At 40.2% G+C, this 128424-nt stretch overlaps 1 protein-coding gene across 3 annotated transcripts; it reads left to right on the top strand.

Moving 5' to 3' along the window:
- The first annotated feature begins 14374 nt into the window (after positions 1-14374).
- Positions 14375-113061, top strand: EPSTI1 (epithelial stromal interaction 1). 3 transcript variants are annotated; one of them, XM_019447457.2, is made up of 12 exons: positions 14376-14681; positions 31408-31466; positions 33460-33543; positions 35997-36070; positions 36710-36793; positions 46947-47020; positions 67554-67647; positions 75710-75742; positions 78194-78277; positions 99705-99778; positions 106071-106170; positions 112517-113061. In XM_019447457.2, the coding sequence occupies exons 1-12, from the start codon at positions 14503-14505 to the stop codon at positions 112523-112525; spliced, it is 948 nt and encodes a 315-aa protein (XP_019303002.2). In that variant the 5' UTR covers positions 14376-14502; the 3' UTR covers positions 112526-113061. The 3 variants fall into 3 exon arrangements, with proteins under 3 accessions (XP_019303004.1, XP_019303002.2, XP_019303006.1); XM_019447459.2 differs by lacking the exon at positions 75710-75742 and having other exon boundaries at positions 14375-14681; XM_019447461.2 differs by lacking the exons at positions 75710-75742; positions 78194-78277 and having other exon boundaries at positions 14377-14681.
- The last annotated feature ends 15363 nt before the right edge of the window (positions 113062-128424 follow it).

Genomic DNA, 128424 nt, shown 5'->3' with positions numbered 1-128424 from the left:
CTTGAGCAGTAAAGAACCCCTATCTAGTACTGACAGAGTACGAACTGTGCCACTTTCCGCACATTTTTCTTGTTCTTCCTACTTTACAGCCGTGATAAGTTATTGAATGCACAAGGGAGTATGGCTGATGTGGGCTTGCTCTTCAAAATACTTTTATTTCTATAACACTGTGCCACAAAAATGTCATCAAGCTGACGTCCCCATATTCCAGCCACAAGAACAGTGTGAGCTTCTCAGGGTCAGCTGCACGGGGGCCAAGCAGAACCCACAGAATCTCTGACAAACAGATTTCCCAGATGTGTGTTCAGAAGGAGTTTTGAAAGCACTGTCGAACCAGAAATTTCTTACATCCATAAACAATGTTTATATCCTTGCCTTTTCCACATTCTCCTAAAAAGTGTCAGGTATTCCATTCACGGAACAGCCTGTGTTTTAGTACACTCTGTGTGCATATTTTGTTATCCTTTGTTCACAGGCCAGCCGATGAGTCTGCTCTATGTGGTACAACACCTACTCTATCACAAACCTCAAAAAAAAAAAACAAAACCCGAATTGTTGTTCTGCGAGCAGCCAGCACCTAGTCTAGGCCTAATGTTCTGAGAAATGACCTACGGGAAGCAATACAAAATATAAGTTCAAGACTTCTCCCTATATATATATATTTTTTTTTTCAGCCTTCTAAGCTGTTGTTTTGTTAGTTTAGTAACCTCTCTGTAATGTCCTTCTGGACAAAAAGCAAGCCAAGAGCTGCTCCTAAAGGAGCTGATAAGGATGCCTTATGAACTGTAGTGTTTTTCATCTACAGTGTTGATTCTCAACTGTGGCTGTACATGGAAATCCCTGGCAAGTATGTAAAACCCCCAGTGTCCATGCCGTACCCCAGACCAATGAAATTGGAAATCTGGGGTGGCACCCAAGCCTCAGTGATTCTAAAGCTCTCCAAGTGATTCCAAAGTATAGCCAACATTGAGAATCACTGAGCTAGAATATAAAGAGTTGGTTCATCAACTGCAGTGTTGGTCAACAGCTTTTCCACCTTGTCTGTGATTGTGTTCCTGATCGGACTTGAGTTTCAGAGGTTCGGGTATGTCTGTTTGTTCTTACACTCTCAGTGTTCACCCCACACCACCAAAACATTGGCCTGACTCACTAATGCCCACTCCTGGATACCTATACATTCTTACTAACTCATGGGCCTAGATCTGGAGTAAGCAGGGAGAGAATTCTAGTTCTCCTTCGATATTGATGTTTCTCTTCCATAGTGATAAAATTCCTTCTATAATTTAAAACTAGGGAAAAGGACACCCAAATTCCCTTTTCTGTTTAAACTCACTTTCTAGGTAGTCTCATCCAACCACTTGACTTTAAAAACACTTTATAGAAGCCAGTATTACTTTGATTCCTAAACCAGACAGAGACCCAGTAAAAAAAGAGAACTACAGGCCAATATCCCTGATGAATATGAATGCAAAAATTCTCAATAAGATACTAGCAAATCGAATTCAACGGCATATAAAAAGAATTATTCACCATGATCAAGTGGGATTCATTCCTGGGATGCAGGGCTGGTTCAACATTCTCAAATCAATCAACGTGATACATCACATTAACAAAAAAAAAAGAGAAGAACCATATGATCCTGTCAATCGATGCAGAAAAGGCCTTTGACAAAATCCAGCACCCTTTCTTAATAAAAACCCTTGAGAAAGTCGGGATAAAAGGAACATACTTAAAGATCATAAAAGCCATTTATGAGAAGCCCACAGCTAACATCATCCTCAATGGGGAAAAACTGAGAGCTTTTTCCCTGAGATCAGGAACACGACAGGGATGCCCACTCTCACCACTGTTGTTTAACATGGTGCTGGAAGTTCTAGCATCAGCAATCAGACAACAAAAGGAAATCAAAGGCATCAAAATTGGCAAAGATGAAGTCAAGCTTTCGCTTTTTGCAGATGACATGATATTATACATGGAAAATCCGATAGACTCCACCAAAAGTCTGCTAGAACTGATACATGAATTTGGCAAAGTTGCAGGATACAAAAATCAATGTACAGAAATCAGTTGCATTCTTATACACTAACAATGAAGCAACAGAAAGACAAATAAAGAAACTGATCCCATTCACAATTGCACCAAGAAGCATAAAATCCCTAGGAATAAATCTAACCAAAGATGTAAAAGATCTGTATGCTGAAAACTATAGAAAGCTTATGAAGGTAATTGAAGAAGATATAAAGAAATGGAAAGACATTCCCTGCTCGTGGATTGGAAGAATAAATATTGGGAAAATGTCAATACTACCCAAAGCTATCTACACATTCAATGCAATCCCAATCAAAATTGCACCAGCATTCTTCTCGAAACTAGAACAAGCAATCCTAAAATTCATATGGAACCACAAAAGGCCCCGAATAGCCAAAGTAATTTTGAAGAAGAAGACCAAAGCAGGAGGCATCACAATCCCAGACTTTAGCCTCTACTACAAAGCTGTCATCATCAAGACAGCATGGTATTGGCACAAAAACAGACACATAGACCAATGGAATAGAATAGAAACCCCAGAACTAGACCCACAAACGTATGGCCAACTCATCTTTGACAAAGCAGGAAAGAACATCCAATGGAAAAAAGACAGTCTCTTTAACAAATGGTGCTGGGAGAACTGGACAGCAACATGCAGAAGGTTGAAACTAGACCACTTTCTCACACCATTCACAAAAATAAACTCAAAATGGATAAAGGACCTGAATGTGAGACAGGAAACCATCAAAACCTTAGAGGAGAAAGCAGGAAAAGACCTCTCTGACCTCAGCCGTAGCAATCTCTTACTCGACACATCCCCAAAGGCAAGGGAATTAAAAGCAAAAGTGAATTACTGGGACCTTATGAAGATAAAAAGCTTCTGCACAGCAAAGGAAACAACCAACAAAACTAAAAGGCAACCAACGGAATGGGAAAAGATATTTGCAAATGACATATCGGACAAAGGGCTAGTATCCAAAATCTATAAAGAGCTCACCAAACTCCACACCCGAAAAACAAATAACCCAGTGAAGAAATGGGCAGAAAACATGAATAGACACTTCTCTAAAGAAGACATCCGGATGGCCAACAGGCACATGAAAAGATGTTCAACGTCGCTCCTTATCAGGGAAATACAAATCAAAACCACACTCAGATATCACCTCACGCCAGTCAGAGTGGCCAAAATGAACAAATCAGGAGACTATAGATGCTGGAGAGGATGTGGAGAAACGGGAACCCTCTTGCACTGTTGGTGGGAATGCAAATTGGTGCAGCCGCTCTGGAAAGCAGTGTGGAGGTTCCTCAGAAAATTAAAAATAGACCTACCCTATGACCCAGCAATAGCACTGCTAGGAATTTACCCAAGGGATACAGGAGTACTGATGCATAGGGGCACTTGTACCCCAATGTTTATAGCAGCACTCTCAACAATAGCCAAATTATGGAAAGAGCCTAAATGTCCATCAACTGATGAATGGATAAAGAAATTGTGGTTTATATACACAATGGAATATTATGTGGCAATGAGAAAGAATGAAATATGGCCTTTTGTAGCAACGTGGATGGAACTGGAGAGTGTAACGCTAAGTGAAATAAGCCATACAGAGAAAGACAGATACCATATGGTTTCACTCTTATGTGGATCCTGAGAAACTTAACAGAAACCCATGGGGGAGGGGAAGGAAAAAAAAAAGAGGTTAGAGTGGGAGAGAGCCAAAGCATAAGAGACTGTTAAAAACTGAGAACAAACTGAGGGTTGATGGGGGGTGGGAGGGAGGGGAGGGTGGGTGATGGGTATTGAGGAGGGCACATTTTGGGATGAGCACTGGGTATTGTATGGAAACCAATTTGACAATAAATTTCATATATTAAAAAAAAAACACTTTATAAGCTAATGAGTTCCAAACTTGTATCTTCAGTCTGGACATCTTCCTTGAACCCACACTTGAACTTCAACAGTTTACTCTACTTGGATGTCTAAACTCGACATGTCCAAAAGTGAGCTCATGACAATACCCTTCCTCACCACCAATACCAGAAACACCCGTCTCACAGCCTTCCCTAACTTCATTGATGGTAACTCTATCTTCTAAGGCTGAAAACCTACATATCATCCTTGACTCTTTTTCTACAAGTCAAATCCAATCTGTTTCTGTCCATCCTACACTTAAAATCCTGTTCATTATACTTTTAAAATATATCAAGAATCTAGGCATTTCTCACCACCTCTACTGTGTGTGTGTGTGTGTGTGTGTGTGTGTGTGTGTGTGTGTGCACATGTGCATGGTACAAGCCAACATCATTTCTCATCTGGATTATTGCAGCTGCCTCTCAACTTGCCTCCCTGCTTCTACTCTTGCTTTCCTTCGTATCTATTCTCAAAATATCGGTGAGAGTGACCTTGTTAAAACATGCTATATCATGTTACTCCCCTGCACCAAATCCTCCAAATGCTTCCCATTTCACGCAGAGTAAAAGCCAAAAGCTTTACTATAACTTAAAGGACCCTATATGGCTGGCCCCATATTAGGCTTTTATCCTCATTTCCTAGTACTCTCTCCTTCTGCTCACATCAAACTTTTTGTTGTTTATCAAAGACAGACATTCTCTCACTTCAGGATATTTGACTATATTCCATTTGCTCAAGGCTGAAATTCAGCTGGGTTTCAACATGGGGCCCTAGGGAATGTTTTTGAACTGTATTAGCCTTTATTGGGTGGGACATATGCTGTGATTGGTCAGTACCTGTGACATATTGGTTGTTCAATGTTTTGAGTATCAACACGTTCTTCCTGTACCCTTGCATCCCTGAGATCCCTATTGAGAGGTCACAAGAAGATATTCCCTGGCCACCCTATCTAAAATTTCATACAAATTTTACTTCCCATTCAATTTCCACTTTAATTTTTCTCCTTGTACTTGTATTAGTTATCCATTGCTGCATCATGTATTACCCCCAACATATAGTGGCTTAAAAAAAACATTCAGTATGTGTTTCCCCCAACAGTTTCTGGAAGGCAGAAATTCAGGAGCAGCTTGGCTGTGTGGTTCTTGTTCACGTTGCACCAAGATGTCAGCTAGAGTTAGAGTCATCTTGATAGGGGCTGGACGTTACACCAGATGGTCGTCTTCAAAGTTGGAGGAAACTACTTAAGGGCAAGAATAGCAGAACACAAGAATCATTGGAGGCCACCTTGGAGACCAGCTACCACAATACGACCACTGGTCCCCACAGGTTCACATGCAAGTTATCCTCATCTCCTCCCAAGACCCCCTCCCCCCAAGTCTCATGCCATTACAGCATCAGCTCAAAATCTAGACTCATGTTATCTAAATCAAGTCTGGTGCAGGTGAGACTCCACACATGTAGTTCTTGTGTATAGCTCATCCAGTATGGTTTCTCTTGACCTGAGACCTGTGAAGGGTCAAGTTATCTGCTTCCAACATATCCCACATAAAATGGTAGGATGTGCATAGGATAACCAGTATAGGTGTTTACTCAAAGGGGGAAAATGGGAGGAAGTTGATGCCATTTGGCTATAGCGATTCTAAAATCCAGCAAGATAGGGGTTGGTACTTTCTTGATTAGGACTCAAGGCATGAGAATAATTGTTTGTGGCATTTGGCTACACACTGTGGCCTTTAAGTTCTGCCCTTTGAGTTATCTTTCCTTTTCCATGAAAAACAACCCATGTATGTGGTTGCTGGTGTTCCCCGCCTGATCTCGGTCATAATGAGACTTTTCATTTCATCATGAATCTGTCCCTTTCAGTCCAAACTGGTGGTATTTCTGAAAATGCAATTGTCTTAAAAAGTCTGAGGGGTTTTTTATAAATCTTACTTGGGCTTATCCCATTGGACAAAAACCATAACAGTCTTCTGCCAGACTGTTAAAGGACAACATTTATAAGCTTCTGAAAGTTTTATTCTTTGACTGAATGGTTCCTTGAGATATTTATTTCCTTGGATCGTTCTGATGTCTTAACAAAGGAATTAATAGCCACTCTCGCATTTTCCACTTTAAATCAGGCTTTCATGATGGTTCTCTGATTTGATCTTTTCCTGGAGCCAATTCTCAACCTTAGCATAGTTTGCCATTTACAGAGGTTGAGAACTACCAAAATCAGCAATTCCTAGCTCCTTTTGGGGCAATAACCTTTCATTTAGGTTATCTCTATCTTCCCACATCTTACTGTAAGCAGCAAGAATGAATCAGGCAGGACCTTCCACCTTCTGTCTGGCTATCTCCTTACCCAGCTCACTTAGGTCATTAGGTACTTTGCTTCCCATGTCACCACAGGTAACGGTGCTGCTATCTAACACCAAATAACAGGGACCCCTTCTATAATGTTCCTAAACTTGTGCCAGCATTTTCCTCAAAGACTTTCCAGCCTCTGCCCTCAGACCAGTTCTGAAGCCAAGCCCATGTTTTCATTTTAGACTGCACCACACTTCCAGGTGCTATAATCTATAAGTTGTTTCCTGCTGCATTACAATTTACCCCAAATTTGGGGTAGGAAGCGAGAATCACTGGAGGCTGGCTTGAAATCTGATTACCTCAGTATTTTTTTTTTTAATTTTTTTTTCAACGTTTTTTATTTATTTTTGGGACAGAGAGAGACAGAGCATGAACGGGGGAGGGGCAGAGAGAGAGGGAGACACAGAATCGGAAACAGGCTCCAGGCTCCGAGCCATCAGCCCAGAGCCTGACGCGGGGCTCGAACTCACGGACCGCGAGATCGTGACCTGGCTGAAGTCGGACGCTTAACCGACTGCGCCACCCAGGCGCCCCTGATTACCTCAGTATTTAACAGTATCTAACACATTACATATTTTACTTACTTGCTTTGTGAGTTGCCCATCTAGAATGAAAGAATGTGGCAGAGGGATTTTTTTTTAATGTTTATCTATTTTAGAGACAGAGAGAGACAGAACAGGAGCAGGGGAGGGGCAGAGAGAGGGAGACACAGAATCTGAAGCAGGCTCCAGGCTCTGAGCTGTCAGCACAGAGCCCAACGCGGGGCCGGAACTCACAAACTGCGAGATCATGACATGAACCAAAGTTGGACACCTAACCAACTGAGCCACGCGGGTGCCCTGAGGGATTTTTGTTGGGTTTATCCACTACTGTAGCCTCAGTGTCTGGTTTATACTAGATACTCAAGAAATGTGTGTTAGGTGACTAAAGTAAGACTACACTTCCTGGCCTTTCTTGTAACTAAAAGGTGTAGCTGTGCAACTAAATTTGACCAGTGAAGTGTGAGCAAAAGTGATGAGTACAATCTCTGGGTTGTACACCTAGAGGTAAACAGTTTCCCTTTCTCCCTCCTCACTGGCTGGATTATTTATGCATTTGATGTAGATAAGGGAAGCACCCTAGAGAAGGCAGAGCAACACAATAGAAGCCTGGGCCCTTGACACCATAGTAAGTAACACCATCACTGTGCCAGCCCTGGTCTGCGTGTGCTGGGACTAGCACCTAAGAGACAATTTCTAAGCTGCTAAATCACAGTTATTTTGAGTCTCGACTATTGCAGCTGAACCTGTAGTTTAATCTAGGTGACGTGAGTGAGAGGGGCTGGAGAGAAACACCATCATGCCTGAAAAGAGCTTGAGGAAGTAAGAGAAATGGCCAACTAGCCCTTTAGGACGACGACTATAGAACTTCTCATATGTAGTATTACACTGTAGGAATATACCACCATTTATTCGTCGGTTATCTTGTCTTTGCCTTATTTCGCGTAGTTTTCTGGTTTTGTTAAGATGTAATTGATATCCGTCGCTGTATAAGTTCAAAGTATACAGCGGGATGGTTTGATTTACAATCCATCTACTATTGATAGGTATGTAAATAGTTTCTGTTTTAAACTCTGATGAATCATGCTTGTACTGGACTTGGTGAGCACGTGAACAGTGGAATGTCTAGGTATGAAAATACTCGGCCTTAGAAGGTTCTGCCAATTTTCCAAAAAGGCACTAATTTACCAGTCCTCTAGTGGAGCACCAGAATTTCAGTTTCCCATCCTGACGCATGGTAGCTTTTTTTTTTTTCATTTTAGTAATTCTGTTGAGTGTATAGAGGTATCTCATTGTAATTTCAGTTTGCATATTCATATATTTACTAGCCATTTGGCTGTCTTCTTTTTTTTTGAAGTTTATTTACTTATTTTGAGGAGGGGGGAGGGGCAGAGAGAGAGAGAGAGAGAGAAAGAGAGAATTCCAAGTAGGCTCTGTGCTGTCAGCACGGTCCAACGTGGGGCTTGAACCCACGAACCCAGAGATCACGACCTGAACCAAAACCAAGAGTTGGAGGCTTAACTGACTGAGCCACCCAGGTGCTCCTGCGAATTTAAATAGTATTGATCATTATATTTATTGAGGATACCATGTTGGATACACGGTACTGAGCACTTTATGCTTACCTAACATGTATGACAACTATCTTCAGTAGGTTTAGAACTCATTCCATTCTATAGTTGAAGAAACTGAAGCCCTGAGATGTTCAGTGGTTCACCCAAAGTCTCTCGTGTTATAAGTAGTGGAGACAAGATCTAAACACAGGTCGATCTGACAAAGCCTGAAGCACGCATGCTGAACCCTTGTTGAATAACACGGGATTCACTCCCTTTCTTCAGACTGCATGAAACTTCATTATTGTAACCATTTTCATCACCCTCCCTTTGTCAGAGATTGTTTTACTGGAGCCCCAAAAGAGAAGCCATATAGTTGGGTGGCTGCTGAGGACTACTCAGGAGAGTCTTGAACTCTAGCCGCTGTGGTATGCCTGCAGGGAATTCCTACCCCACATCGCACTCTTGGAAGCCTGCAAGGCCAAGGGAATTTCTAACATGACTCCTTTCTACAAGTAAAGTAAAATAGGAGGATCCTAAGTTTTATCCATAGAAATGGAACTCTTGTTGGCTGCCAGAAGATATTAGGGATGGAATACTGCCCCAAAATGTCTACAGAGTGCTCAGGGCCTTCCAGTTATGCCAACGGAATTCCAGCTTCACTGGGGACTGTACTCCTGTGACAGGCGTTTATATATTGGTAGGTAAAACTATATACTGCTTTATTTCTATTCTGAAAGGGATTTCAAGGTAAAACACACTGAGGATATAGCTCTATGATGTTTTAGCAATTGAAAGCTGGGAGCTGGTAGAACTAAAGTTAAGAACTCTTTGAGGACAAATTTAAGTATTATTGGAAAACATATAACGTGCTTGCATTGACAGCTCAAAAAAAGCCACAACACGATCTTCCATTTATATGGCATCAAGGTGCAATTTACGAACCACTTCCACAAATGTTATCTCATTTGGCCTTCACAAACCCCCGAAGGTAGATTGGACAGCTGGTCTGATTATGATTAATATTTCATCTTACAAACGAAGCAACCAAAGCTCAGAGAGTTTCAGTGTTTGCCCGAGGTCACAGAATTCTTAAATGGCTCTGCCAGGTCTCAAGTTCAGGTCTTTCTGCCCTTTGCCCCTATGCCATACTCTGTGTTACATACCTGGCTATACTTACAAAGGATGTGAATACCCACAGGAGTTGGCTTGGAGTTAAGACGTCAGGACAGTCAGAAGTTCCCTAAGAGAGGGCATTTTTGGAAAAGGCATAGTGGTGGGGTTTAAAATGGGTAGTGCTATGGAAAGTTTCTGTTTGGTTCATTTATCATGGCTAAAGAAACTCTTCAGGGGAATTTCTCTCCCATGCCACTGACAGAGTCTTCAGAACTTTCCCCAGTGAAGGGAAATTTCTTTCATCCCTGTAGCCAGCAGAGGTCTGGTGACAGCTACCATACAGTGTGACAACTCAGAGATGGAAGCCATTACGCTTTCCTCAGATATGAATTTATAAACAAAGAAATGCAGCCACCTTCCGGAAGATCGCAAATATTATTAAAAGCACATTTCTCCTCATTTCCCCAAGTGACAGTATTCATTGTCATCAGAAAAACAGAGCGAACAAATGTACATCTTTCCGTTTCTACACTATGAAGCTCACTATTTTAACACAGTTAAAGAAGAGGAATTCTAACCCAAATTTAGCATGTTTTCTATTCACAAAAATTTGACAAGTTGTACAAAGCACTGTCTATTGTAAAGATTATTTGACCACATAATTATAGGGATGACTGTTGGAGTGCAACGGTTTTTATTAATGTTGATTCTAATAGGTTTACAGACTTTGCCATAACCGTTCTGGGAAATAAGACACAGCTGCTCGTGGGGAAATTATAACAAATGAAAAGCATTCCAAATTCTGGATTTTGTCAAAAGATATATATTGTCACAATCATCTTCCAAAATGTAGAAAGCTCTATGTGGACTCAGAAGACCTAAATTCGGTTCTGCCACAAAGTTGTCACACAATACTGGAAGTCACTTGACTTCTCTAAGTCTCTGTTTCCTTCTGTCTAAAATGAGGTGATCTTAATCAAGGGGTTAGCATAAGAAGGTTCTGTCTGTTCCCCACTGTAGCTGCTGGGTCTGATGGAGTGAATGGTCTGTGCTTATTATTTTTTTTTTTTAAATTTTTTTTTCAACGTTTTTTTATTTATTTGTGGGACAGAGAGAGACAGAGCATGAACGGGGGAGGGACAGAGAGAGAGGGAGACACAGAATCGGAAACAGGCTCCAGGCTCTGAGCCATCAGCCCAGAGCCCGACGCGGGGCTCGAACTCACGGACCGTGAGATCGTGACTTGGCTGAAGTCGGACGCTTAACCGACTGCGCCACCCAGGCGCCCCGGTCTGTGCTTATTATTAATAAATATTTATTACCTGAACTTAAGGTGACTTATAATTGTAGCATTCCATTATTTATGGCATAAATTTAAAGAATTTCCAAAGAATGTGATATTGCCACAAATATGCTCTTATGCAAACACACACACACACACACACACAAAATGAGGAGTGCCTAGTAAAGTAGTCACTGATTCACGTAGATCCTTTGTTGAAAGAGAGAAATGAAATCTTTAACTGCTATCCTCACCCTACTGGATTAATCTAACTTTTTACTGCAGAATCAAATTTAAGGAAGCATGACTTTTTGGAATTTTCAGAAATTAAGATCTTTCTTTCTCTTTCTTTCTTTCTTTCTTTCTTTCTTTCTTTCTTTCTTTCTTTCTTTCTTTCTTTAAAGTAGGCTTCATGCCCAACACAGAGCCCAGGGTAGAGCTTGAACTCAGGACCTTGAAATCAAGACCTGAGCTGAGATCAAGAGTCCAATGCTTAACCAACTGAACCACCCAGGTACCCCTAGAAACTAAGATTTTCACTGAGACATTTTATGACAAGAAACAGCTGAGAATCTATGTCTGTATTTATTCACACTAATGAGAGAGTAATCGAAGGCAACTAATTTAAAAACCAGATATGTATCTTCATTTAGATCCTTGGAAGATAAAAGACATACTTGGATATGTTAGCATAAGCCCAAATTGGTGAAGTTTCTTTTTGATTTCATCTTATCTTTAATCTTATCCCAGCACGCTGGGCTAAAACTGCTCATTGTAGCCTTGAATTGCCATTTCCTATCAATGTCTCATTTTACAACGTTTTCCTTTGTGTATCCTTTTGAATCCTCTTTTTCTTTCCACTTTAGCTTCCCTCTTCCCCAACCAAAATATCTTTTGCTTAGATTAAACTCCTTTACCTAAGGAATGAATAAATGATTATTTCCCGGATGCAGTTACATTTTAAAAGAAAGCCATTTCCTAAGGGAATCTTTAATTGGCCAAATTTCAGGCCATTTAACCATCTCCCTAGATTTCAGGTAATCCCCCTTGTCCCTTAAAATATACAGGTAATTGTCTAGTACAATGATTCCTTGAACTTTCAGAGCCATGGAGCTCTTACTCAAACAAAATCAGGTAGCAATCCAGTAAATAGAAGAGATAAGGGCTGAGGCAGGGGTGGGGATCCAGAATCTTCTCCACTCTCCCTATTTCTCTCCACTAGCCATTGCTGCAGAGGCACACATCTCTGAGCAACCCTAGTAAAAGGCCAGCCCATATCTTCACACAAATACACAGACACATAAGGTGAAAGAATATGTGATATGCAAATAGATAACCCACTTTCAAGTATCTTAAAGGAGCCTGTAATGTCTACTGCAATAATAAACCACATTCACATTTTTTAACACTTTAGGAATGTAGCAAAATGACAAATGAACAGAATAAGCAATCTAGATTTTGCCTATTATCCTCTATTTCTATTTCATGTTTGAAACTTGGGTGTGCTACGCGGTCGGGTTTTAAAATAAATACGGTCAACTGAGTGTATTCCTTGAAGTCAGCATTACTCGTACTAGTTCCTTTAGAAGAACTGATTTTCCTTTATTCAAACTTTGAATTGAATCCAATCACCAAAACAACTTCTTTCTTATCCTCTGAAATAAAAGTTCCAGTGGTATTTTCCCAGCAGTTGACAATTTGAAGAAAATTGCCTCCAGGAAGATCACCCAGATCCACTTTTGGGGGGACTCTGGAACTGCTTTTCTCACCCTGCAGGCACCTACAACCCGGAAGTTCCCCAATCAAAGTCTTTCACCCTTGCCAGAAACCTGTCCCTCCTCTTGGTTACTGATGAATGGTTCCGCTTTCCTCCTATACACAAAGCTAAAACCTTATAGTTACCATCAAACAGCAACCATTAAGTTACTGGGACTCTAGGCTAGGCATATTACCTAGATCAGGATTTTCCAACCTCAGCACTATTGACTTTTTGGGCAGGATGATTCTCTGTTCTGGGAGGCTGCCCAGTCCATTACAGTATATTTAGCGGCATCCCTGGCCTCTACCCACTAGATGCCAGTAGACATACCCCTCTCCCCCTTCTAGGCTTCACAAAAAATGTCTCCAGGCATCGTCAAATGTCTGCTGGAGGCAAAATCAACTGCGTTTGAGAAGCGTCGATGTGGATTGTCTCTTTATTCCTCACAGTATCCCACAAGGTACATATTGTAACTTCATTCCACATAATGCAGATCAGGAAACTGGGCCTCTAGGGAATTGAGTGACTTGTCCTTGGTCATGGCACCGGTATGTGGCAGAGCTGGGTTTCAGAGTACCGTACAAACTGTCTCCCCATCTGTCCCATTTGCTACCTCTGGAGCTCAGGTCCCTTCTGCATCTAGTTTTTGTTTTTGTTTTTTTTTAATCCAACTATGTTAACCTTTCATTTGGAATGTCACGGTTTTGTCCCCTCCTTCCTATTTCCCATGCTGTTGCCTTAGCTCAGATTTCCCACCTAGATTATAATAACTAGGCTTTTAGTTTCTCTCTCAGATTTCAGCCTCTTCATTTTTCAATCTGTCTTTCACATTGCTGATAGAACTTTCTCAAACATATTATTACATAACTGCCCTACGGAAAAACCTTCTGTGCCTCCCACATTGCCCACAGCAGGGTTCTCAAAAGGTGGTCCCAAACCAGCCCCATAGGTATCTCTAGGAAACTTGTTAGAAATGCAAATTCTTGGGCAAGCTGAGGGCTAGGCAGCAATGATTCTCCAGGCAGCCTTGCTAAGTAATTGATCAAACATTCAAGAAGTATTAATTTCATACCCGGTCTGTGCAAGACACTGGGCAATGATTCGACTATGGAATGGAGATTTTTTTCCTTCCAAATTTGGACTTGCAAGACTCTGTATCTGTAGGTCTGGGGGGTGAGTCTCAGCATCCCTATTTTTAGAAAGCTCCCAGACGATTCTGATATGTAGTGGGTTGATCATGACTGTCCTAATGCTGGCTATACAAAAATGAGAGAAATCTCTTCCCTCCCATAACCTATGTGGTAGGAGACACGTAAACAAACGCTAATGCCGCCATCATAAATAACAAGAGCTTGCTTCCCCTCTTTTGGGCTTTCTTTGGCTTTTGATTTCACTTTTGGCTTTTGATTCCACTTCACATTTCCTTTAACTTGAAAGTATGTGCACAACAACGTAAGGCAAAATTTTGTTCAGATGATTTCATTTATTCACCTAATCTCTGGCGTTCCAAGGTTAATCTATTGTTCAGGGTCTCAAATTTCCAGCAGTAACCTCAAATTAGGGGTTACCTATTACACAGCCCTAAAGTATCTTTGAAGGTTCTAGTCCCCTTGCGGCTACCCCCTCATCAGGCGTCCGTGGTTGATCACAGGTCTCTTCATTACCCTCTAAGGTGGCTTCCAGACCTTGAACCACCACGGGTAGGGGCGGAGCAGGCTCACTTCTCCCCGCCAGGGCGGCGCAGCGAGAGCCTTCACCCGCGCTGAGGTCAGAGGGCGCCCGAGTGGAGCCCGAATGGGGAAGTCCTCCGGGGGCGGGCGCACCTGCCGCTGCTGGCGGGAAATCGAAACTCAAGCTGTTGAAACCGCTGCCCCTGCCCTTTCGAATCTCATCTCGAGACTCCCGAGCCGTCCCAGCCCGCGTCCCCGCCGCAGCGGCGGCCGGGCACCCGCGGACTCAGAGCTATGTTCACCCGCACTCGGGTGGTGGGCTCCGGGCTCGGCGCCCCCCCGGCCCCCCGCCCGGCCCGGGACCCCCCCGAGCGGCCTCGGGAGCCGGGCCAGCTGCAAGGTCCCAGACCGGGTTCGCAGGCGACCGCCCAGAGCCCTTCGCAGGAGAGCCCACGGCTCGCCGGCCAGCGGTGGTAAGTACTTAACAACCTGGCTTGGGGGCGGGAGCCCAGACCTCAGACAGACTCGCGAGCACTTTCTTGATCATCGGAGTTTGAAACCACGGGGGCCCAGTAACGGGGTTTCTGAGAGAGTGCAGGCTCGTTTGCCTACCCAAAAGCTTTCAGGAATTACTACCTTATAAATTGAGTGTGCCAGTCTGCGGTTCTTTGCTAAATAACAGCTCTCGTTCCTTTCAAGAACATTGCTTCCCCGATTCTCGTGACTGGCTACAGGATTGAAAAGACGTGTGGAGAACTCGCCTGAGCTTCCTACGAACTTTACAGGTGTCTCCAGAACTCATACTCTTTAGCATGAATTATTGTTTTCCTTACTGTTTTAAACCATCGATGCCCTTAAGTGGTGTCTCCGCGTCAGCTGCCAGGGCAAGGGCGGAGAGGGAATGTGTTATGGGGTAGATGCTCCAATTGCTGGCTCTGGGAGCACGCTTGCATCTCAACCAAGTTCCCAGATAAATGACCTCTTAGGACCAGAGGAGTGGGACCGGGTGAGGTCGAGAGTGGCCGCAGGGTTTCCTGTCATATAGGTAACCTTGATCTTGGTCTTTGGTTCAGAGTCTACAGTTGGTACCCTGAAAACGTTTGTTACGCCGCGTCAGTGATCCTCGCTTTCCTCCCAATGGAAGGAGCTTCTTTAACAGGATAGTATGGCTACACAGGGCTCCGGAAGTGCTGCTTCTGTGCATTGGAATCCTCTGCATAGTTTCATTTTCAGTTCCCCCCTTTCCATCAACTTGTAGTCGCACAAAAGGCCTGCTGGTTGCCAAGGAACAGTGTATCACCATATGACCCGTAAACAGTAACTTTTCTTTCATCCCTTAACTTTGAAAGAAGTCATGAGTACTGGGCTTTCGATATTATTCCACTTAGGGTTGCCCTTAGATGGGGTGGGTGACCCAGGTGGTTGCAGTTAGAGATTGCCGCATTTGTCACCTTTGCGGAATGAGAGGTGTCTTGCTACGATAGAGGTTCATTAAATTCAAGTAATCTCAGTAAGCTGTAGCATTTAATGTAGCAGAGGTCATGGGCATACAGTCTCAGGTTGATGATGAACGCCCTTTCCATGCCTTTTTGTTGTTAAAGAGCATCTAGTTAGATACAATCATTTATTTGCAAGCTCATATCATCTCATAAATATTAGCATTTGCATCTATCTGTTTTTTCTTTTCCTTTTTTTCTTTTCTTTTCTTTTTCTTTTTTTTTTTTTTTGGCTGTCAACATCCCCAGAATCTTGCTGGACCAAACTGCTCGGAAAGGGGAGGTTTTCTAGTTCATTGTCCAGGCCTCAATACTTGAAGACCTCACTGCATACTATTTTGTGATTTTTAAGATTTGCCGATAGACCATTAGAGAGTACATGAGAGAGTTGGCTTTCCCAGAGCTCTTTTATTTGTTTTTAAAAAATGCGAACCGGTCGCAATAAGTAGAGCGTTATAAGAGTCATTCCCTTTTAGGTGTTCAGTAGAGGAGATCCTGTTTGGACCACTCCGAATTCTTACATCTCCATTAGTCACTTCTATTGTTTACTCTCACTTATATTCCTTTAATGGAACTGGAAAACCAAGGAAAATGGTTGAATGGTAAATAATATCTTAGTAAAATGCACACACAAACCCTAAAAGAGGGCTTTATTCTTTTTTTTTTTTTTTTTGAGCAGAATTATAGCATTTTCTGGTGGGAAGTAGAGAAAAAGGAAGGATGAAGTGCTTAATAAGCTTCATTTGTTAATTCTCAATATGCGCTTATTTACATGACAAAGGATTGGGATTTAACCTTGTATTGTGCACATCTTTCCATTAATTCCTTAGGGAAGTGCCAGTGAGGGCACAGGAGCATGGGCTTTGATGCCAGACTCCATGTTCTCATTCTGCCATTACTTGCTCTCTGAACTTCAGCAAGGTGCTCAAGTACTTTATGCCTCAGTTTCCTCATTACTTAAAGTGAGATAATACCAACCTCTGAGGGCTTCTTTATTTGTGTGTAGGTGTATGCATAAAACAGAACTTCATGCCTGGCAGGAAGGAAATGTCCAGTAAATGTGGGATGCTGACAACCTTAAATTCATTTAACAGATGTTAATTGATCAAGTACTGTGCCGTCACCCTGAAGCGGAGTATTTGTACATTGTAAAAACACACTGGTTCAAAACACCTACTTCCATGTGGAGATGTTAAGGCGATCTCTTAATATTTTAAATGACCCCTGAGAACCTCCAAATAGACTCTAAGGCAAGGCTGTGTTCTTGACTATGTTTGGATTTAAATAATTATAAGTGCTAATTCATGTTGGCTTTCCCAATTATTTTTAGTTGGCGATTTTTATCTTGTCCCTAGGTATCATAAGCAATTTACACAGATTTAAAGAGAAGAAAGGCTTATATATACTTCGAATCCAAAGTAACAATTTACCTTCACTGTCCCTTTCAATATTTTGCTTTTGTAAAAAAATTTTTTTAAATGTTTGTTTATTTTTGAGAGAGAGTGAGAGAGCACTAGCAGGGGAGGGTCAGAGAGAGAGAGAGAGAGAGAGAGAGGGAGACACAGAATCCAAAGCAGTCTCCAGGCTCTGAGTGTCAGCCCAGAGCCTGACATGGGGCTCGAACCCACAGACTACAAGATCATGACCGGGGCTAAAGTTGGATGCTTAACCAACTGAGCCACCCAGGCGCCCCAATATTTTGCTTTTTTGTAAATATCTCCCACTCACTTATATAATTTCTAGATAAGTATATGATTAAAGCATGGGTTTAATCTTATATATGAAGAAGGAGATTTTTCACCTGACTTTACCCAATTCTGGGCAATAGACTCTTGCTTGTGATAGCAACACAGGGTTCCCTCAATTCAGGTACTTGTCTATAATCATACCCGGAAATAGTCCTTTAGCTTGATGCCATTTAAAGTAAATAAAAAGATATTCTGAAAATGAACCTATAATGTGGAATTTTGCTATACAATTTACTTTAGCATCAGGTGAACTGAATTTGTATATAAATTAACATATTTGTGGCCTACTTTATGCTGAGAACTGAAGAGAGTTAAAGATAAGCAATAAAATAACACATGTAACAGTTAACATGTGAAAGTGTGTTATGTATATTAACTCAGTCCTCACAACAATCCTGTAAGAAGAGAGGATCTCTAGCTCTGGATATTTAATTACGAATTCAGGGACAAGTAACTACTCAACAAGAGATAAGCCCTTATATGGCTTATAGTCTAATTGATGGGGTACACAGTTATTAGATAATTATAGGAATAACACTATATGCACTATAAAGGAAAGCCAGGGTCTGAGTTCGTCTTGGGAGCAGGAGAAGCGTTACCAAGAAGTGATGTTTGCGCTGCAGTCTACAGGCTGGTTAGGAGGCGTGTGGTTTTTTTTTCTGACATCAAACACATTATTCCAGCACCAACCAGCTTCAGTTCAGTTCAGTTCTGACACTACCCAGAGTTAGTGCAGACCCCACAGGTTAGAGCTCAGTTTCACAAAACTGCCCCTGTTTCAGACACCAGCCACAAATGGGGTCCCCAAACTACCCACACTTCTGCCTGGCTGACTACAGATGTGGGGGTTTCCATGACCTCTCTTCCCCTAGTTTTCTAGAACGAATCAGAGAAATCATGGAAACTGCTGTACTTACGATTACAGTTTTATTATTAAGGATACAATTCAGGAACAACCAAATGGGACAGATGCAAGGGTAAGGTAGGAGGGCGGGGCATTGCACAGAACTTCCATGCCCTGTTTAGGTGGGCCACCCTCTCCGCACTTGGATGTGTTCACCATTCTGGGAGCTCCTCAGTCCTTATTCAAGAATTTTTATTTAGCTCCATTACACAGGCGTAGTCGATTAAATCATCCTCTAATCTCATGGTTGGTTTTCCTGGCAAATCACTCCTATCCTGAAGCATTCTGGGGTCCTCTCGTTAGCATATAATCAACACTCTTATCACGTGGAATCCCAAGGATTTTTGGAGATCTGTGCCGGGAACCAGGGTTAAGGTCTAAGTATTTATCTTTTATTATACCACAGGAGTTTATGTGGCCCCTATGACAGCCAGGGAAACTTTCTGTTCAGATGTCCTTCAAAAGAACTTACTGTGGGGAGCATAGTCAACTGTTAGCCCCAGCTGCCACCATCCATTATGCCCTTTGTTCTGAGAGCACTCTTATTCTGCACCCTTCCGAACTTTCCAGGGTACTCATGTAAGCGTGTTCCTGGCCTATGTGGGACTTCTCTATTGGGCAGCTTTTGCCAGAAGACTCCCCACTGAACTCTCCAAGATTTTCTCAGAACTATACAGCAGTCGGAGGCTCTTCCCGCTCAATCCCCGCCTCCCCTGTCTCCTTTCATAGGTATCAGACCTGCTCATGTTCTTGAGGCTTTCACTGCCTACCCGTGTGCATTCCACTTTGGTCCTTCCTAAGCGTTTTCCTCCAAAACATCTTGCATGTCTAATCCTGTCCTGATGTCTTCGAATTGGAGGACTGAAGCTGACACAGCCTCTCAGATACACCACAGCCCTGATTACTAACTGCTTAGACTCGATGCTGTTGAAGTGCTATATGAGTATACTAGGGAAACTCACTCCTTTTTCTTATTTCCTCCCTTTGCAGTTCTAGTTCCCTCATTTCCTCACGCAAAACTTCAATACTTTTCCCAGTTTGCTGTGCTCCAGGGAAGGAAATAAACCTGGTAACTCATACCCTTTGTCCTTTTCCCTTTGTCCTCAAAGTCTCAAGGAACAGTGAAGGGAAATAAAGGATGGCTTGATAAGACCACTTATTAATGGCCACTTCCCAATTTTTCTCTCTTTTCTCCTTAAAGAACACTGTGAAACATTAGTATTAAGCATTTTATAGATATAGGATGGGGTATAAAGTGGAATATATGATCATATAGTCATTAAGTTATAGCGTTCAATTTTTATGAGCATCACTATTGGAATAATTGTTGAGTATATTCTGAATCCTGAAATATAATGTCTTAGGTCTAAGACAGATCATCAAAAACTTATGTTCTTGACTCACCTCACTTGATTCTGAACTGGCTACATAAAATAGTCTTAAATTAAGTACAAGTTTTTACAAACTTATAAGAACTGCTTTCACTATTTCTTCTTCACTGCAATGCCCCAAATTTCTCTTCTGAATCCTCATATGACTCTGAGAAAGTAAGCTTTTGTTTATAGATGTTAAATGGCATGAAAGCATCAGGTTATTATTCCTCCCTGGGGATGGAGAGCTCCAGGCCCTTTTAGTGCTATGAAATAATAGTACATGGGAAGAGAAAAATCTATGATTGATTCCGATGAGTAACCTTCTTGACGGCTCAATATAGATGGCTATTCATTAGAGGACTATAACTCAATCTTCAGGCAAGGCTCATAAGCATTCAGAAAGTTTGTAAAACAACAGTGTTTAACTCTTAATGATAATTATATGGCTCAATGAGCTTGTTAGGTGTCTCAATGATTACTATATTCTACTAGCAAACTAATCAGGAGAACTCTGCCTATCTGACTTATTTTTGAAATGAGCTGTATGGCAAAGCATTCCAATACTGTGGTAGCTTAAAGTAAATTACTTGTGACCTAGAATAGTCAAAGTGGGCACCCCGAGAGAATAAAACCGAAATAACAATCAATAGCTTGAACTCTTATGTCTTGAACTCTTAACCATGTGCTAGACCTTGCACTATGCATGTCCTATAATTGCTTTTTCTTGATACAGTAAACACTTTGCCACTTTACAGTTGAGGAAACTGAGTCTTTGGAGATTAAGTGATGTCCCGGAGTCTCATGGCTTTTTTTTTAGTAAAAGAAGCAGCACTCAAACCTGAGTCTATCTACCTAAGTCTAGATCCCGAACATGATACAGAGCGGGGGGAAGGAGTGGGAGCGCAGCTAGCTAAGCTTCCATCAGTTGTCATATTTTCACATCAAGAAAATAGAAATTCTGTAGGCTAAAGGGAGTGGCATTGTACAAACGATAATGTGACCTTTATGTACAGCTTTAAAATTATTTGGACAAAGAAGTCGTTTGCAAGAATGAAGTTTCTGTGGGGGTTCTCTTGTCTCTGCTGCTTTTCTTAAATGGCAGCTTGGTGGGCTTGCATTAAAATAATTCTCTTACTGTTTCTGTTTATGAGCAACCTAAACAGCATCCTGCCTTCCAGTGATCTTTCAGACTTCTGACCAAAGGCTAGTGTATGCAATGCATCTGACGTTCATGATCTGGTACAGGTGTGGGTATGTAGGAGTTCATATATAACTGAAAAAGTCTTCACAAAACAACTCTCACCTTTCTTCTATGTGATGAACACTGACCTTTTCTACACTCATTTGTTAAAAATAAGCCCATTAAATTGGTTTCATGACCCATTAGTGGGTTACCTGTATAGTGTGAAAAGCATGGTTCTGTGCGTGGCAGAAGAGATTGCTGGGGTGGATGGAAAGGAGAGACAGTCTGGTTTGCTTAGATCCACTTTCTCTTCCTGTTTAGACAGGAGGATCGAAATTATGGTTGTGTTTAGAAGGAATTTCCAACTTTTCTGCACTGGATTTCACCCCTCGGTATGGAATACATCTGGCAGTCCGCCAAGTCTTGGGGCGCAATCACTTTTGCTCAAATACAATATCAAAAATGAGTGGGCATTTCTCAAAAAGTCTTTGACAGCTGAAACAGTGAAACAATAAATCAACAGGATGATGAAAGCCTGAAAATACATAATACCTGCAATAATCAGTAGACGCATAGCAGAAATGAGAAAAAAGAAACTTAGTTCAATTACACAGTAAGGTTACTTAACTCAAAGTCAGTAGAATGCTGTAAGGTTATACATATTGTTAAGGTTAATTGCGTCTATTCAGAATGTATTTGAATCTGAAACAAAAGCTTAACAGGAAAAAAAAAATCATCAAAGATGAAGACTGCTTTTGAAGGGTCTGTTCTGTATCAGAGAATCAGCTAATGACGATCTTCCTTTGTTCTGTAATGTTCATAATTTTCCCCCCAAATATGAAACTTAAAAGGCAGTCCATTAAAATCCGATAGAAAAACTAAAGACGTTTATCATCATTAAAACTCAAGGGCTAGTATTGCCCAGTGTATATTTGACTGGTGCACCAGAGAGTGGAAATCCTATGCCACCTAATCTTGTAAGCAAATCTGAGCCCCTGCTTGAAGTCTTAATTTTAAATATTTCCTCATTGAAAAATTCTTTTTTTTTGGAATGTTTCCCCTGATTGTAAAAATAAAGTTATGTCTGCTTATTATAAGAACTCAAACATTACAAAAATAATATACAAAGTGAAAGTTCCCCGCAATTCTAATCCTTAGAAATAAACACTTCAAATGGTTTGATATGATGACATTTTAATTAATTAATTAATTAATTTTAATGTTTATTTTTGAGAGAGAGAGCGCATGAGTGGGGGAGGAACAGAGAGAGGAGACACAGAATCTGAAGCAGGCTCCAGGCTCTGAGCTGTCAGCACAGAGCCTGGTGCGGGGCTTGAACCTATGGACCGTGAGATCATGACCTGAGCCGAAGTCAGATGCTTAACCAATTGAGCCACCCAGGTGCCCCAAGACATATTTATTTTTAAAGTGTAGGCTGTGCTTTTTGACTCTTTAGGCCAAGTAGAAAGTCTTAGAGCCATTATGCCTTCTGATTTCTATTGCCAATAGAAGGTGACAGGCAGGAGAAGATATGTTCTCTTTCTAATCTTTATTTTAAAATGTGATTGCCCGCTAACTTACAGGCAGATTCTATTCTCACATTGATTTATTATTTAGTTGCTCAAGGAAACAGTCCTTGTTCTAACAATGGAATCTTGGATAATATCTTTTATGTAGTACTCTTCCCCCACGTTTCACCTGACTATCTAATCATGAGGAAGTCATCAATGTTTCACATTCAGATTGTGAGGCATTCTATAAATTCTATTAGACAGTTTACCTGGTGTATTAGGGTTCTCTAGAGAAACAGAACTAATAGATTACATATATGTACTATATATTATATAGATTATCATTATAAATATATAATATTTATTACATATATAATATGTATTATATATGTAATATGCTTATATATTATATATGTTTGCATTAAGAGATTATTATTTCATATATATAAAGAAATTTATTATAAAGTTATAAGGTATTGGCTCACATAATTATGAAGGCTGAGAGGTCCCACGATCTGTCATCTGCAAGTTGGAGACCCAGGAAAGCCACTGTGTAGTTGGAAGTTGTAAAACCGAGAGAGCCATGGTGTACATTCCCCTCTAAGTGTGAAGGCCTGGGAACCAGGAGTACCAAGGGCAGGAGATCAATGTCTCAGCTCAGCAGTCAGGTTGAGATTGGTTTCCACCTTCCTCTGCCTTCCTTGTTCTGTTGAGGCCCTCAAGGGACTGGATGATGCCCCCCCCCCCCCCAAGAGGAAGGGCCATCTGCTTTACTCAGACCATGGATTCAGATGCTTACATTTTTCAGAAACACCCTCATGGACAACCCAGACCATGGATTCAGATGCTTACATTTTTCAGAAACACCCTCATGGACAACCCAGAAATAACGTTTAGCCAGACACAGGGGTATCCTGTTGCCAGGTCAAGTTGACACACAAAGTTAACCATCACACCTGGACTCTTCAGAATTGTTAGTCATGAAAGGAAGAAAAAGTCAAGGAAACAGTCCTGGATTATAGGAGTCTATAGAGACTTGTCAAAAAACAGGCGTGTGTAATCCATGATTGGATCCAGGGTGTGGTGGGGGTAGGGAAGAATACTTAAAAAATTGGAACAGTTTCGGGGCGCCTGGGTGGCTCAGTCGGTTAAGTGGCCGACTTTGGCTCGGATCATGATCTCGCGGTCCGTGAGTTCGAGCCCCGCGTTGGGCTCTGTGCTGACAGCTCAGAGCCTGGAGCCTGCTTCAGATTCTGTGTCTCCCTCTCTCTGACCCTCCCCCATTCATGCTCTGTCTCTCTCTGTCTCAAAAATAAATAAACGTTAAAAGTTAAAAAAAAAAATTGGAACAGTTTAGAAATTTGTACAGAGACTACATAGTAATATTAATTTCCTTGGGTGTGATAGTTTTTAATGTGTAAGTAGGGGAATGTCTTTGTTCTTGAGAGACACAGGTTAAAGTATTCAGGGTTATGCATTAATGACTCTGCAGCTTGCTTTTATATGGTTCAGAAAAAATAAACATGAAGGGAGTGAAAGAAATATGGCCAAATGTGAGCAAACGGTAAATATAAGTAAATAGTATATGGGTTTTCATTTTACTAATATTTTAATTTTGCTTATAGGCTTAAAATTTAAGATACAAAAATAATTTCAGGTAATATTCTAAAGTTTTTTATGCCTCTCTCTTTTTTCCTTTATTCTTTTGGAATCTGGATAAATTAAAAGGAAGTTTGTCATGGAGCTGTATACTTAAGATTTGTGCAGTTTGCCTAAAAATATTATATCTCAATAAATAATTTAGCAAAAAACCTGGGCTCAGAACCATGCTGTCTTTTACAGAAGACTATATACTAATCTTTAACGAGAGATTTATCAACACTACTTTGTTTCATGTAGTGGTTCTTATGACTCCTAAGACATGGATGAAAGGAAAGAATCAGGAACTAGGATATAGATGTGAGTGGCAAATGCCAGAACCAGGAGGTAAAAAGACAGAAAAACTAACTCACATACATTGTTGAAGAAGATGGGGCAAAGAAATGGAATCGCAGCATATGATTCAGGGCTAGGTTTTATTAACATATGGTAAAAGAGGTGTCATATTGCACATAGGTTATATGTAATTATTATATTACAATTACATATAATACAATATCTCCAATTAGGTGCCTTGAGCAGAGATGGCTTTGTCTATTTGTTTCTCGCCTATGAGAGAGGTCTGAAGGTAGCTAGCCTACGGGTGATGTAGTACAAATAACAGGAAGCCATGATAGAACATATATTTTCTAGCATTGTCCTAAGTACTTTATGTCTGTACTCTAAGAAGTAGGTAGTGGTTAGCCCCATTTCACAGGTGAAAAAAATAGAAAAACTTAGTAATTTGCCCAAAGTTGTAGTTAGAACATAACGGAATTAGGGTTTAAAGCCAGGCAGTTTGGCAATAGATTACCACTAATGTGGAGGTTTTATAGTCCCAGAGCACCAGATTGCTTTTGTCTTTCTGTTCTGCCATTTTTAAAAATGTTTATCTATTTTGAGAGAGAGAGAGAGAGAGAACGCACATGCACACGTGGGGGAAGGGCAGAAAGAGAGGGAGAGAATCTCAAACAGGTCTGCACTGTCCATGCAGAGCCCGACACTGGGCTGGAACTCCCAAACCGTGAGATCATGACCTGAGCCAAAATCAAGAGTTGGATGCTTAATTGACTGAGCCACTCAGGTGCCCCTCAGTTCTACCATTTCCTTTCTTTTTTTTTTTTTCATTTATTTTTATTTATTTTGATAGAGATAATAGAGAGCGAGTGGGGGAGGGGCAGAGAGCGAGGGAGACAGAATCCCAAACGGGCTCCGTGCTGATGTGGGGCTCAAACTCAGGAACCGTGAGATCATGACTGGAGCTGAAGTCAAGAGTCAGATGCTTAACTAGTTGAGCCACCCAGGTGCCCCATTTCTGCCATTTCTGATGCATATCTTCCATATTCAAGTTGCCTCATCGACCAAGATACCTGTCTGAGCACCAGCTACCACTTCAGCCTTCCAGGTAGGAGAAAGCAACAAAAAAGCTTTTCCTGCCTGTTTCCATTTAAAGGAGCTTTCCTAGAAACCTTTCTCAATAGCTTCCCCTTACATTTCAGGTTTCCCAAACTTAATAGCATGGTCACACCTAGCTATAAAAAAGGTTGTGGACTGTAGTCTTTTAATTGGGTACTTTGTGAAGCTGAATACTACAAAGGTGCCATTTAATAAGAAGGAGGTGAAAAATCAATGGTTGGGTAGGGCCAGCATCTCTCCTAGTTTAAGAATTGAGGAGAGTCAGGCACCAGAACAGAAATTAATCATTTGATCATACTGTTTCTGGGATTTTGGAAATGCAAATGAGATAGCTAAGGAAGAAAAATTTAAATGTCCACATTCCTGTTCAAAGTATTGATTTTTGAGGACTATTGTTTATTTATTGTTTTAGAGTTTTGTTCTGGTTAATATTCTGTGCAAAGCTGTATTTTTATGCTTTGTACATGGTGCAGTATTGTTTAAAACTGTGAACAATTGAAACACCTGACATAGTTGAGTGGCTACATTATGATGCATCCATGTTGTGAAATACTATGTAGCCATCTAATATTAAGCTTGTTACATGAATAGTTGGGAAAGCACCTACAAGTGAAAGTAAGACATAAAATTGGACTTAAGATATGTTTGCAATGGTGTAATAATATGTACAGAGTATAGATTGGACTGAAATTCACTCAAATGAAACTAATTGTAATCTCTGAGGCGTGGGATTGTGAGTGCCTTTTAAATACTGAAAAATATATTTTGTGATTTTCTTCTATAAGCATATGTCTTTCAAAATCAGAAATAAAAGATGAATTTTGTTTTTAAATGTTTTATGCAGAGATTTAGATAAGAATCCCTCATGCCTTGCATTTATCTCTGACCCAGGAGTCTCGTGGCTTTTGCCAGTATCTATGAAACAGTAACATGGCTAAGGTTAGCTTGTTAGGTTAAGCAAGTAGTTTGCAAGTAGGCTCAAATCAAGTCCCAGATCCAACATCTCTATGTTCTGAAAATATGAATTCAATTTCATACATTTTGCAAGTATACCTAACAGTTGGTCCCCATCTCCACTCCCATCATTAGTTTTTGGCCTCTTAAAGATGGTGAGTCTCAATGATACTATGTTTCATATATATTCTTTGTATCTTTAGAGTGAATCCTGCTTTTCTCAAAGCCCTTATCATTTATGTCTGTATATGTGTTTTAAGTGATGAAATGTGACATCTCTCAGGTCTACCCTGTATGGTTGTGCAGGTTGGTAACTACACAAACTTGTCTGGCGAAGGTAGTAATTTGGAGCTGAAATACATACCAAACCATGCACCCTAGTGTAGGGTTACCTCTACCTGAAAGAAGGAGCACTTTTTTCTCATTTGCATAAATTTACCATATCCCACTAAACCATGAGCCTACATAGGAATGCTGGGATGGAGGGTGTGTGTGTGTGTGTGTGTGTGTGTGTGTGTGTGTGTGTGTGTATACACCTTTTCGACTTTCCATAAAGTTACTCTATGCACAAAGGTGCTGATGACCTGTGGTCTCTTGCATATCTTTTCCCTCTGGGTGTCTGTTCTGCCCTCTGGGTATCTATTCAATTGTCCACCAGAAGCTGTGAGTTCAAGAACTAACTTGCTTCACATCAGCTTCTTGGATGTGTAGACAATGTTTTGGGCTCTGCAGATTTTGAGGTCAAAGAATTCATGAGCCCTTCCTCACTGGAGTTGTGGAGTACTGGATCAGGGTTGGTGTAACAGGTGTAGTGGTTAAGTATGATTTACTCAGCCGGATCTTGTTATTTTTTGTTTTTCTTGGGAATATGGTCTGTTTATTAAACTTTTGGAAACCTGAATGCTTCAAGTTTTGACACATGTTGGCTAAAAACAGTAAGCTTCAGATGCCTATATTGAAGGTCATATAACAAAAACCAATATGGAAAGCCATAGCAAGAAAATCCAGTGCCTTTGATTAACCAAAAATCTTTTTTTTCAAGTCCATGCAAGGTTAAGGTTTTCTTGAACTGAGAAAACCTCAAACTAGTTTTTTGAAGAATGGTAGACTTTACATGTCTCCTTTACTGCTTGAAAAGATCTGTTTGTTACTTAATCTTCTGTTTCTGAATTTTTGCTCCTATGTTTCTTTTTCAGTCAAACCAGTGTTGTTCCTAATTAGAAATTTAAATTACATCTGCTGCAGTTTGTACACACCAGGGGATATATTTATGTAATACTTTTAGCCAGCCAAGATATTTTTCATAACTTCAGCATAACATTTTCATAGGGCGCTTATTGATGAGATGTTATAAAAATTGTGCAAGAATGGACACGAGAGAAGCAATTGTGTAGCTCAGGAGAGACCTTGCAAGAAAACCATTTCTTAAATATATTTTTCTTCTCTCTCTTTTTTTTTGTATGGTGCAAGAACACATTTTCTCTTTGTCTTCTGCTCTTCTTTATATGTTCTCCCTCAGTATGTCTCCTGGATGTGTGCTGTTGGAAAGTGAAAATAATCTTACAAATTGCGAGATTTCATTAAATTTCAATGAGGTAATTAAGGAAACTCATTTTCAAAGATATACATTTACTTCAGTGGCTTGAATGTTGCTTAATCGGGAAATGCCCAGAATACTAAATATAGGTAGGTTGGGCTTGTCTGGATCAGCATCTTTGAGAGTCAGGCTGTTGAAAGGGAAGACATGCAGGTTAACACAGCAGAGGCCCTTGCTGTGGGTGGAAATTAATTGGCTGAAAACATGAATAAGTTATACTTGTTATTCATGTCAAGAAAAAGGGAGGAGAGAAGGGACAGATATTTGTATCTACCAAGGCATTACTCTCTGCCACATGATAATAAAAAAACCTAAAAAGCAGATCCTTAGAAGTAGGCTCCTCTTTCCATAGCAAGTCAGAGGACTAGAAGCCCAAATACTTGCCATGCTTTCTTCTGAATATTATGTTTCAGATTTGGCAATTTCAGCCGAGAAAATGTTACTAAGAAGGTTACTAAGGAATTCTCTAACATGAAACATTTATTACTGGGACCTCTCCTTGAGCCTGGGGTTATGTTAAAAGGCTTTCAAGTTAACAGGCTTTGAATTTAGGGTTGGATAATTCTTTCCCTCTTTTCATGGCCCCACACTGTAGGCTACACAAATTGCAATAGATTGACCGCAGTTCTATTCCTAAAACTAAAGATGCTACTGTGATGTTATCAGACTTGAACATATTCAGATTAGATATTGTGGAATAAGATCTTTTACCTATAGCATGATTTTTCTTTTCAGATCTTTAACGAAATTTAAATTTTGGGCATAAGGGAGGCCCGTGGGACTTGGAAAATTCTCTGTGAAGCTGCTCTTGGTAAAGCCCTAGCAAAGGAACCCTTCTTTGGCCATTTCAAGACCCTGTCTTTTAAACCTCAGCTGGCTATACTTCTCATTTCTTTCCCTCTGTGACTGTCCCCCACCTTGAATTTCTACTTAATGTCCTCTTACTTTGACACTTGTTTGGATATTCTTGTGGTTTGCTCCACAGGCTTCAGAAATTGTTCCTAACTAAAATATAAGCTCCATTAAAGTGGTTGGTCTGCTTTTTCATATCTCCCTTCATTCTTCATAAACCCCTTAATGTGAGTCCATAAATAGGTGCTCAGTAAAGTAGGTTACTTTGGAAGTCTACCAAGAGGCTGGAAATGAGTGACGATCATATCTTCTACTCTCTGTGTCAAGCTGAAGGGTTAGCTGCAAACACCCAACTAATCTAAAACAAAAGTCCTGCATTTGAGTCTGAGTACCAATGCTTAATTAACCTTGTGACCTTCGGTGTGTATCTGTATCTATATCTTTATCAATGATTTAATCCCTGAATTCCCATCAGTCTAAATGTTCAAATATAACTTGATTGATCTACAGCAGTGGTTCTCATAGTGTGGTCCCTAGATCAAGAACATCAACATTGTGGCACCTGGGTGGCTCAGTCGGTTAAGCGTCCGACTTCGGCCCAGGTCATGATCTCGTGGTCCGTGAGTTCGAGCCCCGCGTCGGGCTCTGTGCTGACAGCTCAGAGCCTGGAACCTGCTTCAGATTCTGTGTCTCCCTCTCTCTATGACCCTCCCCCATTCGTGCTCTGTCTCTCTCTGTCTCAAAAATAAATAGATGTTAAAAAAAAAAAAAAAAAGCACATCAACATTACCTGGGAACTGTTAAAAATGCCAGTTCTCACCCCTCGCCCCTGCCCCCAGACCTACTGAATCAGGAACTCTGCGCTTTAACTGACCCTCCAGGTGATTCCGATGCATGCTAAAGTTTGAGAACTGCTGATCAGTGTAGAGTCAAATCCCTGGGATGGCGAGAAGCTCTGTGCCGCGATGTTGAGTAGGGTCAAATCCCTGGGATGGCGAGAAGCTCTGTGCCACGATGTTGCTAGACTTGAAGGATTGTGCAATCATGTCACGGCGAGCATTTAAATCCAGTACCTTGCGTTTCATCTTTAAGTACAATGGCTCACCATTGCATCATATTCAAGTGTGCAGCCATTACCCACAGAATTGCAGCTCCCAAGCTCCTATGAATTGAGGAGTGAAAAATCTTTCTTAGGGTGAACAAAGAATATGCAATGGACAAGGGATTAATTTTCAGTAGCAGCCTCCTCATTTTGTATTCATAACGTTGTATGCATGTGAGGCTACAAATGCAATGTCTGCTGATATATGTTAGGTAATTGGGCATCTTGCAGCCCCATTTGCATGCAAAGGTGATTGTACACTTCCCATTTACAAGTCTAAAATTAAAGCCCAGTTTGAAGCAGGCTGAAGTCTCACTGCTAGGAAAATAACAAGATAAGGAAGAAATGACTTCTGTTAATCAGCACTTTTGGCCTCTACTGTTCAATCTTTGCTAATTTGTCCTTTGAAATTGTACATTCTGTGTTGAAGAGAGAGAATTCTAAGAGTATCTGGGGTTTTTAAAAAAAACAACCTTCACTTACAAGCTGATTATTCATAGCATTCCCCTTAAAATTGTACCCACACATATGCTGCAGTCTGTTGCTCTGTGAGGTATTGGTGCTCTTGTGGGGCCACATCCATCATCTCAAAGAAGAGCCTCTCTCCCCCTGCCAAACAGATTTACAGACTGGGTCTGTGGCATCATTTCATTTCAGTTCAGCCCACAGTCATCAAGCAGGTACCCTGTGCCAGGCATTGTGCCAGAGGCTGGGTGTGTACAGATCAGTCCAGTTCCAGCCCTCAAAAGCTCACAGTATTTTAACAGCCTCCTGGAATCTCAGTGTTGTGTATATTTGGTTAAATGCCATCTTCCCAGATCCGCACCCCATGAATTAAAATGCTTCAAGGATGCTGCTCTGAGCTCCTGATTCTGTTCTATCTGTGTCCCCAGGGGAATAGGAGACCTAGTAGATCCATGCCTAGGAGAGTCAAAGCCTGGAAGCACAAGATGTGGCCACGTGGCCACTCAGATGGGTCATGAAGACAAGGTGGCTGCGTTGCAAGTGGCATGTATTTCCAGTTTGTAGGAACAAAGAATGCATGAATGTTTTCTGTACTCCCAATGTGGGTCATGATGGAAGAGAATGCCCGGCCAAAGCCATCTCAAAGGGACTTGCCCCTGAGTGCCACCTGGAGGAACGGTGGATCCCTACAAAGACAGTTTACTAGAGCGAACTGTGAAGCAGTCCCTTGTCAGTCTTGATCAGTTGCTTTATATTTCCATATTTGGCCATGTGTACTTGTTTTACTTGACAACTAGATTGTCACCTCCCAGAGAACAGAGCTGGGTCTTAAGAAGATTATCTTCCACAGTACCTATTTGATGGTGATGATCATAAATACAGTATATTAGCAGCAAGAATGTCTGGAAGTTATATGTATTAGTTTCTCATGATAATCAATTTTTTTCCTCTTTATTCCAGCACAGGCGCATATACCTTGATAACACCAAATGAAAACCGAAGAAATCAGATACAAAGGAGTATGTATATTTATTCATTTAACATTCAGAATGCTTCTCATCTTATAGAGTAGGATTGATTTACTTTGGTTTATAGTTTTATTTTCTGATACGTATAGACTCACCAAATCTTACAGAGTTCTTTCTTTTTTTAACTTTAGCAGCTTTAATTATAGCTTTTAAAATTATTCTATTGTTAATCCTTCTAAATTAGTTTCTCTATGTAGATAGCAGAACTCATAGCACAATGGCAAATCTCAGATTTCTGTTGGACTTAAACAATTTCACATCTACTGCCAATAAATTATCTAGTTCCCATGAAATTGGGTTGACTGCAGATATTTTTACAGGACTATGAATACTTGCAGAGCAGATGAATTATATATGAAACAGATCATGACATAATTTGTCCCTTTCTTGATCTGTCCTGTCCCATCCCTTCTTAATGGAATTTTTCTTTAACCTCTGTGCTCCCATAATTTTGTAAGTATCAGAGTCTGCCCTCAGCTGTTTTTATTTGAGAGCGTCCATTTCCTTGTTCTAGATTACAGCCTCTTTGAGGGCAGGGACTACACTTTACTCATTTTTGTCCTCCTTGTACCTAGTGGGTGCATAGCCTATTTGAAGTTGTACCGTAAAATAAATGCTGCCATTTAAATTACAGCATTATAACTTAGAGGTAGATGGAGAACTCAAGTTCAGCCAGTTCACAAAGAAGTTATGAGGCCTGTTCAATTCAAGCTGTGGGGCTAGCACTGACATTCTGTGCTCTCGTGTATTAGATCTTTTTTTTTTTAATTTAAAATAATTTTTTTTAATGTTTGTTTATTTTTGAGAGAGAGAGAGAGAGTGTGTGTGTGTGTGTGTGTGAGTAGGGTAGGGACAGAAAGAGAAGGAGACACAGAATCTAAAGCAGGATCCAGGCTCTGAGCAGTCAGCACAAGAGGCCAACACGGGGAACAAACCCACAGGCCGTGAGATCGTGACCTGAGCCGAAGTCAGACGCTTAACCGACTGAGCCATCCAGGTGTCCCTCTCCTTTATTAGATCTTGATAGGAAATTTAATATTGTGACTAAGAATGGACATACAGGCACAACAGGGAAGCAGGCGTCTAAATTAGAGACTTGACTCTCCACCAGACATGTTGCACCCTGGGTGGTACACCTGCATCAATGCAGAGTATGACGGTCACAGCTATGCAGACAGAGACTGTGGGTATTGCCAGCAACTGAACCAGCGACCCAACTGAGTCCCAAAGGTTCTCGCATTTTACGAGCTTGTGATTTAAATACTTTCCAGGAATTTATGCCTTAGTGTGGTCTGGATTTGGGGTATGTTTCAGAAGGTTCCCCTCCCTAATTAAAAATACTACATATGGACGTTTGAAACAATGGGGTCTAAGGTGGGGGAGATCTGGATGCGCACTGAAGAACAGAATTAGTATCTCGGGCGCCCCCTGCTGTCATGCAGAGTGTGTATTTGGGCAGTGAGCACTGCTCCACCTAGAGGAGGCTTTCCTGGCTGGTGGTATGGAGTGCAAGGGGCTGGAGCCCTCACCCCTAGTTGCGGTAAGCTTGGGGGACGTTCGAAACACAGTGCTGTGGGCATCAGAATTCTCTGGGGCTTTGCTTACTGTGTGCAAAGAGTTCTTACTGACATACGAATATTCTAGTTTTATACACACTCTCTATAGAAAATTCAAAAAGCTAATTGGATCTAGGGTTTTAAGAATGCCAGAACGAGAGGAAAAACAAAACTCCTTTATTTTAGTAAGAGGTCAGGATTTTCCAGATTTGGACTTTCAGTTCATACTCTTGGAGAGAGAGAGAGAGAGAGCCTCAGGGGTGGGCGCAGCGTCGCCCCAAAGGGTGCCTTCCTTTCCTGGCTATTTTGTGCACTCATGCTTGCATGGAGTTAATTGCCCTCTGATGTTTGTTTCTTGTGCTATCAACGGAACTGTTTTCTTTTCACATTCTAATAATTGATGATTTGACATTTCTCACCTGGCTTAGTTGCTGAGAAAGAGCTGGAAAATCTTGAGAAGTGGAAAGAACAACAGCGAGCGAAGCCTGTTACCCTGGTCCCAAGGCGCTTAGGTAAGCCAGTAAACCAGGTGCCTGGATCTGGGGAGACAGGGCCACCCAGGGATCCTGTTAGCGCCTTGCCTGCATCTGTCTTTGAACGTGCGTTATTGGTTTGGGGGTCATTGTGCTGCTTGGAATACAATGCATTTAAACTTGAAACTCTTAGGTATGCAGGTATGTTGTTTTGGATCTTCTGCGAGAAGCAAATGTATGATGCCCCAGTTATGTGGGAATAAAGTGATGGCTTAATTGCTGAATAATTTAGAGTCTCTTAGAGGATCACTTCTGAAGAAAGTACCTGGGACGCTGCATATGCCTTTTCATAGCACTAGACAGGATGGGAGTAAAAGCTATCACAAGCATATTAATCCTGGCAGTATTGAATGCTAATGGGAAAAAAAAAACAGATGGAGATTCAATTCTAAAACGAAGATGAGAGTGAGCTGGGGACACGGTGGTGGGTATAAAGAGAACTTCACCTGTGTTTTCATTCTACAGATAGAGACCTTTGGGCCCCCAGAGCACATGCCAGTGTGATGAATTGTGTGGGCTGCCTGTGCCTGGTGTTTGAATCATTCAACAGGGATGCCACCTAATGGGAATCATTCACATCCTTTCTTCGCTTTTCCTTTCTCCAGCAGCAGCTGGGAACTGAAAAGACTGGATACACGGTTCCCACAGATTTCGTTAACAACAAATGCATTAGAGTCAGGGGCTACTTACTGTCACAATAGTTTTAGGAAAGTATTTTTTCCAGGACAAAGGTAAAAATAAGCTAATTCGGAAATGATTTAATGGGTGAACGTAATGGTATTATCACTATCATTCCATTGTATTTCATGAGCGCCTAGGAGGTAAAAAAGAAAATCCTAGAATATATGAAACTTTGAGATGAGTTTGGAACAAAGCCTTCACATTCTTAGACATCTGACTTTCATTATTTCTTTTTTAAAATGTTTTTATTTATTTTTGAGCAAGAGACAGAGTGAGCACATGCATGAGAGCATGAGTGGGGGAGGGGCGGGGGGGGGGGCAGAGGATCTGAAGCAGGCGTTGTGCTAATAGCAGCAAGCCCCACATGGGGCTTGAACTCACAAACTGTGAGATCGTGACCTGAGCTGAAGTCTGGATCTCAACTGAGCCACCTAAGAGCCCCTTTCTTTATTTGTTTTAACTCTCCACTCCTCCCCTATTCATCTACCCTTTAAAATATTGGAATAGTTCCAGGAGATACTGACAGTGGCTGTAACATTAGATAATAGCTTCCATATTCCTCACTGTTTCTTTCCCTTTCCCCAGTTCCCCACAACAGAGACCGAAGGGCCACAACCGACTAGGCCTTATATATCTTTGGGGACTCAGAATAAATGTCTCTGTGGTGTGTTTATCAGTTCAATTACAAAAACTACAGTGGATGCAAATTGTTTTAATGCATCTTCTGTGCGAATGAATCTTTCAGAGAACTGACACTTTTAGTGACCAAAGCACCAGAGAATCATTTCAAAGGAATCTTTATAATACACATACCAAGCTTGCATAAACACCAAGAAATCCCTAAACGGCAATTCTTAGATGATTGGCAAGCTGCAAGGATTTCTGTCCCCGAATTATTTTAGGTTTAAGAGAGAATAGGCAAATAATCTCACTTCCATATTTTTCTCTTGAATACCTCAAGAAAGAAAACTAAGGGGTATGGATTGACAGTCACTAACTAAAATATTAGTAGTTTTAAAAACCTGGTTATAAAGACTATGTAATTTTCTGGTGGCAAGACCCCTGAGGATATCCTACACTATGCTACTAAAGAATGAGGCAGTAGGGTCAGGAGAAGATAAGACAAGCAAAGCAAAGCATCATCAGCCTGAGTAGGCTAAGGAATGGCCATCCTCAAGTAGGAGGAATGTTCTAGAGTATTTTTTATTTTAACATTTTATTTATTTTTGAGACAGGGAGAGACAGAGCATGAACAGGGGAGGGTCAGAGAGAGGGAGACACAGAATCCGAAACAGGCTCCAGGCTCTGAGCTGTCAGCACACAGCCCGACGTGGGGCTCGAACCCATGGACTGCGAGATCATGACCTGAGCCGAAGTCAGCCGCTTAACCGACTGAGCCACCCAGGTCCCCCTGTTCTAGAGTATTTAAGACCGGCACTATTTAGCATGTACCATCAGGTGTAAATTCAGTCTAAGTGAAGACGTGACTACCCACATGACTGAAAACCTTTGTAGGATTCTCCTCTTCTTTTAGGCATATGGTACCATGCTCTGTCCAGAACATGTTTCTCTTTTAAGAAATTCCCATCCTCTAATGTCTTGTTAAGAAAACTGTTTATATCCTCATTTCCAGGGGCACGAAAATGTTAAAGAAACTCATGGCGTAGACTTATCATGTATTAATTAGTCTCTGATGGCTGACATTTCAGCATAATATTCATGTTTCACCTTTGTGACTTTTTTCCCTGTAGGTGGAAGCCAATCAGAAGCTGAAGTCAGGCAGAAACAACAACTCCAACTGATGCAATCGAAATACCAACAAAAGGTCAGAATCCATCTCTTTTAGTTCAGTTTTGGCAAGGAATTTGAGTACTGGCACTTTCAGTCGCCACGAAATAATACATTTACCAAAAGCATAAAACCTTGAAACCGATTACAAAAGGAAACTCTCAAAATCAAAGAAGTCAGGAAGTAAATGAAGAGACGACTCTCTAGACTTCTTATCCAAGCTGTACATCAGTCAGCAGGACCCTTCACAAAGGGATTTATTTTTTATAGTTCAACCCCTGCCACGTTTTGAAGGTTTTGCACCAAGAACATGGGTTTGCACAAAAGTAGTACAGAAAAGATTGAAGATGCCAGTGACTTTTTAAAAATAATGAGGCATATGAGTTTTATAATAAGGAAATATCATCTGCTGTCTCTCCTCCCCAACCTGGGTGGGTGGGGTGGGAGGACAGAGAGACAGAGACCAAGGAAGAACCATGAGAGAAATGTCACGGACAGGAGATGCAGCCTGACAATTCTCTGTGATCTTAGTAGTGGGAAATGCCAGCCTATCATCATGGCGAGGTAGAACACAAACAATACTGTAATTTGTCTCTCATCATAATTTCGTGTTCCAGAGGTTCAGACTGAAAAATAGTAACTGTTTTTTGTCCTCTGTAATTTCAATACAATTTAGCTAAAGAGAGAAGAATCTGTAAGAATCAAGAAGCAAGTGGAAGAGGCCAGAATACAACAGATGAAGGCAGTTCAGAGACAGAAGGTAAGATAGTGGCAATGATGGTGAGCTACCACTGACCGAAGGCTCCCTGTGTGTGCCAGGCTGTCTTCTGCACACCGCCCGTATGCAAATTCGTTCAATTCTCGAAACAGCCTTACGAGTATAGATTATTCTTATTACTTGCATTTACAAATGAGGAAACCGACACAGAGAGGGTAGGTAACTTGCCCAAGGGTTCACGGCCAGTAGATAGGAGAAGTAGGATTCAAATACAGGCAGACTGGCCTCAGCGCTAGGTTTTTGTTTTGTTTTGTTTTGTTTTTCCTGTGTTTGTTTAGTTCTTTTGAGAGAGAAGGAGAGTGGGAGACAGAGGGAGAGGGAGATGGTGAATCCCAAGCAGGCTCTGTGCTCTCGGTGCAGAGCCCGACGCACAAGCACAGCTCAAACGCAGGGAACTGTGACATCGTGACTTGAGCCGAAATCACGAGTTGGATGCTTAACCGACTGAGCCGCCCAGGTGCCCCTCAGAGCTGGAGTTCTTAGTGACCACACAATCTCACCTCCCAGGCAAGTGATCAAGTAGTGGCTGTGTATTTGACCAGAAGGCAAAGCGGTTAGTAACACCAGCAATTCACGGTGCACTGCCTTTTCCAGGGTGAGTGTTAGATAGGTGAACATGCCTCTCTTACCGGTGCAGGAAAAAGTGTTTTTTTGCATTTGCATTTGCATTTGCATTTGCATTTCAGTATTAGTGACGTGATAAAGCTCACAGTGATGTGTTTAGTTTTGATAACTCTTTCCGGAGCTTGGCAAAAAATATCTCTTAAAACATGCTTTTCTGCTACAGAAGAAGGAAGAATGTAGTGTTGTTCTACCCCCACCCTTCTTCCTCCTCCCATTCCCACAAGGTCCTAAGCTGTAGTAGGTTTTAAGTATTGGAGGTATGGGGGCGAGGGGTTGGCTCATGATACTGACCACCAAGTATGGCACCTGCTGCAAATATAAGTCATGGAAACACACTTCCTATTCTTGCTGTCCTCCTGCCTGTCTGGCTCTGCAGCTCTTTCTCCCTCCCTCCTTCCCTTTCGTTTTTTCTTTTCAAGATTGAGGGTTGGTCAAAATTTAAGCCTGGTTACCAAGCAATGGATATTTTTACCAGTCACAGTTAATGAAGCCGAAAGGTGATGGCCTGTAAAACACATGAGAGTGTATGAGCCTTACCTGCCGTTTACCTGGCTGGTGAGCAGACTGTCTTTCTTTATAAGGTGTCTTGTTATGTTGTATGATCTCGGGCAGCTCTCTGCCATGCCTCTACACTAAGCCCCACCTCCTCTTCTTCCCTCACGGCTCCGGGAACATCTGTCAAGTGCAGAGATGTGGGCTCTAGGGTAGAGAGAAGACTGGACTTCTGCATGCGGAACTGTAATGAGATGCTGGAGGTGTAAGACAAAAGAATATAGGAAGTTTGCTCACAAAATTTGATCTGGCAGAGTCTGTTTCCAATTGATCAGCTATTACACCTTCACTGAAAAGATTTTTGTGACACTAATTTGTTTTTAATCTCTAAAAACATGATTTCGTCTTTCTACCTCTCTGTTCCCCATGCTTTTTCATCCAACCGCCCCCTCCCAATTTTTCTTCAAAGGGAAGTTCACACTTTGGTCTTGTGATTGTAGAGGAGACGGCCCCTTTACATAGTCCTTCTGCATTTCAGTTGGAACTAAGAAAATCGTCAGATCATCACCAGGAATTGAATTAAGAGTCTTGTAGATCCTGAAGAACTACTGTGTTGCAACTTCTTATTCTAAAAGCCATTTACTAGTTGTCATTTAATACCCATACTTAGCTGACTTGTGGGTTATTTATAGCTCATTTCTTCATGGGATCAAATAATGTATACTATTCAGAAATGTTAGTGGCCGAAATGGTCTTCATTTTTTTTAAGCTTGTTTATTTATTTATTTTGAGAGAGAGAGGGGGTGGGGGAGAGAAAGGGGGCAGAGAGAGGGAGAGACAGAATCCTAAGCAGGCTCCACACTGTCAGCACAGAGCCCAACGAGGGGCCTCAACTCAGGAGCTGGGAATTCATGACCTCAGCTGAGATCAAGAGTTAGATAGATGCTTGGGTGGCTCAGTTGGTTAAGCGTCAGACTTTGGCTCAGATCATGATGAGCCCAGCATTAGGCTCTCTGCTGTCAGACTTATGTCCCCAACTCTCGCTCTGCCCCTCCCCTGCTGGTTCGTTCTCTCTCTCTCTCTCTCTCTCTCTCTCTCTCTCTCTCTCTAAATACGTAAATAAACTTAAAAAAAGAATCAGAGTCTTAACCAACTGAGCCACCCAAGTGCCCCTGAAATGGTCTTATTTAACATTGAGTAAAAGCAGCATTTTCCTCTTTCCAAGTTGTACTATAACACTAGGTGTATAACAATCATTAACTACAGAAATCTTAATTGGATTTGCTTTTCTAATGTGATAATTGTAATGATTATTGGTATAATTTTGTCCAAAAGTGAGAGATGGGGAGAGAAAGTTGATATGTTGATCCTTCCCATTCAAAAGATGTTCCTTGAACCAGCCCCATGGGCATCACTTGTTAGAAATGCAGAATCTTGAGATCCCCAAACCTTTGAACCAGAACCTGCATTTTAATAAGCTTCCCAGTTTATTCTTGTGCATATAAAATCGAGGAGCATTAATGTAATCTACATAACAAGATAAGGAGCAGCCTCCCCTGGTCCTTCTACGGACCTGATTTCTTTGGTTAATTGCCCTGCACTGCCACCGTGACCTAGCTGTTCTTATTGTACATAAATCTGTGGCTTTTCATAGTAAATGTGAGCCTATTTAGTAGCGTGTGTCAGATAAAAGAAAAATGGACATTAGCCATCTAGAAATGGCATACTTCACATTGCCAGTGTGAAAATGGCCAAGGGAAGCAATAATGGCTGTGCTTATGGAGCATTTATTCTTTAAAATGCATGGCAAACACACATATGGACACCAGCCTGCAAAATACCTCCCTCCTCCCCAGGCGAATGGCTACTGTCCAGGAACTCCGAGTCAAGTAGAAGCTGAGCAGCCTGTTGCCAGCTGAGAACCCCTAGCTTGGCCTCTTGTCTTAACCCTGTTGCCCTTCAGTTTTCCCCTCTCCCAAGAGGCGTCACCTCCCCCCCAACCCTGGGCCTCTAATTGCTTACCACCTGTGTGTGAGTGAGGGTCAAGTAGACTATTCTCTGCTAGCACATGGGGGTGTTCTTTGATCTTTAATAAGCAGAAGGTTGTGAAAGGCAGCCAGCCCTTTACTATCCGGTCTTGTCAATGGGTTCAGGAAGAGTTAGCCCTATAGGTGAAGGGGAAATTTGGAAAGGGCACTAGGATACGTTAGTCAAACTTTTATTCCCAGTCCTAGACTAGGTTGATGTTATGTATTCTTCCCCTGGTGTACGAGAGCCTCCTCAAATCCACCTGTGAGAGTGGATTGTTACGTTTTCAGGATTTTTGTAAACTAGTTGACTTCACTGTGGTAGCTTGAAACCCTCCCTGTTGGGAGTATTTTCACCACGGAAATCAGTAAACGCTACAAATCAACTTTCCCCTCCTCCTCTTTGCTAGAGGAGGTTGCTGAGTTTATCAGTATACCCCTGCTTGGCCCTAAGCGAGAGAGGGCCTCGCTCACCTCCCCCCACCACACACATTCCAAAGTCAAGTGCCTGGGGGCTAAGGAGGGCAACAGTTTCATGAAGTATCTGGCATATTATATGTCTGATACTTATTGACTTAAAACTAGATTATAGCTCATGTGGTAGGCAGAGTAATGACCCCTCCCCTGCCCCTCCGTTCTAATCCCTGGAACCTAGGACTGTGTTACGTTACGTGGCAGAGTGGAGGGATTACATTTGCAGGTGGAATTAAGGTTGCTAATCAACTTACCTTCAGGTGGAGCTCTGCACTCTCCAGGTGGGTCCAGTGTAATCACAAGGGTCCTTAACTTGGAAGAGGGGGGCAGGAGATTGAGAGCGTGAAGAGATGTTAGCAGGGGGAGATTTGGCCTGCCGCTGCTGGCTTTGAAATAGAGGGAAGGGACCATGAGCCAAGGAATGTAGATGACCTCAAGAAGCTAGAAGAGGCAAGGACAGAGATTCTCCCCTGGAGCCTCCAGAAGGAAAGCAGTCCCGCTGACGCCTTGATTTTAACCCAGTGAGACCATCTTGGACTTCTGACCTCCAGAGCTGTAAGATTATTAGTAAACTCGTGTTTTTTGAAGCCACTAAGTTTTGGCAAATGCGGCTTCATAATGATGTTTTCATTTCTCTTCCTGGAATTCCATGAAACAGAGAGAATACCTCGAAAATTAGAACGTCAGAGTGAAAGGAAGTCGTTACATAAAAGCAGTGTACGAGTACTTTGTACATACGACTACACATACAGGGGTACAAGTACTTTCTTTGCCACTGGATCCTGCAACATAAGTAGACAGATTTTCATAATCCTCCCAGAAAGCCTTTTACCTACAATTCTGCACTGTGGGAGCAGACCTCCACTGCGGTTTCCCCCCATAATCCTATTGATGAATTAGGTAATACTTCGATTCCTCCTCCAACCCCCCCCCCCCCTTTCATAATACCCACAAACTTGCAAAATGAAAACCTTCCGGTTCCGTGTTAAAGAACCTCCCTACCTCCCGGATTACTCTGATTCTGCCTTTGTTCTACTTCTGTTTGAAATAATATTACACAGTGGCATCTAGTTTGTAAATACTTTCACTTAATACACAGAACCTCCTGGGGTCTCATAACGTCAGAAAGGGCAGAAGCCAGCCCGAGATCTGAGTGGCACCTGATGACTCTCCTTGTTTTTTTCCGCTCAACCAAAAGTCATAAAGCTGATAGTTATTTGGAGCACCGGGAGTCACTAGGTTTTATGCCGGCCCTGAGAAACCTTGTTAGTTAATTTTCATGCTGTAAACTGAAGTAGGAAGCAATGAGTAGAAAATAAGTAGATGCAGAGATGCATAGTTATACATATTTTTAAGCAATCATGTGTCACTATTTCTAGCAAGCATGTAATAGCAAGGGCTAACAGTTTAAGACAGATTGCAGGGTAAAGCCACACTGAGGAACCACTTTCAATATTGTCTTTATAAATTAGGAAAAATGTCCATTTCTGACATCTCAAGGAACACTAGTATTTCCCAGAAATATGGTTCCTATGTTTTGCATTTCATGGTGGATGAATTACTGTGGGCAGTTAGCGCCTATTGTTAAAATCTAGTAGGATCCTGTTAATCCCCTAACGTTGGGATGTATGTCTTTGAAATATAGAGGTAGTACTAAGAAGGTAAGCTGTTAGCTTCTCTATGCCTCACTTCCCTTATCTGCAAAATGGGTACAGTAATAATACAGTGGACCGGAAGGCTTAGAGGATACAGTATGTGCAAAGCCCTTAGTACAACGCCTAGTAAGTAGTAATCACCGACTGGGGGTTCCTTAACCTAATTCATTGTAAAGGAAAAGAAGTGCTTTAACACGATCTCATTTGACTCTGTTGTATCAAGCTGTTTTGTGGAAGGCCAAGAATTATTCTTGTGTTACATATGAATTGGTTCCATTTTTTCACTTTTACTAAACCTACACGAACGAGGTTGCTGGCGAGAAACAAACACACATGACGTGTGTGTGTGTGTGTGTGTGTGTGTGTGTGTGTGTGTGTGTGTGTTGTAATTTTGCCCCACCAGATTTGTGGGCTTCCCGCTCAGCTGGGTCTCTAACAATACCTACTCTGCATTCCTGGCCCACCCCTAAGTACCAAGATCTTCCTCTCCTCATGTTCTTCTTACTGTCTTCTTTCATTTTCAGCTCACCATCTCCTCTCTCACTTGCTAGGCAAAAAAGTCCATCAGGCATAAGCACCTTTATCTTCCTGTTTCCTTTACTCTTCCTTCGCTGTTTTTACTCCTATCCCATCTCAGGAGAAATAAGAAAGTGTTTTCTTCATTGCTACGATAGATGCTTCCACCTGTGTTTGTTTTTTCCTCTTTCATCTCCTCAGGAACTTTGCTGTCCCATCGGTTAAGCCTCCTTTTGTCCTGTTTTGTCCCTGTCCCACCCCCACTCCCTCAGTCTCTTGGTGTAAAATCCTGCTCAGATCTCTTCTTTTAAAAACAAAGGATCTCTCCCTGTTCTGGTTTCCTTTCAACTCCTCTGTGCCACGCATCGTGGTTCAGCTGCTTGAAGGCCTTTCTACCACATTTGGTTCCCAAGTGCCAGTCTGTGGACTGACTTCTAGCAATCACCTGAACCAATGAATCTCTTGTTTTAAGAAAAATGTCCCTTAGGTGATGCTGAGCACAGCTGGCCTAGGAACCTGGTGTCTTTGTGTTCTCCCCTCTAATTGTCCCTTGGTGGACTGAGTTTGACTTCTGTCTCTAGTACTCCACGGTACTGATCTAGCTAAGAACACCAGAGGTGCTCTTAATTGAAAAAACCACCACCACCAACAACAACAATGGAGACTCTTTAATTCCTACCTTACTTAAACTCTTCGTAATATCATAACTGTTAAGTACTCTGTCCTTCAAATTCCACCCCTCTGGATTTCCAGATCCGTTTCCCTCGTGTTTTTCTGCTACTGATGTTCTATCCAGGTGCCACCTGTGGGGCCGTCTCTCATCCCTGTGCCTGTGCCACCATAGTCTTAGGTAAAAGTCCTCACTTTTACACATTTAAGGATTAGTTATTGCTTGTGCTGGCGATTTTTGAAATCTGTATCTCTAGCCCATATTCCTGAGTCCCAGAACCATGTATTATACCGTATGCTCGATAGTTCTTTCCAGATGTTCCCCAAGTAGAGCTCAAATCCAGTAAGTTCAAAATGAAACTTCTGTTCATTCTGATGCTCTTAAAGGCCACCCTGTACCATTCCCCCTTGCCTCACCCATTCTCTATGGATGTAGTCCACCTCCTCTTCTTTTCCCCCTGTCCTATTATATCTGGCCCCTGAATGTTTCTGGAATTTGCCCGTCCTTCTCTGTCCCTGTTGCCTTAATTTGGGACTCCTAATTTATGGGCCGATTACCGTGAGAACCGCTCCATTGGTTTTTATGTTTGTGGTGCTTTCTGCAGCTCACTTGTCTACACTGCTTCCAGAGTGAGCTGCTTACTGTCCTGCTTAAAATAACATAATGGCTCATCATTGCCTCTACTGAAGCCCAAACTCCTTCACTTGGCATATAAATTCTTTTGTAACCACCCCTTCCCTTTTCCTCAACCTTATCGTCCACCGTGTCACTACGAACACCTTTTAATTTATCCATGAGCTGCTCCAGGCTTCCTTAAATTGGCTAATTCTCTCATGCCTTTGTGTATTGAAAAAATTGTAAGTTATGGGAATATCCCTTCCCTCTCCGGGGCCACCACTAGCCCATCATTGCCTTTGTGCAAATTACAAGCAGATTCTTCATCCAGGTGGTCAGTTCTGTGGGTGCTCAGGTTGGTGATTGATAGTACTTTTGTGGAACATAGAAAAAGATACTTGTGCTGCGCTGAAGCACCCTGTGCTGGGATCTAGGGTTTGGTGAGCTGAATGCCAGCCCTCCTTTAGCCTCCCCAATCCCTTTGCCGGCCCCATGGGTAGTGAGCAATCTGTACAATGGAGTTAAGTTAAGCCCTGTTCCCATCACCTCTTCCTCCTCCTGGAAAACTTGCTTAGATTTGTCTAGAATTTCTACCTCTCGTTAGACCATGGTTCGTATCCTTTAATTTGGTCATTAACCCCTTGGTGAATCTGAACAAAGCTATGGATGAGCCCACTCTCTGTAGAAATGAGCATACTCTTAACACAGAGTTCATCATGAACCTAGGGGTTAGAAACTACATTCTGAATGTCACTCAACTTGGCTCCTGTGCCCAGGGTGGGGTCTGCCACTTAGTAGACACTGAATGAATGTTCATGGAACTGTTGAAAGAGTACCTACTTCCGTGCTTTTTCTCTGTTCATATTATTTGCAAACCTCTAATCCCCCAACATATTTTACAGACTGTCATCGTTGGTTCCTTGTCTGCGTTCCCAGCCAGCCTCTGAAATTTTCCAGAAGAGGCACTACTCTGCTCATATGTATTCTCAGCATCTAACATAGGACCAAACATATAATAGGCATTTGATAAATGTTTGAGCAAATGAGATTTGGTAATATTAAATGATTTGTTTAAGGGCACTCAGCGAGGATGAATCTAGAGCTGGTTACAAAATTTTTTCTTTTAGACCCCATGCTTCTAGACATTTTATACTTGTGTATATATGTATAAGTATGGTTGGATGACTTCTTAACTCTGTGCAAAATGAAAAGACCTAAACAGTATGACCAAACTTAAGTATTTGGATTATTATACTAAAACAGCTCCTACGTTGTTAGGTATTGAATATAATTTTTTTTTGCAGATACTCTGGTATTTTGTAGTACTTCTCCATCAACCTCTGAGAGATAAACAGACCTTTGTTGGACAGAATTTAGCTACTGAATAACTCATGAGTTAAAAGTTATCAGTTATTCATGAGTTGAATTCAATGCTAATCTATTAGTGACAAGATTAAAACTGAGTTTCCATTTTGTGACCTTGCTAAAGGAGCCCCGGTCTCCAGATCCTTGTGTGGTTTTCTTGCCATTTTTGAAGTAGCATTTCTAACAGTAGTCTAATGAGTACCTACTGCTTGCTTACCGTCTTTTACTGCCCCCCACTTTTTTCCAGAGATGTAGGGGCTCCTCACAGTCTACCATTTTGGTCTCATGAGTCAGGATTTTTTTCTAGGTTGAGATCCTGTTGATTTATTTTCACAATTCTCTATTTGTTTGCTTCCTAGAACTTGTTTAATTAATAATCCAATTGCTTTGTATTCTAATTGGTTCCTTTGGCAGTAAATTTCGTGTATGTTTTGTTTTGTTTTGTTTTGTTTTGTTTTGTTTTCCTGAAACTGAAATCCTCTGTTTCCCTTTTCAAAATGGGACCAGTAAATGGTTCTGTGTGAATGAAGACTTTCATGGAAATGAACAATATGAACTGTTTTCCCCCCTCTTTGAAAGATGGGAGCCAAACTAATGTCAGGGTTTAGAAATGATGAGTTCCATTATTCCCTTTTCACAGGTCTTCCTGCCAGGAAAATCCAATTCCTTTTATTAAAGCAAACCCAGCTGCTTGCTGTCTCCCTTGGATTCATTTAAAAGTTCAAGTCTCTCCTGTGTTGTAGAATTTGTTTCAACTCCCCATTAAGCTTGTTTTCTAAGAACTTTACTTGTTTTTCATAGGCAAGTTTAAAAAAAAAACACAACAGTTTATGTCATAGTGAACAAAAAGCTCCAGGATTATTTAAATTGGATTAAAATATGCCAGAGCCTTGGTGACTGTAATCCCAAATATGAAGTCCTTTGTTTCTAGATTCTCCAAACAACTAATTAAAAAAAAGAACTCTTTTCCATTCCATTTTTTATGACATTTGCTGTTCAGTCTCTCAACAGCTTTAAGTATATGATTCTGAGTCAGAAGGGACTTGAGTTGGCTTACTGAAAATCTTTTTCCGAACGCTTTAGTGGGATGTGGGTTTATATGTATAAATTTTTTATGAACTACTTAACCATTGCTTATAATTTTCATTTAACATACTTGGTGTGGAAATTTCATGTTTCCCTTAAAACACTTGAAAACACTTCTTAAAATATAAATGTTGCTATCATTTGAAGTAAAGAATGAAAATGTGAATACTGATTCTGCGATTATACTAATCAGGTTGGGAGAGGGGAACCATGGAAGGAACTTGGGACTCCTCGCTTTCAATAAATAGTGACGATGGGTTGAAAGAGCACATCTGGGAGCAAACCATAAGAGACTCTTAAAAACTGAGAATAAACTGAGGGTTGATGGGGGAAGAGGGGTGGGAGGGAGGGGAAAGTGGGTGATAGGTGTGGAGGAGGGCACCTGTGGGGATGAGCACTGGGTGCTGTATGGAAACCAATTTGACAATAAATTTCATACTAAAAAAAAAGAAAAAGAAAAAGAAAGGGCACATCTTGGAAGTCCTGGTAGGTACCAAATTGAATAACTGAGGCCACTTGAACCTAAGGATTTGGGACCTTGGGTAACTTTAATACCACGATTCTGCTTCAAGTTTCCCTAATAGATTGCATTTTGATACTTGCAATTTCAGAGCAATAAACTAGAGGAGAAAAAAAGACTTCAAGAAAACCTCAGAAGAGAAGCATTTAGAGAGCACCAGCAGTAGTAAGTTTGTATCTTCAGAACTTTGTACCTTTACAGACATTGTTTACTCTGCTTTTGAATTCTAGGTAACTTTCCAAGACCTCTGGTATTGGATTATGGGCTGTTATATTAATTCTATAATTGAACTCTGTCATTATGTAAGGTTTGAGTTTGGATACCTCTGTACCCACCAGAGTATTCTTCATTGATTTGAAATAATACTGCTAAATTTGAGAAATCCTTGATTCTAAATAACTTGGAGGGCTGATTCTTTGAAAATCCAAGGTACTTCTGATAACGTTGACTTTCAAAACACTGATATAAGGAAGATAATATTTGAAAAGAAGCACTCTCAACAATAGCCAAATTATGGAAAGAGCCTAAATGTCCATCAACTGATGAATGGATAAAGAAATTGTGGTTTATATACACAATGGAGTACTACGTGGCAATGAGAAAGAATGAAATATGGCCCTTTGTAGCAACATGGATGGAACTGGAGAGTGTGATGCTAAGTGAAATAAGCCATACAGAGAAAGACAGATACCGTATGGTTTCACTCTTATGTGTATCCTGAGAAACTTAACAGAAACCCATGGGGGAGGGGAAGGAAAAAAAAAAGAGGTTAGAGTGGGAGAGAGCCAAAGCATAAGAGACTCTTAAAAACTGAGAACAGGGGCGCCTGGGTGGCTCAGTCGGTTGAGCGGCTGACTTTGGCTCAGGTCATGATCTCGCGGTCCGTGGGTTCGAGCCCCGCGTCAAGCTCTGTGCTGACAGCTCAGAGCCTGGAGCCTGCTTCAGATTCTGTGTCCCCCTCTCTCTGACCCTCCCCCGTTCATGCTCTGTCTCTCTCTGTCTCAAAAATAAATAAACGTTAAAAAAAAACTGAGAACAAACTGAGGGTTGATGGGGGGTATGAGGGAGGGTAGGGTAGGTAATGGGCATTGAAGAGGGCATATTTTGGGATGAGCACTGGGTGTTGTATGGAAACCAATTTGACAATAAATTTCATATATTAAAAATAAATAAAAAATAAAAAAAAATAGGGATGCCAGTATCTCTCCCATAAGCCATTTGTAAGGATGAAATAAAATAGTTTACATAAATGGCTTAAAAGTACCTGAATTCTATGGAGACAGAAATGAAACTTACGGGAGTCCTTGTTGAATGGATCAGACAACTTATATTTTGTAGAGACTGGGTAGTGATTCTGGTCCCACCCAGAATTAGCAATTGGCTTCCACTTTCAGATGGATTATCATCTGACTTCCTCCTGTTCTCTCTTCCCATTATTGTACCTCATTTTCAGAATTTCAGATCATTCTAATGTGGGTGTGAGCATATGTGATGCCCTAACACGTGTTGCTCTTCTAAGTACAGGGTCCTCTGTTTTTCTCCTTGTGCCGCAATTATCCTGCCTCTATCCTCAGCAGCTCCTCCTTGCTTTGAGTCTCAGAGAGAGGAGTGGGAAGAAGTTTCTCAGGGCTTTACTTTGCTTCTTGGCAAATTAGGTTACTTGGCCTCTGCTACCCAGGCCACAAAATGGGAGATGGGGTGGGTTGGGGACAAGTGCCAATGAGTAACGTCATCTTTTTAAAGTTAAAATAGGCATTGCCCTCATCTGAGTCATTGATTCCATAGCGTGTCTTTCCCCGCTGTTCTTCTAAGATAGGCATGGGGGTGAGGGAGCTAGTGGGAAGCTAAACACCAGGAAAGATGAACTGTCTTAGAGCTGGCAGGAGGGAGGCAATAGATTAAGGGTGTATTATTGCCTTTCCCTTCATTGCTTAGAGGATGGATGAGTGTATTTCTAGGCCAACCAGAGGAGTTGAAGGAAATAAGGGTACAGTTGTAGCCTAGAGACACAATAAGAACAAATGTATTTATCCCCGTGTCATTCTAGTTTTAGGCTGGAGAAGGGAAGGCCTGCTTGCCAACGAGGGGTCTTAAGTACAGGACAAGGAAGTTGAACAAACCCATTCTCTGGAGAGTTTTAAACATGGTAAAGTGGAGAATAAGAGGTTCTCAGAGTCTGAAAGGACATGGGAGGTTGTGATACTCAGTCACCTTTCTTTCATAGTCCAACTTTTTTTATTTTTATTTTTGAGAGACAGAGAGGTGGAAAGAGGGAGAGGGGAAGGGGGAGAGAGAGAGAGAAGCCCCCTCCCCCCCCCCCCCCCCACCTCATGTGTGCACAGGGGAGGGGCAGAGAGAGGGAGACAAAGTATCCAAAGCAGGTTCTGCTCTGGCAGCAGAGATACCTGTGCGGGGCTCAAATTCACGAACTGTGAGATCATGACCCAAGCTGAAGTCGGACGCTTAACTGATTGAGCCACCCAGACGCCCTGTCTTCCAGATTCTTGAGGTGTGTTTTACTAAACACTGGAGATCAATCACCCTTTTTCTCTGAAGAAAAAAGTTTTACCCTTAGCCGCCTCCTATACCATCAGTGGAGCTGAATTCAATTACACGCACATTTCACTCTTGCTCTTTCTTCTGCTTATCATGAAAGTCCCAGTTAACCAGGAAAAAGGAGTTGAGCAAAAATGAGAAGTATCTCAAATTGATTTTTAAAGCATATTGAGAAACGTAAAAAATATATGTGAGGGGTTTTTTTTTGAAGAGTATTTTGTTTTGAACTACTTTTGAAATTAAAAGACTAATAGCTCATGAAATGAATGATCATTATATAGCTAGAAATATGAAAGGGACTCCTTGGAAAACATGGACCCTCTGTATAACAAGCCTTTATCATACCTTCTTATAATCGATTTTTTATGGTACAAGAATTGTCTAGGAGAACTGTTAGGATTGTTTTTTAAATTTTTTTTACATTTATTATTTATCTTTGAGAAACAGAGTGAGACAGAGTGTGAGCGGGGGAGGGGCAGAAAGAGGGAGACCCAGAATCTGAAGCAGGCTCCAGGCTCTGAGCTGTCAGCACAGAGCCTGAGGTGGGGCTCAAACCCACGAACTGTGAGATCATGACTTGAGCCGAAGTTGAACGCTCAGCTGTCTGAGCCACCCAGGCGTCCCAAACTGTTAGAATTTTAATAGCACAAAGATTTCACCAGACCAACCAGGCTACTCTCCAATCCCCAATGCGCCCTTCCCGCACCAAAAAATTTACATTATCCTGAAGCTGTCAAACCAAGGAACACAAAATAGAACACAGCTAAAATTCTTTGAAACCCGTCAATACCTCATGTCCTTGCTAGTTTCAGCATGCTGTGATATGTGGTTCAAATAGCAGACCAGGAATGGTGGTGTGTGTGTGTGTGTGTGTGTGTGTGTGTGTGTGTGTGTGTGTGTTGTAGAGGAGTGCATCCATGGACTCGAGCAGACTATAAATCTAAGCTGCTGGAGAAAAAGCTCACGATAGTATCCTGGGGCACCACCATGAGAATCTTAATGTGCTCTTTCTTAACACCTTATTCCTGACTTCGTTCATTTGCTTCTGATTATTTTTAGTGTTGTCAATTATTTAGCTAACAGGCAGAAAACTAGGCTTTTATTGACATCCAAAGGGACTCTCCTGAGTGTAATAATGAAGGCAGTTTATTGAATGCCTGTGAGGTTGCTTTCTAATTGTACGCATTAATCTGCCCATGCAAGCTGGCTGGAAATACACAAGCAGATTGCATGTGCAGATGGAGCACACAGGATGGCTTTTGTGAAAAGACCTCTGGAATGTACTTCTGCAGCACGGTCTTTTCCTTAAAAATCGAAGGACTGTGACTATTTCAATTGGCAGCTGAGAGCAGACCAGATTAATGGTGCATTAAGTCTGCTACCCTGGCTGGGGACAGATTCATTTCACAATTTAGAATTAGTTCTAGGATTCTTGAGCATGAAAAGCAAAGGGCAAAAATAGGCATCTAACCTTGGTGTAGTTTCCCCCATTATTTTTACTCTCTGTAACTACCTATAAAAAGTCAAATGTGGCACTTTTCAGGAAGGCCTTTTCTATTAATCATTATTACTGGTGGGTTTGAGGTGATAGTTAATAAACTTTTGATTGTGCTTTTTAAAAAATATCAAAGGGGGGCGCCTGGGTGGCGCAGTCGGTTAAGCGTCCGACTTCAGCCAGGTCACGATCTCGCGGTCCGTGAGTTCGAGCCCTGCGTCGGGCTCTGGGCTGATGGCTCGGAGCCTGGAGCCTGTTTCCGATTCTGTGTCTCCCTCTCTCTCTGCCCCTCCCCCGTTCATGCTCTGTCTCTCTCTGTCCCAAAAATAAATAAAAAATGTTGAAAAAAAAAATAAAAAAAAAAATAAAAAAAAAATAAAAAATATCAAAGGGAGGACGTTGGGATATAGGTGATTTAAAACACAGAGTAAATACATCTCCACATTTAAAAATTTGAATGGTAGCTGATTTGGGGGGTTCTAGTCGTTTTTCTAATTATGTTTTTTACATAGATATAGAGACAAATTTGTATTTTGAGCCTATTTAACCAGTGGCGGGGGCTCACATAGGGTGGGAGCAATGGGATACATTTTGTGTGTGGGTCTTAGGAAAAAACAAGGTTCTCTTAAGGATATGCTGGAGAGCTAACAATTGGGTATCTTCCAAACATTTGAAATGTTAATTCATATCTAATAACCATTTAATGTAATAGATTATACGTTTGCACAGTTTTTTTTTTTAACTACAAAATGCTTGGCTCTTTGAAATAAGCAAAATAATAATAAAAGCTGCTGTATTGCTGAGAGCCTCTGGAGTATCAGGAGTATTAGGTATATTATATGCATTTTTTATTTTTTATTTATTTATTTTTTAATTTTTTTTTAACGTTTATTTATTTTTGAGACAGAGAGAGAGAGCATGAACGGGGGAGGGTCAGAGAGAGAGGGAGACACAGAATCTGAAACAGGCTCCAGGCTCTGAGCAGTCAGCACAGAGCCTGACGTGGGACTCGAACTCACGGACCGCGAGATCGTGACCTGAGCCGAAGTCGGACGCTTAACCGACTGAGCCACCCAGGCGCCCCTATTATATGCATTTTTTAATCTAACTTTCAGATCAGCCCTATGAGGGGTATATCCTCCTCATTTTACAGATGGAGGGTTGAGTAAATTACCTGAAGTCCCTAAGACCATAAGTGATGCAGCCAAATCTTGGTCTTGAGATTTGGGGGTCCAGGGGGGCTGGGGAAAAATAGGTCATTGAGAGGCATGATATAGTTGGAAGGTCAGGAATATCTGGCTAGGGTGGGGGGTGATAAGCCCTGGAGTTAAGGGGGGGGGGGGTAAAGTTCAGTTCAGAGAGCAAGATTTGGCCAGTGTTGACTTCTGTTTCCTTCTACCAAGATGTACATTTTGCCTAGGGTAGGTGAAAGAAAAACTGAGGAAATAAGTTGATTTTCTCTGATTTTCATCATAGATGAATGCTATCCTTTTCCAGTCCCAACACTGGGTTAGTACCACACTTAAACTTACTGTAGGGTATGTGGGTTTTTGTGATCTTTCCAGGCAGTGCTCTGCTCCTACGTACTGTTTCCAATATTTCTAGGGGATGGGGCGGGGCGGGGGGGGGGATGCTTAGTTCTTTAAAAAACTAGTTGAAAAAGCTCTTGGAACCAAGCTCATTCCAAAACAGGACCTTCCTATTCCTAAACTGCCAAGCACTACCTTGAGCTCAGCCTGTCGATTGAAATGTTGGGAAGTTTACTTCATTTCCACCATCGGAACCATGCATCTCTTTTATTTCCATTTGAATAATAGTGTGATTAGGTCCTAAGAGGCACATCTTCATCTATTTTAGTTTTCTAAGAGTGGAGGATCTAGGCAGGTCTGCTGAATATGCACACTTAGGCCCCAAGTTTGCCTTCTAATGTGCTCACAAAACTTCTAATGCCCTTCATGGGAGCTTGCAAAAGACACTTAAGGGCTAAATCGATCCCTTATCCATATGGTAGGCTTAAATCCAACTTCACATTTTATAATCCAAGTAAGGTGAATTGAAAGTCATCCTATTCATAACTTTCTATCTTATGCTAATGAAGTGAACTTATAGATACAAAAATCCCCTATCTATTTTGTTCAGAATAAGACTGAATATTTTATGGGAAATCTGATCTGAGAGAATCCTTGCCTACTGAATGTTAAATCATGCTGATGGTTAAGACCGTATCAATATTTCTACCACTGTCCGTTCTTCCTGTGGATGTCCCAGCACACATCAACTTTTTCATTCCCACTGCCACCACCTTCCGATAGGTATTCCTTACATTCCACTTGCCTTATGGCTTCTGTCTCCTTGTCATCCCCTGGCATACTCGAATGGCTTCACTGCTGTCTTCACCAACTGTCTTTTTCTGTCAGTTATCTTACATGTTTTGTTGGATTTCATTTTCTAAAGCACGGCTTTCATCGTGTCACTACCCTATTCTAAAAGGGTATCATTTCCCATTGCTTATAAAATGAATTCTAAACTTCTTAGCTGCATCTTGGGGGAGCTGTGGGCCACCTTGGTAAGAAGATGTCAGAACATGCTAAGATTTGGGCCTGTGTCAGGTGACTGCAGGAGACTTTGCGGAAACGGGGCTTCATTCTGGGTTGAACGTTATCAGGAGGCAGGGGTGATTGTGGTTAGGTATCTTTATTTAAAAGGAGGGAAGACCTGAGTGGTTAATTGCAATTGTAATGTAATTGATAAAGAAGCACTGTCACACAAATCAGGTAGGAATTTGGGGGTGTTTGGTCACTTTGGTGGTTTAGACAGGTTCATGTATCTTTTTTCGCTCAGACATGTTAATGAGGGGGTCTTATTTTTGTCAATATCCATCACAGCCCCAGGGTGACTCTTTTGATGTTGATACTGTGTGAATTGCTTTCACCAGGAGAACACCAAGGCCTAGCTCTGAGTGCTAGACTAGCTCCTGGATGTCAGGGACAGCTTCTAGCTTTCGCAATATGTAATTAATAATTAGTAAAAGGTGAGAGTTGACTAATGTCTCTTTTATAAACTAGTTTCCCTTAGTTATCTCATCACTGTGACCTGGTATACCTGGGGGGACATGTGTGCACCTCCCCTCCATCCTTCAGAAAAGCTGGCTGCAGAGCCAGCCATATCACTTCTGTGTGAGTTCTAAGATCCTTACTGAAAAAAAAAAAAAAAAATTAACACCAAATGAACTCCGACCAAACAAAGAATGAATCCAAGAAAAAGGAAGGGAGTAGGTATTAGAACAGTTGTGAACAAAGAATATAGTGACATGTATAGTCAGGTATGTGATAGACTTTTCTCTTTTCTAAAAATTAAGAATAAGCATGATCAAATTAATGTAGAGGATTTTAGTGCTAGAAGAGGCACAAGGAAGAGGAGACAGGAAGTAACGTTGAGTATTTTTTTCTTTGTACGAGTGAAGGCTTGTGAATTCCGCATATTGTTAGAAGACTAATATGTGTTTTATGTGTTTAATTATATGGGATATAGGAAATATAAAAACAGGTGAAAAATACAGTGAAATACAATGAATACAACGAAAATTTGATCATCGTAACATAAGGCAGAAAAGAGGAAGAACTATGAACAAGTCAGCAATCACAGAAAAGGTATACACGCCAAATCTCCTTATTAAAAGAAACACTCTCGGGTGGCGTAAAAAGATGAAATTCTAGCTATCTGCTACTATAAGAGATGCCATAAAACAAAAGAGATGAAAATAAAGGAATGGAAAGTATAACCATAAATGCTAACAATAGAAGGCAGATTAATTAATATCACTGTTAATAGGAGACAAAATTAAATTCAAGGTGAAAAGCATTCAACAGGATGAAGAGTATTTTATAGAGATAAAATATGTCAGCCAAAAGATAATGTGAATAATGGGTCTTTATCAATTTGAAACCTATAAAACAAACTGCTAAAGTCTGTAATATAGATAATGGATTTGTCACATTCTCTCTTTTTTTTTAAGTTTATTTTTGAGAGTGAGCAAACATAAGCGGGGGAGGGGCAGAGAGAGAGGAGACAGAGAATCCCAAGCAGGCTCTGTGCTGAGCCCACAGAGCCCGATGCAGGGCCTGAACTCATGAACCGCAAAATCATGACCTGAGCCGAAATCAAGAGTTGGACGCTTAACTGACTGAGCCACCGAAGCGCCTCAGATTTTCCTTTTTTTTTTTTAAAATTTTTTTTTTTTTCAACGTTTTTTATTTATTTTTGGGACAGAGAGAGACAGAGCATGAACGGGGGAGGGGCAGAGAGAGAGGGAGACACAGAATCGGAAACAGGCTCCAGGCTCCGAGCCATCGGCCCAGAGCCTGACGCGGGGCTCGAACTCACGGACCGCGAGATCGTGACCTGGCTGAAGTCGGACGCTTAACCGACTGCGCCACCCAGGCGCCCCTCAGATTTTCCTTTTTACTTAACTAATTCTCCATTGAAATTAGCGGATCATGTGAACCAAAAAACGATACAAGGAATAGAAGATTTGAATAACAACCACTCAGTATGATTATATAAAGTGTTGTACCTAGTTTATGAAAAAACAAAATCTTTACAAATATTGATGTAACTACAATTGGCCTTGACTAAGGTTTCAAAGTTTCTCAGAAAATCCCCCCAGTACTCCCAAATCCTAGAGAACCACCATTCCTAAGGAAAATGTAATAACATCATAGTTTAAGCAATAAGAAATGTTAATGTCAGGGATGTATGGCTGGCTCAGCTGGAGGAACATGTGACTCTTGATCTCGGGGTCAGGAGTTTGAGACCCATATTGGGTGTAGAGATTACTCAAATAAGCAAAAAAAAGAAATTTAATGTCTATTCACATAAATTTTTTTCTAATCACTTTTCTGAATGACTGTTAGGGTACAAATTGAAACCAAAACTGAAATTACAAATTACTTGGGGATAAAAGAATACAAGTTTTAAAGTATCCCATATTATATAAATCTATAGAATGTGGCTATAAAATTATTTAGAAAATAGTTTTAAAAGCATTTAGTAAAAACAGAAACAAATAAACTAAACGTCGTATTAAGATAGTATAGAACAATAAAATAAGTACAAATAGGTAGAAGGAAGGATAATACAGGAAAAAAAAGTTTTAAAATGTTTATTTATTTATTTTGAGAGAGAGCACATGTGCAAGTAGGGAAGGGGCAGAAAGAGAGGGAAAGAGAATCCCAAGCAGGTTCCGTGCTGTCAGCACAGAACCCTACGCGGGGCTCATTCTCAGGAACCATGAGATCATGAAATCAAGAGATGAAAGCTGAAATCAAGAGTCAGATGCTTAACTGACTGAGCCACCAAGGCACCCCCACCCCCCAAATTGGTTTTAATGATGTAGAAAATGAATTTATCATCTGTAAATTAACCCCAAAACTAGTTTTTTGCTTTTTTAAAAAAATTCTTATAAAATTTCAGGCCGATTTTGAACTTGTCTGACTTAAAAATAAAAAAAGAAGAGCCCCAAGGATAAGAAAGGAAGTACAACCAGAATTCTGGAAGAGCAAAATACTCCTAATTATCCTACTTCTAATTGTTAATTTTTTGTCACCCAGATTTCCTCATTTATTTCCTGGGGAAAATATACATGACTAGACTTGAAGCCTGAATAGAGTAATAACTAGAAGTGGAAGAGAAAATACAGTTTGGCTTTTACCTAAAAAAAAAGCCCAATTGGGTTTTTGTTTTGTTCTGTTTTTGTTTTTTCAGTGAGTTCTACTAAACCTTCAAGGAAGGTGTTAGATTTCATTTGAAATCCTAAGAAAGAAGCCAGCTTTTCCAGTGAAGTCTGGAACAGGGTGATGAGAATGCTTGTTATTACTGCCCTGTAACTAGAGACTGTTTCTATTTTTAACAAAGAAATAATCTAAATATTGCAAAGAAAGAGATCGGTGTCTCTGATTATCCGTCTAAACCATCCCGAAGGGATCAACTAAAAAGTTACTGGACCTAATACTAACAGTTCAACTAACATGAATGAATCTAAAGCCAATATGCAAATATTTGTCTATCTTCTATACCATCAAAAGCTCATTAAAAAATATAATTAAAGAAAAAGCCCATTTAAAATTATCATCCACTGTAAAACAGGTGAGTCGAATACATAGATCCTACATAAGATACCTAAAAGAAGATGAAAATAAACGTAGACCATTAACTCTAGAAGGAAAAAAAAGTCAGTATTATAAAGATAGTTGTCCTGAACAGGACCTTTTGTGGAATTTGATAAATCAAGTTTAAAGAGAAAATACTAAAAAAAACGATACACTTGAAAGAGAGAAATTGAATGGGGTTGGGAGAGGCTTGTTGTACCAGGTATCATGTGTATTAATATAAAAGTATGGTAGTAATAAAGTGTTATTGGCATTATAATAAATTAAAAATAGACCTACCCTATGACCCAGCAATAGCACTGCTAGGAATTTATCCAAGGGATACAGGAGTACTGATGCATAGGGGCACCTGTACCCCAATGTTTATAGCGGCACTCTCAACAATAGCCAAATTATGGAAAGAGCCTAAATGTCCATCAACTGATGAATGGATAAAGAAATTGTGGTTTATATACACAATGGAATACTACGTGGCAATGAGAAAAAATGAAATATGGCCTTTTGTAGCAACATGGATGGAACTGGAGAGTGTGATGCTAAGTGAAATAAGCCATACAGAGAAAGACAGATACCATATGGTTTCACTCTTATGTGGATCCTGAGAAACATAACAGAAACCCATGGGGGAGGGGAAGGAAAAAAAAAAAAAAGAGGTTAGAGTGGGAGAGAGCCAAAGCATAAGAGACTGTTAAAAACTGAGAACAAACTGAGGGTTGATGGGGGGTGGGAGGGAGGGCAGGGTGGGTGATGGGTATTGAGGAGGGCACCTTTTGGGATGAGCACTGGGTGTTGTATGGAAACCAATTTGACAGTAAATTTCATATATTAAAAAATAAAAAAAATAAAAAAAAAATTTGGCACAAATGTTAAAAAAAAAAAAAGAAGAATATTTAAAATACGTGTACAAAAATTCATAACATTGTGTAAGTTAAATATGTTATTTACATCAGCACCAGAAATTATTATACTTTTAATAATCCAGGTTTAATTGAAGCAAAATAATAAAAAACATATTTAAAAAAAAAATAAATCTATTCAGTGAAAGAATCTAGAAGCAGGCCCATGAATATAAGAGCATTTAGTATTTAGGACTTCAGCTATTGATAAAAGTATCCTTTCAAATCAGTGTCAAAAAGACAATTCGACAAATTGTATTGAGCCAACACAATTAGAATATGATGAAGAATGTTTTTGGAAAGGAGATTCTACCCCCAAAATCATAAGTCACACACATAACTCAGAAGCCATAAGGAAAAATACAGATTTGACTGCAGGAAAAAATTGTGGTAGGTGACAACAGTGAACAGTATCACAAGTGAGTCTAGGAGAAAATATTTGCCTCAAGAGTAATGGACAAAGGCTTAATTTCACAAAGAACTCTTATAAATTAGTAAGAAAAAGACAACTCTAGAAAAATTGACAAATGGCTTGAACTAGCAGTTAAAAGACAAGAGATATAACATCAATAAAAATATTTAGCCTCACTGATGATCAGAGAAACATAAAAAATTTTATTTTGACACTGGCCAAAATGTAAATGTATTGATAGTATCTAGCATTAGGCAATGGGCTTTCATGTATTCAACTGTGAGCGCCTGGTATAGATCAAGCACTATACTAGGTTACTAGGTTCTAGGCATGTATGATGAATAAAGCAAATCTAGCCCCATGACCAAGTGTGGAAATTCAGATAATAAACCAGATGACCAAGGAATATATAGGATAACAGACTATAATTCCTATGAGAGAACATAGGGGAAGATAATGGTCTCTACCAGTGATCAAGAATACTGAAACTGGGAGGGGAGAATGTAGGGGAGACCTGCATCTCTGAGAAAATGACAGTTGAGTGGAGGGATGAGAAAGGAACAAGTCCTGCTGAGAACCAGGGAAGTGGGTCCTAGGCTGTGGGAGCAGCACCCAGTATATTCGGAAAGGAAGCTGATATATTTGGGTTGAAGTGGGGGAAGAGAGATCATGAAGTTGACAAGATTGATAGGAGCCAGAGAAATCATGCAGGCCATGGCACATAGTTTGGGTTTTATTTAAGCTACAGGAGCAAACCTTCAGAAGCTGTTTTATTGTTTTTAAAGAAGTGATTACTGTTTGCTGTGTCAAGAATAGATTTGAGGAGGCAAGAATGGAAATGGAGAAGCTAGAGACAACATTATGGCGGTAGTCCAGGCAGGAGTTGGTGTTGGCTCTGGTCAGAGTGATGTCTGTGTTCATGAATTTCATGTGAAGCCTGTCTACACTCCTGCCCCCATCCTCCTGCATGTCTACCATCCCCAAACACCTGATAGGTTATTTTTCCCCAAGTTTGATTCACTTGCTCTGGTGCCCATGCAGAGAAAGCAGATGGTCGACTTTATCTTAGAGTGTCAAAGACATTTGTAAAGGAAAGATTGTAAAAATGCACTGTGGGCTCTAAGCTGCACAATAAATAGAGATGGGTAGGAACTGATGGTGAGAAAAAGGGAGGAATGATGGCTTGGAAATCCCAAACCGGGCAGAAAATGGTTGGAGTGACGATGTTTGTGCCAAGAACACGGAATGATAGAAAGTTCTGTCCAAGAGTGGTGTTTGTCAGTTCTTCTGTTGGAAGGAGGATACTTGTTCATGACGGTAGAGTTTAGGGTAGGACTCTAGGAGTGTGGCTGAGGCAGACTGAAGAGGTGTTGGAGATGAGAAAATAAAAAGTGGAGCCTGGGAGCTGGAAGGCAAGGAGGAGATCCGGGACATCCATGTCTCCAACAGTAGTTGAGATGGGGAGGAAGCCTGGTCGTGATGAATGAGAGATGCTTCGGACCAGAAGGTTTGGAGTGTATAATAGCAAAGAGGGGAGAAGAACGTAGGGTATACTGATGTCAAGGGCACTAACCGGAACAGACTTTTTTTTTTTTTGCAAGTGATGGAGGGAGAAGTAATTGTCTGAAGTAACATGAGGAGCAAAGAAGATGCCTGTGTTGCCCCCCCCCTCCCCCCCCCCCCCCCCGCCCTCCAGGCACTGAGGAAAATGTATGAGAAATAAGATGCCTCCATTTAGGGAACTCGGAGGCAAATGCTGTCTTTAGGTTTTGTCTTCTCTTGGTTTCAGGTAAGGAAGAGAGCTGAGGGAGATTCCTTTTTTTTTTTTTTTTTTCTTGTGAAATAATTTTCAGCTTAGAGAAAGGTTACAAAAATAGTACAGAGTTTTGCACTGAGACTTTCTAGCTTCCCCTAATGTTAATATCTTGTATAAACCATAGTACATTTATCAAACTAGGCAATTAAGATTGACACAATAAACTACAGGCTTTATTAGAATTTCACCAATTTCTCCTCAATGTTCTTTTTTCTATTTTAGGATCTGATTCAGGATCACATAATATAATTAATGGTCATGACTCTTTAGTTTCCTCTAGTCTGTGACAGTGCCTCATTTTTGCCTCATGTTTCATGACCTTGACACTTTCAGTCAGTACTGGTTAGTTACTTTGTAGAATGTACCTCTAATTTGGGTTTATCTGATATTTTCTTATGATAAGATTGAGGTTTTAATTTTCAGCATACTAAGAGGTGATCCTGTGTCCTTGGAGCATCCTATCAAGAGGGTATATGATGTTGATGTCCTCATTACTGGTGATACTAACTTTCATTATTTGGTCAGGGTGGTCTCCACTGTAAAGTTAATTGTTTTTGTCCCTTTGTAATTGATATTTTGTAGTTGGGGGAAATACTTTAAGACTATTCTAATATCCTGTTATCCTCAAACTTTTCCCCACTGATTTTAGCTTTGAGTGCTTATAAGTATATGAATGTTTTTTGTTCACACCCACTTATATGAAACTGACTCAGTCAAAACCATCTCAGATTAGTTTATTCGATAACCCATATTACTAAGCACAAAGCAGAGACTGAGGAAGAATTTGTTGCTGGCGCAAATGCGTATGTGAATGTAAGAATGATTACTTGCTCACCTAAACCTCGCAGTGGCCAAGTTCAGGTTTGTGAAGCTATTGTGAAAGACAGGAAGAATGTATTGTTAGTCCTCCTAGAGAAGGATTCCTAAGACACGCTAAGATTGTGTTTCCAAATGTGTGTGATAGCATGATTTAATCATTAAGTCAGAATCATGTGGACCTCAGAGAATTACGCATATTAAATATCCATCGGTACCTCTATAGTAGATCCCAAGATCACCAGGGGTGCTTTTGAGAAACACGGGTTCCCGGATCCGATACCAGACATGCTGAATTGGAAAGTTTAAGTCTTGAGTCCAGGGCTTAACAAGAAGCAGCGTAGATGATTCTTATGGTGTCAGCCACACGTGGGTCTTCCTGTTGGCATTTTGGAAATTATTGCTCTAAGGAATCCAGAATGGCATCTGCAAAACTTTTCCCCATAAGCACCACAATAGTGTGTATGCTTTTTCTCTCTTTGAGAAGCATTGCAAAATCACAGAAAATATGTATCAATCACTAAGGTCACACTTACGATTTTGCCTACATTTGTTTCATTTTTAAAAAAGAAATTAAATGGTATAGTGATGGCTAAAGTGTTAGTTACCCTTTCACTCTCATCCCTTCCCTCCATTTTTTCTCTAACAGCAACAGTGTTCTGGTGCGTAACATTTGTCAGTGCCCTTCAGCAGAAGACCACCAGGGACATACCTGTAGTTGAACATTATGGGTTTATTACAAAAAAGGAAAACATGGACACCTGGGTGGCTCAGTCGGTTAAGTGTCAGACTTCGGCTCAGGTCATGATCTCATGTCTCACAGGTTCAAACCCCACGTCTGGGTCTGTGCTGACAGCTCAGAACCTGGAGCCTGCTTCGGATTCTGTGTCTTCCTCTCTCTCTCTCTCTGCCCCTCTTCTACCTGTGTTCTCTCTCTCTCAAAAACAAAACAACTAAAAAAGAAAATAGGGAAAACACACACTGTAAGAAATGGAGGGATATCTCAGTAAGAGTGTTAGAAATAACTGATGAGGATTTAGGTTTCAGTTAGGTAATTTGGGGAAGGGTCTAAAGAAGCAGGAGATTGCTCTAGATTGTGTGTTGTCAGCATGTGGGGACAATTCTGTGATTGGATGTCTCACTAAATGTTACCTATAGGGAGGACAGCCTAGATGACTATGACACTGTAATTGGTAAGGAAGTCTGCATTCATTTAGCAAGATGGGGGATATTTGGTAATTTGTGAGGTCTACTTGGGTAAAGTGGATATTCTGTGGGACCATTTATGTCCATCAGTAGAACAACATGGCTTAGCTGTAAACATCGGATTAGTTTGTAATAACATTGAGATTAAGATGTGTCAGAACAGTTCCTAAATATCTTGGGCTGCTTTTCTTTTTCTCATCATGTACATTGTTCCAATTTTATTACATATATGTGAATCCACACAAGGTACAGACTGTTGTTTTATGTCCTTCAGATACTTTGATCACTGTCTCATACCTTTACAACTCCTCCCCCCCCCCCCCGCCCCGCACCCCAACTGGATACTGTTTTTTGAGATTTCACCGTATCGATTCTTGATGTAGATCTAGTTCATTCTCTTCTTCCTTTCCATTCTCATCTTCCCCTCGCCCCCACTCCACATCTTCTTTCTATCTCTGGGACTCTCTCTCTCTCTCTCTCTCTCTTTTTTTAATGTTTTATTTATCTTTGAGAGTGAGAGACAGAGCACTAGCAGGGAAGGGAGCAGAAAGGGAGGGAGACACAGAATCCTAAGCAGACTCCAGGCTCTGAGTTGTCAGCACAGAGCCTGATAACCGGGCTGTGAGATCAGGACCTGAGCCCAAGTCAGACGCTTAACTGACTGAGCCACCCAGGCGCTGCCCCCCCCCCCTTTTTTTTAAATTCTATATCTGGGACTCTTACAGCAGTGCTGGATTAAATGACCTTGTTCAGGTGTCTTTAAATACCTATGCAAGAGTTTCTCTAGAGTTGGTACCTAGGCATTATGCACATACTCATCTCTACTAAGCACTGTCAAATTACTCCCTGAAGTGGTAACACCAATTTTCCCTTCCATTAGCAATTTATAAGAGGACCAGTTTTGTAAGACACCCTCCCCAGTATTTGGAAGGTTCATGCTTTTTTATGCTCTGAGCCTAGGTAGCTCCTAGGCCTAACAGGAAGACAGCTCCAGAATGAAGCCCCTTTCCCACCTTCCCCTCCCCTGACTAAAGTTCTGAAATAGCTGTTTAGCTGAATCCTTGAGAATCCTTGTTTCTCATCTTCCTCAACTCTTCTTGGCTGCCTCTTACACTTTTGGAATTGATCACTTAATTGAGAAATGATTCTCTTGTACATATTTCTTTTCTTAATTTTTGTTTTTAATTTACATCCAAATTAGCATATAGTGCAACAATGATTTCAGGAGTAGATTCCTTAGTGCCCCTTACCCATTTAGCCCAGCCCCCCTCCCACAACCCCTCCAAAACCCTCAGTGTGTTCTCCATATTTATGAGTCTCTTCTGTTTTGTCCCCCTCCCTGTTTTTATATTATTTTTGTTTCCCTTCCCTTATGTTCCTCTGTTTTGTCTCTTAAAGTCCTCATATGAGTGAAATCATATGATATTTGTCTTTCTCTGACTAATTTCACTTAGCAAAATACCCTCCAGTCCCATCCACATAGTTGCAAATGTCAAGATTTCATTCTTTTTGATTGCCGGGTAATACTCCATTGTGTATATGTGTGTATATATGTGTGTACACACACACACACACACACACACACATATACACACACATATATACACACATATACACAATGGAGTATTACACTATATATATACATATATATACACACACACACATATACACACATATACACAGTGGAGTATTACAATATATATATATATACACATATATATATACACACACACATATACATATATATACACACACACACATATATACACACATATACACAATGGAGTATTACTATATATATACATATATATGTATACATATATACATATATACATATATGTGTGTGTGTATATATAAATATATACACACACCACATCTTCCTTATCCATTCATCCATCAATGGACATTTGGGCTCTTTCCATACTTTGACCATTGTTGATAGTGCTGCTATAAACATTGGGGTGCATGTGTCCTTCAAAGCAACACACTTGTATCCCTTGGATAAATACCTAGTAGTGCAATTGCTGGGTCATAGGGTAGTTCTATTTTAGTTTTTTAAGGAACCTCCATACTGTTTTCCAGAGTGGCTGCACCAGCTTGCATTCCCACCAACAATGCAAAAGAGATCCTTTTCCTCTGCATCCTCGCCAACATCTGTTGTTGCCTGACTTGTTAATGTTAGCCATTCTGACAGGAGTGAGGTGGTATCTCATTGTGGTTTTGACTTGTATTTCCCCGATGATGAGTGATGTGGAGCATTTTTTTCATGTGTCGGTTGGCCATCTGGATGTCTTCTTTGGAGAAGTGTCTATTCATGTCTTTTGCCCATTTCTTCACTGGATTATTTGTCTTTTGGGTGTTGAGGTGATAATTTATTTATAGATTTTGGATACTAACCCTTTATCTGATATGTCCTTTGCAAATATCTTCTCCCATTCTGTCGGTTGCCTTTTAGTCTTGCTGATTGTTTCCTTAGCTGTGTTGTACATATTTCTTATGTTATTAGGGTAGTCTAGGGGTTGTGACAGACTTTAAAGTATAGAATAGTTTGAATACTATGTTGTTTTTTTTCTTGCTCATTTAAGGAATGGGTGAACAAGTTTGGGTGGAGGCCCTCTCCACTCAGATATTCAGGCACCAAGCCATATGGGCTCTCCTACCTTCAATATACAACTTCTGGGTTTGTGCTGGGGGTTGTCTTTACTCCAGCCAGCCAGAAAGAGAAAAACATATGGAGGTGCATGTGTAAGAAGTTTGTAATTAGTCCTGGAAGGGGTGTGCATCACTTCCTTTCACAGTCTATTGGTCAAGACTCAACCCCGTGGCCAACCTTAACTGAAAGGGAGGCCAGGGTATGTAGTCAAGTTGTGTCACTAGAATAAGAGAACATGAATTTGATGGACATTTAGCAGTCTCTGCTGCATCTGAATTGCATGGAAGTGAGGTTAGGATAAACTATGGGAATCACCCTAACAACAAACACAAAGTACCCTTGAAGATCTTAAGTTGGATGTGAGTGAACTAAATCTTCCAAACCAAGTCTGACTTAATTGGTTCATCCACTCTGTGGAGAGTAAAGGAAGGAGTCCTGTATTTATGCTTATGTCAGAATGATGAACAAAAAAGGGTCATCCCTTCTACAGGTGGCAGAGTCACAGGGATGACAAAGAGCAAGAAACTCCCAAGGGAAAGGTGACCTAGTGCTGCAGTCAGGGTTCTCAGTCTTGTTGGACTTCCCACCAGGAGATTCTCCTGGGGGGAGGGGCAGAGAGAGAGAGAGGGAGACACAGAATCTGAAGCAAGCTCTAGGCCCTGAGCTGTCAGCACAGAGCCCGACGCGGGGCTCGAACTCACCGACCATGAGATCATGACCTGAGCTGAAGTAGGATGCTTCACCGACTGAGCCACCCAGGCACTCTGAGATTCGCCCACTTTTGCCCTCAAGAAGGTTCTTCTGTATTTTATTTTTATTAAATGTGACCATAATTGCCTACAAGTATCCCAGGTCAGTTTAGTCAACATATGGAAATTACATTCTATACCTAGGCCTATACTGACAGTTGAGAAATACCAGTCAGTTAGTTTAGTAACTTGGAACGTGGCTTGTCAATATGGTTCATCTTTGGGAATAATCCACATTCTCCACAGACCCGTACTTGAATTCCTGTAGCAGTCCTGTGGCCCTGTCATTATGATTTAATCCTGTGGCATAAGTGGGGCAGTGATAATTGGTAGAAGGGCCAGGGCTAGTGGTTGGCTACGCAGGCAGTTTTGTCCTAGGCACCTGCAGGTAAGAAACCACTGTCAGAACACAACGTGGGGCTGCCCGTCAACTTGGTCTGAGGTTCTTTCCTTGTTTATCGCAGTGTTTCTTTTTCACCGCTTTTCCTAGGTCTGAACTCAGGATATTCAGAAATCTCATCCAAACTTCTGGCAACTCTCTTCTTTGAACACTTTTGACTGATGACTTCATAAAGCCCCAGACAGTGGGGCAGCTTCCAGGCTCTGAGACTTCATTAGTCTCCTTGTCTATTCTGGGCAAGATAAGCAATCCTAGACAAATGGAGAGGCTGTTTGTCTCCAGTGCCGAAGCCTTATGTTTCTCAGGGTGATGTACGTCGCTTACCTTTTTGCTCTTCCTTTCCCAGCTCAAGCTTCTGACCTTGTTCAAATGCCATGTTCTATCTAAGTAATTATTTGAAGTGATGTTGGCATCCCTGTTTAGTTTTGAATTCCTTGTTTTGATTTTCCTCCACTGGATACCATTTATTTTTACCAGACCATTGATGCGTTTTTGGGTGTCTGTATCTTAAGTGCTTGACAAGTTGAGGACTAAAATATCAGGGGGGAAGAAGAGGGGTAACTGAGGGAAGGAGGCAGGCAGTGAGAGGGCTGCAAGAGGCTGGTGCAATATGCATTAGGCCTCCATGAATGAAGTATTTGGTTGTGCATCGGAAATAAGGGGGGAAAAATCCCACAAATTACATGGGGAAAGGACAGAGAAACGGAGATCAGTGGTAGGCCAAATGGGGAAGTCTGAAATGAGGTCTAGGGAACAATTCTAATGTTCTCTGCTTGACATAGGTGAGAGGAGAAATTGGGGTGATGGTTTGGGGTTTTTAAGGGAAAAACAAAGACCTTCTTAAAACTGAGGCTATTTCTCGGCCAATCTTTCTGAGCTAACAAGAGATGTCGGAAATGCAGGCCAGAACCAGCAGCATTTCTTACCTTCCATGGAAGGTACAAATCAAATGCGAAGGTGTGTATGTGTGCATGTGTCTGTGTAAGGGGCCATAACTGCTTTCAGAATCCCATAGGGGCTCCACGATCCATATGTGGTTAAGAGTTACAGGATTGGAGGGCCTGTATCCCGAGAGCAGCCAAAGCCATGAGGGCAACGAGAGGAGAAAGCGGGCAAAGGGCCACAGGAAACCAGCGTGGAATGCGGTCTCACAGGGGACCCAACGTGCCACGGCTCTATCATGCGGTCTGAATGTCAGGCTTTAAATACCGAGACGGGAAGTTAGGACCCCACACTGTAGAATCTGAGGGAGCATTTATCTCCATGTCAAGGAGATAAAAATGAAATCCCAGTTTCACATGCCACAAACCTAATTTTATACTTTTCAGATGAATGTTCTTCAACAAGGCGGTCTTATGGTAGCGTTTTATTTTGGTTTTCTACGCGACCTTGTTCTCACACTAACCTTTTGTTCTACCCAGGACACTTTAAGTCATCACCCAGTGAATGTCTTGGCTAGTATCCAGAGGCACGATAAGTGATGATATTTCTGTTTTTATGAAGGCCCTAACACCTGTTTGTGTCCCTGCTAGCAAAACTGCGGAGTTCCTGAGCAGACTGGACACAGAGTCGCCAGACAGAAGTACCTGTCAAAAGGCTCTTCATGACCCACAGTCTTCAACTTGGGTAAGTGGGAGGCCATGCAGGGTTGCTGTCTGGTACTTTATAAAGAGGCATTTGGTGAATGAAGGCTAAGGGCACAGAGTGAGCTGTGTATAATAGATGGCTGGAACTAAAGGCAGATGGACCTGGTCTGAAACTTAACTTCAGCTGTTGCTTCCTTGAGCTATAAAACAATGCTTGCACTTGGTTATCTACATTACGGGCACCTGGACCAAACACCACCCTTTGAAAAGCCTTTGATCTCATCCAGTCATCCATCCATTTATCTATCCTCCAAATTTTATGTTTACGTAAGGTCTACCAAGTGCATACAGTTTCTGCCTGGAAGGACTGTAATTTGGGTGGGACAGTTCATTGTCTGGGCTGCCGTGGGTACTGCAGGATGTGGGCACAACATGCTAGAGGTGTCCCCCAGACATCAAGACATCCAGAAATACCTCACATGGGAAGCCAGCAGAATACCACTGCAGAAATTTGTATGCTCCATTGGAGATCTTGGACCTCATTCTGTGAGTGCTGAAGGCACTAAAACTTTTCAAACAGGGAAGGTTCAAAGTCAGGTTTGTATTTTAGTGGGGTCACACTGGTAACCATGTGAAGGATGGCTCTGAGGGAATGGAGAGGCAGAGAGGCCTCTGAGAGGCTCTGCGTTAGTCCAGGTAAGGAATGATAAAGACATGAAATAGGGCAGTGGATGGGAGGATGGAGATGAGAGCACAGGTCAGAGAACCATTTAAAAGGTGAATGGAAAGAGCCTACATGTCCATCAACTGACGGATGGATAAAGTAGATGTGGTTTATGTATACAATGGAATACTACTTGGCAACGAGGAAGAATGAAATCTGGCCATTTGCAGCACCGTGGATGGAACTGGAGGGTATTATGCTAAGTGAAATAAGTCAGTCAGGGAAAGGCAGATACTGTATGTTTTCACTCATATGTGGATCTTGAGAAACTTAACAGAAGACCATGGGGGAGGGGAAGGGGGAAAAAAAAGTTGGAGGGAGGCAAACCATAAGAGACTCCTAAGAACTGAGAACCAACTAAGGGGAGATGGGGGCTGGGGGAGAGGGGAAAGTGGGTGATGGGCATTGAGGAGGGCACCTGTTGGGTGAGCACCGGGTGTTGTATGGAAACCAATTTGACAATAAATTATATTAAAAAAAATAAAAGGTGAAGTTGGCAGGGCCTTGGTTATTGACTGGTTAACTGGGGACAACAAAGTAAGTATAATTCAGGATGCCTCTGGAAATGGTTGTAGCTGAAAGAAAGGATGGGTTTAAGTTTTTAAAAGTGTGTGCTTTAGTGACTATGATTTAACATGTCAAGAAGCTATTATGACACTCCTTGGGATAAGTTCATTGTACTCTTACTTACAAATGTTTAAATGTTCCTCCCCCCACCCTCGTCCCCCACTTCTAAGGTGGTGCTCCAAAGTCTAAGATTTGCCATGGGTCCTGTCACATCTGTCCTCTCTCCTCTCACTGCAGGGCATGAAAGGACAGACTTGAAAACTGTAGGTAGAGAGCTAAATCCTGTGTAGGGACAGTCCTTGACGTCTGTCCAGATACCCTGTGGCCGTGAGGGAGGGAGAGAAGACAGGAATTGGATAACTTTATCAACTGGGTGCTTGGCTGCCAGGATGGTCTTGACTCTGTTTGAAGGCTTCCCGAATCCTACGAAACACCCGGCAGAACGTGTGTGCCTGGCCTATTGATTTTGGTTTGTTTCTTCAATTTAACAAGATCATCCTGAATTTTAATATTGTCCATAACATGACTAATGTCTCCCAGGACTGCATTTTCTGTGGATTGATTAGTGCATTAGTCACAAGATCCTCAGAGCTATTAATAGAAAATATGGAACAGCATTGGACCCAGGATGATTCTTTATGAACTGCATTCAATAGCTGCTCCCATTTCGACAGCAAACTATTAATAATTTGTTGGTGTTCAATATATTTAAGTGACTTTTTTTTTTTTACCAATATTGTACTCTTCTTCTGTCTAATCCATCTGCGTAGAATTCCTCTGAGAATGCTTTGCAGAACCATTTCTAATGCTTTAGGAATGACACGCCTTTACAATGCACTTTTGTAACATGGAAGGAAGACACCTGTAGTTTGCCTTAACTGTGGTCAATGTATAGAATGTCAACGCTGTGTGACCCCCATTTCTATGGGGGTGTGATAAGCTACAAGCTTTCAAGTTTTTTTTAAAAAATTTAATTCTCACATAATGTACCTTTTCAGAGAAAGTTGTTCTTATTACATTTATTTACGTGTGGATCTTCCATGGGCAGCTGGGAATTTAATACATATTCTATAATTACATCAGTGGAAAAGACGGCAAGAATATTCCTTTAAGCGATACGGAAGAGAACTTCAGACCAAAGATACTTACAGTGTTTACTTACACATGGATTGATACAGTTCTCTGTACTGTGTGTGTGCCTGTGAGAAGTGCCAGAAAATAGGCCGCCTTCCTCAGTCATAATCATTGAATATTTCTGGTTGTACACTAAATGGTTTCCAGTCTGCTTTGTTGCCTCTTGCCGCCTCCTCTACAGCGAATAGTCGTTTAAAAACATCTCATCCGGTTGTTCCACTGCCCGTGTCTCCCTGTATCTTCAAGGATAAAGTCAGAATGTCTTAGCTTGAGCACAGAACCCTTTCTGCCCTCTGCCTTCCTCCCTTCCCTCACGACTCCTTTCTGTATGTAGAATCTAGGTCTTGGCTGCTCTAAGTAGGGTCCATGGATCAGTAGCGTGGGCCTCACCCGGGAGCCTAGAGGGGTGTAGATGAAGCTCAGGCGCCACTCCAGTCCTGAGTATGAAGCTGAATTTTAACACGGTCTGTGGCGACTTGTGCACACATTAATGTCTGCGGAGCGCTGCTCTATAGCTTGTGCCTTTCCAGCCATTTCCTCTCACTTCTGCTTGGAACTCCTCGTGCGGATGGTTTAATTTTTATCCACATGCCACATGTTTTTTCAAAAAAAGCCAACACTTGAAGGCCTGTGTCCCTTGCACTCCTTTAATCTCACTCCCGCTCCCAGTATTTTAAACTCTGTGTATTAATTTCCCATTGCTTATAAAATAAGGCCTGGGGGCGCCTGGGTGGCTCAGTCAGTTAAGCGTCCGACTTCGGTTCAGGTCATGATCTCGCGGTCCGTGGGTTCGAGCCCCGCGTCAGGCTCTGTGCTGACAGCTCAGAGCCTGGAGCCTGTTTCAGATTCTGTGTCTCCCTCTTTCTCTGACCCTCCCCTGTTCATGCTCTCTCTCTGTCTCAAAAATAAATAAATGTTAAAAAAATTTTTTTTTTAAATAAATAAAATAAAATAAGGCCTGGCGATGTAATGCACAGCCTGTGGCCACAGTTAACAATACCGTACTGCGTATTTGGAAGTTGCTAAGAGAGATCTTAAAAGGTCCATCACAAGAAAAACACTTTTGTAACTACGTGTGGTAACGGATACTAACTAGACTTATTGCCGTGATCATTTTGCAGCACACACGAACGTTGAATCATTATGTTGTACACCTGAAACTAATATAATGTCATGTCAGTTATGGCTCAATAAAACAATTTTCCATCGCTGGTGCAACAAATTGCTAAGGACTTAGTGGCTCAACACAGCACAGATGTATTGTCTTATAGATCTGGAAGTCAGAAGTCTGGAATGAGTATGAAGGGGGTAAAATCAAGGTGTCAGCAAGGCTGGCTTCTTCTCGAGACTCTAGAGAGGAACCTGTCCCTTGCCTCTCCTAGCTCTCCTTGGCTGCGGGCACTCTCGCCCCCTGGCATGTGGCTGCGTCCAACCAACCTCTGCCCTCCTCCTCGTGCCGCCTTCTTCCTGCTCTTTGGCTTTCTTGCCTTCCTCTTACAAGGACCCTTGTGATTCCACCCGGATCATCCGGGGTCCTTTTCCATCTCAGAATCCTCAATTTCTGCAAAGTCACCTTTGCTAGATAAGGTGACGTTCCCAGCTTCCAGGGATTGGGAAGTGGGCATCTTTGGGGGGGCCATTATTCCTCCCACCACACTCGCCTAAGCGGTTTCTTTGTTATGTGGATCCACGTGCCTTTCAATGTATGTATTGCTGTTGCTTGGCTAACCAAGTTCAGGTCTTGTTAATGTATGCCTTCCCCTCCATTCCCCTAATTATTCAGTATTTCAGGCTTTCTCTTACTGTCATGACTACATGAATTTTTTTCTCACTGCCAAGCCAGTTAGTATACTTCACCGTTTCTTTCTGTTACGACTTCTTAAAATTTTTGCTTTAACATTTGCTTGGTTTCCTCTGAACGTTTGACTGGCTTCCTTCAGATTTTGTGACCGTTCCACAAAGTGTCTCTGATGCAGATTTCCATACAGTTTTCCGTCTTGTGTCTGTCAGGTAACTTGTCAGTTTCGGATTTCTTTCCCTTCTGGAAACATCCCTCTTCTGCCTTAACCTGGCTGGTGGTTCATTTGGCCTCCCACACAGCGGTTGTTCTGGGACTTTGCTTTCACAGAATGGTTCTCAACCTCCTCTACACATCGGAATCATCTGGGGGACTTTAAAATTCACTGATGCCTGGGTCGTACCCCCAGAGATCCTGCTGTATTGTGGCCTGGGCTTCAGGGCTTTTAAAGCTCCCCCGGTAATTCTAATGTGCAGCCTAGGATGAGAATCATTGTTTTAAAGTCATCTTGGGAATTGTTCTTACTGCTTTCCTATGTTGGGTCCCCTGATTTCTAGGCCTTCTGTCTTCTATTTTCTTGTTTTATTTCCTTGTTTTGATGGAGCATATTATTTAGTAGCTTCCCAGGAGAAGATGTATGGTCAGGTCATTGCATATCTGAAGGTATCTTTATTCAGCCCACACACTTAGCTTGTAATTTGCTGGTAAGTAATCCAAATTGGGAATCATTTTCCTTCAGAATTTTGAAGGCCTTTCTATTCTACTTTCGCGTATTTGTTCTTGAGAAATCCAAGGCCCTCTGAATTTCAGTCCTTATATATAAGGGCTTTTCCTTGCTTCCCCTGGAAATATTTTAGTATCTTCTTCTTTTTTCTGGTATTCTGTAATTTCATAATGACGTGCCTTAGTATGAGGGTCATTAATATTCATTTTCAGTCTGGAAACTCATTTCTAGTTCTAGGTGATTTTCTTGTGTTATTTCTTTGATTTATTTCTCTTCATTTTCTCTAAGGAATTCTTACTGAAATCCTAGGCCTCCTGGATTTATCTTCATTTTTGTGAAAAAAAATTTTTTTTCTCCTTTAATTTATCTCTGACATTTTTTTCTACTTCTTGGCATATTGGGTTAGAAAAAAAAAAAAACCCAGTCCTTTCCCCACTGAGTGTCTCCTTTCCTCTCACATGACTACCACATGCACACTTCTGACAACAGATGTGGGGGGACTTGCTTTACCCTGAGTAATTCTGCGACGCCAGCTGGGGATCCTACAATTTAATTCAGTTCTGACACTGTCTATCTGGAGGTTCCCAAGGTAAAGGGACCCGCAACCCTGCTCTCCCCTTAAGATGCCAAATTACAAGTAGTAGGTCCCCAGGTTACCCACAACTTCTGTCTAATATGGCTACAAATTGGGGGTTCCCATGACCCCCTCCTGGGTTCCATTAATTTGCTAGAGTGACTCACAGAACTTGGGGAAACTTTTACATTTACCAGTTTACTAGAGGATATGATAAAGGATACAAATGAACAGCAAGATGAAGAGATACCTAGAGCAAGGTCTGGGAGTGTCCTGAATGCAGGTGCTTCTGTCCCTGTGAGTTGGGATATGGTGACCCTCGCAGTGTGAATGTATTCACTTAACTGGAAATTCCCCACCCTCAAGTACTTTTGGGATTTTGTGAAGGCTTCTTCACACAGGCAAGATCAATTATTAACTCCATATCCATCCCCTTTCCCCTCTCTGGAGGATTGGAGGGGATGGTTGGGTCTGGAAATTCCAAGCTTCTAATTGTGGCTTAGTCTTTCTGGTGACCAGTTCCCATTCAGGAGCGCACCCAGTGAGCCTCATTCGAACAAAAGATGCTCCTACTGCCCTGACGGCCTAGGAAATCACAAAAGTTTGAGGAGCTATGTTCCAGGAACTGGGGTAGAGACGTGTGTGTGTGTGTGTGTGTGTGTGTGTGTGTGTGTGTGTGTGTGTGTTTGTGTGTGTGTACATACATGTATATTTTTTTCTGTTTTCTCACACATTTTCTTGAGTATCTCCTAAATATTTTACTGGTCACATTTTTGTGAGGGGAGGGAAGATCTTTTTATTTTCAGAACTTCTTTTTTCTCTGTAAAAAGAATTTGTAAAAAATAGCAACCTGTTTTTGTTTCATGGATGCAATATCCCCTTCTAGCTCTCGGAAGGAACCGTGCGGGGAGCAGAAGACGACTTCAGAGAAGGGGGCCCAGAGGCTCACCACTTAGTATGCAGCATTTTATACAGGCCTTTCATTCTCAACCTGGGTGTAACCACTGTGACCTTCTGTGCTAGGTGTGTCCGATTTAGTTTATCCAGAGAATACACTTCTGATTTACTGTCTGGGTTGGGAGAATTAGCGCCTGAATTCTCAGGGTGGGAGCTGGCGTAGGTACTTTCCTATCATCCATCTGTCATCCTTGATAGCTGTTCCATGCATGTCTTGGGCCCTCATGTTGTTCTGTGGAGAATATTGGCTTCTTGTGGGTATCCTACATCCCTACCAGAACACCTCCTGTTTTTCTCTTTTCCTCTTAGTCACTTACCATTTCTTCATCTACTTTGTCTTCATAGATTTTTGTCTGAGAATACAGATGTCTCTTGGTTTCTGAATGTAGAGCTTGTTTCATTTTCTCTTCTGTTTAGCATAATTAAAAAAAAAAATTTTAATGTTTATTTTTGAGAAGGGGGGCAGAGAGAGGGAGAAACAGAATCTGAAGTAGGTTCCAGGCTCTAAGCTGTCAGCACAGAGCCCGACGCAGGGCTTGAACTCAGGAACTGTGAGATCATGATGACCTGAGCTGAAGTCAGACGTTTAACCTACTGAGCCACCCAGGTGCCCTAAATTTAGCATAATTTTCGAGAGAAGGATGGTGCAGAAACATTTTTACTCCACTGTCTTGAAGTGGGGACTTAATGTTTGTCAGGGATTGATCTGTGATCTCCCAGGCCATCTCAGAATTCATATGTCGAAGTCCTAACCCTCACTACCTCAGAATGTGACCTTTCTAGGAGATTGGGTCTTTATTAGAGGTAATCAACCTCTAATGAGGTCATTAGAAGGGGCTGTAATCCAACAGGAAAGATGTCTTTATAAAAAGGGGAAATTTGGGATGGACATGCATAGAGGGAAGATGATGTGAAGACACAGGGAGAAGGTGGCCATCTACATGCCAAGGAGAGAGGCTAGACCCTTTCTTCACAGCCCTCAGGAGGAACCAACAGCACAGATACCTTGATTTTGGACTCCAAGCCTCTAGAACTGCGAGACGATAAATTTCTGTTTTTTAAGCCTCCTGGACTGTGGTACTTCACGGCAACCCTTAACAAACTACTGCAATGCTATTTTTCCTTTGTTCGCACACTGCCCCTCCCCCTGCTGAGTCTGTTTCCTATTCACTCTTTAAAACACAACTCAGTGTCACCCACTTTGAGGAGGTGTTCTTGATCCAGTTTAATTAAATGTCCTTTTTAGCTTCTTCTGTCATAATACCCATCACGCTGTGTTTCAATCCTCAGTCCTCCTATCAGCCTTCCACACTAGGCTATTAGTGACTTGCTGTCTGAGAGATCATGTCTTATGACAGTGCCTGCACATAGAGGCTTAAATGTTACTTGTTGACTGGACGTATTATAAGCATAGCTTTTGGGGTAAAGCAAGTAAAAACGTGTATTTTAATTGAATAACAAAAATTTAGTATTAGTATTATACTAATACTTAGTGATAGTGAATACAATGTTTTCAATACAGTAATACTTCGTGTACGTGATCACAATGACAGAAATTTCTGGGATTTAGAACTGAGAAAAATAGTGATCAAAGGTTTTTTTCCCCCCTGTTATGTTTGAACAGAAACTTCCTGTCCTGCCTGGGAATCCTACCTCGGTAAGCCTTAAGAAAGCAAGTAACTTTGAACTCTTCATAGTTGATGTGCCATGTGACTGCCCTTTTAAATGACATTTTGTGTCTAATCCCTCCTTTTTTTCTTCTGAGTCAAAAACTAGCACCCATATTCTGATAAAAGACCAATTAAGTGGTTAAATTTTTTGTTTTGAATTTTTTCATTCATTTCATTTATTCATTTTTGAGAGACAGAGTGCGAGCAGGGGAGGGTCAGAGAAAGAGGGAGACAGAATCCGAAGCAGGCTCCAGGCTCCGAGCTGTCAGCACAGAGCCTGACACAGGGCTCGAACCCGCGAACTGTAAGATCATGACCTGAGCGGAAATCAGATGCTCAACTGACTGAGCCACTCAGGGGTCCATAAGTGGTGAACTTTAAAAGGAAGGTATGCAAATAGAATTTAGGTTCTCACTTAAGCCATCACATCTGCTTTCACCAAGTATTTTACTACTGCTTTTAATCTCTTGAGCAGAAGTTGTGTCCCCTGCTCCATTTTCCTCTTTGAGGTCGTATGTGGAGTATTTGTGGCAAAGACTAGCTTTCTCTAGTGTAAAGCGAAGAGATCACTGGAGAACCACTCTCCACTTTGAGTGTCTTATCACAGTCTTCCTGTGTTTAGGACTTAGATAAGAGAAAATCCAAGGATATGTTTGTCTGTCCCATGAAGCAGGGTTTGAATGTGTGAGGACTTTCTGAACACAGCTGGAGTTCCAACATTCCAGTTGGTAGTGCTGTAGATGATCCCATTCCGAAAGCCTCCCCTCTTTCTGGCAAGTGCCTATTATTTGATGGAATATAATATGGGTTTTTACAGTGACATAAATGGGGGAATGAATTAAGAAGTGCTTGAGAAAAATTATAGTAAGGAAAAAGGCGGGAACCAGCCTTCATAAGCTTTATGGATTATTAGTGTGAAGAACTAGGCCTGAAATATGTCGTCTGCTGCCATGATGCCTGCTGGTAGTTTTATGACAACAGTGGAATTTCCTACGTATTAGCTTATCAGGCTGCCCGCAGAGGGTGGGCTACAAATCACTGTGAGCAGAGAAAGCATATGACAAATGAACAGACAAACGACTTGGAATCTCATAAATTCCAGAATGCATGGTCACTTTGCCAGTGTGTGAAACCGCGCCATGGTGGGTCAGTGGGGCTGAAGGACACCTTACTGCATGTGTTGGTCCTCCTAAGGCCGCCCCTTGAGACTCTAATTCAGCCAGAAGTAATGACTCCTGTGTTCCTGAACAGCCTTTGTTTTTCTTCTCAGAAATAAAAATAAGCTTCAGGTACTGCTTAGGGAGGCACAGACTTGGAAAGAAATGCATCTCTGGAATTCTATGGTATCAGTCACCAGTTGACAAGCTATTTAATAGGGTACCATTAATGAGCAGTAGGCATGTCAGTGCTTCTAAAGTCACTGTCTCTATTGCTTTTCTCTGATATTAAATGATCAGCTACTTGGAATATATATATATATATTATATATATATTATATATATATTATATATATATTATATATATATTATATATATATTATATATATATTATATATATATTATATATATATTATATATATATTATACACACACACACACACACACACACACACACACATACAGAAGAATATAGCTTTGCTGGGCAAGGCCCACCTTCCAGAATCTACATGTGTGAGGCATTGTTTGAGTTCTCTATATGTTGGATGCAGCAGCATTTTAGCTGAGCAGCAAAGCAGTACGAAGGGCTGAAGGAAGGACATTCCAGGCAAGGATGAGAACAGTGGATTTGGGGCTTCAGCGTCAGGTAAACAGGAGTTTTAGATCCATCTTCGCCTCATGATCTTGTCAAGTTGTTTCACGTATCCAAGTCCATTTCCTTATTCACAACATGAGGATAATATCTACTTCATAGAATTTAAAGGTTAAATAAAATAATAGAAATAAAATGCCTGGCAGTTTAATGCATTGACACTGCCGTAAGTGATGTAAAGTCTCCTCTTCCTTGGTTAGCTTATTCTGAGTCCAGTTGGATCTCTGTGCTCTCTCCTTACCAGAGTCTAGTTAGAATTGTTGCCAGTTAGTTGGAATATCCTTGAAAAACATATTTAACTTTCCTCTGTTTCAATCCTTATCACTAGAAGAATAAACCATGTTGATTATCTCTGAGGGGACATTTTTTTTAGGCTTAATTAAACAAACATTTAGATCATCCTTTAAAATGTGCTGGATGATTATGCTTATACTAGCCTTCTTTTTATATATCCCCAGGGACATCTTCAGACGATATGCATAAATCACTCAGTAAGCAAGTGTGTATGGAGAGCTTAGTGTATGCTTAGTACAGAGGTTGAGTTATTAGAACCAGTCCCATGGTAGGGAGACTAGTAAATTGTGGTGGCGATGTTTTTCCTATGATTTTTTTTTTCTATACATTCACAGGCCAGAAGCTGGGCTTACAAGGATTCTCTAAAGGAAGAAGAAAATAAGAAATTGCAAAAGATGAAGGAGGAACAACGTCAGAAGGTAGTCACAAGACCTTATTGCTCACTGCTAATTGTTTGATTGTAGTACTAGATAATTTTTAAGGTTTTCTGAACAGAAATACTTATATATATGAAAATTGTGAAAAAACCCATTAAATATAAAAGGTGAGATTTTGGTGTGTTTTAAGAGTATGGTGGGGTGTGGTCAAAACTTTGGGTCAAAACTCTCATGACACTTAGCCTCATGGGGTTTGCCATCTAGTATGTGTGCTGGAGGGAGGCCAGCAGTTTGCAGAGAAGTTCTGATTTGCAAAATGTGATCACTGTCACTGCCATTTTTTCAAACCAAAGATGTATGAAATTACAAATCATGTCCAGAGAATAATGAATAATAGATATCCATACAAAGTTATGAAACTGGCTTAAATGTTCACCTAAAAATACACCTGTTATACAACAAAAGATACTCCACACATATATACGAATTTGTGAGGTATTCCAAATTATTTTGAGCAACAGAAATCAGGGAAATGAAGGCAGAGCTTCGGAAGAAGAGCACTTAAAGGGTAATTCTCGTTAGAATCTAAAACTTCTGGTATGTTGACTGAAAACATTCAATGTTGTGACTTGATGGTCATACCTGCCTTTCCTACATCTGCTCAGATGGGGCCAGCGGCTCCTCAGCAAGGGATCAGATGATGATCAGTGGTTAGCTCCAAGGCACCACCTCATTCCAGATCCTTTAAAGAAGCAAAATAGACTATTCAGCTAGTTGGACACCATTACCTTCCCCATCATTATTTTCCAACTTGCCATATTGGTGGCTAATAAATCCTGTCCTTTCGTCCAGAATCTCTCTCAAAGCCATTTCTTCATTTGTACAATTAACTTGACTTCTAACTCCCATTTGATTTCCTTGATTCAGTTCAAATTATTTTCCTTATGCCTTTGCTGCACAACATAATTTATTATAGCAATTGTGTGTAAAATCGTTTTATGAAATAGGCTGTATGTATCGTCACTGCTATAATTTGACCCTTCTAAGTGCTACCCTCCTTCCAACAGTGGTCCACCCCTTCCTTGTTTGTTGTTTCTGCCAGCATGCAGTCTAAATGACTGTGTCACTCAACTGCTTTGTGCATAGGAGGTAATAATTAAATCATTGAAGGAAATAATGTAAGTTGTGTATTTAGTTATTAAGTTACTATGTAAAAAAGGAAGAAACCAGAAAACATTTTTATTCCTTGGTGTTTTTTTAATATCTTTGTTTTGACAAAGACCTCATAATGAAAGCACAATTAAATAATATTATAGTAACAGTCAGCAGTAATTAGCACATAGAAGCTAAGTCTGGTATATACTCGTGGTGTATTTTCAATAATGTCTGTCAAGTGATATGTAAATGTTAGTCTGTTTCTGTGACCTTCGAAGTCAATATCAAGTCCTGAGGTGTTTAGATACTGACGAGAATGTTGTGAAGTCAGCGTAGGATATGATTTATATAAAAATAACTTCTAGTGAATTTTAAATAGTACTTTATAAAGTTTGGGGGCATATTTGGAACGTGAAAACCATTAAAAGTAGAACATTTCACAAAGAGAATGCTCAACAGATTAGAAAATCAGATCTGGGATTTAATTTTCAGGTTGAGCAGTTATTTTAAACAGTGAGAATTAAGCTTTTTATTTCTTAATCTTGTTTTTCTTCTAGAGTTAGACAAATATTGATACATACATATTTTCTGGTTATTGACTGAGCGTATGTTTCTTTTGCATAAATTATTTCCCTTTACTTACTGTAGCTTTCAGTAAAATGAATAACTTTGACATACACATAATTCCATCATTAGAGTTTTCAGTATCAGTAGAATACATAAGGGTATTTACCTTATTTTTATTTCTCTTCTTTTTTCCACTCTATTATTTACATGTCCACAGAAGGGCATTTCTTGATTGGTAGAGTCTCATTCCGTATCACTTCAATGATTTAGCTTAAAAAATAAGGATCATGTTTATGGTAAGAAGATACAGGAAAAAAAACATGTATAACATAACATCTATTCATGTGTTTGTTCTTTTCATTCATTCAACAAATATTTAGTGAATTCCCGCTATGAAGTGAGTCATCAGCAAATAACCTAGGTTAGGTTGAGATGATAGCACATTTATTTTATTCTGTGTCTCTTTCATATTCTTTCATTACTCTGGGAACAGTAGGTTCTTCCTTAAGGTTACCCTTTCAATATTTTACATTTGATTCAGTTTCTTCTAGAAATTTTTTTATAATTCCCCTTTCCCCCTATACACTCAATATGTTCTTCTCTTTTCACTACTTTGTGTGTGTGTGTGTGTATGTGAACAGTTACACTTACTCTTGCCTTTCTAAAATAACCCCTTCCTTGATTCTGCTATCCTCAGAGATACTATCTTTTCTGCTTCTACCAGAAAAAAAAGACAAAGACAAAGGTAATCTTCCTGTAATCACATATTTATTAGCCATTTTGCCCTTTGTTCCTTATGTTCTGGTTTATATTTAGCAATGATCATACTGAAACTGCTCTCCAAAGGTAAATCCCTTCTGACCATTCAATTCAGTGGTCTTTTGCAATCCCTGTCTCTCTCTCTAACTCTGTAACAGTATTTAATACCACTTTAAAACTTTCCTTTTCTGGCTTTTTTTTTCACTCTATTACTCTGGTGGATCTACCTCAGAGTAATCTATCCCAGTATTCAGCCAGCCAGCCAGCCAGCCAATCAACAAACATGTATTGAGCTCCTATTATATTTGGAGTCTTTTGTAAGATGCTAGAGCAGGATAGACCAGAACCCTAACCTCCCAAAGTTTACTTTTTAATGGAGGAGATAGACAATTAAAAGGAGACAGAGAAATAAAACACTATATTTTTAAATTTATAGTGATCAATCACTTTGTAGTAATTAATGCTGTGAAGGGATAAATTGTGTGTTGTGATAACTTCAGGGTGATGTATTGAATGCTATCGATTGCCTGCCTTTCTCTTAAAACACTGATTTTTTTTTCCTCAGTATACATTTTACTTGGCATGGGCCATGTTTCAGAGAAGGCAGGCACTTCCCGGGTCCAGGGATCCAATCCAAAAGGGTCTAACTGCTCCTGGGAGTTCCATTCTCCTCAATGTGATTGGTTCAGCTATGGACATAGGAAATAGTTCCAACCAATGAGACTTACAGGAAACCTGTCACTTAGTTCAGATTTTTATCAATATGAAATGGACTAGTCTTCCTATTCGGTGATTTTCAGCTTTATTTCTTTTTTTGTCTTTTTATTTTGTCTGATTCTAATATTTTCTCTGCTAGCTTTTTTGTTAGAATTTGGCGATACCTTTTTCTATCACTTAATTTGAACCTCTCTGTGTCATTTGGTTTAAATTATATTTCTAGTGATAAAAAGTGGCCGATTTTCTTTTTACCCAGTATCATAGTCTCTTTTAATTTAGTATATTCTCATTTATTGTGATTACTAGTGCTTTTGCACATATTCTTGGTACATAATTTACTTTGTAGCTATATTTTCTTGTTTTCTGTTCTTTATTTTTTTTTTTTGACTCTTTGAATTTTCTCTGTTCCATTTATTTACCTTTCCTCTTTTCTTTCCTCTCCTCCTTCCTTTCCCCTGGCTCCCTTCCCCAGTAGTAAGAAATTTCAGTGTTTTTATTATTTTATTTTTTACTTTCTATAATTTATTTATTTTTTATAATTTACATCCAAGTTAGCACATGGTGCAACAATGATTTCAGGAGTAGATTCCTTAAGCCCATTACCCATTTAGCCCACTCCCCCCCACACACAACCCCTCCAGCAACCCTCTGTTTGTTCTCTATATTTAAGAGTCTCTTATCTTTTGTCTTCCTCCCTGTTTTTATATTATTTTTGCTTCCCTTCCCTTATGTTCATCTGTTTTGTATCTTAAAGTCCTCATATGAGTGAAGTCATATGATATTTGTCCTTTTCTGACTAATTTCTCTTAGCATAATACCTTCTAGTTCCATCCACGTAGTTGCAAATGGCAAGATTTCATTCTTTTTGATTGCCAAGTAATACTCCACACACACACACACACACACACACACACACACACACACATACCACATCTTCTTTATCCATTCATACATTGATGGATATTTGGGCTCTTTCCATACCTTGGCCATTGTAGATATTTCTGCTATAAACATTGGGGTGTATGTGCCCCTTCGAAACAGCATACCTGTATCCCTTGGATAAATACCTTGTAGTGCAATTGCTGGGTCATAGGGTGGTTCTATTTTTAATTTTTTGAGGAAACTCCATACTGTTTTCCAGAGTGGCTGCACCAGCTTGCATTGCCACCAGCAGTGCAAAAGAGATCCTCTATTTCCGCATCCTCCCCAACATCTGTTGTTGCCTGACTTGTTAATGTTAGCCATTCTGACAGGTGTGAGGTGGTATCTCATTGTGGTTTTGATTTGTATTTCCCTGATGATGAGTGATGTTGAGCATTTTTTCATGTGTCGGTTGGCCATCTGGATGTCTTCTTTGGAGAAGTGTCTATTCATGTCTTTTGCCCATTTCTTCCCTGGATTGTTTGTTTTTCGGGTGTTGAGTTTCATAACTTCTCTATAGATTTTGGATACTAACCCTTTATCTGATATGTCCTTTGCAAATATCTTCTCCCATTCTGTAAGTTGCCTTTTAGTTTTGCTGATTGCTTCCTTGGCTTTGTGGAAGCTTTTTATTTTGATGAGGTCCCAGTAGTTCATTTTTGTTTTGGTTCCCCTTGCCTCTGGAGACATATTGAATAAGAAGTTGCTGCAGCCAGGGTCAAAGAGGTTTTTGCCTGGTTTCTCCTCGAGGATTTTGATGGATTCCTATCTTACATTTAGGTCTTTCATCCATTTTGAGTTTATTTTTGTGTATGGTGTAAGAAAGTGGCCCAGGTTCATTCTTCTATGTCGCTGTTCAGTTTTCCCAGCACCACTTGCTGAAGAGACTGTCTTTATTCCATTGGATATTCTTTCCTGCTTTGTCAAAGATGAGTTGGCCATACGTTTGTGGGTCCATTTCTGGGTTCTCTATTCTGTTCCATTGATCTGAGTGTCTGTTTTTGTGCCAGTACAGTACTGTCTTGATGATTACAGCTTTGTAATACAGTATGAAGTCTGGGATTGTGACACCTCCAGCTTTGGTTTTCTTTTTCAACACTTCTTTGGCTATTCAGGGTCTTTTCTGGTTCCACACAAATTTTAGGATTGTTTATACTAGCTCTGTGAAGAATGCTGGTGTTATTTTGATAGGGATTACATTGAATATGTAGATTGCTTTGGGTAGTATTGACATTTTAACAATATTTGTTCTTCCTATCCAGGAGCATGGAATATTTTTCCTTTTGTGTGTGTGTGTGTGTGTGTGTGTCTTCTTCAATTTCTTTCGTAAGCTTTCTATAGTTTTTAGTGTGTAGATTTTTCACCTCTTTGGTTAGATTTATTCCTAGATATTTTGTGGGTTTTGGTGCATTTGTAAATGGGATCAATTCCTTGGTTTCTCTTTCTGTTGCTGCATTAATGGTGTATAGGAATGCAACAGATTTGTGCATTGATTTTATATCCTGAAACTTTGCTGAGTTCATGGATCAGTTCTAGCAGTTTTTTGGTGACATCTTTTGGGTTTTTCATATTGAGTATCATGTCATCTGCGAAGAGTGAAAGTTTGACCTCCTCCTGGCCGATTTGGATGCCTTTTATTTCTTTGTGTTGTCTGATTGCTGAGGCTAAGGCTTCCAGTACTATGTTGAATAACAGTGGTGAGAGTGGGCATCCCTGTCTTGTTCCTGACCTTATGGAACTGAGACCTTAAGCTCTTAGTTTTTCCCCATTGAGGATGGTATTAGCAGTGGGTCTTCCATATTTGGCTTTTATGATCTCAAGGTATGATCCTTCTATCCCTACTTTCTTGAGGATTTGTATCAAGAAAGGATGCTGTATTTTGTCAAATGCTTTCTCTGCATCTATTGAGAGGATCATGTGGTTCTTGTCCTTTCTTTTATTTTAGTATATGTGCTGCCGAAGCGAGCACTGTCCTTTCTTTTATTGATGTGATGAATCACAGTAATTGTTTTGTGGATATTGAACCAGCCCTGCATCCCAGGTATAAATTCCACTTGGTCGTGGTGAATAATTTTTTTAATGTATTGTTGAATGCAGTTGGCTAGTATCTTGTTGAGGGTTTTTGCATCCATGTTCATCAGGAAAATTAGTCTATAGTTCTCCTTTTTAGTGAGGTCTTTGTCTGGTTTTGGAATCAAGGTAATGCTGGCTTCATAGAAAGAGTTTGGAAGTTTTCCTTCCATTTCTATTTTTTGGAACAGCTTCAAGGGAATAGGTGTTAACTCTTCTTTAAATGTTTGGTAGAATTCCCCTGGAAAGCCATCTGGCCCTGGACTCTTGTTTTTTGGCAGATTTTTGATTACTAATTTGATTTCCTTACTGGTTATGGGTCTGTTCAAATTTTCTATTTCTTCCTGTTTCAGTTTTGGTAGGGTATATGTTTCTAGGAATTTGTCCATTTCTTCCAGATTGTCCATTTTATTGGCGTATAATTGCTCATAATATTCTCTTGTTATTGTTTGTATTTCTGCTGTGTTGGCTGTGATCTCTCCTCTTTAAATCTTGCTTTTTATTTATTAGGGTCCTTTCCTTTTTCTTTCTGATCATACTGGCTAGGGGTTTATCAATTTTGTTAATTCTTTGAAAGAACCAGCTCCTGGTTTCATTGATATGTTCTATCATTTTTTTTTTTTTTTTTTTTTTTTTTGGTTTTGGTAGCATTGATTTCTGCTCTAATCTTTATTATTTCCTGTCTTCTGCTGGTTTGGGGTTTTATTTGCTATTCTTTTTCCAGCTTTTTAAGGTGTAAGGTTAGTTGTGTATCTATGACCTTTCTTCCTTCTGTAGGAAGGCCTGGATTGCTGTAAACTTCCCTCTTATAACTGCCTTTGCTGTGTCCCAGAGGTTTTGGGCTGTGGTGTTATCATTTTAATTGGGTCTATGTACTTTTTAATTTCTTCTTTAACTTCTTGGTTAGACCATTCATTTCTTAGTAGGTTGGTCTTTAGTTGCTAAGTATTTGTTACTTTTCTACACTTTTTCTTGTGGTTGGTTTTGAGTTTCATAGCATTGTGGTCTGAAAATATGCATGGTATGATCTCAATCTTTTTGTACTTGTTGAGGGCTGCTTTGTGTCCCAGTATGTGATATATTCTGGAGAATGTTCCAAGGGCACTGGAGAAGAATGTGTATTCCACTGCTTTAGGAAGAAGAGTTCTGAATATATCTGTTAAGTCCATCTGGCCCAGTGTGTCATTCAAAGCCATTGTTTCCTTGTTGATTTTCTGTTTAGATGATCTGTCCATTGTTGTAAGTGGGGTGTTGAAGTCCCCTACTATGATGGTATTATTATCAATGAGTTTCTTTAAGTTTGTGATTAATTATATATTTGGGTGCTTTCACATTTGGAGCATAAATGTTTACAATTGTTAGGTCTTCTTGGAGGATAGACCCCTTAATTATGATATAATGCCCTTCTTTATCTCTTTTTACAGTCTTTATTTTAAATTCTAGATTGTCTGATATAAGTATGGCTAGTCTGGCTTTCTTTTGGTGACCATTAGCATGATAGATGGTTCTCCATCCCCTTACTTTCAATCTGAAAGTGTCTTTAGGTCTAAAGTGGGTCTCTTGTAAACAGCACATAGATGGATCTTGTTTCCTTATCCATTCTGTTACCCTGTGTCTTTTGATTGGAACATTTAGTCCATTGACATTTAGAGTGAGTACTGAAAGATATGAATTTATTGCCATTATGTTGCTGGTTTAGTGGCTACGAACTCCTTTAATTTTTGTTTGTCTGGGAAACTTTTAATCTCCCCCTCTATTTTGAATGACAGCCTTGCTAGGTAAAGAATTCTTGGCTGCATATGTTTCTGATTCAGCACATTGAATATATCCTGCCACTCCTTTCTGGCCTGCCAGGTTTCCGTGGATAGGCCTGCTCTGAACCCGATCTGTCTTCCCTTGTAGGTTAAAGACTGTTTTTCCCTTGCTGCTCTCATGATTCTTTCCTTGACTGAGTATTTTGTGAATTTGGAAGTGATATGCTTTGTTGATGTTTGGTTTTTGTTGGATCTAATGGGAGTCCTCTGTGCTTCCTGGATTTTGATGTCTGTGTCTTTCCCTAGGTTAGGAAAGTTTTCCTCTATGATTTTCCCTCATAACCCTTCTACCCCTTTTTCTCTCTCTTCATTTTCTGGGGCTCCTATGATTCCGATGTTGTTCCTTTTTAATGTCACTGATTTCTCTAATTCTTAAATCATGCTGTTTTGCCTTAGTCTCCCTCTTTTTTTCTGCTTTATTGTTCTCCATGAGTTTGTCCTCTATATCACTGATTCACTGCTCTGCCTTATCCATCCTTGCTGCTGCAGCATCCATGGAGATTACAGCTCAGTTATAGCATTTTTTATTTCATCCTGATTAGCTTTTACTTCTTTTATCTCTACAGAAAGGGATTCTAATCTGTTTTCAACCCCAGCTAGTATTCTTATTATTGTGATTCTAAATTCTGGTTCAGACATCTTGCTTGTATCTGTGTTGATTAAGTCCTTGGCTGTCATTGCTTCTTCCTATTCTTTTTTTGGGGTGAATTCCTTCACTTTGTCATTTTGAAGGAAGAAAAGGAATTAATAAGGTAAAAAAAAATTAAAATTAAAAAATTAAAACAACACAAAATAAATCAAATAAAGGATGCTTGATCTTAGGTGTGTTATGGTCTGGTTGTTGAAAGGAGCTTGATAGATTAGAGAATAAAGGGAAAGATAAGAAAAGGAAAAAAAAGGAAAATGTTTGAAAATTTGAAAAAATGAATACAGTGTAATAGAATAAAATGAAATTGTGGCAGTATAAAAATAGAATTTGAAATATTTACAAAAAAGGAAAAAATTTAGTGGAAAAAAATTAAAGAAAAATATTTTTAGAAATGGGAATAAAAAATAAATTTTTTTTCTTTCTGTATTCAAGTATAAGAAAAGAAAAGAAAAAAAAATTGAATAGACGGACCAGCAAACAAACTGAAGTACAATTGAAATTACATCAATTTCCCCTAGAAGTCGAACTATGAAGCACTTTGTAGTCCATAAACTAAGCAGGTGGAGAGACTTGTGTTGTTCCTGAAGGGCAAGGTTGGCCAAGTTGGGCAGGGCTTAGTGTAATGGCTCCATTCTCCACTAGATGTTGCTGCTCAGCTTACTGGGGTGGATTGTTGTGGTGCCTGTAAGATGTGTATGCGCATGTGTGGGAGGGGGAAAAATGGCCTCACCCAGCTACCCAGTCTCTAGTATTAGAACTCTTTGCTCTCCTCAACCAGCAATCATGCTCTTTTGTCTCTGGCTTCCATCCACTCCCCGCTTCTACACTGTCTGTGACCAATCTGTTAGGCTGCCAGGCGGCACTTCCCTCCTAAGTTTTATCTCAGCTGCGGCTGAGTTTCCCAACCCCTCACCTCTGAGGGACTGTGGCTTTGACCTGCTCAGTCCCTCTATGGGAGCGTCTCACTAAGCAATAGCCGAGTACCAGCCAACCCCCAGGAACATTTGGGAGACCGTGCTGCTGATGTCCAGAGACTGCGGCTGGGTGCTAGCCCACTCAAGAAAAAGTTCCACGATCATGTAGCAGCGGTGTTTTGGGGGTTATGGAAAATCTCAACACACATCTGGTGCCAGGTTTCCCCCTTAATGTCCTTGTTCCAGCACCAGGTAATGTGGCTGTTCTCTGGGGTTCACTGGGACCTTTGCCTGTGGGGCTGCTGAATAGCCTCTACCAGATACCCTCCCAGCAGGGCAACTGCCTCTGCCCATGTGGCCTGAGGACCCCTCGGACCTGGCTCTCTGCTCCTGGAGATTTTCCATTCCCACCAGAGCACCACCAGTATCGAGCTGCGGAGTTTCAGACTCTGCACTCCCTGTTTATAGAGTCTTAATGGGATTTAAACTCTCTCCTTTCTCCTTTCTCCCTTTTTTTTCCAGTGCCTTGTGTATTCTTTCTTTTCTCTCTAGCCGCTTTCGGATGAGGGGCGGGGGGTGGGGGGCAGTGAGGGGGGTGCTTTCCATGCTCACCCCTCTCTCTGTCCTCTCTCTGCAAGCAAAAACAGGTCCCTGCCCTCTGTGGCTGTCTCCCCTGGTTCACCTCTCCATGCTGCTGGTACCTGCAGAGTTCTGTGGTTCAGGTTGTGCGGATTGTTGTGTTAATCCTCAAATCAGTTTTCTAGGTGTGCAGGATGGTTTAGTGTTGATCTGGCTGTATTTCAGGGATGAGAGACACACAAAAAAAACTTCCATGCTGTTCTGCTATCTTGGCCCCTCCACCTCAGTGTTTTTATTTTTAATCTTGTATGACCTTTGACCCATTTAATTTCAAAATATATATCTCACTTTAGGGAAATGTCTCTTTTATGTTTATTCTACTCTATCGTCTCTGTTCTTTATTTCTGGGATGTGTATCAAATGGATTTTGGAAATCTGTTCTTTATATATCTTAATTGTTTTCCTGATACTTTCTGTCCATTTGGCCTTTTTCATTGCGTTCTGGGAGAAATCTTTGATTAGATCATCCAGCTCACTAATTTATTTCATAAGTTTCCATTCTGCTTATTTGGCACATGTATTGAATTTGTTTCTTTACCAAGATTGCTGATTTGTTCATGACCATGTTATGTTTTAACAGTGCCATATTCTTTCTAGTCTCTTCATTGAGGGTAATTACACCAACATTAAAGTTTTCGATTTACTATTTTAACTGTACTCTTTTCCTTTCCATTTTAAGTTTTATCTCCTGTGGTTTTCCTTCTTAAATGTACGATTCTTGGTTATCTTCTTTCTTTGGGCGTGCTGTCAAGTGGGGTATGTGGGAGCTCGGCTTCTGGGAGGAGTAGCCTCTTTTCCTCCTATAGTCAGTAGGCGTCAGGGACATCGTCCCGTTTCTCTGAGCCCAGACACCCCTCCTCTATTCACTGGTTAGCCAGTGGGCCATGTCCGTGCTGTCTCCTGTGTAGTGCAAGTGTGGGAGGAGAAAGGGCCCCGTTCCTAGCTGCTCTCACTGCACTTCTCCAACTCATCCTCTTAATGACCACCTCAGTATTCCCTCCTGGAGCTCTTTCAGAAGCACAGCTAACTCAGTCCAGTTTATCCTACACACTTGTTTCCCTGTGTAAGTTATCCTGCCTCCTTCCTACCATTCAGGAACTTAAACTTCTGATAGGCCAGTTGCACGTACCGATTTCGCATGTTTATTGACTTCTGTGTAGCCATTTGGAAAGTAAAAACAAGCCAAAAAGTAAGAAAATACTGAAATAATTGGGTGGCAGAGAAAATTATTATAGAATATATCAAAAAATTATGACAGCATTTTATGGGGCGTGCTTGCAAAGTTGTATTTTGAGATGTTGTACTCAGAAAGGAAAAATCATAGCTTTTAAATCCAATCAGTACTAAAAAAGAAATGAATTAAGCACCCAATCTAAGAATTTAGAACAAGAACAATAAACGACACTGAAGGAAGTAATTAAGATAAGAAACATAAATTAATAACAACCTCAAGAAACAGCTGTTATAAAAATCCAACAGTTTGTTTTTTGATAAGGTCGCAAAATGAACAAATCTATGGCAAGTCCAATCAAGAAGAGATGAGTAAAAATGCAAATATGCAACATTAGAAATGAGGAGCCAGGACCGTACATTTGGAAAAGATTAAGCTTATATTACTAGAGATAATGGTATGCTAATAATTTGAATATGTGGATTAAGTGAAAGATTTTATAGGAAAATATAAAACTCTAAAATGACTCAGAGTTAAAATACATACAGACAATTGCAAATGCATGTGATCTGTAAAGTTTTATGAGAATTACTCTCCCTCAACAAGCTAAACTTGGAAAATTTTACAGGCAAGTTCATTGGAATTTTCAAGGAACAGTTTTTTTTTTCCTATGCTTTACAAATGGTTTTTGAGCAAGGAAAGAGATTAATGTAGAATTAATATTGAACTCGAATCTCTGTATGTCACAGCCTGATAAAGGGAGCACAAACATGGAAACTTGTAGAAATTAACATTTGAAAGAAAACTTTAGTTAATGATATTTTTTTCTCTTAGATAATTTACTAAGGCAAAGTAAGGTTTATTCTAAGAACATAAAGATGACTAGCTATATGTTATAACTTTTTATATCTTTTCTCTCCAGTAGGGTAGGTTATGAAAGAAAATCCATTGGATTTTAGCAACAACAACAAAAACAAGCATTGATAAATTTTAATCTTTACTACTAATTAACAACAAAAAAAATTATCATGAACTAGATATTTAAAAGATTGTGTTAACATACATATAGTTTTCCAAACCAATAACCAACATTAATTCAATGGTGAAATATTAGAGCACTAAACAGTATCAGGATATCTGCAACACCTACTACCAACCAGTATTGTTCTGGAAATTCTAACCTAGTGCTTCATGGGTTAAAGTTATTTGATGGAAAAAAAAAATTTTTTAAAGCTGAAAACTCTTAACATAGCGTGGAACAAAGTTTGGGAATTGTTTTAGCTAACTTGATAAGGCAAAAATACAAAACGGACCTTTTCTAATTATTGGAAATAAGTTATTATTTTTGGGTGAGAGCAATTTGCCTGTACAGCCTAAGAGAGTCTACTGAAAAATGATTAGAACAAATGAAATAAAAGAATTGGTTATAAAATAGAGGAATCAACAACTTTCTCAAATATCAGCAAACATTAATTAGAAAATATAATAGAATAAAAAGTCCTTATCAAAAGGCAACTATGTAAAGAAATTACTCCATTCCCTCCCTTCCAAAAAAAAAAAAGTGAATAAGCCAAGAAAAAACCCCAGAACTTTCCTATGATCGTGTCAGTTTGAATAATATAGAGATGGGTGATGGTTCCGAGTGGTAAAATTCAATATTGTCATAACTATAGTTCTGTTCAAGTTAATTTGTGAGGTTAGTGCAACTCCAATAAAATTTTCAGGGGAATGAGGTGGTTTGAAAAGACTGTTTCTACATTTCAACCATGAGAATAATCACAAGACTAAACAAGAAGCTTTACAGAATATGGATAATAATTTGTGTGTGTGCTGGGGCAAGGAGAGCTTAAGGTATTAGCTGTTTAAAAATATCTGAAACTCCCTTGTACTGCTGTGCATAAGAGGTGAACTGAAGGGCTCTTTGACAATATCAAATTACAGTTTCCTAAATGTGAAAGTATGAGGTATAAAAGGTGTAAGTTTGTTGTGTGGAAATAATCAGAGGTCAGAGATGAACACAAGGTGTACATACAGTGTTGTTTATTTTCAAAATGATATTACTGGAAAGTTTGAAACCATTTGTTCAAGAGGTAAGAGAGGATTTTGAAGTTCAGAATACCATGGCGCAACTGCTGTGTTTTTTTTTTTTAATTTTTTTAAATTAAAAAAAATTTTTTTTCAATATATGAAGTTTATTGTCAAATTGGTTTCCATACAACACCCAGTGCTCATCCCAAAAGATGCCCTCCTCAATACCCATCACCCACCGTCGCCTCCCTCCCACCCCCCATCAACCCTCAGCTTGTTCTCAGTTTTTAAGAGTCTCTTATGCTTTGGCTCTCTCCCGCTCTAACCTCTTTTTTTTTTTTTTCCTTCCCCTCCTGCAACTGCTGTGTTTTAATGACATGGGAATGTGATCACCCATATAAAAATGAAACAAATAAGTTTTATTAAAAACAGACTCTGGGTGAATTTTGAAGGCTGCCTCTTCTTCTTGTACTTTGTGCAGATTATTTCATCCCCCTAAGCTTTATTACGTACGAGAGTTATTTGCCCCGTGATACTGTTTCTAGGGTCAGCGGAGAGAAAGATTGTAGAAAGTTTATCTTAATGCCTGGCACGTGATAAGCACGTGATAATGCGACCTGGGGTGCTGATAGGAAGTTATAATCTGTGTGTATAAATCAAGAGATGAAGGAAATACACTGACATGTTATCAGTAGAGAGATTTTATGAGTGATTATTATGTCTGGCTTTATCGCTTCTGTACTTTCTATGCTTTCTACAATGAATAAGTAACTTTTATGAGAAATATTTTTTTTAAAAGAAGAAAGTTGACAGGCAATATTTCTGGGCTGAGAGAGAGCTGTGTGATTCAATGATTATTAGTAGCTGGAAGTCCATATGTCTTTAGATTAAAATGCTAGAACTAACAATAATTAGTAAAAGGGGAATGCCCATTATTGCTATTTTTTGACTCCCCTACTTTACCCATTAATATTTACTTCCTCTGATTTGGTTATCTCCTCTTAATTTCTTGAAGTAGTTTCCACTTTGTTCCCCAGTGAAGGCCATCTTTGCCCTTCTGGGCAAAGGTATTCCTGTGGGGGGCCCCAAAAGCAGGAGTTCTCTGAACTGCCCCCTCCCCCTGGAGCTCTCTCTCTTCTATTAAAAAACATTCAAAGGAAGGGGTTCTTTAACATGACATCACCTCTCCTGCTTCCACTGTCCTCTTCCTCTTGAGTTGAGAGAACATCCTCTCCTGGGAAAAGTTTGTCCTGGCCAGGCGATGGCACTTCAATGTTTACATAAAGCGGTCAAGCTGAACCATGTCGGAACGCGCCTCACTGGGATTCAGACATGATTTCAAAATGACCCTATCTTCGTCTTCAGTTACTGCACGAGAGCCTTCCTCTGGAGTATCCCTTTCCTTCTGGCCTCATCAGGTTTCTCCAGTGCCCAACTTTCACACACCTGGCTGTTGTGTGGTTGACCCTTTGGTTCAATGGACCACAGAGAAGTGATTTCTACAACCTCTGGCAGGAAGTGGTGAGCCCTCTACTTCTTGCTGTTAGCTTGGCCCCGGCACTGATCCTTAGAGCTCCCCAGCCCCGTAGCCCGTCCTCTGGCAAGAGCAACCCCCCCGCCCAACACACACTCCCCAGAAGCGTGAGCAAAGGGAGAGGCATGGATGGCTGTGTTGTCTGCATTTCCTCCCACCACTTTGGCCAATGTTCACAGCAGATTCTGCTGTTAGCATCTCCAAAATGGTATTTTATTTATCCTATTACTTTAGTGCCCTCTTAAGATGGAGCTCTGTTAACGTAGGGAGACGTGGGAAGCGTGGGGAGACGTGATCTCTTTCCTCTGGGAGTCTTCACGACATGCTTGCATTGTTGAGCCACACCCAGCACCATTTACTCCTTGTTTCTCGGCATCCCTTCCTTTGTAGCCCCACGCCCTATTGCTTGAACTGGTGTTCAGCAATACATTTCTTTGGGCTCTGTCTCATCGTTGCTTCTGGGTCTGTCTCCCTCACTGCACTTTGGCTTCCTTCAGGGTGGAGCTGTGTCTGTTTGCATCTGTACTTTCAGCATGAATCCAGGTGTCTGGAAAACGCTCGCTGCTTAGCAAATCGGTGTGGAGCGGGACAGGACTTGACAGCGCCTCAGATGCCGTGTGTCACATTCCTCCTGCTTAAGGCATTTTGATTTCCTTAACGTCCAAAGCTCAGCCCTTGGAACAAGAACCACTTATTTGTATCTGTCCAACTAGATATTGCACTTCTGTATGAAAAGCCAGTAAATGAACCGAGGATGTGTTTATAAGGCATGCAGATGCATCTGCAGTGGCTATCAATTCAGCAGAACAAATGAATTAGTCGAAATTATCCTTCGTGGTACCAAAGGAGAACCAGCCTCTTCCTAGTAAATACGCTTTGCTAGATATAGAATAATAACCCTGAGTGCGGTGACGCCAGAGCCTCCCCGCTGCCATCTGGACCAATGTTCTTGCATGGTGATGCCTCATCAGCTCTGCCCTGGTTTCCCGCCTGCTCTGGGTTTTCTCCTCTCCCTGGCCTTGCTCTGTCATAGGACGATGCGTGTCACTCTCTTCCCGTCCCCCTTTCTTCCTGCCTGGCAGTTCTTGGCTTCGTAATGTAGTGTTTTTGCTTTTTTTCACCTTCATGTATTAAAAACTGTATGAATTGATGAGGATTTTTTTTAAAGTTCATTTATTTATTTTTAGGGAGAGAGCTGCAGGAAGGGCAGAGAGAGAGAGAGAAGAGAGAGAATGCCAAGGAGTGCAGAGCCCGATGTGGGGCTCGAACCCACAAACCACGAGATCATGACCTGAGCCAAAGTTGGACTCAACTGACTGAACTGCTCAGGTGGCCCTCATTAGGATTTTTAAATAGAGGAAAACCTACAGAACCGGAAATGGTCTCCCACACAGATAAACCTCTCTGGTTGGTATGAGAAAGTAATATATGCACATGGATTAAAAGTCAGAAAGCAAAAATTATATACGATGTTAAAGCTTCCTGCCCTGCCCATGCACTCCACGCTTCTCTCCCCAGCAATAATCACAGTTAACATTTTGGTGTATGTTTCTTTTTATAAAATTGTTTTAAATATGATACACATCTATAGATAAAAGTTGAAATGGATATATGTGTATCTTTTCTATTTACGCGGAACAGTCCCAAGAAAAGTGCTCTGAACCTACCTTTTTTTCTATTTATTTTATTTATTTGTCCCATAAAATTTTTTTTTTTTTGAGTATTTGACACACAATGTTACATTAGTTTTAGGTGCACAACTTAGTAAATTGATAAGTTTATAATGTTATATGTTATACATTACAAGTGTGGCCACCCTCTGTCCCAGTACATCACTATTAAAATATCATTGACTGGGGGTGCCTGGGTGTCTCAGTTGGTTAAGTGTCCGACTTCGGCTCAGGTCATGATCTCGCGGCGTGTGAGTTAAAGCCCCGCGTCGGGCTCTGTGCTGACAGCTCGGAGCCCGGAGACTGCTTCGGATTCTGTGTCTCCCTCTCTCTCTCTGCCCCTCCCCTGCTCACGCTCTGTCTCTCTCTGTCTCTCAATAATAAATAAACATTAAAAAAATTAAAAAATATATCATTGACTGTATTTTTATGTTGTACTTTTTATTCCCATGACTTGTTCATTCCATAACCGGGAGCCTTCACCCATTTTGCCCAACCCCAAACCCCTCCACTCTGGCAGCCATCAGTTTGTTCTCTGAACCTTTTATTACTTAATGTATCTTAAAGATCCCCCCATAGGTACCTCTCCTTCTCTCCCATCTACCTTATTCTTTGTATCTCCTGCATAGTATTCCATTATGTAGATGGTTTAACTTTCTGGTCCAGTTCCTTATTAATGGGCAGAGACTTTCTCTTGAACTTTTACTGTTTCAGTAATACAACTGTGACTATCTCTATACGTATATCTTTGAACAGTTCTTCAAAGGATGTGTATGTTTTACATTGATTGTTGTTGCTAAATTGTCCTTCAAAAACTAAATTGGTTTTCACTAATTTAGATGTACCACCAAAGTGCTTGAGTGTACTTGATTCCCTGTCAATCTTTTCTAGTTTTTGCCAGTATGATAGAAAAGTTTTCTCTCCTTGTTCCGATATTTCTTGGATTGTGTGTGAAGATGATGACCATTTTGAATTTATAAGCAATCTGTACTTTGTGAATTTTCTCTTCCCATCCTTTAGTTCTTTTTCTGTTTGGTTGTTGTGTTTTGTTTTTTTTTTCTCATTAGTTTAGATGAAGTCTTATCAACCTCCTCAGACCTTTCTTGAGCCTTGATCTAAAATTGTAACTGAGTCTCACCTCAGTGTGTTCAATCCTCTGCATAGGATTACAACTGGATATATTTCCCACTTGTTTGTGGGCTTCTCTTTTTCTAGAGTAGAAACTCTTAATCATGGATCTCATCTGTCTTGTTCATTATTGTATCCCCATCACATAGATCCACACCTGGCTCATGATAAGCATTCAGGTGTTGTTGAGTGAATGAAAGAATAATTGAATTAGCCTATATGGGTTATAAAAATTTTTTGTTTGTTTTCTAATTTTGTTTATGGAATTTTTCCCAGCGGCAGCTTTGAATTGTTTATGCAACCACATTTATCAATAATTTTCCTTGATGATTTCAGAAACTTCCTTGTTCCACATTTATAAATAAATTTACCTCTGCCTCCTTTAAAGACCCCTGTGGCTCCATCTTTTAGTTCAACTGTTAGACCTCTATAAAATTTATTTTGATATTTTAAAAATCTAGTTTTAATTTTTCTCACAACAGTTGGCTAGTTCCTTGTCATTCGTTGAATTGGCTCTCCTGCATGCATTTAGCATACAACTTTATGGTAAACTACATTCCCACGGGTTTCTGGCCTCAGTCAGATTGTTTTAATTGCCGCAGTTTCATGATATGTTTTCATATTTGGCGAAGCTGATCTCTCTCCTTTCTTTTCGGTTTTTCATGGTATGATTGCCTATTAGCTTTTTTCCAGATGAATTTCAGAATCATTTTGCCAAGGCTGAAAAAATATTTTAAAGCAATGCATAATAGCATTCACATATACTCAGAATATATGCCTTGTATAGTTTTTGTCTCATGTTTCGAGCTGATGAGAATTTAATTTGTTCAGAATTCATGTTATTAAACTTAGGATGGGCTGGATATCAGAAGTTGCTTGTTGGAGAAATGCATGTGAGAAGAGTTGGCATCCTTTGGCAAGAGGGATTTTGATTTAGGCTGGATATGCTCTGTTAGAACTTTGGAGTGTCAGTGGGTGCTATATTTCTGGGTGTGGCGTTTATACTTGAATGTGATGAACTCCTGACGAGTTATCCTTAATCTTAACTGCCTGTTTTGGATGCATCTTGCAAGAGACACTAGATACAAAAAAAAGCCTAAACTTTAGTCTTTATTTTGCTACTAATGAGCCATTTAGCTCTTGATAAGTTAAACTGAGTTTCTGATCTTGTTCCCTCATCTGTAAAACGAGCATAATCTGCACTCAATTCATTCACTCATCAGATAATACCTTATTTTTCTGCCTACCTTTGGGAATTACTGTAAGGAACAAATAGCAGAATTCTGGTAACATTTTTGTTTGAAAATGTTAAGTCCTGGTTAAGCATTGTTCCTTGAAAAACTTTTCATTTGCTTACCTCCAGTCCCCCTCTCCCCAAATCCCATCGAAAAGACGATAAAGGAAAAAAAAATTAAAGCCATAAGCCAGGAAGAGCAGAAAAAAAACAAAACAAAACAAAACAAAACAGGCCAGCAATTGCAGCAAAGAAAAGAAATCGGCAGAATTTCGGGAGCTGAAAAGTAGAGCAGAAAAAGCCAAAACCCATTTGCAAGATGTAGTGAGGTGCCAGTTGAAGCAGTCCCAGTGCCATTCTGGAATTGGAGGCACCTGGTATGTCCAGAGCTGGGGTTGAAAAGATGATGATGAATTGGAAGTCTAAATGAGGACCTGTAGGACCCCAGGAGCCCCTCCCTTGCCACAGTGAATGTTGGAAAATGTGGTAAAGATGAGGGCTGAGGAAGGTGATGTACTTGGGAGGGGAAGTTGGGACTGGGATGGGGGTAGTAATAGAGACATAAATCTTCTCCCATAGCAGGAAGTCAAAAGATATGTTTTTTAAAAGTTAAGACATAGAAGACTTTGCATGCTATTAAGAAGGAGGCAATTGAGAGGTGAAACTACACACAGGAATTGAAAGTGATTCTGTGGGAGGGGCGCCAGGGTGGCTCAGTTGGTTTAGCGTCTGACTCCGGCTCAGATCACAGTCTCGTGGTCTTTGGTTTGAGCCCCACATCGGACTCTGTGCTGACAGCTCAGAGCCTGGAGCCTGCTTCGGATTCTGTGTGCCACCCCCCCTGCCCCTCCTGCACTCTCACTCTGCCTCACTCTGTCTCTCAAAAATAAATAAATGTTAAGAAAGAAAGAAAGAAAGAAAGAAAGAAAGAAAGAAAGAAAGAAAGAAAGAAAGAAAGAAAGAAAGATTCTGTGGTTGATGGGGAGGACAGGAGCTTCTTCTTTTTTTTTTAAGTTTATTTATTTTAAGAGAGACAGAGACAGGGTGTGTGGGGGAGTGGCAGAGACAGCAGGGGAGAGAGAGAATCCTAAGCAGGCTCTGGGCTGCCAGTGCAGCACCCAATGCGGGGCTTGAACTCAAGAACTGTGAGATCATGACCTGAGTCAAAATTAGTGGGTCGCTTATCTGACTGAGCCACCCATGTGCCACCTTTTATTTTTGTATAAGCCTTGGTAGTATTAATAACCAGCACGTTGCTTGGTAGACTTTTAAAACTAGGTACATGTATTATAGTGACAAAAAATAAAATGAAATAAATGACTTCATGCCATTGTAGAAAAGTGAGTCTCTAGCACAAAGCTTGCATAAATGCCTGTAGAATAGTTGAGTGAATATTATTCAGTTATTTAGAAAACTCTTTTTCCCTTGTTGATGGTGCTAGATAGGAATTAGAATTAAATAGTGTGCTTTATGGATTGACAAGTAATATATGTGGAATATCACAGTATATAAAACCAGTGTCTTTATTTTGAGGACTATAGCATGTCAGAAGGCCTTTGAATAAAGTTAAAAAAAGTACAAAATGTCAGTCTGGACTTTGGATTTACTTTATACTTTTAATTAAGGAAGTTTTAGGGTTAAAAATACATGTGTTGGTATGTTTTTATCAAGACGTGTCAGTATTTTCTCTACCAGAAAATTCTCTGACTCAGGCATTAATTTATGACACAGCCCTGATAACTCTCTTCCCTTTGCCTTTTTCTGCTTTTGAGAAGAGGTTAAAAATCAGTCTGCCTCAAGGAAGGCAGTTGAGTACTGGAGAAATCCTGGCACCTAGTTCTTTGGTTTAATATCAGAAACAGAGTAACAAAGTTTGGAAGTTGCCTCTTCTAAGAGAATAATTGGAATGTCAGAAGCAGAGATCTAGTTGTAGTAACATGATCTCCTACCTGAAACAAAGTACCCCTCCAGGGAGCCCTAAGTTCTGCTGGTATTAGAAGTAACGAGTCAATAATCGGTAAGTTGGTTATTTTCCAGGATGAAGGATGTTTTACCAATGGAATTGTACTACAAAATTGAGTCCAACATTTATTTGCAAGTTACTATAAATTTTGGGGGAAAGAAATGCTAGAGAAATACCCGGAAATAGTACTGTGTGGCATTTCTTCAAGAACTAATTTGATTTTTCTTTGTAAGACACAGGTGAGTTTGACTCACATTGCATTTTCCTCTGTGTATGTTGTACCTATTAGTCTAATATCTTGAGCACGCACACTGGCTTTTTAATCTTACGATTTTACACTCACAGAGCTATTGTTTGAGGCACAATCATTTTTGCTACCTAGTTATATAAGAAAATTCACATGGAAATGGTACTTAAGTAAAAGTTTCAAAAATGAAATATTATACCAGCTAAGGTTAAATATGTAATTGATTTGGGTATCCTCTGTACAACCATGTTACTTGAAAGCCATATTTTAAAACTTTTATTGTTCGTAGAGTGAATTACTGGAATTTAACCGGCAGCAACAGGAGGAAGAGAGAACCAAAACCCACCAGGCTGAACACAAGAGGTATAAATGGCTAATAAAATTAGCATCTTTGGTTAAAACAATTACTTATAAAGTTTCTGCAGTTGTTTTAAGACATCACTATAGTTATATTGAATGTGTTTTAGAACGTGTATTACCTTTTTAATCTTTATATTATTGGGGTATTATATGTATATGAGGATGCCCACTGTTACGCTCATGTGCACGCACACACACACACACACACACACACACACACACACACACAATCCAGTTTTTCTGGATAGGTGGCATAAATTCACACTAGAAAACAGAATCATGCTCTCAAGCTATTTATTTGGGTTCTACTTAATTTGCCTCCCAGGGAACAAAGCATTTTAATACTTTGAGATGATCCTTTACTGTTTGTAGACCATTTTAGAATAATTGAACTCATCCAGATGGTGAGATACTCGTACGAAAGCTCAGACAAGAACTATCTTATATTGACTAACATATTGGGGAAAATAGCTTAAAATAGAACCACGAAGCAAATTTCAAGTACTCTCTGTCTTATTCCTAACACCCAGTAAAATATCATACTGATATTGGCCTGGTATACTGACTCACATTGGTATACTGATATCATAGATACCTGCTATCTAGGGATAGATACCAGATACCAGATAGATATCAGGGATAGATACCTGATATCTAAGGATAGATATCTATCCTTATTCTAGGATTCTCCTGGGGGCACTTGGCTTATCCCAGTTTACTGCAGTGTGGTTGAAGATCTCAGAAGTATTTAATGTAGAGGCTCTCATGATCTAAAGGAGCAAATTCTTTTTCTAAAACCGAGTGCTTTCACTTACAGGTTTAACCTTCCCACTGTTGCTAATGTGTGGTTTTAAATTGTGGTGCTTTCATTTTGTAATTGAGACTTTAAAAAGTGTTCACGGAAGCTCCCGATTCTGCTGGAGCTGTGAACTATGGATGGGTACTCATATTCTTTTGACTGGATTGTTGTGCTTCCATAATCCAGTCAAATAGTTTTAAAATGTCAAATGTGAATTTATATGTTTTTTTCCAATTAAAAGAAAACATCAAAACTCTGAGACACTGGTTAGGCTATTTTGTTAGGTAAGGGGTAACGGTTACTGCTACCTTTGTTTTTGTTTTTATTTTAATAAAGTAGGTTATAAACTAGCTTAGTCTCTTATTGGTTTTTCCCATTTTCTGTTTAAAATTCTTTCTATTAAAAAAACTAAATAGGGGCGCCTGGGTGGCTCAGTTGGTTAAGCATCTGACTTCGGCTCAGGTCATGATCTCACGGTTTGTGAGCTTGAGCCCTGTGTCAGGCTCTGTGCTGACAGCTCAGAGCCTGGAGCCTGCTTCGGATTCTGGGTCTCCTCCTTTCTGTGCCCCTCCCATGCTCATGCTCTGTTTCTCTCTGTCTCTCAATAATAAATAAACATTAAAAAAATTTAAAACTAAATAGTGTATTTCTTTAACACCGGTTGTTAGTGATAGCCAGTTATTTCTCTTTATTTCTCCCCCCCCCCCTTATTTCTCTTTATTTCTGAGGACTGATTGGATTGTAAAGCTTTAAACATCTTAAAGATAGTGTGATATGTCACATTAATAGGCCCTGTTGCTAAGAAATTCATCTTCAATGGGCCTCCAATAAAAATGCAAGTTATTTGATCAGAGGTGGAAAAGATTACTTTCTTGTTATAGGAAACTTGGCCCTCATTCTTTAAGTGTATTTCCATACTGCTGCATACCTAAATATTGGGGGGGGGACTATTTATTTTCTATACTTTATTTTCTCTTTTTATGGATTCTAGTTAAATATAGATACAAATTTAATAGGAAATCTCTCTGGGCAATAAACTCAGTAACCAGTTTTGAGATAACTGATCAAGGTTTTACACACATATTTTATGTTCTTAATCAGTTTTTGAAGACAGTGTGTGTTTGTATTGGGCTTTAGAGTTTATAGTGAGCTTTCCCATATTATATGAAAATACTCATTTGGTAGTCTTATAACGAATAAAATGCTGTGACCATTTCTGCTGAGGGCAGCAACACCAACTCTGTGTGTGTGTGTGTGTGTGTGTGTGTGTGTGTGTGTGTGTGTGTGTGTGACATAAGTCAGATTTTCTCCAGGGACATAATTTTATTGGAGTCAAAAAGACAATGTGCTTTCTACTGTTTAGAGGTGAGTGTTATAAGAGAAAGTTTATGGTATTCCTCACAAGTTTTTCAGTGTATCCAATACTGACTGAGCTTGGCTGCACCTGACCTGACCCATCATAACTTTTTGAGCAAGAGAAGAAAGTTGAAACCTCAGAAAGAAAAGACAGAGCATGAGGGTCAAGGACTTGAAAGGATCTGGGCCATGAGCTGCAAACTGGAGTGAATTGAATCAATTCATTGAAACTTGAACCATCCTTAAGTAGTTTTTATCCATATATATATATATATATATATATATATATATATACACACACACATATACATATATATATATTTTAAATCTTTATTCACTTTTGAGAGAGAGAGTGTGAGCAGGGGAGGAGCAGAGAGAGAGGGAGAGACAGAATTCAAAGCAGGCTCCAGGCCCTGAGCTGGCAGCACAGAGCCTGACGCGGGGCTCAAACTCACAAACTGTGAGATCATGACCTGAGCCGAAGTCGGACGCTCAACCGACTGAGCCACCCACGTGCCCTGGTTCTTATCGATATTAACCCTTAGAAGAAAATCCAGAGTACTGCAGTAAAGGGCATGCACTTTCTAACGCTAGTAAACAAAACTATATAAACAGGTACTTTTTCTTTCGTTTGTTTTTCTTGATTCCTATTGAGAATTCAATCTCTTTAGTAAGTGACGTCCTATTAGTAACTGGTGCTCAGAGGTGAATCATACCACTTGCGTACATGACAAGCCATCAGTCCTCCCAGTGTGTGAGCAAACTGAGAGCAGTGGACGACAGGCTGTTCTTCAGCCTGTACTCACCACCTTTGGGGGTTTCACAATGCAACTGCAGTCAGAGAAGCAGACAGATGTGGGGACCACGCACCTGCATGATTCATGTATTCACCTTTTACGTATCAAGGCACACTGTGTGAAGGCTTTGTTCTAGGCACTGGGAACAGGCGTAAAATAGCAGAGAACATCCCTGACTGCATGGAAATTACAATCTGGAGACGAGAAATAGAAGTCAACAAGTTGATAGCAGTGGTATTTCAGACAATGATATGTACCGTGAGGAACACATCCGGGGTGAGATTAAGGAATAGATTGGAGGTCATAGTTCCTCCATGAAGAGGTAACATGAAAGGACAAGAGACCATCACATAGAGATTGGGGTCCAAAGTATACACTTAGATGTCCCCTGTTATCTGGTATGGGAGAAAATGCAAAGGCCCTAAAGTGGGAGTGACTTTGGAGTTTGAGTCTTTAGTGATTGGATTGTAGATGGTGAGGAAGAGAATACGGTGAAATGAGGTTGGCGGGAGCCAGGAAGTACAAGGTTTTGGAAGCCAGCAATTTTATTCTAAGACTAATGGGAAATCATAGGAGGGTTTTAAGCAAAGGGAAGGCATGATCTCTTTTTTAATTTAGTCAGGTGGTTGTGTGGAGACCAAATTATAGAGGGTGGGAGTGGAAGCAAAAGCAAGGCCTGAGAGGATAATGATTTGGACTAGAATGATGGCCATGGAAAGAAAGGGGTGAATTCAGGATGTGTTTAGCGGGTAGAGTCAACAAAACTTCTAGTGGTTTGGATGTGGGGTGGATGGGGGATGTTGAAGGAAAGCCCATCTTTGCTGACAAAAATACTAGATGAAAATAGTCCCAGGCACATGGGCAATCCAGAATACCCTTGGTTGTGTGGTTAAGGAGGATGAGGATCAGTTTTCTCTCTCTCTCTTTTCTTTTTCATCATGATAAGTATACTCTTTAATCTCTATCATCTATTTTATCCATACCCCACCCACCTCCCCTCTGGTAACCATGTTTATTCGTGATAGTTAAGAGCTTGTTCCTTGGTTTTCCTCTCTCTCTCTCTCTCTCTCTCTCTCGCTCTCTCGCTCTCTCTCAGTCTCTCTTTTTCCCTTTGCTTGTTTTGTTTCTTAAATTCCACATATGAGTGAAATCACATGGTATTTGTCTTTCTCTGATTTATTTCTCTTGGCACTATAACTCTACCTCCATCCGTGTTGTTGCAAATGGCAAGATTTCATTCTTTTTGATGGCTGAATAATATTCCCTTATGTGTGTATGTATGTCCATTCATCTATCAATGGACACTTGGGCTGCTTCCATAGTTTGGCTATTGTATATAATACTTCAATAAACATAGGGGTTCATGTTTCCCTTTGAATTAGTGTTTTTGTATTCTTTGGGTGAATACCCAGTAGCACAATTACTGATCATAGGGGGTAGATCTACTTTTAAGGGTCGGATTTCTCTTAATATTCAGGTCTCTAGCTCAGTAACATACTGTTCAATCTGCATGCTGAGAAGTCTAGAAAAGGGGACATAAATGTCATACTCTTCAGTGAACCAGGCTGACTAGAATATGGCACTTGGGTATACTTTATGGTGAGAGAGGAAAAAAGAAAAACCTTTCTAGCAGCTAAGATGTGACTACCACCTGATAGGTCTTGAAGTTGTTGAGAAAATAGCAACCCACTAAGCCAGAGAGAGCATTCTGGGTCAACGTGCAGTTGGCATTTTAGCTAGCACTGAACATTTTAGCTAGGCACAAAACAAACCCAGCCTCTGGCTTTGCCACCCAGCAGTCATTATCCTCAAGGTTCCCAAATTCCCCAGTCATTGACTTATAGCCACCTACCATGACTACTTTCTGTTAATCTTCATGACTGAAAAAGAGGCTGTGAATGGGGCCTGCCTACCCTTCCTTCCATAAACATATATTGATCTGCTGCTATGCATCAGGCACTGTGTTTCTTTTCTTTTAAAATATTTTATTATTTTGGGGAGAGCACAAGTGGGGAAGGGGCAGAGAGAGGGGGACAGAGGATCTGAAGCTGGCTCTGCACTGACAGGCTGACAGCATTGAGCCGGATATGGGGCTTGAACTTACGAACTGCGAGATCATGACCTGAGCTGAAGTTGGGTGCTCAACCGACTGAGCCGCCCAGGTGCGCCAGACCTGTTTCTGCCAAGAAGCTTATGGTCTTAATGACGCTATTCCTCAAGAATCAGTTGACATCATAGGGTACCTATTACAGCATTGTTTCTTCAGCTTCCATGTCCCAGACTCAACAATACATGGGCAACTGAGAGCATGGTGTTGCCTTTAATTTACTTTTTTTTTTTTAAGTTTGTTTGTTTATTTTGAGATAGACACAGTATGAGTAGGGGAGGGAAGAGAGAGGGAGGGAGAATCCCAAGCAGGCTCCATGCGGCCAGCACAGAGCCCAATGTGGGGTCCGAACTCATGAATCATGAGATCATGACCTTAGCCAAAACCAAGAGCTAGATGCTTAACTGATTGAGCCACCCAGGCACCCCTAATTTACATTTTTTAATTCAAAAGTTGTAATATGTAACACACAGGAAAGTCCATGGATTAATTATAGGGGGAGCCTCTAAGTAGCCAGTTCCAGAAGTAGAATACAACCATCACCGTATGGTTATTCTGACCTTTATGATAATCATTTTCTTGCCTTTCCTTAAGGTTTCACCTCCTATGTGTTAAATTTAATTTCTGAAATCGGTTGCTGCAAGTATCACCAAACACGAGGGAAAGCTCTGCCCATTCTTTCTTTTGAAAGGTCGAGTTTCCCTCTTCTGATATTTCCCCTTTCTTATACTCTCTTCCCATTTTCCTTCTACTCTTCACTTACAGGATTTACTTTAGTGAGACTGACAGTGGGGTACAGGGCATATGGGAGGGACATCTGTGTTGCAGCAGCAATGCCACAGAGCTACTTCGGGTTCCCCTTCACGTTTTAGGTCTTGCTGAAGCTTCCGTCTTCCTTCAGCCTCCGGAGCTCACACCTGGCATGGCCCGCAAGGAGACAGTTGCTCAGGAACAAAGCTCTTGTTGAACTGGTAGAAGATGAGGGAATGAAGCTCTAAAGTTCAGAACTGTTCCCCCTCTGCCCACATCTGGCACCAGCTCCAGCCGATGGCTCTTAACAGCCTGTCATATTGTCATATGGTTAATGTGAGAAGAAGTTTCTATAGATTTCTTCTAAGCGGTGGGGGTAGGGGAAAGCAATCCCCACGGTCAGTTCATACAGCATCTTAGGTTCTCAAAAATCTCTCAGCCCTGTAGCACGCTTTCCACTTACACACATTTTTCATTGTTTTAAAGGGTAAATAATGCTTTTCTGGACCGACTCCAAGGCAAAAGTCAACCAGGTGGCTTCGAGCACTTTGGAGGCCATTGGAATATGAATAGTGGTAACAGCTGGGTGAGTTTTTTCTTGTCTCTTAAAAAAAAATCTTTGAAAGTTGAAAAGTAAAAACAATGAGAATTTTAAAAATATGTTGGGCCTTCTCCCAAGGTATTATTTTTTTGGTGTGCTGTTCAGCTGTGTGATGGGCAGTCAGCCAGGGTGATTACTGTAAATTCCACAATAGTTTCTAGAGAGAAGGAGAAAGTCCAGGTTTCAGCTCTGGCCAATCACAATAAAAAATGACACCTGCCCTTTGCTCTCAGGGTAATTGCCTGGACTGTAAGGATTTTTTTTTTTATCACCCCTTTCCCAGACCCTACAACAAAAACAAATGAAAAAAAATTTTTTCAAGAAGACTTTAAGTGCAATATGGTTATAAAAATAGTAAGCATTCTCTAGTAATATAGTCTTTCGGTGAAACTACCACATCAAAGAAACCAGTATTTAATTTTTCACTACAAAATGATTTTTAAAAAACCCTACAGCAAAAGGCACTTTCTGAGAATGAAATGTCTTTCTGGATTTCTGTGAAGAAAACATTGCAACTGTGTTGTAATATGTGTTTAATGTGTTTTGCGTGCACAATATATCATTGAACCCACACCAGATCTTCTGAATGTATGATTGCGGGGTTTGCAATGCATACAGAATCAAAACTAACTATAGTGGGTTTTATAATTTAATTTAAGCCAAGTACATATGTACCTACTAAAAGAAATGGAACAGGTAGAGATCTTTAAACTGGTAAAATACAACAAAACAAGTGCTTGCTGGCCCGGAAACTCTAGAGATCACCCTTTAATAAATATTTGATGGACAAAAGATAATTTTTGAGAAGACAATCTGTTGGAAATCTTATGGATGTTTTCTTGAAAGGCGTTTAGTAGTTAAAATTGATGGATAGATCTAACAGTTCTCTTCAGTGTATACACTGGGCATGTCTTTCCATGACGCGTGCCCACGTGTATCATTGTGGCATTGAGAATAGGGACAAGATGGAAGAACAAGAAAAGAATCAACACACAGTATCTTTCCATCATGAATTACAATTTACAAATTATTGACTTCCTTGTAAGAATATGTGAGTAGGAGTCATGTGGAAAATGGGGCATTGTGAGTGAGTTTGAGACGTTATCCAAATTCGTGGAATTTGTATGTCGTGAAACACGACTGGAAGTTTGATTTTGGACAGGACTTGGGAACTCTCTGCACGTTCTCTCCTCTACCTACCAACTCTCAAAATTTAGAAACTACTTAGAAAAATACCTGGGATTGCGGGGAGGATAATGGGAGAGAGTAAATGAATACCACATGAACTGCCGTTAAGGGAATGAGAATTTGGGAATCTGGTTCACCACCGACCATTGGTAGGCCTTATGGAAGTGAGCTCTGAATCTCTGCTTAGATTCTTCATGGGTAAAAAGAAAGGAACATGATTTTCTCATGATAGGAGTGAAGGCTATTAAAGTTTCCTTAGTAGGACAATCAGAACCAAGTCCAAAGTGGTTATCGGCTCTTCCCTTACTTGAAGGAAGCTGTGACAAAGATGAGAGTTTCTTCAGGCTCCCAACTCCACCTCCCTATAGACATCCTTACCTATATGCCTGTTTTTCCTTGGAGACCAGATTCTTACTCCTCCACCTACTGAGGGACTTTGCTCTAATGACACTCCCCTCTCTTCCGAATCATCCAATATTCATCTCAACTAGAAAAGTCCCATCAGCATAAAATAGAGACACAAATTATATTGATATCCCCCTCCCTCTTGCTACTGTTCTATTTCTTTGTTCCTCTTTCAAGCAGAACTCCAAGAGGTATCTGTCCTTCAGCTTTTCTAATTTCTTTGTTCCCATTTCTCTTACACTTATTTAAATCAGAATTAAGACCTTCTCCATCCAACCATAATGCTCTTGTCATGGTCATTTACAATGTCCACATTACAAAGTCCGGTGGTTATTTTTCAATCTTCGTCTTTTGATGTACCAGCATCATTTGTCACAGCGAGTCATTCCCTCCTCTCTGAAACTGTTTACTTGGCTTCTGGGGCACTCGTCTGTCCTGAGTTTCCACCAACCTCAGTGGCTACTCCTTTTCATTCTCCTTTGCTGAATCCCCTGCATCTTGTCCTCTCACCTTTGGAGCACCTCAGAGATCCACCTTGGACCGCCTTCTGAATTTTATGTTCACTTAATACCTTGGTGGCCTTATTGGTTATCATTACATTAAATACAATTTTTGTGCTTATTACTCCCGTGTTTCTTTTTTTTTTTAATTTTTTAATGTTTATTTTTGAGAGAGAGAGCAAGCACATGAGCAGGGGAGGAGCAGAGAGAGCAGGAGACACAGAATCTGAAGCAGGCTCCAGGCTCTGAGCTGTCAGCACAGAGCCTGACCCAGGGCTTGAACTCGAGAACCGTGAGATTATGACCTGGTCATACTAAGTGTCATACTTAGTCAGACACTTAGCCGAATGAGCCACCCAGGCACCCCTTATTACTCTCACATTTCTAATTCCAGCCTCTACCTCTTCCTTGACTCCAGACTTGCATTATCGATTTGTCCACGCAACATCTCTACTTGTATGTCTAATGGACATTTCAACCTTCACATGTCTAAAACTTGGTAGGACGTGATTGTCCTACTAAGGAAACCTTTGATCCGCTCTACCCAAAGGCTCCATCTGCTCTCTTTGCTGTTTATATAATGGTACAACCCATCTCACATCTCATAACTGATCCATCAACAGATCTTTTTTTCTTTTCCTTCAAAATATATACAATCCAGTAGCTTCTCACCACTTCCACCACTATTACCCTGCTTCTAACCTCCATTATGTTTATCTAGATTCTCGAAAAAGTCTCCAAGATGGTTTCATTGCTTCCACACTTAGCCACTTAGAACCTATTCTCAATATAAGAGTGATCCCTTTGGAACAGAAGCCAGATCCTGTCACTTTCCTGCTTGAAATACCCCAGTGGCTCCCATGACTCTCTAAATCCAATGGAGTAAAAGCCAAAGTCCATATAGTCACCTACGGGGTGCAACCTGATCTAGACCCCACTTTACCCCACTGGTGCTCTCCTGCCACTGCCCTTCTTTCTCATTCCTCTCAGCCATGCTAGTTTTCTTGCTTCTCTTTGAAAACTTAAGGACCTGGATGCTTTCACCTTAAGGCCTTTGCACTGGCTGCTCCTTCTGTACCTTTCTCCATGTGATTTATTCTCCAAGCATTTTGTAGAATTCCACCCCATTGAGGTTTCCTTGGCCATTTATTTAATGCTGCCACCTGCGCCCTCATCCCTGGCTCTAGCCATACGTTTTCCAACCTCCACTTCCTTTTCTCTGGCACTCTGCAATTTCTTACATCTTTCTAATATTATTTGCTTATATGTGTTGTTGACTGTTTACTCTTAGTCTCTCCCTGTGATAATGCATGTTCCGTATTGTGTCAATCAGGGTCCTTTGATTGTTTTGCTCACTGATGTATCCCAAGCATAAAACAGTAATTGGAACTTAGCACAGGCACAAGGAAACAGGTGGCTGTGATTGAAGGTTGGCCAAACAACAAAGATTTAGGACCAAATGATTTGATATATCAAAATGCTTAGATACAAAATTGAAAATAGCTATGTATAAAACATTCAATGGACCAAATTTTGGATTTGAGACAATAAGGGAAAACAAGAGACAAAGACAAACAAAAAGATTTGAAAAAAGAACAAAATAGAACTTCTAGGAATAAAGAAATTTAATCTTTGGAATTAAAGCACTCAATGAACTCATCACAATAAAAGGAATTCGAATTAGGAACTAAATCAAAATACCATTTCTCATCTATTATTTTGGCAAAAGAACAAAAGTTTGGCAATATACTCTGTCTGTTGGCAAGGCTGTGGGGATAAAGGTTCATTCACACACTGTTGTTGAGAATTCAAAATGATGTAAACACTATCTAAATTAATTTGTCACTGTCTTTTCATAAAATAAAAACCAGACCTAGACATATTGCAGAAAAGTTGTACGAAATGTTGAAGGAACAGATAATTTCAAATGTCTAGAAAGTTTTCCAGATAAATGAAAAAAAGAGAAAATATTCTCTCAAAGGATTAAGCAAGTGAATATAACTTGAATCAAAATTACACAAACACTATACAGAAAAAAAATGTATGTAAGCTCACTCATAAACAGATTGAAAATATCACAAATTTTGACAGATTTATACAAATTAAAAAACAAAAAAACTGAGATGGTTTATCTCATAAATTATAGGAAAAATACCATATGATCATCTCAATAGATACGGGAAAAAGAAACAACTTGATACATTTCAATACTCGTTTGTGGTAAAATTGCTAACAAAGGAGGAAGAGAAAGGACATTTCTTTAGCTAATAAACTGATCGAAATTCTATAATAAAAATACATCAAAAGCATTTCCTTTAAATCATATATAAAGGTTGAAAGGAAAAGAAACATTTATAATTAATAGATGATACAATCATTTACTCAGAAAATCTGAAGGAATTGATATTTAAGTTATTAGAATAAACGAGGCGCCAACAATGTTGGTAGATGCAGGATCAATATGTAAAAACTCACTTCATTTTTATACATTGTGAATAAACAAAAAATTTAATAAAAAGATAAACCAAAAATGCACATAACCTTTAAAAATATATATAAATTTTTTATAGAAAGACCCTAAGGAACAAATGAATGAAGAAGTTATACCTTGTTTAATGGGTAGAATAGGAATGAGCTCTCAAATTATCTATAGATTTCATTAAATCCTAATCAAAGCAAAGAACCAAGAATAGCCAATTCACTCCTAAAGATAAAGAAATATGTATGGGGACTTAGTTAAATATTTAATATTGTCTGGAATTGGCCCAGGTGGACCCAGCCATTTCTGGAATTCTGATGTATGACAGAAGGCAGAGCACATCATTGGGGGAAGATGAACTGTTTAACAAATTGCTGGCAGGACAAATTGAGAACCCACATGGCATTGTAACCAGTTAATTCCAGGTGGATTAAGGCTTATAAGTAGAAATGAAGACTTTTTAAATTTTAGAATAGACTACAAAATGGAGGATTTTGTAAGACCCCAGGTATAAACCAAAAACTAATGATAAATATGCATTAAAATGAAACATCTGTTCATCAAAGGACACCGTACAAAAGAAAGAAGAGAAGTCATATATGAAGATTTTGTAAATAAGTGGACAAAACGTTAGTATACAGAGGTGTTTAGACTGTGTCATTTATTTAGAAGTTGGTTGCTGACACTTGAGCTACCCTGGGAATGATCGAGAAGAGCTCACAGATAGGGCTTGGAGGAAATACTGGAATCAGTAAAAGGCTCAAAAAGAAGAAAAGGAAGAAGGCAGAAAATATGACAAAACAATAATGAAAGCCAAAGAGAGAAAAACTTGATTTTTGAAACATCATATAAGCACTTAAGTAGTAGGCCTTTAATAAGTATATTTTGGGTAGACAAATGAGATTGATCTTTATCTTTAAATCTTTAACATTTAAGTCACATTCTTCTCATATTGCTTTATATATATGTATTTTTTCTTTGATAATTTAAAATTGCTGTTACATTTAAAAACATTTTGGTTTTCTCGACCCCTCTACTTTTCATGAGGTACGTAGGGTAGGATGTTAAAAGAATCACTTCAAATTCTCTTTGATGTCAGTAGGTGAGACCCTTTGAAATGCTGTGGAACCCTAAATCCTATGTCTTCAAGGGCATTTGAGCATTTGCCATGACCTATGAGGCAACCTGAGATTTTAGTTTCCCAGAATGTTAGAACAGCAATAGTCTGAATGCCAAGTGTAACTTGGCCCCAGCATTCTGGAAGCCTGATGGAGAATTCTTGATCGTTTGCACATGGTAGGGGGCAGAGGGAACTCATTTAGTCCATCTCCCTAACTCAAGGTCCCCTTAGAAGTCAGCTCTCTGCTGTATAATATGGCGCCATTCTACTCCATACATTTCCATTTAAATTGTTCTGCTTCACACTGTGCTTGTCCTGTCCTTGCTGTAACTATGGAGGTGGGTGACAATATTTGTGAACACTATTATTTGTGACCTATGTTAGCCTATCTCTAAGAACACAGCTGATGAGCTGTCATTCAACAAGCCATTACATTGTTGACAGAGACTATTTTGTGAATCCAATGCAATGGGACTTGAAAATTAAAACATGTCACTGGGACATTAAATCATTAAAAAATAGGCATTAAACTCAATATAGTAAGAAGAGTATTCTTTGAAGGAGCTTCAGATTGGACTTTAAAAGGTTTTGAATTTTGTTTTGCTGCTTGCACTAATTTTTGTTTTCTTTTGCTTCCAGGATGTATGAGAAATATTTACTTACATCTGTCCTTTGTCAACGGACCTTGAAGAACATCACTCAGTGCTTTTCCTTCATGCTGCTTTGTTTATCCTTACTGTTTTCACCTTGACTTCAACTGCCCACTCACTCAGCTGATCACGTGGAAATGACCCGTTTTCCCCTGTCATTATTTACACATGCTTGCAGGAGCTGATTGCTGAGCTCATACTTAATTTCTACTTCCAGTGAAATGTTGCACTGTTTTTCTCATTGGTTTCACATCTTATTGGAAGTATAATTACAGCCATGTTAGTAAGATGAAAAAGGAGGGAATCATTTGCTGCTTTCAGGTGTATAAGAGCTATATGGGTGCTACAGGCTTATCTCTCTGAGTAGCTAACTCTTACGTAATTCTCAGATCAGGTTTGGGGAATCTTGGGCATTTTTTTGGATTTTAAGCTCTACTTAATCCAGGGTACAAACTTTAGAAAAAGATAAAAAATAAATCTTTTATATTCTTTTGAACATGCTTTTAAATAAATTTTGAAATACTTTTGTGTAAATGGTTTGTTTTATTTTTAATGAAAGGCTCTTGAGTTTTTCTCTCTTGATGGGTCTCATTTTTATATTCTTCTTCATAGTTCATATAGATTAATTGTAAGACCTTAATCACTATCGGATATGCCTTTGGTCTTGATTTACTTACTAATATTGTTCCTCTGCTTTTTCATAGCGGTTAATTCCCTGAAAGGATGTTGTTTATATGAAAATCAACTAGATACAGATGTAGATACAAAGTGTGCTTTATAGGTGTTTGGGAATCCTGTCTTTTCTCTATGCAACCTATTTATTATTTATGATAGCTAATTCAGTAGGCTTCTCTATTCTACTTTTATGACCTTTAACCAAGTTAAAAAACCTTAGAGTGTAAGAATATTGGTTTTCCATGCTTTATGCTCTACCCCACTCCATGTTATATAGGAAAGCATTGCATTTAGTCTTAGAATGAAAGTTGGAAGAGCAAATAATTTTTGCAGGTGGGCAATTAATACTGTTTTTTTAATGACGGGTAGTTGACATACAATGTTATATTAGTTTCATGTGTATAGTTTAGTGATTTGACATTTGTATACATTGCAAACTGATCACCACAATTAGTCTAATTACCCTCTATCATCTCGCAAAGTTAATACAATATAATTCAGTATATTCTCCATGTTGTACATTCTGTCTCCATGACTTACTTATTTTATAATTGCCAGTTTGTGTTTCTTGATCCCTTTCGTCCACTCCCCCATTTCTCCAAAACTCCTCTGACAACTTCTAATCTGTTCTCTGTATCTGTGTGTTTGGGTTTGTTTGTTTTGTTTATTTGTTTCGTTTTTAGGTTCCACATACAAGTGAAATAATGCAGTATTTGTCTTTCTCTGACTTATTTCACTTAGAATAGTGCCCTCAAGGTCCATCCATGTTGTCACAAGTGACAAGATTTCATTCTTTTTTATGGCTGAGTAGTATTCTGTTATATACATCTACCACATTGTCTTTATCCATTCATTCATTTTTTTAAAGAATTTTTTTAATGTTTATTTATTTTTGAAGGTGAGAGACACAGAGTGTGAGTGGGGGAGGGGCAGAGAGAGAGGGAGACACAGAATCTGAAGCAGGCTCCAGGTTCTGAGCTGTCAGCACAGAGCCCGATGCGGGGCTCGAGCTCACAAACCGCGAGATCATGACCTGAGCCGAAGTCGGACACTCAACCAACTGAGCCACGCAGGTGCCCCTATCCATTCATTCATTGATGGGCATTTAAGCATTGTTTTCATATCTTAAAAAAAATTTTTTTAATGTTTGTTATTGAGAGAGGGAGAGAGAGAGAGACTGTGAGCAGGGGAGGGGCAGAGATGGAGACACAGAACTCTAAGCAGGCTTCCAGTCTCCGTGCTGTCAGCACAGAGCCTGACACAGGACTCAAACTCATGAACCGTGAGATCATGACCTGAGCTGAAGTCAGACACTTAACCAAATAAGCCACCCAGGTGTCCCTCTTTTCATATCTTGGCAATTGTGAATAATGTGGCAATGAACATAGGGGTACATACATCTTCTCCAATTAGTGTTTTCATTTTCTTCAGATAGATATCCAGTAATGGAATTGCTGGATCATATGGTGGTTTTATTTATAAATTTTTGAGGAAACTCCATACTGTTTTGCATTGTGGCTGAGCTAATTTATATCACTACCAACAATGCACGAAGTTTCCCTTTTTCTCACATCCTTGCCAACACTAAATTCTTGTCTTTTGGTCGTAGCCATCTGACAGATGTAAAATGATATCTCCTGTTGTTTTGATTAGCCTTTCCCTGATGATTAATGATGTTCAGCATCTTTTCATTTGCCTGTTGGCCATCTATATGTCTTCATTGAAAAAATGTCTGTTCAACTCTTTTGCCAATTTCTTATTTGAGCTTTTCGTTTTGTTTTGTTACTGAGTTGTAGGAATTCTTTATATATTTTGGATATTAAACCGTTACTAAATACATGATTTGCAAATACCTTCTTCTATTCAGTAGGTTGCCTTTTCATTCTGTTGGTTTCCCTCACTATTCAGAAGCTTTTTAATTTGATGTAGTCTCATTTGTTTATTTTTGCTTTTGTTTCCCTTGCCTTTGGAATCAGAAAAAATATCCCTAAGACTGATGTCAAGGAGCTTACTGTAAAAAAGTTTTCCTTTGGGAGTTTTGTGGTCTCACGTCTTATATTCAAGGCTTTAATTGATCTGGGGTTAATTTTTGTTTATTGTATAAAATAATGGTCTAGCTTCATTATTATTTGCATGTAGCTCTCCAGATTTCCTGGCGCCATTTGTTGAACAGTCATTTACCCATTGTGTATTTTTGCCTCCTTTGTCATAAATTAATTGGTCATATATGCACGGGCTTATTTCTGGGCTCTCTGTTCTGTTCCATTGATCTATGTGTCTGGTTTTATGCTAATACCATACTGTTTTGATTACTACAGCTTTGTATTATAGTTTGAAATCAGGGAGCCTGATACCTCTGGCTTGTTCTTTCTCAAGATTGTCTTGGATATTTGGAGTCTTTTGTGGTTCCATATAAATTTTAGAATTATTTGTTTTAGTTCTGTGAAAAATGCCATGGGAATTTTTATAGGGATTGCATTGAATCTGTAGATTGCTTTGGGTAGTGTGGACATTTTAACAATGTTAATTCTTCCTTCTAACATATGAGCACAAAATACTTTCCATTATTTGTGTTGTCTTCAGTTTCTTTCATCAGTGTCTTACATCTTTCAGTGTATGAGTCTTTCACCTCCTTGGTTAAATTTATTCCTAGCTATTTTATTTTTTTGATGTGATTGTAAATAGAATCATTTTTAAAATTTCCTATTGTTCATTATTAGTGCATAGAAATGCCACAGAGTTTTATATGTTAATTTTGTATCCTGCAACTTTACTGAATTCATTTATTCTAATAGTTTTTTTTTTTTTTGGTAGAGTCTTTAGGGTTTTCCATATATAATATCAAATCATCTGCAAATAGTAACAGTTTTACTTGTTCCTTTACAATTTGGATGCATTTTATTTCTTTTTCTTGACTAATTGCTCTGGCTAGGATTTCTAATATTATGTTGAATAAAAGTGGGGGGGGGAGAGTGAACATCCTTTTCTTGTTTTCGATCTTAGAAGAAAAGCTTTCAGCTTTTCACCATTGACTCTAATATTAGCTGTGGGTTATGAATGTTCCCTCTATACTCACTTTATTGAGGTTTTATCATGAATGGATGTTGAATTGCATCAAATGCTTTTTCTGCACCTACTGTGATGATCATATTTTTATCTTACATTTTATTAATGTGGTATATTGCAATTGATTTGTGGGTGTTGAACCATCCTTGCATCGCTGCAATAAATCCCACTTAATTGTGGTATATGATCCTTTTAGTGTTGTTGGATTTGGTTTGCTAAAATTTGGTGAGCATTTTTACATTTGTGTTCCCTAGGGACGTTGGCCTGTAATTTTGCTTTTTTTGTGATGGCCTTGTCTGATTTTGGTGTCAGGGTAGTGCTTATAAAATGAGTTTGAAAGCATTGTCTTCAATTTTTTTTGGAAGCCTGTCCCTCAGGCTGAAGCTCCAAGCTAAGTAAATAAGCCTTTTCATAGGAAGACTGGATTGTTTTTCAGTCTGCCATCTGTACAGTACCGTGGGGGTGGTGGGCTTCCAAGAACTGTCTTTCTTATTGTTCTATTCCTGGGGAGCTCACAATGCTAGCCTCTTTGGCCACCAGGGCCAAGTGATTAAGGCGAATTCCTGTGTGTCCCTGTTGGCTTTAGCTAGGCAGTGGAAAGTGGGGTGGGGAATGCTCTCTGGCTTCAGAAAATGTCTTGACTGAATGTGCCCAAGGGGCTTCAGAAATGCAGCGACAGAGTGCCTTGTCTGTGTGCATGTACCAGCTTTAGGCTGGGAGCAGAATGCCATGACTGCTACACTTGTTAGCCCCAGCCAAGGATTGGGGGAGTATTGCAACCTTCCACACTTCATAGACTTTAGCTGGGGAACAGGAGAATGCTGCCACGGTTCAAATTTGCCGGTTCCAGCCAGGGACTAGGGGAATGCTATGGCCACCTGTGCTCTCTGGCGTCAGCAAGGCGGTAAGATAGTGCTGTGACCACTGGCTTCTGGCTGTCTTAGCAAAGTGCTGGGAGGGTTCTGTGTCCAGGCTCACCCATCTGTGCCAGCGGGCTAGACAGAGGGTCCAAAAATGACGTCTGCCAACACCTCCATCTCTGGGGGGAGTTTCAGCTGTCTCCTACCCCTCCAGCAGCTATGTTTAGGTTAGTAAATGTGTCTCTTTCACGTATAGTCTAGGTGCTTTTCAAACTGCAGTTTATTCCTGCTGGGTCTTGGGACAAATGACACTGTATTGAGCCCTTTACATGGAAAATCTCAGTCTCCTACAGTACTTTGAGTCCCTTGGATGTCAGCCCTGTTGATTTTCTAAGTCAGATATTTGGTGGAGGCGGGTGCTCATCTCTCTGGTGCAGATGCCAGGGGTTTGGGTACCAACCCCTCACTCCAGCAGAAGCGCCAGACTGGTAAGATCCCTATTGTAGGTCCCAAGCTGGGGGTGGGGTTTTTTGGTGAGACTGTGCCTGTACTTTGCTACCCATCTCAATATTGGTCTTTTTATCCTTTTTGTGGAGAAGCAGTTCATCTAGTTTTCAGATCTTTATCAAAGAAAAAAAAATGATCCGTATGTAGCTGTAGATTTGGTGTGTCCTTGGGAGGAAGTGAGTTCAGGATCTTCCTATGCCACCATCTTGTGGAAATCTCCCCAAAACTAATAATACTTCATAGCATTAAGAGATCTTCTGTGCTGCCAATCACTCTTGAAACTGACTTTCCAAATGTGTATCCAGGGAAGCGTGGGGACTTCCGGTTCTAAGGCCAAGACTGAGGGGGCTCATTGAAGCAGGACAAAGGTATAGTATAGAAAGGGCTGCATTGGGGGTGGTGGGGGCTGAGAACAGATGGCGCTCAGCTAGCTTCCCTGGAGTAAATAAGGTAGATACGCTTGGTCTTCCTCTTTTCTGCCAGCTGAAGCTGCGTTAGTGCTGTTGACGCTAATATAAAATGTTTGGTCCATTTGAAGTCTTTGTCATTGCCTAATATGGGGAAAACGAAATCCCTCAGCCTGGGCTGGAAGCATCGCCAAAACGACTGTAAACGTGTGAATGTTGCAGGCATTTTACTGCTGTGGCATGCCGCCATTTAAGCCCTACCCCTGCCAGCCTGGCTACCTCAGAGTCCATAGTCATGTTCTGGTTTTTGCGTCTAGGGCCAACATTCTTCACTTGCTGCTATTTTCCAGTATGTAATCTGGAGTTGATGTAGGGGAAAGCGATGCCTTCTCACGTTAGTGGATCTCAGGACAGTTGGCATGAATTTCTCTTCCACTGCCTGCTGTATCCTGCCTCCCCAAGTGAAGATTTTGTTCAGGTCTTTGGTCTCACTAAAAAAAGAAAAAAACCATTGTGCCATTGTGCAGGTAGGGAAAATTGTGACTTCGTGGCCAAAATTATCTAGAGTATGTATGGGGTTGTAAACATCTTCCTTGAACAATTCTCTCTGTAGGTGGAAGGAAGCAGAAAAGACACACGAGTTGCTGTGTAAGGGAGCCTCCCATCAGCTTTTCACATTTAATCTGCCCTGTTGAATCAATTGGAATAAAATTTTGACTTGTGGATAACTTTGGAAAGGAATCTCAAAGTTCTCATCACAGTTTCTATGCTTCTGAAGTGCTTTCTTCTTCTGAAAAAGAGAATAAAAATGAGACAAATTGTTACAAAAGAGGTGTTTGTTACAGAAACTGTAGACATATGGAGGAGTAATAAAAAGCAAAAAACTAGTGATTTTTTCAGGTTATTTGTAAATAACCACAGTTATTATTTTGGCATGCACCCTTTCAGATACTTTTCTGTATGACTGTATATCAAAATCCCTGCAATAAAAATCCTTACAGATACTTGTCTGAGGATTGGATAAGGACAAACACCTTGATTAGAATTGGTGGTTTAAAGTAATCCGCATTTATAGAGGTTTTAATGTAGGTAGTCAAATTACTTTCTCAAAAGGTGGCACAAATATTTATTACCACCAGAGGCATGCCCTATAGCTAATACTGTTAGTAGTTTGTAAGTCATTGCTTATATTCTAGGCAAAAAAACAACAACAAAAAAACACGTCATTTGGAGAGCTTAACCGTTCTATTTTCCACAGGTTTACTGGTCATTCTTTATCTTCTGTGTGTGTGTGTGTGTGTGTGTGTGTGTGTGTGTGTGTGTGTACAGTTGATTTTTGTTTAATGTTTTTATTTTTGAGAGAGACAGGGTGTGAGTGGGGGAGGGGCAGAGAGAGAGAGGGAGACACAGAATCTGAAGCCGACACCAGGCTCCGAGATGTCAGCACAGAGCGCAATGCAGGGCTCTACTTCCTGAACCATGAGATTGTGACCTGAGCTGAAGTTGGATGTTTAACTGAGCCACCCAGGTGCCCCTGTATATAGTTGATTTATAAAAGATCTATGTAATGATACTGTGTTGTAAATATTCTAATTTTTATGGATCTTTTAATACAGCATTATTTGACTTAGTATTGAGTTTTAAATATTTATGTCTTTGGATATATCAGTCTTTTTTCCTTTGTGGTTTCCTCTTGGTCTTATGTTGATAGACTTTTTTTTAAATTTTAGTTAATTTTTTTATTTGATTATAGTTGACGCACAATGTTGCATTAGTTTCAGGTGTACAACTTAATGATTTGACAAGTTTATGTATTATGCTATGTTCACCACAGGTATAGCTACCATCTGTCTCATTACACTATTAGAATATAATTGACCCTGTTCCTTATGCTTTGCTTTTTATTCCTGTCACTTACTCATTCCATAACTGGAGGTCTATGTCTCCCTCTCGCCTTTACCCTTGCCCTGCATCCATACCCTCACCCTTGGGCAACCATCCATTTTCTGTCTATATTTATAGTTCTGATTCTGCTTTTTGTTCATTTTTTTAGATTCCATTTATGAATGGAATCCTATGGTATTTGACTTTCTCAGTCTGACTTCTTTCACTTAGCATTGTACCCTCTAGGTCCATCCTTGTTGTCTCAAATGGCATGATCTCCTTTTTTTGTAGTTGTGTAATATCACATAGTATGCGTATGTGTGTGTATATGTATATACACACATGTATGGATACACACACATATACAGACACACCGTTTTCCTTATCTATTTGTCTATTAATGGACACTTAGTTTGCTTCTATGTCTTGGCTATGGTAAATAACAGAAGTGCATATATCTTTCCACATTAGCATTTTTGTTTTCCCTGGGTATATTCCCAGTAATGGGATTATTGGATCATATGATATTTCTATTTTTAATTTTTTTTGAGGAAACTTGATATTGTATTCCACAGTAGCTGTACCAATTTACATTCCCCCCAACAGTGTACAAGGGGTCCTTTTTCTCTATATCCCCCACCAACACTTGTTGTTTCCTGTATTTTTTATTCTAGCCATTCTAATAGGTGTGAGGTGATATCTCATTGTGGTTTTGATTTGCATTTCTCTCATACTGATGTTGAGCATCTTTTCATGTATCTATTGGCCATCTGTATATATCTACTTTGGAAAAATGTCTATTCAGGTTCTCTGCCCAATATTTAATCATATTGCTCTGTGTGTGTGTGTGTGTGTGTGTGTGTGTGTGTGTGTGTGTGTGTGTATTGAGTTGTATAAGTTCTTTATATATTTTCTACACTAACCCCTTAGCAGAAATGTCATTTGCAAATGTCTTCTCTCATTCAGTAGGTTGTCTCTTTGTTTTGTTGAGGGTTTCCTTTACCGTGCAAAAACTTTTTATTTTGATGTGGTCCCAATAGTTTAGTTTTGCTTTCGTTTCCCTTGTCTCAGCAGACCTATCTAGAAAAATGTTGCTGTGGCTAATGTCAGGGAAATTACTACCTGTGTTTGCTTCTAGAATTTTTATGGTTTCAGATCTTTTACTATACAAAAAATTTTATTTTGATGTGGTCCCAATAGTTTAGTTTTGCTTTTGTTTCTCTTGTCTTGGGAGACCTATCTAGAAAAATGTTGCTGTAGCTGATGTCAGGGAAATTACTACCTGTGTTTGCTTCTAGAATTTTTATGGTTTCAGATCTTATGTTAAGGTCTTTAATCCATTTTGAGTTTATTTTGAGTTAGAAAGTAGTCCAGTTTCATTTTTGTACATCCAGTTTTCACAGCACCGTTTATTATATTCTTGCCTCTTTTGTCATAGATTAATTGACCATATGAATATGGATTTATTTCTGGGCCCTCTATTTTGTTCTGTTGATCTATGTGTCTATTTTTGTTCCATCTGTTTTTGATTACTACAGCTTTGTAGTATATCTTGAAATCTGGAATTTGTAGTATATCTTGAAATCTGGAATCTCCAGCTTGGCTCTTGTTTCTCAGGATTGCTTTGGTCTATTCAAGGTCTACTGTGGTTGCATACACATTGTAGTATTATTCTAGTTTTGTGAAAAACTGCTGTTGGTATTTTGATAGGGACTGCACTGAATCTGTAGATTGATTTGGGTAATATGGACATTTTAACAATAGTAATTTTTCTAACTTGTGAGCATGGGATATCTTTCCATTTGTGTCATCTTCAATTTCCTTCATCAGTGTTGTACATTTTTCAGAGTACAGGTCTTTCACCTCTTTGGTTAAGTTTATTCCTAGGTATTTTATTCTTTTTGGTGCAATTATAAATGTGTTTTTTAAAATTTCTTTTTCTGCAACTTTGTTGTTAAGGTATAAAAATGCTGCAAATTTCTGGGTATTAATTTTGTATCCTGCCATTCTACTGAGTTTGTTTATTACTCTAGTAGTTTTTTGGTAGAATATTTAGAATTGTCTATGTATACTATCCTGTTTTCTGCAAATAGTAACAGTTTAACTTCTTTACCAATATGGGTGCTTCTTATTTCTTTTTCTTTTCGGATTGCTGTGGCTATGACTCCTTCTATGTTGAATAAAAATGGTGAGAGTGGGCATACTTGCCTTATTCCTTACCTTAGAGGGAAAGCTGTCAGTTTTTCACCATTAAGGATGATGTTAGTTGTGGTTTTTCATATATGGCCTTCATTATTTTCAGGTATATTCCCTCTAATTCCATTTCATTGACAGTTTTTATCCTGAATGGATATTGAATCTTCTAAAATGCTTCTTCTGCATCTATTGAGATATCATATAATGTTTATACTTTGTTTTGTTGTTGTGGTTTATATGAATGTGTTATGTGGATATATGAATAGGGAACCATCCTGGCATCCCAGGAGTAAATACCAGCTGATGGTGGTGAATTATCTTTTTAATGTATTGTTGTATGCAGTTTGCTAACATTTTGTTAAGGATTTTTGCATCTGTGTTCACCAGGGATATTGACCTGTAGTTTTCTTTTTTTGTGGTGTCTTTGTCTGGTTTTGGTATCAGGATAATGCTGGCCTCATAGAATGTATTTGGAAATTTTCCTTCCACTTCTACTTTCTGGAATAGTTTGAAGATAATAGGTTTTAATTCTTCTTTCAATGTCTCATAGATTTCACTTGTGAACCCATCTGGTCCTGGACTTTTATTTTTTGGTAGGTTTTTGATTACCATTTAAATTTTGTTACTTGCAATCATTCTGTTCAGATTTTATGTTTCTTTCTGATTCAGTTTTGGAATATTGTATGCTTCTAGGAATTAATCCATATCTTCTAGGTTGTCCAGTTTGTTGGCATATACTTTTTCATAGTATTATAATCCTTTGCATTTCTGTGGTATCAGTTTTTACTTCTCTGTCATTTCAGATTTTATTTATTTGTATCCTTTCTCTTTTTTTCTTGATTAGTCTGGCTAAAGGCTTGTCAATTTTATCTTAGCAAAGAAACAGCTCTTGGTTTCACTGATTTTTTTTTTCTATTGTGTTTTTAGTGTCTATGTCATTTATTTCTGCTTTGATCTTTATTATTTCATTTCTTCTACTCACCTTGGGCTTTGTTCTTCTTTTCCTAGTTCTTTTAGAAGATTAGATTGAATTTTTCTGATTTCTTGAGGTAGGCCTGCATTGCTACTGTGTCCCAGAGATCTTGAATCACTGAGTTTTCATTCTCATTTGTCCCTATGTGTTTTAAAAATTTCTTCTTTGATTGTTTCATTGACCCATTGGTTGTTTAGTATCATGTTGTTTAGTCTCTGCATGTTTGTGTTTTTTCTAGTTATTTTTTTTCTCATGATTTATTTCTAGTTTCATACCATCATGGTCAGAAAAGATGCATGGTATGATCTCAATCTTCTAAATTTATTGAGGTATTTTTTATGGCATCATATGTGATCTATTCTGGAGAACATTTCATGTGCACTTGAAAAGAATGTGCATTCTGTTGGTTTTGGATAGAATGTTCTTTATATATCTGTTATGTCCATCCGGTCCATTGTATCAATCAAAGACATTGTTTCCTTCTTGATTTTCTGTCTGGATGATGTATCCATTGATGTAAGGGGAGTGGTAAAGTCCCCTACTGATATTGTATTGCCATCAGTTTCTCTCTTCATGTCTGTTAATATTTGCTTTAAGTGCTTTGTATTTAGGTGCTTCAGTGTTGGGTGCATAGATATTTACAATTGTTTTATCCTATTGTTGGATTTATCCCTGTATCATGATGTAATGCCTTTCTTTGATTCTTATTACAGTGTTTTAAAGTCTATTTTGTTTAATATAAGTATTGCTACCCTGGATTTTTTTCTCACATACCTTTGCATGATGAATGTTTTTCTGTTCATTCACTTTCAGTCTGTATATTCATCTTTAGGTCTGAGGTGAGTCTCTTGTAGGCAACATATATATATGGGTCTTGTTTTCTTATCCATTCTGCTACTCTGTCTTTTGATTGGAGCATTTAAGCCATTTAAATTTAAAGTAATTATTGATAGGTATATACTTATTGGCATTAAAAATTTTTTTTCTGATTGTTTTTATAATTCTTTGTTCCTTTCTTCTTGCTGTCTTTCTTTGTGATAGATGAGTAGCTAATGTTTTGTTTGGGTTTCTTTATTCTTTGTGCATCTATCATGGGTTTTGGGTTTGTGTTTACCATGAGGTTTATAAATGGCATTCTAAGTAAATAATAGTCCATACTAATTTGATGGTCATTTAAATTCAAACACATTCAAAAAAGAAAAAAAAAGAATGGTTCTTCTAGTTCTCTTCCCTTTCTACTCCCTTCACATTTTATGTGTATGTTATCATTTTACATCCTTTTTTCATATTTTTGTGTCATGACCATTTTTTAATGTTTTTTAAGTTTATTTTTGAGAGAGAGACAGGGTGTGAGTGGGAGAGGGGCAGAGAGAGAGGGAGACACAGAAGACCTCCTTGGGTTCATCTTACTTGGAACTCTGAGATTCTTGGGTTTGGAGGTCTATTTCCTTCCCTAGGTTAGGGAAGTTTTCAGTTATTGTTTCTTCAAATAAGTTTTCTACACCTTTCTCTCTCTCTTCTTTTTCTGGGACCCCTGTAATGTATTCACTTGATGTTGTCTAAGAGATCTCTTAATCTGCCTTCATTTTTTAACGTTTCTCTTTTTTTCTCTTCTTTTTGCCACTCAGCTTGTGTGCTTTCCAATTCCCTGTCTTCCAGATCACTGATACATTCTTCTGCATCCTCTAATCTGTTGGTTCTTTCTAGTGTGTTTTTTAACTTCAGTTACTGCATTCAATTCTGATTGATTCTTTTAAATATTTTCTATCTTTTTATTGAAGGTCTCACTGAGTTCTCCCATTCTTTTCTCTAGTGCAGTATCTTTACAGCTATTAAATTGTTTATCAGGCATATTGGTTATCTCTGTTCATTTAGTTCTTTTTCTGAGCTTTTTTTTTTTCTTGTTCTTTCTGTTGAAATATATATCTCTTCCTCCCCATTTTAAAAAAAAATTTTTTTTTAATGTTTATTTATTTTTGAGACAGAGAGAGACAGAGCGTGAACGGGGGAGGGTCAGAGAGAGGGAGACACAGAATCCGAAACAGGCTCCAGGCTCTGAGCTGTCAGCACAGAGCCTGACTCGGGGCTCAAACTCACCGACCGTGAGATCATGACCTGAGCCCAAGTTGGCCGCCTAACCGACTGAGCCACCCAGGCGCCCCTCTTCCTCCCCATTTTGCTTGTCTTTATGTGTTTGGTTCTATGGATTAGACAAAATGGCTTCTCCACCTAAAGTTGAAGGAGTGGTCTTGTGGATGATGTCCCTCCTGCAGACTGTGTGCTTTGTGACTGCTGGCTGGCTGGAGCTGTGGCCGTGTGTACTAGTTACTCTTTTAAACTGTGACTTTTTATAGGGAGGATTAAAAAATAAAAGAGAAAAGAAAAACAGAACAAGAAAGAACAACCCCCCCCCCAAAAAAAACCCCAAAATAAAAAAAAAAAAAAAACTTTTTAAAAAGTAAAATAAAGTAAAAATGTAAACCCCCCACAAGATCACCACTTGTTTTTGTGCCCTAGCACTACAGGGTGGCTGGTGTGGGCTTGTCTGAGGTTGCAAGCTCACAGCTCACCCTATGCTGGACCCTGCTCTGGTCTGGCCCTTTAAGGCGCAAGAGGCGAGAACAGTCCCGGGGTTCTTCGTACCTTTTAAACTGCGGCTTCCCACCTCCGCGGTTCTCCAGCACTGGCGCATGCGCGACTGGGGCTGGTGTAGGCTTGAGGGCCCTGTTCTTGCTGAGGTGGCAAGCTCCCTGTGAGGGTTAAAAAGTGCAGGTTAGAAGGGTTAGAAAGCCCCACGGCAGCCAGACCCGGCTCCAGTTGGGGCTTTTAAGGGGGAGGGGGAGAGAGCGTTGTAGCAATTCCTTGGCCCTTTGAAACCTTGGCCTTTTCCGGTGTCCCAGTACAACCTGGGCTGGTGTGGGCCTGCAATGCCTGGGCTTGCGGAGGTTTGCAAGCTTTTTGTGAGATCTGACCAATCAGTTACGGTGTTGAGACCCCCCTCCTTATTGCATCAGTTTGGGCTTTTAAAGCGACAGGCGAGAGAGTGTTCCTACAGCTCCCGAGCTCTTTTAACCCCACCACCTGCTTTTTCTGTGCCCTATTTTAGAGGTGGGCTGATGTGGGGTTATGGACCCTGGGCTTGCTACGGTTGCAAGCTCACCGAGAGGACCGGACCCACCCCTTGGGGGGGTCCCCCACCGTGCTCTGGTCTAGGCTTGTAAGGTAAGGTGGGACGATGAAGGGTGTACCTGGAGAGCTTTCCCATCACTCCTCTACCGCTTGGCCGAGCTCTAGCACTCTTTTCTGTGCTAGTTCCTCTTTTAAACCCCATTTTTTTTCCTGTGCCCAGAAGGACCTGTTTCTGATCCCTCCCTTACTTTCCTTCCTTCCCCACTGCCCTTCACAGTGTCAGGGGGCGGGGCTGAGGTGGGGCTTCTGGTCAGGTAAGTTATTTACCGCGTCTCTGTGTCTCCTGCTGTTCTTTCCCTGGTTGTTCAGCAGCTGTGCAGTCAGTGCTTGGTTTGCTTCCGGACCAGTCATTCTGTTAATAGGTGTGATTCGGTGTGTTCCGTGGAGGGGAATTCAGAGTCTTCCCAGCCACCATCTTGAACTGGAACCTAGAAGTAGATTCCTGCTTGCTAGATTTTTTTTTTTTTTTTAATATTTATTTATTTTTGAGAGACAGAGCCCACATGTGAGTCGGCAAGGGGAGGGGCTAGAGATAGAGGGAGACAGAGGACCTGAAGAAAGGTCAGGGCAGAGCCTAGTGCGGGACTTGAACTCAGGAACTCAGAGATCATGACCTGAACTGAAGTCAGTTGCTTAAGGGCCCAGGCACCCCCCTGCACTGGTAGATTTTAAAAGGTGCAAAGAAGCAAGCCGTCCAGTGACTCATCACAAGAAAATGAAAACTGCTGGGGGTAGTTATGGACAATATGGGGCAGCTGGTCTTAATTCCATTCCTGGCATAGACTTGAGCACCCACGTTCGTTTTGTGTGTTGTTACACAGGAGAACTCCTGTGCTCTCCAAACACTTTAAGCTGGAAAAAAAAAATGAGATTCTTTCGTCAGATTGATTTTGTTAAATGTTTTAAAAATTTGGTGAGCTTATTTTTAACTTGACGATTTGGTTGGCTTCCGGAAAGTTAGGTATTTCTTTCAGGAAGAAGCCCTGCATTGGAATCGTTTTCTTTTTGAACAGTCCACTGTTTAACGGTGGAGCTTACAAAGGATCATAGGAAGATAATTTCTTTTTTCCCCTCACAGAAATACATGCTCAAAAGTGAGGGTTTTAAAGGCAAATGAAGGCAAACCGAGGAACCTTTTCAGTACACGTATTGCCATGTCATTGTGCCATCTTCTGGAGCAGAGGCTACAGGGAGACTGGTCGGCTGCAACTCACGTGTCCCAGCAAGCTGCTGCTTACGACTCCTTTGCTTCGCCTCCCAGAGCTGCGTGCATGCACTCAGGGCCTCTCTTGCGCCCAAAGAACTATGTTGCAGCCAAGCTGTAGGAACTGTCCGGTCATCAGAGGGAAGACGTCTCCGTTTCTACATAAATGCTGCGTGAGTGATCCCCACTGTATTACGAACTGGTTAGACCTTTTAATTACTACGAGTAAGAAACCATAATGGTGCCGAAATGGAACGGAAATTGTGCCTCCGTATTGGGGCCGCAGAAACAGACGAGAGAGGAATATTTGAAAGGGAACGTTGTGAATTAGGAAAGATCAGAGATCAAAATTTAAATACGGTATTTATATTCCGGTCTGTTTTGAATATGGGATGTGGAGACTCAAAGATAAGTGGTAATTTCTGTCGTCAGGATACAGTTTCTTCCTCATGGTATCGTGGAAGTGATGGGAATCTTGTGAGGAAGTAGTTGTGGCATTTTAGGATTTCTGCTAGCCAGACAGAAAGCTTGGAATGCTAACACAAGTACTCAACACGTAGAGAAGGCAGATTTCAATGAATTCAAGACAAGATGGTTATCATTCTATTACTGAAGGAGGAATTCAAAGGGATAGGTAAGCTTTCAAAATTATAGTCTGTCTTTGCAATTACATGTTATCCATGCTGAAGACCAAAAGTGAGGGCATCTAGAGCCAACATGGAAGCACTCTCTCTGAGAAACTCAGATTTAAAAAGGGCACGTACCAAAAAGTGGAAAGACCTGTCACCAAAAATTATGTGAAAGAGAGGCAATGGCCAGTTAACAGGGAACAGAAGGACCAAAGGCCAGAGTGTGCTGAGGCTTTTGAGAAAGAAAAAAAAAAAAGTTAAGGGCAGGATAATGGAGGACTTACAACTTCAGAGCGAGAACAAGAAG

This window comes from Panthera pardus, unplaced genomic scaffold (genome assembly GCF_024362965.1).
Source record: "Panthera pardus isolate Hobbes unplaced genomic scaffold, ASM2436296v1 HiC_scaffold_1, whole genome shotgun sequence".
In the NCBI taxonomy this organism is placed as follows: Eukaryota; Metazoa; Chordata; class Mammalia; order Carnivora; family Felidae; genus Panthera; species Panthera pardus.
The sequence above is the reverse complement of the archived record's forward strand: the minus strand, read 5'-3'. Positions and strand labels throughout refer to the sequence as shown.

Excerpts from the sequence above, each read along its gene's own strand:
- EPSTI1 (XM_019447457.2), top strand. The coding sequence starts at position 14,503 with ATGTTCACCCGCACTCGGGTGGTGGGCTCCGGGCTCGGCGCCCCCCCG. Across the intron at positions 47,021-67,553 it reads TTTAGAGAGCACCAGCAGTA|CAAAACTGCGGAGTTCCTGA; the intron begins GTAAGTTTGTAT and ends TGTCCCTGCTAG. Across the intron at positions 99,779-106,070 it reads CACCAGGCTGAACACAAGAG|GGTAAATAATGCTTTTCTGG; the intron begins GTATAAATGGCT and ends ATTGTTTTAAAG.